Source organism: Sciurus vulgaris (genome assembly GCF_902686455.1).
Source record: "Sciurus vulgaris genome assembly, chromosome: 4".
In the NCBI taxonomy this organism is placed as follows: domain Eukaryota; kingdom Metazoa; phylum Chordata; class Mammalia; order Rodentia; family Sciuridae; genus Sciurus; species Sciurus vulgaris.
This window is the reverse complement of record NC_136464.1, coordinates 148,874,627-148,990,083: the sequence shown is the minus strand read 5'-3', so window position 1 is coordinate 148,990,083 and position 115,457 is coordinate 148,874,627. Positions and strand designations below refer to the sequence as shown.

General features: G+C 39.1%; 1 protein-coding gene and 1 long non-coding RNA gene across 9 annotated transcripts; one reads left to right on the top strand and one right to left on the bottom strand.

Annotated features, from left to right (window-relative positions):
* Positions 1 to 12,824: 12,824 nt before the first annotated feature.
* On the bottom strand, positions 12,825 to 104,763 carry RNASEH2B (ribonuclease H2 subunit B; the record flags this gene model as incomplete). Of its 8 annotated transcripts, none has more annotated exons than XR_013763509.1 (11): positions 12,825 to 13,725; positions 18,152 to 19,693; positions 58,831 to 58,873; positions 60,277 to 60,358; positions 62,727 to 62,832; positions 64,578 to 64,642; positions 73,383 to 73,497; positions 75,901 to 75,977; positions 80,594 to 80,701; positions 82,656 to 82,727; positions 104,469 to 104,763. XR_013763509.1 is itself a non-coding variant. In XM_079138019.1 (11 exons), the coding sequence occupies 11 exons, from the start codon at positions 104,761 to 104,763 to the stop codon at positions 37,788 to 37,790; spliced, it is 1,176 nt and encodes a 391-aa protein (XP_078994145.1). In that variant the 3' UTR covers positions 37,398 to 37,787. The 8 variants fall into 8 exon arrangements, 5 of the variants coding, with proteins under 5 accessions (XP_078994148.1, XP_078994145.1, XP_078994144.1 ...); XR_013763510.1 differs by having other exon boundaries at positions 12,825 to 18,359; positions 18,550 to 19,693; XR_013763511.1 differs by having other exon boundaries at positions 18,550 to 19,693.
* Positions 26,940 to 28,037, top strand: LOC306659980. Its single transcript, XR_013763517.1, has 2 exons — positions 26,940 to 27,002; positions 27,095 to 28,037. It is a non-coding gene; the product is annotated as an uncharacterized lncRNA (long non-coding RNA).
* Positions 104,764 to 115,457: the final 10,694 nt, after the last annotated feature.

Sequence of the window (115,457 nt, the reverse complement as noted above, 5' to 3'; positions counted from 1 at the left end):
GACAAGGGGTCCCCCCAGCCAGCTGCTCCTCTGCAGCTCCGAGCCAGATAGAGCTGCTGCAGCAGACGAGAGCAAGGCAATGTCCCCAGGGCCTCCTCTCTGGCTCCAGGGTGGGGAGACAGAATCTGTCTGTGGGCTACTTGTCTGCATTTGTGATGATGAGAAAAACATTTTTTGGACCCAGATAATAAAAGAAAATCTGAAAGCACATGAGCTTATTGTGACTTCTTCTTGCTTGCCCCAAGAGGTATTGACTATCTTTCAGCATCTCCCAGGAGAGCCTGGGCAGGACCTGACTCTGTCCCCAGCCAACCACCGAGGCAAGAGGGTAAGGCAAGGTGATAAGAGTTGAAATTCTTGATCTGAACTTTCTAGGTAGCAATCTGGTCTTGTGTCTAGAAATAGATGGGTGTGGCCCATAAGCAAAAGCAGAGCAAGTACAGGTTAGAATGGATTCAGAGGACAATGTCAGGAGATCTGTTCTTCCTACCTAAGTGTCTTTCAACAGATGAATGGATAAAGAAAATATGGTATATGTATACAATGGAATATTATTCAGCCATAAAGAAGAATAAAATTATAGCATTTGCCAGTAAATGGATGGAACTGGAGAATATCATGCTAAGTGAGATAAGCCAGTTCCCAAAAAACAAAGGCCAAATGTTCTCTCTGATATGCAAATGCTAACCCACAACAGGGAGGGTAGGGAGGAAAAGAACAGAAGTCCACTGGATTAGACAAAGGGGAATGAGGGAAGGGAGGGGGAAGGAAATGGGGAAAGATAGTAGAACTAATCAGACGTAGCTTTCCTATCTTGTATTTGAATACACAACAGGTCCTTGTATTTGTGTACACGACCACAAGAGCAGGATCCTAATTAGAATAAGTTATACTCCTTGTATGTATAGTATGCTGAAATACACTCTACTGTCATGTCTATCTAAAAAGAATAAATAAAAAAGAGATCTGCGCTTGTCTCAGCTCCACCACTTTATGTCTTGTGTTTCCATTTTGACGGGTATAAAAATGGGGCTAGTGTCAGCTGCCTTGCTTACCTCATGGTGTTTTTTGTGAGGATCCAGTGAAATACAAGAGCACAGAGATATCAGCAATACTCACACTAATGGTGACTAGTAACACTGACTGAGCGTCCACTGTGTGCCCTGAGCATGGATGTTACACGTCTGGCTCTTGGCAACAAACCTGTAAGACGGCTCCTCTAGTCCCAACTCGATGGATGAGGAAATGGGAACTCGGGAACATTCAGCAGCTTCGAGATGACACTGCTGGTGAATAGCCAAAGCAGGATGTCTAATGCTCGGGGTTATTACAACATCAAAAGAGGTAGGACAGCCCGAAGGTATGGACCCAGAAACCAGATAGAGTTTCAACCCTGGCTCTACCACTAACCAACTGTGTGACTTTGGCAAAGTTGCTTAGCATCTCTGTGCCTTAGCATCCCTTTTGCAACATGGGGATGGTCAGAAGACCCTTCCCACAGGGTTGTCATGCACATTACATGAAATATACAAAAAGTACTTACAGACATTACCAACACATCATAAGCCCTCTCTAAATCCAGCATTTTAAAGTTTTTAAACATGCATCTATTTAGTGATGGATCCCCCTACCCAAAAGAGGGAAAGAGGCAACTCAAAACCCCTAGCTCAGTTGTGAGAACCCCACCTAGAATGAAGAATGCTGTTAGGTGCTGGCATTGCTGGGCAGAGGAAGGGCAAAGCAATTATTTTTGCAAAGGAAAAAGAACAGGGCTGGGGGTCTCAACTCTTGGTGAGTAGCTTGCTTTGCTTCCTGGGCTCCAGGAGAAAATGCTAGTTCTAATGCTCAGTTCTGCCAAGATTGGTGAATCAGGTGCCCTAATCCTGGCTGGAAATGGAGAGGAGTTTTGCTCAATGTTTATTATAATTTAAATAATCATTTCCAGTTGCAAATGAATGATGATCTCTCCCTGCATTTGGTATCAGCCTGGAGCCTGCTCTTTATTCTTTTCAGCAAACCCTACTGGAGACAAATTTCAGGTGCTCTGGAAACCTAGTCCAGTGCTCCCAGGGTCCCCGTCCTCTCCCAGGGTACCTTCCTTCTTTCTTGGATGTACCTCTCGGGAGGGAGACCTCAGGAGCCTATGCTGGTTGTATAATCACCATTAGCTTATGGGATACTGGCTCTTCTGGGCACATACATCTGCAAATGCTGTGCTCTAACACCAGCAGTTGGTGGTCTTCCTGACATCTATCAGCTGAATGTTGGGCTATCACTCAAAATAACAGACTTGTTGGTGAGCAGCAAGTGCGTTGTTCAGCAGGGTGGGCAGAAGGAGGAGCCCCTTCTGGCCTCAGGAGAGTGGAGGAGGGGAGCCCTCCCACAGCTACAACCTGCTAGGCTCATGTTTGTCCTGGGACCCTTCTCACCCTGGTCCTCCAACTTCTTCCACCTCAGAGCACTTGCCCGGGGACATGGCATAGACAGATCTGAGCACACAGCTGATCCGTAGGTCAAGGACTGACAACCTGCTGGCCTCCAGTGGAGCAGGGTGGACTCCGTCATCGGGAAGTTCCTGTCCACTGCCCCTCCACCGTGGGGCATAGAGCTTAATCCCAGGCCTGCTCAGCCAGCCCCTGCCCTCTGCCCAACCTCTTGCACACCAAGCCCTCAGGACAGCTTTGGGTCACGGAGGAAAAGTTCATGGTAACAACGTGTGACTTGCTGGGGCCCCTGCCTGCCTGCCTCGCCCTCCGCATGGCTTTTCCCCTTGTGGACATCTGAAGGCCTGGGCCTGGGGTCTCGCCCCTCCTCGGGGCTGCGGCTTACTCATTCTCTACAGCCACTGGGCTTCCCTGCCCCTTCTTTTTCCATACTTTCTCTCTTTTCCAACTTTCCTTCAGTGTGTGAGAGGAAGAAGGTCGTGGCTGCCTGACTGAGGAATGAGCTCATTCTGTCCCCTCTGAACGGGCTCCCTGTCCACTTGCAGGGGTGACGCCAGCTCTCTGCAGAGGGCCATCTGGCTCTACCAGACTCACGCAGACGCTAACGATGGGTTCTTTTTCTCTTTTGTTGTTTTGTTTTGTTTCGGTTTTGTTTGTTTGTTCCTGAGGTGCACCGCCTCTGCAGCTGTAAATTCAGACCTCGTTCTTGCAAGGGAGGGCGGGTGTTCATCTGGCCTTCATGTCTGTCCCCACATTATGCCCCCTGCCTGCTTTCCTCTTGTAGGTGTCAGGAAGCCATTGTTATCACTGGTGGGCCTACGTGGCTTTAATGTCAGGGCTGTACTTTCAAATGGAAATCAGGCAATTATGTGCCACATGGAGAAATCTGACAGATGCAGAGGTTTTACACCACTGGCCGTGTCTCAGGGACAAAGGCGCCTGGTGCTCCCAAGGGACCGTTAAATAAATAGAGTATGTTTCAAGAGCCGCAGAAAAATTCAGGAATAATTAACTGTGTGATGAGAGTTCATAGATCCTGTGGCTATTTAGCTCCAAAATGTGATAATGATATGTCAACCCACCACTTAGCTCATCCTCCTAAAGCTGGCATTAGAGAAATAGCGTGCATCGAAACAGGCAGAGGCGTCTCTGTTTATCTGCTTTCTGGGCTCCAAATACAAAGTGTCAGAGGATTTCCCGTGACAGGGGCCCCCCTAGGTGTGAGGGTAGGAGGGTAGGAGGGATGCTAGCAGCAGATGCCTACTTGATAGAGCGCCTCTGGTCTAGGGCCTCTGGTCTATATTCGTTGCTCTTGTTAGTGGTCTCTACTACCCATGGTGACAAAATCATCATGGCTACTTGTTTCTGGTGCTGGGATGGAACCCAGGATCTTCTGCATGCTAGGCAAACTCCACCACTGAGCCCCACCCAGCCCCTCACCGTGACCTCTATTGATTGACACCCTTGAGGTGTCCCGCACCCAGGTGAGTGCTCTCCACTCTGGCCTCCTGCAGTCCTGTGTGAAGGAGGTAGTTATTATCCACATTCCACAGGGGAAAAGCTGAGGTTCAAGGCTAAGTGGAAGAACTGGCCCTCAGACCTTAGGTCTTGGCCCTTGGCTGGAGCCCCCTCTGGTGTTCCAACAGAGCAGGGAGAAAAACACCTGCTCACTCACACGCCCCATCTGAAGCACCTCATGTCTGACACAGACCATTGGAGTGAACTAAACAAGAGAAATCCAAATAGAAGTTCAAACTTTCCCCCTAAAATACTCAGTTGTTTAAACAATTGGTTAATTTGGAGCCTGAAACATGCTATAAGATTCACCACTTAACATGTCCAAAACTGAGTTTACATTTTACCAAAAACCAAAGAGTCCCCAACTACGGGTAGTTACTCTCTTGTGTCATGGAGGAAATATGCTGGGAGCAGACTTTTTCTGTTTGGATTTCAGCAGCCCCTGACTTGGGCTCCACCAAAGTTAATGCCAGTTAGAATTGAGAAAAAAGAGAGGGCACTTTATCTCTCAGAGAAAGTACTTTTTAAAAGGAGCATATAATAAAATAAGTAAATAAATAAATAGGTTTATAGGAACCTGTAATATTTTCTCAGATCAAGAAGTATGATTTTGAAAGTCCACCAGGCCCCTTTGCAGCGCAAAGGCATTAATCAAATAAAGTTGGAGGTACCAGGAGTGAAAGGTCTACTCATTTACTAGGGACAGACAAACAAATCACACCTACAACACCCTCCCATGAGACTTACTTTATCTTATCAGTGGCAGAGAAACATTTGAGGAGATTCAAAACCTTTCACAACATCAGATTTGTCTTATGTTAGAAAAAAATTAGTTTCTAGTTATGAAGGAATTTGCTTTACTTTTAAAAATCACTATTGAATACATTGGCTTCGAAAATATTAGTATAATAAGCTTGCATTGCAAATTTTAAAATACGGTTAAAGTGTCCTGGTAGGGCTCAGAAAATCATACCCCCAAATACCATGCCTTGGTATGCTGATTATTTTAAATTAAAAGCACATGATAGATCTTTTCTCTGAAGTGACCTTATCTTCTTAAAGAGGAGACTCACCAAAGAGGAACACAATTACCTTCAATCTTCTTACTGAAATTTCCTTAACCAAGGAAGATTAAACCCATATCACAGAAAAAGAGACAGAATCAACCACCACACCTAAAGCACAGGAACTTTGTCTCAGGCCATTGTCTGTTCTTCTGGCAGACAGTCTCCCCTACAAATCATTCACCACATCCCTCTGTAATAGCCTATAGTGCCCCAGTTTCCTTTGCCCTAGGAAGAGGGTATTTAAGCTTCAAGCATCTGGCATTTCTTTGAGTCTCATATCCTGTGTGGCTCATGTGCATGTTAATAAATTTGTAGGCCTTTTTTCCTGTTAATCTGTTTATTGTCATTTTATTTCAACTGACTCAACGATTGAACCTTTGGAGGGCAAGTTTGAACTTCCCTTTCTCTTCAACAAATCCCTTTATTAAAAAGGATTGAAAACATTAGTGACATACACGCAAGAGACCAGTCAGTGTTGACTCAATAATACATTGGTTTGAAAATATTAGTATAATAAGCTTGCATTGAAAATTTTAAAGTATTACTAAAGTGTCCTGTTAGGGATTAGATCACTCAAACAGGGACATTGTCGTGTGCAGGGGACAATGCACCTTACTGGTCAGATGAAATGAACCCTTTCTATCCCACAGAGACTCAATGCCAAAGATGAAGAGGGAACAAATTGGAGAGAAGAAGATGGGAAAACCAATTTCTAAAAAAAAAAAAAAAAAAATTCAGCATTTAAAAATCAGGAAGAACTAAAATTGAAATCAATAATCTTCAAATATTTAACTAATGTCATTTAATTGGTTAATGGCCATGATCAATTATTAACATATACTATCTCTCCACAAATAACTTTGTTTAGTATTTTCATTACAAGTTCTTTACACATCAAATGATAATTTAAAATTTTTTTTGTTTGTATTTTTTTCAAAAAGTATTTTTAAATGAGCATTTGATTTAAAAATCATTTTACAGAGTCATCTCTAACCCTTTCCCAAATTTAAAAAACAAAGTTCAAAATGCACAACTGCAGGGGTATGATTTATTAATTTTACAAAACCCAAGGTGTCAACTAATTTGTGATTAATAAACATCAGAAATTCACACACATACTCACAAACACACACAAACAATCATTAGTCACTTCAACCTCTTGAATAAAAGAAAGTGTTGAAAAAATCATTCAAAAAGTTTTTTGGTTGTTGTTGTTTGTTTTTTTTTTTTTTACTGGGGATTGAGCTCAGGGGCACTTGGCCACTGAGCCACATCCCCAGCCCTATTTTATATTTTCTTTAGAGACAGGGTCTCACTGGGTTGCTCATTCACTGAGTGCCTTGCTTTGCTGAGTCAAGATCCTCCTGCCTCCGACTCCTGAGTCACTGGGATTACAGGCATGTGCCACTGTGTCCAGTACCACAAGCTTTTTGACCACCAAGTAATGATATTAAAAAAATTTCAAACATTTTATTAAAAATGAATTGGTTTCTCTTTTCTACTGAACACATTTGGAAATATTATTTTAATGATTTTGTAGTTGTGACTTTTTCAGTGTGACTGTAATTTGCAAAATCAAAATTTATTTGGGTCCAGCTCTTCCAAGTGTGTGTGTGTGTGTGTGTGTGTGTGTTTAAATAGTAACCAGCCTCTTGGGTAACATAGGTATTGTGACTATATAGGTGACTGTATGTGCATATATCATCATGAACCTCAACATCTTTCTTTTTTTAACATCTTAAGAAAAGTAAAGCACACACCTCTAAGAGAGGGTCCAGATAAATCATTATTAGTTTTGTGACAGAGCAGGAAAGCTTTCCATTAGTCATTCCAATAAAAAGCATATCAAATGCACACCTGGTCATGGGTATTGTGAACTTTGAAAAACCATTTCTTTTATTAGAAGAATAAAATCAGACAGTAGACAGCACGTATTAAAAACACACATGGGATTTTGCAGACTGTACCCTTCACACCCTGAAAACATTTCAGAGAGTGCCACAGTTACTCATGGAAGTGAGTCACAGGGCTTAGATGGAACGGGTGGAGAAATGGTAGAGAGGCACTGATTTAGATTAAAAGTGAACAGTGGTCATCTTAGGAACTAGAATCGTGATCATTTTATTTTTCTTCTTCATGCTTCTCTAAATCATAGTGTGATGGTTTTTCAGCATGATGCAGAAATGAGTAGCACTGGAGCCAAACCACTAGGTGTAGAGTTCAATTCTGCAGCTCTTTGGCTTCTGCAAACCACTTTCTACCTTTGGTTTATCCCTGTAGCAGGGAAAGCACATAGTTTCAAAAAGTTGTGATTATCACTGAGGTCATGCTGGCAAAGCACGGAGTGCCTTGCACATATAACAGCAATAGATCCTTATGGCGTCCATGTCTGTATAGAGATAGGAAAAGTAGATGTTCTCCATCTCACAGAAGTCAGTGTGACTTTCCAATGCCACGCTGCCTGATCACCTGGCATAAGTGAGCACTCCCCTCTCATTTCTTCTCTGCTGTGCTTCTCTGTGTTTTCTGTTCATAGCACTCATTGCAACCTGAGATGATTTTGTTTATGTACTTGCGTCAGCCACCATGGCTGATTTTTAAGCTATCGATGGCTTAATAAATGGCTTGCAAAACTCTTGAATATTTAATAAATAGATTTCATGAGACAGCATACCACTGGCTGATCTTCTGTTTTGACACTTTCAACATTTTAAATTGCATGTTAAATGGTAATTTTGATTTGACAATAAAAGGAAATAAACTCCTTCCCATACCCGCAGGCAAACACAAATATGGCAATTAATTTACAGGCAATATTACCAGTGGGGCCATTAGCTGTAACTAAACATATGACCAAATGGATCGTTTTCTAGGTTAGTTTTTATTACTCTGGTGGCAAAATGTAAGATTCCTTGGAAACCAATGAAATTGTAAAAACAGGACTCAACATTACTTCTCCAAATAAGTTCATCACCCTGAAGAAAGGAGCAAGTTTGAGACTCTTTGGGTTCTTCTTCTTTTTTTTTTTTTTTTTTTTTTTTTGAGGCGCTAGGGATTGTACTCAGGGCCTTGTGCTTATGAGACAAGCACTTTACCAACTAAGCCATATCCCAGCCCTCTTTGAGTTCTTTAAGATGCAAATATTTCTTTATTCAATTCATTTCCAAAGATGAAAACATGTAAAAAGGCACACATTAAGAGTTCTCATTCCTAGCCTCATCCCTCTTCGCCATTGCTCACAAGTAATAATCATTTTTATTGATTTGCTCATATTTTCTTTATGAAATTAGAAGAAAACATGCATAGGTATTCTTATTCTCCACTTCTGTTTTTCTTATACAAAACCACAGAAGTTACCCCTTTATCCACGACAGATACATTCCAAGATCCCCAGAGGATGTCTGAACCATGGCTAGTATAGAAACTTATGCATACTTTGATCTTTCCTATATATACATACCTTTTTCAGAAGCATTTCACAGCTTCTCTTTGGCATATATGTATTGCCATCATGATTATCCTTTCAGGCCATTATTAAGTAAAATAAGAGCTACTTGAACACAAGCATTGTTATATTGCACCAGTAGACATGATAACTAAAATCACTACTGAGTGACTAATGGGTGGCTATGTATACAGCATGGGTATGCTGGACAAGAGAGTGATTCATGTCCTTGGCAGGACAGGGAAAAATGGTGAGAGATTTCATCAAGCCACTGAGAATGGCACGGAATTTAAAACTTAGAAACTGCTGGATGCAGTGGCACATGCCTGTAATTCCAGGGACTCAGGAGGCTGAGGCAGGAGGATTTCAAGTTCAAAGCAGCCTCAGCAACTTAGGGAGGCTCTATGCAACTAAGCAAGACCCTGTCTCAAAATAAAATATATAAAAGGGCTGGGGATGTGGCTCAGTGGTTAAGTGCCCCTGGGTTCAATCCCTGGCACCAAAAACCAAACAAAACTTACAAATTATTTACTTCTGAAATTTTTCCATTTAATATTTTTGAACTGCAATTGATTCTGAGTAACTGAAACTGAGGAAAGGGAAAACACGAGATGGTGGGGGCTGGCTACCTTACTATATTGTTTATACTGTTCTGCACTTAACTTTTTTCATTTAACAATTAAGCCTCACTTTCTCCATGTTAGGATATAGAACTCTTCCTTCTTCTCTTCTCAACTGTGTAGTTTTGCATTCTATGCTACATAAAATATGGCTCCCAGTTCTTAGCTCCTCTTTCCTCTGACAGATAGGTTCTAGTTTCCCTCCCTTGAGTATGCACCAGCCTTAGTGATTTGTTCAACCTCCAGAATCCAGTGCAAGTGAGAGGCTGTGCCAGTTCAGGCACAAGAAATGGCTGCTTCCTTCTCCTGCCACTTGGCACACTTGCTTATGGTGCAGCAAGATGTTAGGAAAGAAGTCTGACCCCCCGACACCATCATTCCACAAGGAAACCCAAGCTAGCCATGTTTAAAGACAATGTGCGGAGACGCGGTCAGCCAGTCTGGAGCTAGTTCAGCCCTGCCAGCTCACACTGCTCTGTTTTCTTTATCCTCTTTCTTCCCCCTTTAAATGCATCTTTCTTTCTTTCTTACTTTTTCTCCCATGTCTACCCTGCATCTCACCAGTACAAATGTCATCTCATCTTTCTATTGCTTCCATGGATTCCTACACCTCTGCTTTGTGTTCAAGTATTGTAGAGGTAATAATTTCATCCACTAATGTGTGTTTGCAGTTAAATACTCCCTTTTCAACGGCTTTCTGGCAATATTTTATCTACCATTTTTTTCCCTGAATTTTTCTTCTTTAATGTCTTGCATCTTTGAAACAAATTGAGTTGACTCTTTTTGCTTTCTCACTTTTGAGACAGATAAGTTTTGGGGTGGGGATGGGCAGATAGTTGCAGGTCCATACCTGGTCTTGTAGGAATTTTCTTTATCAATCAGTTTTATGTGTGAGTTTTAGGTCTATTTCTCCTCAGTGAATAAAGATGGGCAACTACGGAATTCTGCCAAAGCAATGTCTCTTTTTTCTTGCTGCCACGGAGATAAAACCTTCCCTGCAAATGTGGTATGTACATGTGACTTTTTTTTTTTTTTTTTTTTTTTTTAACACCATCAACCTAAACGTCAGGTGAGATTCTCCAAAGATTCACAAGTTTATTCCAGAGTGGTACTGCAATGGGAACACTCATGTCACTGTAAGCTACATGCATATTTAAGGAGGTGGAGGCAAGAAGAAGTTTTTATTAGTAAAAAGAAAGAAGTCATGTAAGCTGCTTCGATACAGCATCCGAAGGTCTTGGAGACTTGAGGCAGAAGTTAGCATTAGCTTTGGCAATTGCTGATCCCACTATTCCTGGCTTTGTGGTGATTAGTGTTGTAGATGTCATAGTAGGTGCTGGGTATTTCACATATATTTTATATAATGTTTTAATATATGTTATATTTTCACATATATTTATATTTTCATATATATCTTGTATATTTGTATATATAAAAGAAGTTGGCTTCAGTTTATTGGTGGAGGTGCTATTGCTGGATTGGTATTCTGTCAAGCACATTTTATCTGAATTGCTGCAGTCTTAAAGAATGTTAAAGATAAACTCTGTTACAGAAATCTGTGCATACGTGCGCAGCATGCAAAACATGGGGCGTGTGTAGAATGTGAAAGAATTTCTTGTGGGGTTTTTAGAAAGTCCTTGAGATAGTAATTATCTCAGACAGGCAGGCAGGAGTTCTCCTCCTTCATTTCCCGGCTCCAGTTTTGTCTGGGTCCAACAAAAATGATTTCATCTTGGTGTCAGCAATGTTTATATCCCCATCATCTCTGCTTTCCACGACCAAATTGGGCGCAGGGGAGTTCTTGCTACCCTGGCGTGTATGCTGTTCTCTCTGGTGTAAACGTGGGTTTTAGCCTCAGTTCCTTGCCTCACCCCTCCCTGTTTATGAGTGGAGTGTGCCTTTGCTGATTTGGTGTGATTCTGCAGCCACGTTATCTTCCTTCCATCTATCTCCTCAGTGCTCCCCTGCTTTGTGTTTCTATTTGTTGTTTTTGGTTTTTAACTACCTCCTAGTTTTGCTGAAAATTAAATTTTCATTTTCCTTTTTTTTTTTTTTTAATTTCAAGGAAGAGAAGGGGAAGGACAGACTTCCTACATCCATCTCCAAACCAGAAACATGAGCATTACCATTTTTAAATTTCAATGTGAATAGTCCAAAGGGTTGGAGGGAGCCAATTTAAAAAATCTTTTAGAGGAAAACAGTATGGGATTCACTTTCCAGATCATAAAGATACTTTGAAGCTTCACAATGGATTTACAGTATTTGAGGTATTTTCTTTGCTATCACCTAAGCATCACATCTAATTCCTCTGGACCTCATTTTTCCACTGAATGGGTTTAATGAGAGGATTGCTAAAGGCTTAGGACCAAGTGGATACCCCAAAGTTTAACTCCAAGAGATGTATCCCTGGTGGTGGAATTTAGGTTTGGAATACTTGCCTGGGGGAGACGTTAAAGGCCTTGGAATAGAAAAAGGAGAAGTAACTTGAATCAAGCAATTACTATGTGCCTGGCTCTGTGCTAGGATCTTTACATCTGTCAATATTCTTGGAAGATGATAATTATTATGGGCTCCATTTTAGGGTCATAGAATATGACTCTAAGAGTATAGTAGTTAGCTTTTCATTGCTCTGACCAAAACACCTAACTAGAACAACTTAGAAGAGGAAGTTCATTTTGGCTCACAGTTTGAGAGACCTCAGTCCGTGGTCAGCTGACTGTTGCTCTAAGCCAAAGGTGAGGCAGAACATCATAGCAGAAGGGTGCAGTGGAGGAAAGTTGCTCTGCTTTGGTGGTCAGGAAGCAGAAAGAGAGGGTGGACCCCAGAGGACAGTCCAAAGGCACACCCTCAGTGCCTATAGTTACCACCCAGTTAGTCCATTCAATCTGGGATGGACTGATTAGGTTCTGGCTATCATTTCACCTTCCGCATTAACCCAGGGAGATTTGGCGGGACACCTCATGTCCAAACCATAACAAAGAGATAAAAGGATTTACTCAAAATGGCAGAGCCAGAATTGAAATTCTGGCCTTTCTGGGTCTGGAGCCCCGGGTTCTTTCCCAGAGGGACAAGCAGGGGCGTGCAGGCCCATCCTACCTGAAATCCACCAGTGGCGTTCATGTTTCCAGCCACCACTGCCCTCTGTCCCCCTGCCTTCCATCCCATCTTCATGGCAATTATTTTAAAACCAGGCTTTCTAATACTCAACATACCAATTTAGTCTCTAATCAGGGGTCCAACTAAAAGAACTGGATCTCTCTGTTACTACTTCCTGGTAATCAGATCCAGGCTGTGCCAAGGGTGACTGCGTTCAGCCTGCTGGGCTAGTGCTCTGGAAATGACACTCCAAACAAGGGATATTTGTTTACTAAAACTTTAATAAAATAATTGGAGGCAAACTATTCATTTTGTAAAATAGACCAAGTCAGTATCTTTGAAGATCCAAGGAATCTTTACTCAGACCATTTCCTTGAAACAAACAAAACACCCATTGGTACTTTTGTTCACTTTTTAAAAAAATAAGGTGCTGCAATTTACCCCTTGTCATGCTCACTAATGAAGCCAACACAAATAACCTTCATATTAAAAAAAAAAAAAAAAAAAAAGTAAAAAACGCATGCCAAAAATACATTGCTTGGAAATTCTTTTTACCTTTTGAACTTCCTTGACCTTATAAACCTGTCGGCAGAGAAAAGTGGGGGCCAGTCTGCCACAGTCATAAACACCACCACCCTTTTAATAAGTCTTTATTCTTTGGAAAGGTACATGTGTGTGTTGAAAAGCATTAACTGAGAAAGTAAATGAGCAGCAAAATGATTATTTTGCATTCAGTGATAAGCTGCCTCTGGTCTGCTTGTTAACAAGGTAAAAACTTGATCGGCTTGGAAAGCTGACGCCTGCCTTCTCACCTGGGGGAAAGACGTCTCCTGACTTTGCACTTGTCCTGCCTGGACCTGTCCAACCCCAGAGCCTCATATAATTGTTGCCCTAGCAGGCTGTGTCCCTGCTGGCCTCTCAGCCAGCCCTTGTAGTTCTAACCACAACTTACATTGGAAATTTAAGGCACAGAAAAGGTGAAAATAAATCCCACAGAGATTCTCTAAACCCAAGTAGCTGAGGTGGCCTCCTTCTTGAACTCTCCTGATTCTGAGGGACGGACAAGTGGGATGTGAACGTACTGTTCATTCCCTTCCCTCCGCGGTCTTGTCTCGGGTGGCACCTGCTCCAGCTTAGGCCCACCCTCTCCATGGAGCCCTGCCCGTCTACACCTGGCAACTCTGGCAGATGAATGCATTTACCTTCACGGGAGGACAGGGCTTCCAGTAGAGAGTAAATAACATACGCATGAGTCGTTACCAAATATTCAAAATAAATCAACTAAGTTCATTTTATATGACAGTGAAGTGTATATTTCCAAGTGCTCAACTGGTACCGTAGACTGTTGGTCACTGTTAAAAACAATCCTCTCCTGAAGGGCTCTGTTCTCTGCTACAGTGATGTCCTTAGGTGTGCTGCCCGTCTGTGGGAGCTCGGATCGGTGTGACTTGAGTTTCTCCTGCTTGTCCTAGTCGCTCTAGTCTTGTGCATTTGAGGAACAGTCAGTAAGTGCTAGGTGAGTTAGCTCATCATCACTGTGAACAAAACACCTGACAAGAACAACTTAGAGGAGCAGTAAGTTTATTTTGGGCTCTTGGTTTCAGAGGTTTAGCCCACGTTCAGCTGGTTCCATCGATCTGGGTCTGAGGTGAGGCAAAACATCATTGCAGAAGGTCGTGGCAGAGGAAAGCTGCTCAGCTCACGATAGAACGAGAGAGAGAGAGGGAGAGAGAGAGAGAGAGAAAGCATGAGGAGCATATATAATCTCCAAGGGCACACTCCCATGCCCACCTGCCTACAGTTACCACTCAGCACAGCAGTCTTTTTGATTTATTAATGCATCAGCTGGACTAATTCACAGATTAGGTTACAACTCTCATCATCAGCTCTGAACATGCCTGCATTAACACATGAGCTCTCTGGGGTGACACCTCATATTCAAACTGTAACACTAGGAAATTAGAAAACTGAACTTTTATGAAGTGCTTAGACCATAAGAATAAACTGACCTTGGGGGAAGTGTGGACCTCACCTCATGAAGCCTGATTGTCAAAGGTGGGATTAGGGAGGAAGGGACAGGGTGGGAGTATCTGGAGGGAATGCAAATGATCATCCCAGCGCCTGCACCGCACTTCAGACCAATGATGGCAGCACATTGAGGGGCATTAGGATTTCCTCCAGCTTTCCAGACCCTTCTCAATGTGCAGCCATGTCGAGAAGCCCCTGCTCTCTCTTACCTTGTCACCCATACTCTTGGCCAAATGAACTAACAGTGCCAACACATGGTATGGAGGGAGATGACAGCAAGCTGGGGAGACAGCCTCCAGGCCAGCGAAGCCCCCAGCTCTGCTCTACCCACTACCACTTCAAATACAGAACATCCATCTTCATGAGAAAGGCTTTGCCTGAGCTGAATTTTCAGAAATCATTTTTTATTCCACCCTTTCTAGAAGGATGCACATTCTCTATTTGGGTCCTCAGGATGGCGTGGATACATTATAGTGTTTCTTGGTTTGTTTGTGAATTTTCAGAGGACTTATTTAGTCCTGGATCTCTGAGTCATTTCCATTTCCATTTCAGAAAGTATGTAGTAAGCCACTTATTAAATGTTAAATGCTGGGCGTGGTTGTGGGGACACATGGTATGTGAAGGGTCCTCGAGACACTCCCCTGGTTGAATATTTGCTATGAGGAGTTGCAATATAAAGTTATGTTCACAGGTAAGATTATTTACAGTGGTGCAGGGAGGGAGCATAGCCCTACCAGATGGGAAAAGGACTGGGGCAGTGTCGGGGGGTCCACACACTGGCTTCCTTATGCTCTCTCCCTCCCAACAGGGGCCAGGCAGAGTGCCTGTAGGTGAGTGACAATTCAGTGTCATGCCTGTGATGCCTCTGCCCAGGGAAGCCCATTAGAGACTCCATGCCTAAGGCCATTTTGGGGGTTACTGGTGTAGGCACTCTCTGTTCGCCTTGAATCAAAATTTTAGAGCACCAGGAGGAAAGCAGGTGTTCAGCATAAACCATGCTGCTTATCCCAACAGGATGGTACAGAGTCACTCTGATCTTATCAGTATTTCATTTCATTGTGAGGACCTGTTTACCAGATGCCAGCTGACGAACAACTTTGCAAGCAGACCTTTCTAAGGACACCATCGCAGGTCTGCCATGATGGTCCTTTCTGCATAAAAGAACACAAAAATGGACCCTGCCCGACAAAGCTCTGTGTACTGGGAGATAAACGCTAATAACTGTTAGACCTACAAACAGAACAAGCCTCCCATAGTCCCAGGAAGGAGAGGTCAAGCATGCAATGATAGACTGGTTTGTCCTGGGTTGTGCTGTTAATACAAAGCTATCCTAAATATTGTGATATCACAAGGAAGGTGGCAGGTAGGTTCCCAAATGGTACAGACATCAGTTTATCAAGTCACTTTATGGGAAAAGGATTCAGTGGTAAAACATTTTTGGGAGACTGAAAAGAGCGGGCATGTCTAGGGCTTTTACAGTGTCTGTTCAGATTTGTGCTCCAAAGTCAATCAGGAAAGAAATTTATTGAATTTAGCACAGCCCACCAACTCTGCCACAGCCCCTTTTCCTTTTCACAGGACACTTACTGCTACCTAGCTTCTTGGCAATAATGACACAAAGAAAAATGCGTCTCACTCTCCCAAAAATGCCTCAATAATATTAAAGTTTTATAATTTCCTTCATTGAACTGTCAGATCATGAAAAAGATGAGGGTGAAATGTGACACTAAGTTAGGATCCTGTAATTCTATGTATTTCTATAAGTGGCCTAGACAACTTTGAAACCATTAACACTCCATCTTGACTCATCCCTATAAACTTCTTTTGAGAAACCAAGTGCTAGCACTCAGGAATTGAATCTCTATGCTGTGAAGTCGAGCACTTTGGCTAATATTATGGTTTGGGTCTGGAATGCCCCCAAGACCCATGTATTAGTGGCTTGGCCACAAACCTGTGGTGCAATTGGGAGGTGATTGAACCTTTAGGAGGTGGGGCCTCATGGAAGGAAGTTAGCTCATTGGTGGCTGTGCCCTTCAAGCTCCTTCCCATCTTTCTCTTTGATGAACAGGCCTCCTCTGCCTCACACCTCCACCATTATGTACTGTGCCATCACAGTCCCAAAGCAATAAGACTCAAGTGACCATGGACTGAAACCTCTGAAACCACAAACCAAAATAAACATTTCCTTCTTCTAAGGTGCTTGTCTCAGGTATTTTGTCACAGCAACAGAAAGCTGACTGATAGTTACTGTCTGCTAAGGAAAAAACTATGAACACTGAACACGAGCAAATGCAAAACATTCTGTTTTGTACCCTCCTCAGTTGGTTGTGTGTTTTTCTGTCTCCTCAATTTTGTAGACCAGGATAGTAATTCTCAGGCCTGGTGGTGATATACCCTAGAGCATCTGCAATTATTTCTAGGGCTCTAAGGAGAACTTCAAAGCAAAATTAATTGATTTCAGCATCCATGTTCATGTCCCAAACATGCCATTAAAAACAAATCATATATTTCTGACTAGATAAGGGGGAAGGGTCAGGGAATCACACAGTAAGTATCTGAAACCTTTGAAGTTCTGGGGATAGAAGAAGAACCACTATTTGATTACTAGTAGCTAAGCATCATTTTATTATTTACTGAGCATCCACTTTAATATAAAGAATAGAATAATGAAATGTATGTACCATAATTCTCCAAAAACTTTACTAAATGAGGCACAACCTTTTTTATAATCTTAAGAGAGAAATAATTTTAAGGAACTAATTAATCAATGTGGAATTCTAACATTTTTTTTAATGTAATAGTAATATATGTTTATCATAGAAAATTCCTAAAAGAGGGAGGGAAAGAAAGAGAGAAGGAAGAAAAATTGAGAAAGGATGTGCAAGGGAAGAAGGGAGACAAAGGGAGAGGAGGTTGCTTGTATTTTCAGTAATGAATTTTAAATACAATTTTTCTAAGCCCTCCAATTTTAGGGTTTTTCCTGCCAATTATTTGCTATTTTAACAGTTCCACAATGAATGTTCTTGCAGCTAATCTTTGCACACATTTATGATTTTTCCTAATACTGTACTTCTAACAGTGGGTATTGCTGAGGCACAGGGGAGCAGATTCTCTGGACTTTTGATATTTATTTCCAAGTTGGCCTCCAGAAGTTGTACCTTTTTATATCCTCACCAGCAGTGCCCATTTCCCACTTCCTCTCTAGCTCTGAACACGACTACTTTTTAAAAGTCCTTGGCAAGTTGGTGGGAAAGAGGATCTGACTTTATCTGTCCATCAGTGACTCATGCACTGAGAGTGAGGCACATGCAGTGTGCTCATCACCGTGGGCTTGACTCTATTTGAGACCCAAGCCATATGGTGTCTGCACTCAAGTGAGTTGGCCATCCAGCTGGAACAGCCTTCCTTTTGGAAGCAGTGGGCGTGGAGAGGAAAGGATTTGAGAGTGCTGGGGTTTTATATCTGTTGATCTGTTATAATTTTAATTTTCCCACGAGACATTTCTGAAGGAACGATTCAATAGGATTTGATTCTGAAATAAAATTATGAAGTGAACTGCAGAAACAGTAAGTATAGGACTGCTACTTAGAAAAAGGACAGAAAATGGACAGTGGAAATTGGGTACCTAAGAGGTAGGGGTCCCTTTTGCTTTCTCTTTCAGTTGGAATGTGTTATGAATTACTTCTGTAATGAAAAACAATGACGTGAATTTTTGTCATTTTCATGGTGTTGAATTTGAAGTGTTAGCAGTTCTTCAAAGTTCAGAGGCCAATGGAAGTTTACTTGTGCGAACTTGGGGCACAAGTAAAAGAGCAAGGTTTCTAGTGACCACTTGGGCATTGCCAGTGTCCAGTGGCTTTGGGGTGTGTGTGTAAGGAGACATTGAGAGACTGTGGAGAGAGGAGGAAGACAGAGAAGTAGAGGGTCAAACACCTGGTTGGTAAGTGAAGCCAGCAGTAGAAACAGAAGCATAACAAGAAGTCTTTCACAAACTGGGGAGCCTTATGCCTCTGGGACCATGGAGTCCACCAAGAAGTCTCCCAACAGCAAGTCTGTCCAGAGGAAGGAGAGATAAGGGCAGAGGTCCACCTGCATCTGACAGCCACTATGGTAGCAGGCTTTCTGTCCCTGAGATGAAGTTCTGAGAAGATAAATAATTTGGTCAGACACAGAACCTACTCACCAGTAGCACCATAGAGTTGGCAATTGCTTTGGGTCAAAATATACACTGACCTCCAATGACAGTGCTTGGGACTGTACAAGGAGGGGTTGGGGAACGGCAGATTTTAAACTCCACACTGTGTGCAGTGTGTCAGGTTCTTGATCCTTACCCCAAATGGCCTGGGTTTCAAACAGATCTTTCCATAGAGCACCACCTCCCAGAAGCCAGTAGTCTATCTAGAATTCTACATTGACTTTCTGGAGCTGGGGTTCTGGAGAGGAAGATTCACTTCTCAACTGTGGAAGAACAGGAATGTTATAAGTTCCTTGAGGTGAACAAAAATTTCGACATATGAAAGGAGGCATTGAAAAATTACAGACTACTTGCTAGAACCAGGTTCAGCTAACTTGATGGAGTCAGAAATTTAGAAAAGAATTATTTCCTAAAGATGAGGTTGGGGGTTTCATTAGAATGCAGGAAGATGAACTGAACCCAGTGACCCCACTTCTTCTGCACATCTAGTGGATGAGCCTGCTCGAACCCCTGGAAAAGTTTGCACACCCCACCTCCTCCTCCTGAAACTCATTCACTAGGCACTAGAATTTCTCCTAAATTACTTTTTGGCATCTACTTCTCACTTTCCCTCATATCCTATGCCCTCACTTTAAAAACATAATAATACACATACCAAACAAATCTTTTAAAAATGAAGCAATGTTTATGACTCCATAACTCTAAGCCATCATAAAATGCACATGTTTAGATATTGTTCTGAACCAGAAGCTGCCAAGTTGATAAGGAGTAAGGAAGGGTCAGGTTTTTGGTAAATATTTAAAGCAAGGGTTGAAACTTGGTTTGCTAGTGCTCCCGGTGTAGAATTTAGAGCTTCGGTCGCCACGGACATACCAAAACATGCTGATCTGACCCTAGTGGGACAAGCCAATATGGTCAAGCCTAAGAAAAGACTGTGAAAGAGCCTTTTCCTCTGGACATTTTGATATCTGATGCAGTGTACTGAAAAGAGCCACACTCTTATGGGGGATAGGCCTAGGCAGAGGTGAGGTGGCTCAAATTCCTCAGATTGACTCTGGGGATACCTCCAGCTCAAGGGGAAATGCCATTGCCTATTAGTGATCAAATAAATAAAGGTTTCATCCTTGGCCCCTTAAAATACACCTATTGGCACTTGGTGGTTTTCTAGAAAGATGGAAGACAAAGTCTTGGCTCTTGGAGGTGTCTGAAGTTGCACAGGAAGCAGCCAAGCCTTGCATGGAACTGGGTCACTTGCCCCTTTTCACTCTTCGTGCTGCCATCTAGAGAGGAAAAGAAAATAGTCACCTGTTAACCCATGCACCATCTGCGGTTTCTAGAACAGAAGGGCAAGCCAGACTGTTCATACAGAGTTGGTAGCCGTGCATTTTCCCTTCCAAGAGAGGCCCTCAGGTGGAGGAAGGGGTTCCCAGGTGACCAGCACTGGCGAGCTCACTCTAGGGCTAATATCGGCCCCCTGGACAATGGGTCAAGAAGCACATTTTTTCCCCCAATGTTCAAAGGCTATAAAATAATGTAAAAAATACAAAATAACGTTAGCATCACCCAAACTTCTGGCAACAAATCCACCATTTTAGAAAAAATAGATAAATACACACAGAAAATAACAGGAGCATAAGATTCTGAGATGAATAATTCTTAAACCATTTTTATCTTTTTGGCTTTTGTTTTTCAGAGCCTGTTTTAAAAAGCCTGAGGCATTATGTAGACTCCAATGTCTAACAAAATAGATGAGCACAGACTTATAGGTACACTTTAGTAACCCCTAATGTTCCTCTGAAGAAAGTAATTGACCAAGTGTAATTATTACCAATTTTTTTTTTTTTAGTACAATGTTGAAAATCTTGAAACTAAGTTACAAAACAAAATGTGGATGGAAATCAGATTTCTATGCCATAAGGTGGATAAGATACAAAGGCAGCAAAGCCTTCCTTGACTCCCACTCCCCAGACCCTGTCCTTACTCTGCTTCACTTTTTCCAGAGCCCCCACACTACCTGATACGCCATCTGCCCACCCTAGAACAGAAACTTCTCAGAACAGGGATTTTTTTCTGCCATGTTGGCAGCTTCATATTCAGTACCTAGAACATTTGGCATGTAGCAGGTGCTCCGTGTAAATTCTCAGAGGAATAAAAGGATCTAAGCTTATTCCTTGGCTTTTTTTTTTTTTTTTTTTTTGCAAGAACTAACAACACGATTTTAGTTTTATACATATTCTGACTAAAACCCACATGTAACATAACAGTTCCTTTAATATCTATGAAGATGCTCTGAGTCCTTGTGTAAATCTCATTTGGTGCCTTCTCTCTTCTCACAAGGGCTTGATTAGTGTGAGACCATCAAAATCACATTTATTAATGAAAGTATAGTGACCGATGATAAAAAGCTGACAGCTGAATGAAAGATTTGACAGGCAAATGCACCAGCTAAGTAGAAGCTTTTCTTACATTCTGGCTTGCCACTCTGCTAATGATCAGTTGACCTGTAGAATTCATTAAGAATACAGCAAGAAGATGAAGCAGAATAAATCTGCTTTTTTTTCCCTTTCTTAAAATGAAATTTGTTATTAGGACGGCCTATATAAAGATAAGTGGCCATAAGCTACCCAGACAATGGCATGAATAAGAACCTGGGTAAAACAAAGGGAAAGCAGTCTGGGCTCACATGAAGCAGGGAGAACACTCAGGCTCTGACACCTACAGTCATTAAGCCCTCACTTTAATCACCTCTAAAACAAGGGTACCACCCCTTTTCTGGTGTACCTTGAAGGGTTGTAAAGACTAATTTAAATACAGATCAGAGATTGCTCTGAAAATGTAAATTACTGTCATATATTGCTAGAAAACCTTTCGGTTGTTCTAATGGCCCCAGGGACTGTCTAAACCTGAGGAGTGTATAAAAAGGTATAAAAATCAAATCGGTTCTTCTGGCTATTCAGACAAGATCAAAGCCTAGCACACTAAGACAATGCCCTCTCGTCTCCCTGGGCCTGGGCTGTCTTCCAAGAGAGAGGATTTGCTGCATGATGCACCTAACTCCCAGGATCGTTGAATTTTGGGTTAGTCCTGTAGAAAGGGGTGACTGGGAGAAATGTCCCTTTGTGATACAAGATGGCTAGTCAAATTAGACTGGCTTAAGAACAGGGAAAGATGGTCAATCCCTAAATGACATGAAGAAACTGTCCTTCAAATGTAGTGTTATGGTTTGGATGTGAGACAGAACAAGAAGGTTTGGAGGAGAAATGATTGGGTGATAGCCTTAACCTAATCAGTGAATTAATCCCTGACAGGACTGAGTGAGTGATAACTGGAGGCAGTTGTGGGGGCAGTTGGAGGAAATGGTTCATGGAGGTGTGGGTATAGGTATCTGGCCAGTGAAGTCTCTGTCTCTCTGCTTCCTGATTACCAGAGAACTGCTTCCCTCTACCACACTCTTCCTCCATGATGATCTGCCTCACCTGAGCTCTGAGGAATGGAGCTGGCCTTCTATGGACTAAGACCTCTGAAATCATGAGCTCTCAAATCAACTTTTCCTCCCCTAAAATTGTTTTGATTGGGTCTTTTAGTCACAACAGTGAAAGAGCTGTCTAACACATATGGTGAGGAGGGACTTCCTTGGATGTGACAGCAGTCTAGGGACGGCCTCTGGCGAAAAGGAGTTTGGGGTGGTAGAGAGATCCCAAGTTCAAGTTCTGGCTCCTTATTTGCTAGCTAAGTGTCTTGGGCAAATAAGTTGGTCTGGTCTTGCTCAACTGTAAAATGGGAGAGATAATATCACTTGTGCCATGTTTCTGGATGGATTAAGCACATAAAATCCTGTGAAAGGTGGTATAAATATTGCAAAGTACTCTGCTAGACTTTGTGATTACTTTCCAGTAATTGTGTTCTTTGGAAACTGAAGGCAATAAAAATAAACACACATATCCCACAGACACTACAATGGTCAGTACAAGTGTTTTGGTGTATTTCCTTCAGATTTTCTTTCAGCGAAACTGATGATCATCCATCCAAAGAGCTTAGAGGAGCGCTGCATGCATTGTCCACATCTCAGGAATGATCCCCTAAAAGCACCCTCCCAGGAGTAAAGGAGATGAGGTGCCCCAAGAACCAGTGATTTCAGGAAAGAACATAAGATGACTTAGTGAGCTAGTCCCATGTCACAGAACAGGTGACTGGACCAGCAGTGCCAATGATGTGCACAAGGATCAGAGTTAAGGCAAGATGGGGACTTCAACCAGGAACAATTTGGCAACTTTAAATTCATAGGTCCTTTTGGAAACATCACCACTCATTTAGTCTCTTTTTCACTTCATTTACGTTTTTATAAGATTTACGATATGTTTACTGTTGTCACAAGTTTGCATACAAAATAAACAACACTACATTTTGTAAGTAAATGCACGTCTAGAGTCCTACTTCCAGACTGCCTTCCTGTCTTATGAAGTTCCCCTCAAAAAAGATACACGCCGCCATGTAGACATCATGAAATAGACCAGAAACAATCTGCCTTAAACCTACAGAGAAGAATCTCCCTGGAAGAACAGGACCAAAGTATAAACCTTGAAAGGTCAATGGGCCAAAGGACTGAGAATACAAGGAAAATTTAAATTGAAGATAAATGAGACATACAAAAGGAAAGAATGTTGTTGGTAATCTGGGATCAGTTTCAGAAATATGTATGGTCTGATGAAAATGATAGAGGCCCTTGTATGTATGTGCAAGTGGTTTTATAGTTTGCAGAAATCTTTTGAAGCTTTCCCAAACTCAGCACATTAATAATAATAATAATAATAATAATAATAATAATAATAATAATAAATGATGTAAGAGAAACAAGGGACCAAAGAATTGAGTAAGCTAAAGTATCCTAATGTTTGGTATAAAAAGTGCAAAATGGCTCTAATTTGAAATTCCTTTAAAAGTTCAAAAGAAGGGTAGGTTACACATGTCTGTGTATAGGTACACATGTATGGGTATATTTATAATTGTGTGCTTCCATGTAAGTCCAGATTGATTTGTTCCTAATATTATTACCCCAAACAGCACCTGAAACATCTTTTGTTTTTCATTTTTCAAGTATTATCGAACTCTTGGTTAATGTTGCACATTGCAAGTGAGATCAGAATCTTCATCTTGGTGTCAAAGGTTGCTACGGTTTGGTTGTGAGTGTTCCTGCAAAGTTCCTGTGTTAATGTTCAGAGGTAAAATGTCTAGATTATGAGAGCTATAAGATAATCAGTGAATTAATCCAGTTGATGGATTAATAATTTGACTGTTGTAGTAGGTGCTCTCAGCAGGTGGGGTGTGCTGGCAAGGTGTGGCTGAAGGTAGTAGGTCATTGGGGACATGTCTTTATGGATTATATCTTAACCTCCTGGATCCTCCAGCTCGCTTTCTGCTTCTGGGCTGCCATGAGCTGAGCAGCTTTCCTTTGCCATTCCCTTCTGCCTTACCTTGAGCTCAGACAATGGAGTCAGCCAACCACGGATTAAGACCTCTGAAATCATGAGTCAAAATAGTTTTGCTCCCCTACATTGTTCCTGTCAGGTATTTTGCTCACAGCAATAAAAAGCTGACCAACACAAAGGTAAAGTCAAATATGCAAGAAAACAAAATTGCTTATTTCCCAAATTTCCATTTCATTTGTGGCTAAGCCATGATGTAAGCTCCTATTTAAAGCTCCTGGGAAGATAAGGCTTTTATAAAATCACACATATTCTCAAACTTTAAGAATTTAGGTTGTGGGCTTGTATAAATCTCTAAATGCCATGTGAAAGCAAATTTATTAGCATTGGCACAGTCACACAGATGGAAATAATGTATTTTAGCTGCAGGTCTTGGGACAGACAGGTAAAATGACTGCAGCAAGTGTTGTCCAATTCACAGCTCTTTATTCAGAGATTAATAATTCTACTTAATTTAATGACCAGAATCATTAGCATACAACTTTAAGGCTCATACACATTTTGCATGAGTTTGTGAATATGTCTTTGAACTTTAATACTAGAGCACCATAGAAAAATGCATTCACAGCATGAACCTTGAAGTTCAAGTTTCAGCTATGAGGCTGTTGAGAACTTCAGTGTATTGCAGAACACCTGCCGAGATGTTCAGTGTAGATGGATTGATTGGCCAGTTAATCCCTAATGCAACATCCACCTCTCTTTGCTACCCCCTAGCTGAATATGTATTTGCACAGCAGTCAGGCAAGGGCCTCTGGAGAGAGGAAGGCAGGAAAATGGGATGGAGGGTGTCTGAGTAGGAGCATTGTAGGAGCAAGGAAGGTTAGGATTGCTGCCCCGATTTGGGCATGATATTGACAAGACAGAACAAATCACCTGAAGAGCTGAAGAGGCATAGACACAAAATGGTCATACAAAGATACCAGTGTGGTGAGAGCCTGGTGTATTCAAGGACCAAAAGAAAGACCAGAAAACAGCTCAGGAACTTTGAAAGGCAAAGTGGATAAAGAGCTTGACTTTATGCCTTGGGAAAAAACAGTGGTCTCAACTAGTAAGGATACTGGTTAGGTTATTTAATTGTCTGCCTACCATGTGCATACTCTGTGCCAAGCACGCTGCAACAAGCAAACCTGAATAGTCCCTGCTGCTTGGACCTGACCTCCAATAGGGATGATAATGCCAGTGTTTCCGTGGCCTTTCCTTTTGCCCTTTGCTCTCTGGGTTGGTGTCACTATTCTGGCTCCTACCATACCTCATCCTGCAACCACAGGAATTACATGAGTATTACATGCAAAGTGTTTAGATCAGTGCCAATCACATGTTATCCAGTGTCTGCTGTTATTATTGGTTGTTAGTAGTACTATGAAATGATTATGTGAGAAATAGCATACTAGCACAGTTCCTAAGTATCTGGAAAACTGAGGATCATTTTACAAAACAACCAATCAATACTGCCCAAAGTGTCAAAGTCCCTGAAAGACAAAAGAAATATGGAGGGACTTCCAAATCAGAAAATATTGAGGAGATATGACAACTAAATACATTGTGAGGTCATGCATTGGATTCTGGAACAGACAAGTGACATTAGTATAAAGAGACATTAGTATAACTCCAATAAGGTCATGAATTAGCTAATAGTAACATCAGTGCAAATTCCCTGATTTTGATAGTTGTACTGTGGTTATGTAAAGGGTTAATATTGTGGGAACCTGAGAGGAGGGTAGGCTCTCTTTTTAGTATTCTTGCAACTTTTCTATAAGTCTAACATTATTTCAAAGTAAACAATAGTAATGGAGAGAAAGAAACAAATTGAAAAAATGGACACAGAAATGACAAACCAACAGACATCTATGTACCTACTTAAACCAGAGTATCTAAAGGAAAACACAAATATATGAACAGAAAAGTAAGAAGACATAAAAAAGATCCAAATAGAACAAATAAAAATTCACTAATGGAGGTAAATGGAAGATGAAATCCTACATCCAAAATAAACTTGAAAATACAGCAAGAGAAACAACTGTCTACAAAACAAAGGAAAAAAAAAAAAATCAGAAGCTCCATTTCAGGACTGCTCTCAAGTGCACACATGAAACTGGGGTCCCAGAAGCTGAGGAGATGGGGAGAAAGGAGGGAAAATAACTGAAAAATATTTGAAGAAATGTTGGCCAGACATTTTCCAAATTGCTTGAAAATTATAAACTCAAAAAATAAAGAAGCTTAATTGACTCCCAAATAAGATAAAGAAAACCACACCAACATGTTGGAAACTAATATGAGGGATGGGACTGGACACATTATATGAAGTTGGAGAAATACAAAAATTAAAACAGATGTCTTATCAGAAATGATGCAAGTCAGAAGAAAATGGTTCTTCAAATGGATAAAAGGAAATGGTAAGCTTTGCTTGAGCTGATGAAGAAAACAAATGTCATTTATGACAAATATCAGGTATGAAAAAGGAAACATCATTATAGAAACATAAACAGTAAGAGAATACTACAAATATAAACAATTTATACCAAGAAATTTGACAACTGGCTTGAAATAGAGACATTTCCTAAAGGATATAAATTACCAAAACTGGCACAAGAAAAAAGAGAAATCTTGAATAGCTTTATTTCTACTACAAAGATTGAAATAGTAATTAAAAACCTTCCCAAAAAAGAAAATCACTGGTTCAAATGGCTTTGAAACAGCTTCTTCCTCTTACAGCTTCTCCTTTAAACTTGACAAATTTGAAAAAGACCTAACCGTTGTCCTGCTAACCTGTTCTTCATTTCTCCATCTTAGTTTCCAACAGGCAAACATCTCATGCTACGATCAAAATCTGAATGGAAACTGCACTCCAAAGCCCTGGCCCATGCAGCCAGGAGGATGCCATCAAGACCCAAAGACCCTAAATACAACTTACCTCCGGCCCATAAGACTAACTAAATATACATGTGCATGTCTCTTCCCCCACCCCCAGTCTCCCCGAACTATTTATGTTCTTCCCCTATTTAACCCTAACTCTGCTGATACCCCCAGTACCAGCTTCACTGGTGAATTTTGTTCCACACATAAGGAAGAAACAAAACCAATCTCACACAACTCTTTCAGAACATAGGTTGTGTAAAGGTATTTCCCCACTTATTTTATAAGGCTGGTTTTACTGATACCAAAATCAGACAAAATCATTACAACTCTTTCAGAACATAGGTTATGTAAAGGTATTTCCCCACTTATTTTATAAGGCTGGTTTTACTGATACCAAAATCAGACAAAATCATTACAAGTAAAGAAAACTATAAATCAAGATTCATTAATAGAAATATATAAGTCCATAACGAAATGTTAGTAAATAAAAAATAAAAGCCATTGTATATGAAAAGAATAGAGCATTATGACAAAATAGGGTATATTCTAGGATTATAAGGTTAATTTAACATTAAAAAATTGAGATCCAAGATGGCAGACTAGAGAGAGGCTGTGTTCCTTGTCGCTCCATAACTTAGGTTTCAAGCAGAGGAAAATCTGCTTCTCTGAGGCAGTCTTTGCTGCTCTTTGATCCCCTGCTGTTTACCCCATTTGTCCACCTGGATCACCCACTGTCTGCCAGCATATTGTCTGCTTTTTGAGTGCAGATCGCTCACTGACTGCCGCCTATCATCCTCCATTTGCCTGTTTGCCTGCCTCTTGCCTGTCTTTCACCTACCCATCATCCATCAGCCAAGGTCCACCTGCTGATCGTCTGCCAGTAGCCTGCCAGTGGATCACCTGCTTCCCTATGTTGCCTGGAAGTCCACTGTCACAGTACCTGCAGGTTTGGTTACACATGGCTGCCACCATTTTGGGACAACAGCCAGGAACTGCAGGACCCCGGGTCTGACCAACTGCTCCCCGCCTCCCGGACTCCCAGCCCAAACAACCATCCCCATGCAGAGTCGGAGCCTACACCCCAGCAGTCAACATGTTTTCGAAGCCAGTGCAGCCATCTTGGATTATCCTGGAAGCAGAAGCTCCCTTCTTTAGGTGGGGCAAATTCCACCCTGAGACGCATGCTGGAGACTGGAAGTTCATTGTTAGGTACCTCTCATGCATCAGGCTACTGAAGACTGGGAGGTTTGAATAGTATATGACTGTTATAGTGTAGATTTTTTTTTTCTGTCCTTTTTGAAAAAATTTAACTTTTTATTTCTTTGTCTTGCCCTATTTTCCTTTTGTTTACCTATTTCCTCACTCTCTTTCTCTCTTTTCTCAACCAATTTCTTTTTATTCCGTTTTCACTCTTCCTACGATCTAGTACTAATATATACTCTTTTCTTACCCCATTAACAGTTACATCCTACACCCCTCCCCATCCTCTTTGTCCACCATTAGAAACTGTAAAACTCATTGCAAATCTATTGATTATACTGTAGATAATAATTGAACTTGTCCTCTCTGTTTATTATGACAATACTGTTAATGTCTTCATAGGGTTTGTTTGGTTTAGGGCTGCATATTTTCTGTACTGGGTGCTGCTAACATTGATCTCTGCCTTAAAGAAGAGGTTTTGGAAACCTGCAGGGTCACTATAAGCCTATAGGAGGGAAACTGCAATACCCCAGATCCACACTGCTAGAGGGGAAGATATGTGAACAACATGAAGAAACAAGGGAAGAAAGTGTTCCAAACAAATCAAGATTCTGTTATTAATAGAATCCAATGTCAGCATGGTAGAAGAAATGTCAGAAAAGGCGTTCATTTGCAAATACAGACAATGAACCATCACTCCAACAAACAGTTAAAAGAGCAACTGCAGGAAGCAACATATCATTTCAACAAAGAGATACAGATTCTGGAAAAAAAAAAAAAACAGAAATCTTTGAAATGAAGAAACAATAAATCAAATAAAAAACTCAATGGAAAGCATCACCAACAGACTAGATCACTTGGAAGACAGAACCTCAGACAATGAAGACAAAATTGTTAATCTTGAAAATAAAGTTGACCAAACAGAGAAGATGTTAAGAAATCATGAACGGAACTCCAAGAATTATGGGATATCGTGAAAAGACCAAATTTAAGAATTATTGGGATTGAGGAAGGCACAGAGATACAAACCAAAGGAATATTGTTCAATGAAATATCCGAAAATTTCCAAACCTGAAGAATGAAATAGGAAATCAACTACAAGAGGCTTACAGAACACCAAATGTACATAATTACAACAGATTCACACCAAGGCACATTATAATGAAAATGCCTAAATTCCAATATAAAGATAGAATTTTAAAAGCTGTGAGAGAAAAGCATCAAATTACATACAGGGGGAAACCAATATGGCTATCAGCAAATTTCTCAGCCCAGACCCTAAAAGCCTGAAGGGCCTGGAACAACATAAGCTCTGAAAGAACATGGCTGCCAACCAAGAATCCTATACCCAGCAAAACTGACCTTCAGATTTGAAAATGAATAACATTAAGAAATCATTATAATTCAAATATTAAAAGGTACTCCTTTATTAAAGGAAAACTGTCAGGCTTGGTGGCCACTTGGATTCGGAGTGACTGCACCAGAGCTGCAGGCGGTTGCCAGAGGAGAAGCGGCGAGCTGTTTGGACTCAGGGCGACTGCTTCTGAACCCCGGGGCCTGCCCTGAGGACGAAGAGGAGGAAGAGGAGCGCGGCCGCTTGGATTCGGGGTTACTACACCAGAGCTACAGGCGGTTGCCAGAGAAGGGGCTGCGTGGCGAGCTGTTTGAACTCAGACCACTTCTGAACCCCGGGGCCTGCCCGGAGGAGGAGGAGGAGGAGGAGGAGGAGGAGCGCGGTGGGTCGGTTGGACTTGCAGTGACTGCATTAGCGCTCCAGGCGGCTGCTCAGAGGAGAAGGCGAGTGGTGAGTTGTTTGGACTTAAAGTGACAGCGCCTGAACACAGGGGGGCTGCCTGGAGGAGGAGCGCAGTGGGTCGCTTGGTCTTGAGTGGCCGCACCAGAGCTCCGGGCGGTTGCCCAGAGGACCCGTGCAGCGGGTCACGTGGACTCAGAGCCACTCAGAGCAACCGCTCCTGAACACCCGGGGGGTTATCTGGAGAAGGAGGAGGAACGGGGAGGGTCACTTCGACTCGGAGTGATTGATTGCCCAGGGCTACGGGTGGTTGGTGGGAGGAGGAGGCACGAAGTGAGTTTCTTGGACTCCTAGTGACCGCACCAGAATACTGGGCGGATGTCTGGAGGAAGAGGCGTGTGGCGGGTCTCTGGGACTCAGAGCGATTGTTCGGGGCCCCAGGTGGCTGCTCAGAGGAGGGGCCGCATAGCCAGGCGATTAGGTGCAGAGCAGGGTCCCAGGATTTAGGAGGCTTCTGGGTGGAAGAGCCGCACAGAGACAGGCTTAGGGCGGAGCGAAAGTTCCAGGCCTGCGGGCAGATTCTCTGAGGAGGGGCAGCCTAAGGAGATTCATCTGCGAAGGGTGAGGCTCCCAGGGCCAGGAGGTAGGGCTGGGCCCCTGAGAACTTTGCAGAGGAAGGCAGCCCAGCCCAGGCGGTAGCTGTAAATTGAGGGGAACCTCTAGGAGGGAACTGACCAGCAAGACCTCCTCACCGGGTGAGTCTTCCCTGCCGGGTGAGGTTTCCCCACAAGGACGGTAAAACCAGAGACTCAGGCCCAAACAGGCCTTGCCTCAGCCCGCAGCCTAGGTCCCCTTTGGATGGCCATTGGTCAACAAGTGGAGGCACCTCTGCCCACTAGCAGGGATTATACCCCACCTGAAGGCCACCACTCCTAGAGAGGCAGCTTCCTTGTGGAGCACTGCATTATCAACTTCCTCCAAGACTTCAGCCTACTGAAGGCTAAGGGGGGATATATATAGAAATCTTCAGGGACATTGTAAGTCAATAGAGGAAATCTGCAATATCTCAGTGGCCCACTGATACCTGAACAATATGAGAAAACAAGGAAAGAAAATGCTGCAAACAAATCTAGATGTTACATCAATAAAACCCAATGACAGCATGGCAGAAGAAATGACAGAAAAGGAGTTCAGAATGTACATAATTAAAATGATCAGAGAAGCAAACGATGAGATGAAAGAGCAAATGCAAGTATTGAATGATCGCACCAATCGACAGTTAAAAGAGCAAATACAGGAAGCAAAAGATCATTTCAATAAAGAGTTAGAGATATTGAAAAAAAAACAAACAGAAATCCTTGACATGAAGGAAACAATAAACCAAATTAAGAACTCCATAGAAAGCATATCCAATAGGATAGAACACCTGGAAGACAGAACCTCAGACATTGAAGACAAAATATTTAACCTTGAAAACAAAGTTGAACAAACAGAGAAGATGGTAAGAAATCATGAACAGAATCTACAAGAACTATGGGATATCATGAAAAGGCCAAATTTAAGAATTATTGGGATTGAGGAAGGCCTAGAGAAACAAGCCAAAGGAATGAACAATTTATTCAATGAAATAATATCAGAAAATTTCCCAAATCTGAAGAATGAAATGGAAAATCAAGTTCAAGAGGCTTATAGGACTCCAAATACACAAAATTACAACAGACCCACACCAAGGCACATTATAATGAAAATACCTAACATACAAAATAAAGACAGAATTTTAAAGGCTGTGAGAGAAAAGAACCAAATTACATTTGGGGGAAACCAATACGGATATCAGCAGATTTTTCAATCCAGACCCTAAAAGCTAGAAGGGCCTGGAACAACATTTTTCAAGCCCTGAAAGAAAATGGATGCCAACCAAGAATCTTATACCCAGCAAAACTTACCTTCAAATTTGACGATGAAATAAAATCCTTCCATGATAAACAAAAGCTAAAAGAATTTACAAAAAGAAAGCAAGCACTACAGAACATTCTCAGCAAAATATTCCATGAGGAAGAGATGAAAAACAAAGAAGCAAATCAGCAAAGGGAGGAATTATCCTAAAGGAATTGTCAAATAAAGGAGGAAACAAGTTGTGTCAAACAAATAAATAAACAAAATTTAAAAAATGAACCAAATGACCGGGAAATCAAATCATTTCTCTATAATAACCCTGAATGTTAATGGCCTGAACTCATCAATCAAAAGACATAGACTGGCAGATTGGATTAAAAAGAAAGATCCAACAATATGTTGCCTGCAAGAGACTCACCTCATAGAAAAAGATACCCATAGACTAAAGGCGAAAGGATGGGGAAAAACATACCATGCACATGGACTCAGCAAAAAAGCTGGAGTATCCATCCTCATTTCCGATAATGTGGACTTCAAGCCAAAGTTAGTCAGAAGGGATAAAGAAGGACATTTCATACTGCTTAAGGGAAGCATAAATCAGCAAGATATAACAATCATAAACATCTATGCCCCAAACAGTGGCTCATCCATGTATGTCAAACAAATCCTTCTCAATTTCAGAAACCAAATAGACCATAACACAATAATACTAGGTGATTTTAACACGCCTCTCTCACCACTGGACAGATCTTCCAGACAGAAATTGAACAAAGAAACCATAGATCTCAATAACACAATCGATAATTTAGACTTAACGGACATTTATAGAATATACCATCCAACCAAGAGCGAATACACTTTCTTCTCAGCAGCACATGGATCCTTCTCTAAAACAGACCATATATTAGGCCACAAAGCTAATGTTAGCAAATACAAGAAGATAGAGACACTAGCATGTATTCTATCAGATCATAATGGATTGAAGTTAGAAATAAATGAAAGAGTAAAACACAGAAACTATTCCAACATCTGGAGATTAAACAATATGCTATTATATGATGAATGCATAACAGAAGATATTAGGAAGGAAATTAAAAAATTCTTAGAGGTAAATGAGAACAAAGAAACATCATATCAAAATCTCTGGGACACTATGAAAGCAGTACTTAGAGGGAAATTTATTTCATGGAGCGCATTTAATAAAAGAAGTAAAACTCAACAAATAAACGACCTAACACTACAGCTCAAAGCCCTAGAAAAAGAAGAACAGAACAGCACCAAAAGTAGTAGAAGACAGGAAATAGTTAAAATCAGAGCTGAAATCAATGAAATTGAAACAAAAGAAACAATACAAAAAATTGACAAAATAAATAGTTGATTCTTCGAAAAAATAAACAAAATTGATAAACCTTTAGCCACACTAACAAAGAGAAGTAGAGAGAAAACCCAAATCACTAAAATTCGGAATGAACAAGGAAATATCACAACAGACAGGATTGAAATACAAAACATAATTAGAAGCTATTTTGAAAATCTATACTCCAACAAAATAGAAAATTTCGAAGACATCAACAGGTTTCTAGAGACATATGAATTGCCTAAACTGAACGAGGAGGACATAAACAATTTAAATAGACCAATTTCAAGTACTGAAATAGAAGAAGTCATCAAAAGCCTACCAACAAAGAAAAGTCCGGGACCAGATGGGTTCTCAGCCAAGTTCTACAAAACCTTTAAAGAAGAGCTCATTTCAATACTTCTCAAAGTATTCCATAAAATAGAAGAGGAGGGAACCCTCCCAAACTCATTCTATGAAGCCAATATCACACTGATACCTAAACCAGACAGAGACTCATCAAGGAAAGAAAATTTCAGACCAATATCCTTAATGAACATGGACGCAAAAATTCTCTACAAAATTTTAGCAAATCGCATACAAAAACATATTAAAAAGATAGTGCACCATGATCAAGTGGGTTTCATCCCAGGGATGCAAGGTTGGTTCAACATCAGGAAATCAATAAACGTAATTCACCATATTAATAGACTTAAAGTCAAGAATCACATGATTATTTCAATAGATGCAGAAAAAGCATTTGATAAAATACAGCACCCCTTCATGCTCAAAACACTAGAAAAAATAGGGATAGTGGGAACATTCCTTAACATTGTAAAGGCCATTTATGCTAAGCCCATGGCTAATATCATTCTAAATGGTGAAAAACTGAAAGCATTCCCCCTAAAAACTGGAACAAGGCAGGGATGCCCTCTTTCAACATCGTTCACTTCTATTCAACATCGTTCTTGAGACTCTGGCCAGAGCAATTAGACAAACCAAAGAAATTAAAGGGATACGAATTGGAAAAGAAGAACTCAAACTATCCCTGTTTGATGATGACATGATTATATATTTAGAGGAACCTGGAAATTCCACCAGAAAACTCTTAGAACTCATAAGTGAATTCAGTAAAGTAGCAGGTTACAAGATCAATGCCCATAAATCCAATGCATTTTTATACATAAGTGATGAATCTTCAGAAAGAGAAATTAGGAAAACTACCCCATTCAAAATAGCCTCGAAAAAAATAAAATACTTGGGAATCAATCTCACAAAAGAGGTGAAAGACCTCTACAATGAGAACTATACAACACTAAAGAAAGAAATTAAAGAACACCTTAGAAGATGGAAAGATCTTCCATGTTCTTGGATAGGAAGAATTAATATTGTCAAAATGGCCATACTACCTAAAGTGCTATACAAATTCAATGCAATTCCAATTAAAATCCCAATGATGTACCTTACAGAAATAGAGCAAGCAATTATGAAATTCATCTGGAAGAATAAGAAACCCAGAATAGCTAAAGCAATCCTTAGCAGGAAGAGTGAAACAGGGGGTATTGCAATACCAGATCTTCAACTCTACTACAAAGCAATAGTAACAAAAACGGCATGGTATTGGTACCAAAATAGAAAGGTAGATCAATGGTACAGAATAGAGGACACGGACACAAACCCAAATAAATACAATTTTCTCATACTAGACAAAGGGGCCAAAAATATGCAATGGAGAAAAGATAGCCTCTTCAACAAATGGTGCTGGGAGAATTGGAAATCCATATGCAACAGAATGAAACTAAACCCATATCTCTCACCATGCACGAAACTAAACTCAAAATGGATTAAGGACCTCGGAATCAGACCAGAGACCCTGCAGATTATAGAAGAAAAAGTAGGTCCAAATCTTCACCTTGTTGGTCTAGGATCAGACTTCCTTAACAGGACTCCCATAGCACAAGAAATAAAAGCTAGAATCAACCACTGGGATAGATTCAAACTAAAAAGCTTTCTCTCAGCAAAGGAAACTATCAGCAATGCAAAGAAAGAGCCTACAGAGTGGGAGAATATCTTTGCCAATCATACTTCAGATAGAGCACTAATCTCCAGAATCTATAAAGAACTCAAAAAACTCTACTCCAAGAATTCAAATAATCCAGTCGACAAATGGGCTAAGGAAATGAATAGACACTTCACAGAAGATCTACAAGCAATCAACAAACATATGGAAAAATGCTCAACATCTCTAGTAATAAGAGAAATGCAAATCAAAACCATCCTAAGATTCCATCTTACCCCAAATAGAATGGCGATTATCAAGAATACGAGCAACAACAGGTGTTGGCAAGGATGTGGGGAGAAAGGTACACTCATACATTGCTGGTGGGGCTGCAAATTAGTGCAGCCACTCTGGAAAGCAGTGTGGAGATTCCTTAGAAAACTTGGAATGGACCCTCCATTTGACCCAGCTATCCCACTCCTTGGCCTATACCCACAGGACTTAAAATCAGCATACGACAGACATACAGCCACATCAATGTTCATAGCTGCTCAATTCACAATAGCCAGACTGTGGAACCAACCTAGATGCCCTTCAATTGATGAGTGGATAAAGAAACTGTGGTATATATATATATATAATGGAATATTACTCAGCCATAAATAATGACAAAATTATGGCATTTGCAGGCAAATGGATGAAATTGGAGAATATCATGCTAAGTGAGATAAGCCAATCTCAAAAAGCCAAAGGACGAATGATATCGCTAATAAGTGGAGGATGACACATAATGGGGGGGAGGGAAAGGTTAGTGTTAGGGTTAGAGTTAGGGTTAGGGAGGGGGGCAAGTATGGAGGAAGGAAGTACTGTATAGAGGGTAAAGAGGGGTGGGAGGGGTGGGGGGAAGGGAAAAAATAACAGAATGAATCAAACAACATTACTCTATGTAAATTTATGATTACACAAATGGTATGCCTTTACGCCATGTACAGAGAAACAACATGTATCCCATTTGTTTACAATAAAAAAAATAAATAAATAAATAAAAAATAAAAATAAATGAGTAAAAAAAAAAAAGAATAATTTACAGTGGATAAGCCTATGGACAGCACACTGAGTGACTGAGGTTAACAAGATTGGTATGGGGCAAACTGTGACTCCTGATATGGTATGGTAAGAAAGAAAAACACAGCACTTCTTCTGTAAGTGCCTGAAGTGTATAATTTGGATTTAATCAAGAGGAAAGTCAGACAGCCCCAAAGTGAGAAATATTATACAAAAAGGCGGCTTGTACTCCTAAAACCTGTCACATAAGACAAAAAATGGGTAAGAAATTCTTCCTGGTTAAAAGAAGTTGTAGTAAACAACAATAAAGAAAGCCTCCAGTGCTAGACAGTTTTGCCTCTGATAATCTTTTCAGAAATAGAAATAACCACCATGGAAATCAATATGGAGTTAAAAGATTAAGAATGGAACTGTCATATAACATAGCTGAAACACTTCTTGATACCTTTGCATAAGAATTAAAGTCAGCATTCTTTAGAGATATATGCATACCCCTGTTTATCAAAACACAATTCACACCAGCCAAGTTATGAAATCAATCTAGGTGTCCGTCAATAGATGACTGGATAAAGAAAATGTGGCATATACACAAAGGAGAGTTATTCAGCCATAAAGAATAAAATTATGTCATTTGCAGGAAAGTGGATGCAACTAGAAAGCATTATGTTAAGCAAAATAAGCCAGACTCAGAAAGTCAAGGGTCAGATGTTTTCTCTATATGGAAGCTAGAGAGAAAACATAAAAAAAGGGAGTCCCATGAAAGTAGAGTCAGAGTCTCAGGGGGAGGGAGGAGGAGAGGGAAAAAGAAGGTATTAGGGAATTAAATGGATCAAATTATATTCATGTACAAATGTCACACCCACTATTTGTTAAAGTAGAAGATTCTGTCAACTTTTTTGAAATGTATTTCCATAAGTATATATTTGAAAAATTTAGTTTTGAACCAGTAAACTCATATCTAAAAATCTTTTTTAAGGAAGCAATGAAAGATGTAGACAATATAATCTGACTCTTCAAACACTGAACATATGTAAATAAATGTTGAAATAAGGACATTTATTAAATAATCAAATATTGAATGAATGAAAAGGATATTGTCATTTAAAAATCATATTTGTGAAGACTACCTAGTAGCCTGGGAAAAATCTCACAAAACGATATTAGAAAAATGGAGGTTCTAAAATTACTATTATAATTTCTTTAACATTTTTTTTAATATAAGAAAATATGCCAAATTGTTTCTGGGAAATGAAAAGGTAGATTACAATTTTTATTTTATTCTTTTCACTATGCTTTTTTTTTAAACCAAGAACATATATTCATAAAACATAAAAATTCCAATAAATATAAAATTTACAAACACTATTCTATTAAAAAAAAAATCAGCAATTTACCTGACAGTTTTGGTCTTCATTTTCTCTCAGTATACTGAAAACCATGTTGTTAAAGCTACTGTGTAGCAAAATTACATAAAATAACAATAACTCTAATATTGTTATAGGTCAGTTAACAGGACGCTGTGATGCTATATGTTAATTCTGTTCACCTGATTACTTTTCATTGTGTCAAAGACTCCAAAGGCCATAGTCATAAAAACCACACAATGACTTTCCCATATTTTGTTCAGAAACACAAATAGCAAATCCAAAAAAAATGTTCAAGGGAACCTGAACGTTGCCATCTCTTTTTCTCCAAAAGGTGGTGATCAAGGGTCAGGAAGTATAGCAGCATGAAGAATGAAAATGGAACGCATAAAAAGAAAACATGTGTTTTGCTTTATTAGACTTTATTTTTTAGAGTTTTTAACATTTCCAATTTTTTTAAGACTTTTTGTGCCAAAAAAGGTATCGATACTTTTCATTCCACTCTTGTCAACTTTAGCCAAAGCCTTCTGAGCTGCAGTCAGTTTGCTAGTTTTCTGTTTATGAAAATAACAGAGAAATATGGTATGAATATAACGTTAGTAAATCACATATGCAAATCAGACAATATTTTGCATGTCTCAAGGTTCGTCAAGGAGGAAAGCCCTGCTACTTACATGCTTCCTAAGAGAATGAATACAGTTCTGATATCTATTCATAATTCAGATGCAGAATATATTAAGTCAAGACTGCTGCCATCTAAGGAGTGAACTGTTACAGTCAATGGTCTACTGTGGGGGGAATAATTCTGGAGGGTGCATTAAGTGTAATAACACAGACAATAGAACTGACACAGGCGGAGATTGTCAGAGGGAGGAATTACAGCCTTGTATTATTACCACATGATGAATAATTCACATCAATCTACCATTTGATTTTATTCATTTGCTCTATGGGAAACGAAGGACAATTCTATTATATTCAAAAGATGACCTATATTACAAAACATCCACTGGTTTTCAACTAGTACTGAAATGTACTTCTTCAACAAAGAAATACTTTCTAAAAGCTGACTCCAAATAACTCTGCCTTTTGTATTTTTCTCTCTTCCTGGTCACTGTATTATTCCCTACCCTATGCCCTTTAAAAAGCACTAGAAGATGGGAAATAGCAGCTGATTTTACTCAATGCCTTACAACTTATTGAGAAGAAGCATAAATAATGGAAATCAGTAAAGAAAAAAAAAAAAATCATCTATCTCCCTGGGAACTGTAAGACAAGTTCAAGGGCACAGCATATGATTCCTGAAATCCCGTTTCTCATATTCAGTCACATGTCATTTAGGAGTCTTAATTTTTGATGGGAAGGTGAAAAGTGGCTGTCTAATCCAGAAAAATTGTTCTGGGTGTTTATTCACCTGCCATCCTGGTCCAACCCTCTTTTCTTACTGGTGCTATGCTCAAGTGGACACACTGGGCACTGGGACAGAAGGATTTGTCTCAAAGAAATTCAAAATGTCCCTGTTTACACAGAGCATTGAGTTGTTTAGGTAAATCTTAATGTTGGATTATTCTTTGATATCATGTGCCCCAATAAATGACATATAAACTCTAAGCGGACTATGCACTGCTAAAATCTAAATGAAAGCTAACTTATCTTGGGGTGGGTAAGGCCTTTCTAAGCATAAAAACATACTATACTTCAGAAAAAAATTAAAACAACTAAAATATCAAGTGAAAAGGTTAAAAACATAATGGAAAATTTATTTGTACTTTATATGAATCATAAAGTGTTAATAGTCTTAATTTAGAATAAGTTCTTAAAAATCAACAGAAAACATTATTATCCCAACATAAAAACAAGGGATACAACTGACATTTGCAAAAAATGTAAATTAACAGTAAGTCATTAGGAAGACAGATCTTTCCAGTTAAAGAAACTTGACAGGAAAATATTTTCAAGAATAAAAATAATGCTTTCAAGAATGCTAGATAAACAGTTATTGGCAATGATGTTTGGGACTACAGATTTCTGCTATATCTTTGGAAAACAATTTAGCTATATATTTTAATGAAAGAGTTCATGTTTTTTAAGCACTTACTCTTAGTTCTAAATTGTGTCTAATGAAATAAACAGAGATGCAGATTGTAAATAACAATGTCTATCACTTCATTAAAAAAAATATTTTAAAAAGCCAGAGTAACCTGTAAGTCCAAAACCAGGGGACTGATTCCATTCCATTCCATATGATGAAGTAAATTAACACTTGTGATTGGATATGAAAGGATGATCAAAATTTCAGTGTTTAATAACATGTGAACATTTTCACAACATAATGCTAAATGGAAAGGCCAGAATCAAAAACTATGTAAGCATTATAAAAGCTACATGTTACTTACAACACACGTGTAAGATAAAAAACTTAGTACAAAATGTTACCCAAATAACATTTATGGGCACATGATGAATGGTAGAGTTATTCATAATTTCTGGGACGATTTTGGGCAGTAGGATTGACTAAAAATTTATCTGTAGAGGCTTCTTCCCTTACCACCCATTGCTCTATGAACACTTGATTAAGTGAAGGTACACCCTTGGCAAGTGAATTGCTCTTCTCTGATTTGTAAAAAGTTTGAATTGCTTAACATTTCCATTGTCATGCACAATTTTGAGTAAATGAAGCCACAGGTATGCAAGTTAATTTTTCATGGTCAAAACTAATCACAATCAAGTGTGCAATTGTTCCTAATGTCTACGCACATCACCCATGGCGAACGTACAGGATACCACCACACCTGGACACGTACCTTTTCAGTCTTCAAATCTTTCGTGTTAAACTTAGTGTAATCTTCTTTTGCTTCTACAGGCTCATCTGATAACTTTAGTTTCTGCAACGTTAGAGCAGTAAAGAGGTGTCAAATGTCACCTTGCCACTTATATGAGCCATTAAAAACTAACAAATGTGCAATTTGGACTCACATGGGCCAAATGGAACACAGAATTGGCAATGGATTTGCTTTTTACAAACTCCTTACATGTTGACAACTGTATAGTGAACTGAGCCACATATCACTTCCAAGAAGCAGCCGGGGTGATGGGATATGACTAGGTAGGTACATGACTCAATCTCTCATCCTGTCTAGCAATAGAAATAAACTCTCACTTTGTGTATGTCAGGTCCAGTGAGAACCTAGGTGGTTCAGACTTTAAGGACAGCGTAGGGCTAAATGCAACATGTGAACGCAGAAAAGAATTCCTTAAAAGTGGATCAGATATCCAATTGCAACTCTCACTTCCCTCACCTCCTAGGCTGATTAATATCCACTGAGGAATACGGGAGCAACATTATTCTATTATTACCATTGTTGCATAGCTTTGTCTCCTTACTTCCTTTCAATTTAATTCTTTTATCCACATAAGAACTGTATAACAAGGAGCAAGAGAAGGAAGTGAAATTAATAGCTTCAGGATCTTAGTAGAGGATGTGGGGTGAGATTTCAATTTTTATACAAGTATTCTTCCCATTGGGTCCAATGCAGCTAAGTTGGACCGTCCCTAAATATTTTCACCTTTCACATGAGTGTTTTGCACCAATGCATGCGAAAATCCTGTCAGGAGCTAGACTGCAACCTTAATGACCACTTTTTTTTTTTTTTAAAGAAAAAAAAGAAGAAGAAAAGAAAGGTTGGCATGCAGGACTGACTGTATAAGACCACTGCATGGTGATCACCATGGACTTTCACCGATCTTCAAGCTCTTTGTGGAGATAGCCTGTGGGTAAAATCCAACATGGTTCTCCCCTGGGTAAACAGACTTACCCTCAGCTTAGTTCTTCCCACTCCTGCTTTTCTAAACAAAGAACTCTAACAGTTTTAGTGCTAACATATGCCACCGCCTGCACCACACAGGGGATAAAACTAAACGAAGTTCTGAATTTTTTTTCTGTGCAAAACAGATGAGCATCCTGAGACTATATCACATACTGTGGGAAAATCTCTTGACCACCTAGCAACCTATAGCAAATCAATTGTCCAAAGCAAGTCCACTGGTTCTCTGCAGAAGGAAGAACAGGAACAAAGACCCTGAGGGGACTCAGCAAATGACAGACTAGCGGCACCCAGTGAACACTGGCTGTTTCCTGAGACTGCAGCTGCATCATGAGGTAGGAGAGCTGAGGGAGAGACCTGAGCTGCAAACTGCAGCCACCAGGTGAAAACCAGAAATACTGGTTCTTGGAATAAGAGGACTGATAAAAGAAATGGTGTGCACCAGCACAGGAGGCAGCCTGGTTGGGAAGGGGGGCTCCTCTCTGGTGAGCTGAAGTGAACTCTCAGGATTCAAAAACAGACTCAGGCAAACATGGAGTCTTAGCACAAAGGAGATTTGGAACCTGCAAGGGAGCCAGTATGGGAAAGGAGGTTCCCTAATTGACCTCATGGTTTCAATGAAAACTGGAAAAGGGAGCTATCTTGAAAGGGTCTTCATTGTCCAGATGAAATGTGCCAGAGATCACAAACTTCTGGCCTTCCTTCCTTCCTGTCTTCAAAACCCAGTGGTCACTTCTTTCCTTTCACTGAGTCAGTGGGCACCTACCTCGAGTCTCAAGCTGGGATCAGGAGACTATGACACTGATCTGTTGGCAGCTCTGAGAAGCACAAGGTGGAGCAGGGTTCCCTTTGAAATTGGTGACTAAGCTTGATAATGAGGGGCAAATAGGTGGGGTGTGGACTTGGGATGGGAGTCAGAATGGGAGAGATGAGATTGGGTCTGGTGAAAAGCTTGCCGCCCAGCACCCCATCCCAGCACAGACTCCAGAGGCATGGCCACCCCACTACCTACACTGAGTCACCACTGCGAGTTGGACACTTTAAAACACAGAGAGACACACACACACATACACACATACACACACACACACACACACTAAGGCATGCTTCAGGACGTGGGGTGCCAGGCAATCCAGACCAGTTCACACTGTATAGCCATGCCCATCCCTTCCTCTGGTACAAAAACCATATGTGAATTTAGCTCTGAGCAGACCACGTTTCCACCACACTTGCTGTGGGGCAAGGAGAGGCAGAGCTCAGCATACAAAGTCTCTGAACAGGTTTGGCCTTCTTGAGTCAAAGAAGGAACCAACTGTACAGTAAATGGTAACTGTGTCCCACAAACCTCCCCATAACTGGTGGACTCAAACTGAAGCCCAGGAAAGAAGTGTCTCCATTGTTTTTAAAATATTTTTTGGTTGTCAACAGACATTTATTCATTTATTTATTTATTTTTATGTGGTGATGAGGATCAAACCCAGTGCCTCACATGTGCTAGGCAAGCACTCTACCACTGAGCCACAACCCCAGGCCAGAAGTGTCTCCATTTTAAGTACCTCAGCAAGGACAAATTTTAATCTTTTTACATTTATTTTTACATTCACTTTCATGGTCAATTTTATTGTCTTTCCTCACTGGGTTTTTATAGTTCTAACTTTAAGTGTTTTTATCAATGAATAATATTTTCATCATTCTTTCTTCTTTATCATTTAAATTCTCTTCCCTTCTCTCTTTTCTTTCTCTCCTTTCTTCTCATACCATTTTTAAGTGTTCCTTTTAGAAATAATGACAGTAGAATGTATTTTCACATATTATATATAAATGGAGCATATCTTACTCTAATTAGGATCCCAATCTTGTGGTTGTACATGATGTGGAGATTCACCATGGTGCGTTCATATACAAACATGGGAAAGTTGTGTCTGATTCATTCCACTGTTGTCCTATTCCCTTTGAAACTGGTGGTCTAAGCTTTGGGACGAGCGACAAACAGGTGGGGTGTGGATTTGGGACAGGAATCAGAACGGAAGAGATGAGACTGGGTCAGGTGAAAAGCTTGCTTCCCTTCTAATCCATTGAACTTAAATTCTTTCCTCTCCTCCACCTCCCTCACCCCCTTGTGTGTTAGCATCTGCATATCAAAGAGAACATTTGATATTTGCTTTTTTTGGGACTGGCTTATTTCACTTAGCATGATAGTCTCCAGATCCAGTCATTTACTAGCAAGTCATTTTTTTTTAATGGCTGAGTAATATTCCACAGTGTGTGTGTGTGTGTGTGTGTGTGTGTGTATATATACCAGCTTTTCTTTATCCATTCATCTTTTGAAGGACTTAGCTTAGCTATTGTGAATTGAGTGGCTATAAACATTGATGTGGATGTGTCACTGTAGTATGTTGATTTTAAATCCTTTGAACATATACCAAGGAGTAGTATAACTGGGTTAAATGGTGGTTTCACTCCCACATTCCCAGTTTTTTGAGGAATCTCCATACTGCTTTCCAAATGGTTACACCAATTTGCAGTTCCACCAGCAACATATGAGTGTGCTCACTCCCCCACATCCTCACCAACATTTTTTGTTGCTTGTATTCTTGACTATTGCCATTTGGACTAGAATGAGATGAAATCTTAGGGTAATTTTAATTTACATTTTCCTACTTGCTAGAGACGCGGAACATTTTTCCATATATTTGTGGACCATTTGTATGTCTTCTGTGAAGTGTCTGTACAGTTCCTTTGCTCACTTATTGGTTGTGTCACTTGTTTTTTTGGTGTTAAGTTCTTTGAGTTGTTAATATATCCTGAAGATTATGCTATATCTGAGGGGGTAGGTGGCAAAGATTTTCTCCTATTCTGAAGGCTCTCTTTGTACACTCTTATTTCCTTTGCTGTGAATAAGCTTTCTAGTTTGATACCATCCCATTTGTTGATTCTTGATTTTACTTCTTGCATTTCAGAAGTCTTGTTGAGGAAGTCAGCTCCTAAGTCAACATGATGGAGTTTTCCAGTTTCCCCAGCACCATTTGTTGAAGAGGCTATATTTTCTCCAATGCATGTTTATGGTGCCTTTGTCTACTATGAGATAACTAAATTTACATAGATTTGTGTCTGTGTCTTGTATTCTGTTCCACTGGTCTTCATGTATGTTTCAGTGCTAATACCATGCCGTCTTGGTTACCATAGCTCTATAATATAAGTTAAGGTCTGGTATTGTGATGCCTCCTGCTTCACTTTTCTTGCTAAAGATTGCTTTGGCTATTCTGGGCCTCTTACTTTTCCAAATAAATTTCAGGACTACCTATTCTATTTCTATGAAAAAGGTCATTGGAATTTTAATAGGAATTGCAAAAAATCTGTGTAGCACTTTTAGTAATATGACTATTTTGACAATATTAATTCTGCCTATCCATGAACATGGAAGATCTTCAGTTTCTTTCTTTAGTGTTCTGTAGTTTTCATTTTACAGGCCTTTCACCTCTTTTGCTAGATTGATTCCCAAGTATTTTTATTTTATTTATTTCATTATATTTTATGCTATTGTGAATGGGATAGTTTTCCTAGCTTCTCTTTCAGCTGATTCATCATTGGTGTATAGGAAGTCAATTGACTTATGGGTGTTAATTTTATATACTGTTAACTTTGCTGAATTCATTTATGAATTCTAGAAGTTTTTTGGCGGAGTTTTTTGGGCCTTCTAAATATAAGATCATGTTGTTTGTGTGTTTACCCACCTAAAAGTATGGATCTAAGGCAGTAGAGTTTCTACCCTGTGGATTGATAGTGTCCCCGAAGGTTTCCAGTTTAGGGGAAACAAAATAATAACAACAACCAAAGCAAAAAATATACAGCATTAAACCAAATAGTTCCTACGATGACATCTACAATGTTAATTGTAACAGTAAGCAGAAATGATGTGATCAGTTATTGCCCACATTAAAACAGTAAGTTTGCAAAAGGGTTTATAATTTTGAATGGTGAACAGGGAGAGAAAAGAAGAGACATAGAATGTAAGGATTATGAGAAAAAAGAGAAAACAGAATTTAAAAATTAAAGGAAGAGTGAAAAAGAGAACAACAGAGTTTGGCTGTTATTAGAAGAAAAAGAATCAAGGGAAACAGAAAAGTGATAGATGAAATTAAAAAATAAAAATAGAAGAATACAAAACAACACTGAAATATACTAATCGAACATTCAAGGCCTCAAAAGACTAAACCATGAAAAATAACTGTCTTCAAAAAATGCCAGAACTGAGAAAAAAAAGAGACAATATGTATTTAAGTGTCCAGGAACCATTCAGTTCACAATTAAGCAGAAGGAAAAAAAAAAAAGTATTTGATGAAAAGAATTGTTTACGTTGGAGTTCAAAACATTCTCTACATCCCTTCTCAGCAGTGTTAGGTGGGCAGGGCTGGAGTGTGGTGCCTGCTGCACCCTCAGGGTGGAGTTGCTGGAGTACTCTGTGAGAGGAGATCCCACAGGTAGAGCTCCTGGAGGTGGGGTTTAGGTCTACGTAGGCTTCAGCTTCTTTGTTGAATGGCAATTGGTCTGAAGATTTTAAATCAGTGTACTTACAGGGCCCAGCAGGGCCCACACTGGGAAACTGCACTCCAGGAATCTTCCCTGGGTTCCACTTGTGTGGTGGAGGAGCTAATCTTTGTTCCCTCCATCAATCGGGGACCCCACGTCTCTTGATTTCTCAGGTTCAGTCTCCAACCTCAGTCACTTCTGCCCCTGCCCTTTTGAATTCCTGGCCAGATATGGGCCTGCTAGCTGTCCTGCAAGCTCCCAGACTCAAGGGTGCGGGGGGAACCATGGTTTTCCATGACCAGTATTCTGTGTACAACCCCATTCATGTTTCATTTAGGCATGTGCTATGTTGTTCTGTGTGGGTTTGCCAGACTCAGATTTTAGGGCATGTGTGGGTTTGCCAGAAATCAGCTCCCAAAGCTGCCAGCTAGCCCCACAGCATGGCTGCAAAATGGCTCCTTACTCTGTCCTCTAAGGGCAGCTGGGAGAGATGCAGCCTCTCTTCAAGAATATCGTGCAGCACACCTTTCAGGTTAGTCTGGCAGTGTCTTTGATCTCTGATTTCTCCATACCCAGACATGCCACAGGCCTCCTAAATATGTGGGTTCCTTTAATTTCCTTATCCCTCCGCTTTCCTCAAGGGGGCGGGGCCCACTCTGGCTGGCGCTGGCAGTGGTGGGGGATTTCTTCTTTATCTTATTTCATCCAAGTTCCTGAGTACCCAATCTGATTTGAATGTCCAGTATTAATTCCCAGTAAAGTCCTTTTTTTTTTTTTTCTTAACCCACCTTTATGAGAAGCTGGCTATCTGCTTCTTGGTTTCACACCAAACCGGGCAGATTAGCAACCTCCTGTATTCAGCCATCTTGACTCTTCCCCCACCCCATTGTTTTTTAACCTCTGCAAGAAATCTTAATTTTTCATGTTTTTATATTCCTTTTGTTATAAGTGGTTGTTTTCATCATTATTTGATTTTTCACAGTTCTAATTTCATGTATTCTCAACTAGATTTTTTTCTCAGTATCTTTTCTTATTTATTTTTATTTTTTTCTTTCAATTTTTCTTGTGTTGCTCTTCACTACCCAACACTCTTTTCTTCATTTCCTTTCTTCCTGTACATTTTAGAATGAGACATATGAAGGTTAATGCTTCGTTTTACAGACTAATTTATATAGTCTCTTACCTACTTTTCTCTTTGGTTAGTGGAGTTGTGGAGAACATTATTAAATTTTTATTCTGTGTTGATATATTTTGTTCTTAAGTCGCTGCTGTTACTTGTGGTTATTCTCTCCTCTTAAATAAGAGTTGGTAGCTTGATCTCACGCTCTGATCATGTTCATTGGGTGCACTGATGCTGAGATATACCCCACAGCCTAGGGCATATTTTGAGAAACAACTGCTCACTAGAAAGACCGTCACATAACAGAGGACAAGAAAGGCATCACCACAGATGCACAAACCACAAGGGAATCAGAAAGCATGAGGAAACAAGCCAACAACATACTTTCAAAAGTACATAATATCCAAACAACTGAATCCATAGATATTGAAGTGGATGAAGTGCTAGACAAAGAATTTAAAAAGCTCATTATTAAAATGATCAGAGAATTAAAAGAAGAACTAAGGAATGAGCTAAGGAAGTAAATATGGGAAAGAAAAATGCATTTCAATAGATATTCTGCAAAAGGATCAAATGAACCTTGGAAATTTCAATAAATCAAAGCAAAAAAGAAAACATATGTCAATAAACTAAGCAATAGATAAGCAGAAGAAAGAATATCAAGGCTCAAAGACTATGTGGATGAATTAGAACACTCAATCAGTAATAAAGAAAAGAAAAAACCAAGCAGAATATACAAGAATTTGGGGACAATGTTAAAAGGCCAAACTTTAAGACTCATAGGTCTTAAAGAAAGAAAGATACACAAAAATGGTATAGAAAACTTTTACAGTGAAATAATAGCAGAAAACTTCTCTAATTTGGGGTCTATTTCATAAAACATGCAGAACTGAAGGCATTTAGAACTTCATATAGGAACAGAAAAGGACCTCTCTACAACATAGTTAAAATATCAAAAAATTCAGAACCAAGATTCAATCTTAAAAGCTCTAAGAGAGGGCTGGGGTTGTAGCTCAGTGGTAGAACACTCACCTAGCACATGTAAGGCACTGGGTTTGATCCTCAGCACCACATAAAAATAAATAAAATAGAGGTACTGTGTCCACCTACAACTAGAAAATATTAAAAAAAAAAAAAAAAGCTGTGAGAGAGAAGCACTAAGTCACATATAAAGTCAAACCCATGAGAAAACAGATTTCTCAGAAGAAACTCTAAAGGCCACAAGAGTATGAAATTATATATTTCAAGTCCTAAAAGAAAGTAATTGCCAACCTGGACTATTATATCCATGAAATCTGTTCAGAATTTAAGGAGAGGTAAAAACCTTCCAAGATAAGCATAAACAAAAGGAATTTATGACCACCAAGCCAGCACTGCAGAAGCAACTTAAAAATAGTAAACACAGAGGATGAAGATAAAAATAACCAGAAGATCTTGAGAAAGAATACATTTCACTAGAAGAATAGATAAGCAAATGAGAAGAATGATTCAAACATTAGAAATAAAGCAAATGACAAGAAGTTACACACACCTCTCTATAACACTGAATGTAAATGGTCTTAATTCTCTAATTAAAAGACAGAGACTGGAAGATTGGATATGACCCAAATAGGTTGTCTTCAAGAAATACACCTCACAGGCAAAATCCTTCACAGACTGAAAATGAAAGGATGGAATATGAGATTCCATGCAAGCAGAATTCAAAAGCAAACAGTATAAGTAGCTACTCTCATATTAGACAAAGCAGATTTCATGCTGAAACTAGTGAGATGAGGCAAAGAAAGTCATTATGTAATGGTAAAGGGAACAATTCAACAAGAAGATATAATGATTATAAATATTTATGCCTTAGATGTTTGTGCATCCTATTTCATAAAATAAACATCAAAGACACCACTCTTACTAATAGGTCATTCAGACAGGGGGGTAAAGGAGTAAAAACACAACAGATTTAAACTAGTCTGTAGATCAAATGGACTTAACAGACACCTACAGAATATTTCATCCAATGACAATATACTTTCTTTTCATTCACTCAGAACTTTCTCCAGAATTGATTGTATATAAGCCATTAAGCAAGTCTGAGCAAATACAAAAGAAATGAAGTAATCACCTATATCTTTTCAAATCATAATAGGATAAAATTAGAAATAAACAGCCATAAAAGTTACAGAACTACACAAATACACAGAAATTGAATAATGTACTTTTGTTATTGCTGTTTCTTATTTTTTTGTATTTAGTACCAGGGATTGAATCCAGGGGCACTTAACCACTGAGTTACATATCCCCATTTTTTATTTTGAGACAGGATCTTGCTTAGTTTCTGAGGGTCTTGCTAAGTTGCTGAGGCTGGCTTTGAGCTTGCAACTCTCCTCCCTCAGTCTCTCAAATCACTGGGATTGCAGGAGTATGCCACCAAACCCGGCTGAACAATGAATGATGAGTGCGTCATTGAAGAAATCAGGGGAGGAATTAAAAAAATCTTGGAATCAAATGGAAATGGAAACACAACACACCAGAATCGGTGGGATACACCAAAGGCAGTTCGAAGAGGAAATTATAGTTATGAGTGTTTCATTTTTTAAAAAAGAGAAAGATTTTAAATAACCTAATGATGTATCTCAAGGTCTTTAAAGAATAAGCCAATCCCAAAACTGGTAGAAGAAAGAAATAACAAAGATGTGAGTTGAAATTAATGAAACAGAGACTTAAAAGAACAATATAAGTAATCAACTTGATTGATTCTTTTAAAAGAGAAATTCTTTTAAAAGAGAAATGAAACCAATACGTCCTTAGTTAAACTAACTAAAACAAAGAGTGGAGACACAAATTAACAAAATTAGAGACAAAAATGGGAATATTACAATAGACACAGCTGAAATCCAGAGGATCATTAGGGGCTATTTTGAAAACTTTTATTCCAAAAAATGGAAAATCTAGAAGAAATGAATAAATTTCTAGAAACATGATCTACAAGAGCTGAACCAAGAGAATATGGAAAATAACAATAAAAATTAGACTGAAGAAGTAATAAGATACCTCCCAACAAGAAAAGTCCAGGATGAGATGGATTCACAGCTGAATTTTACCAGATCTTTAAAGAACTCATATCAATGTTCCTCAAATTATTTCATGGAACAGAAAGGGAGGAAATGCTTAAAAATCCATTCTTTGAGGCTATTATCACCCAGATATCAAAGCCAGATCAGGACACATTAAGGGAAGAAAATTACAGATAAATATTCTTGATGAACACAGACATGAAAATACTTAATAAAATATGAGCAAACTGAATTCAATAATACTTCAAAAAGACTGTCCATCATGATCAAGTTGGTTTCATTACAAGGATGGAAGAACTGTTTATAACTTATGCAAATCAATAAATATAATCAATAACCACATAAATAGAACCAAGGACAAAAATCACATGATCACCTTGATGATGTGGAAGAAGCCTTCCCCAAAATTCAGTACTCCTTCAAAACAGAAACCCCGAAGAAGCTAGTGGTAAAAGGAAAAACAAAGGAACATCATGAAAATAGATGGAGGCCATTAAGATAAAGACAGGGAGCAAAGGGTATGAGAGATGCTGGGGAGTGAAACTGATGAAATTACGTTGTGTGCATATACAAATGTACCACACTGAAAGTCACATTCTACAAGTTGCCACCCTCCCCCCAAAACACATGCAGAGGGGGAAAAATAGGCTACTTCGCCACACATATGAACTACCTACCACTATAAAGTGAATGGACATTTACAACTTTTTTAAGATTACATGTTTCTGTTTAAATTGAGACAGTAAAAGTATATTTTTACTAGAAAGTTATCCTCTCATGGTTCATAATACTGAAGGTTATCATTTTCAAAACTCAAAGAGCACAAGGTCATGAGGATGTTTGTGTTCCTTATCTGTGGTACAATGTTTCTAACACAGATATCATTATAAATACTGGGGCATTATTCACTTCATTGATAATTCAAATAAAAAATACCCATAGCTAGAACTTAAAATAAAGGTACTTCTGTCACCAAAAAAGAGATTTGAGATCTACAGGGGCAGAGATCTCTCCTTGCACCTTCCAGATTCTTGACCATGTTGCAGAAAAGAATTTAAGAGCACATCAGGTTTAAGACAGCAGAGTAAGAGATTTATTAAAAAGGGAAAGTACACACACAGGAAAGGGAGTGCAGGCGACTGCAGAGAGCCCTGGGCAAGCCTCCCTGCATATAGTGCCAACATTACTATATCATATGCTAATTGATCATCACATATCTATGGGCATGAGGGAATGTGGGAAGTCCAAGTAGAAACCAGTCACTTGATTAGCAGCTCATATCTCCTCCCTTATGGGTTTTACTATTACAATGGGGAGTGGTGGGGAGGTTTTTGGTCACATCTTGGTCAAAGTCCCCGATGAGCATGCTACATGGAGTTGTGTGTTCCTCTGGTTGCCTTGGAACTATTCTGTCACAGCGTCTTTGCTGTTGTTTCACTGGCTAATCAGTAAGGATCCTCAGGGCTTAAGGTGACAGAACACAGGTAGGTTTGCTCACGAGTTGTTTTGTACATCAATGGTTTCACAGGCATGTCTTTGTTGAGACTCAGTACTCTCTGTACCCCTCAATTTACCTATCTTATCTCCTGCATGGAGACTTAGATCCCTGTTCTTAACAGGTTGCTAAAGGAAGATGGTCTATTTTTTGGAGCTGCTTCAAGCTGGAATGTGATGTCATCCCTACCTATGCAGGGATCTAAAGTCTCTTCCTGCCTATCTACAGAAGACAGAGAGAGGCTGGTCTCAGTTGCTGGAAAAGGTCAAAATCTATTCACTAACATCATTCTGGCTACTCGCCTAGAAAAATAAGTAGGTAGTTGAGATAATATTCCAATGCCACAAAACAGTCCATGGCACAGAAGTAACCCAACACCTTTGAGGGTCATAAGGAACATTAATATTTTTTCCTAGCTATTTCCTTTATTTCAACAAGAGAGTCAAACATTTAGGCTTAAGGGTAGAATCATCAGTCATCACCTTTACCTGGTAATGCAGATCTTACAGGGCTAAAGCAATGTTGCCTCAATTATTGGGGATACATACACAACATTTAGTTTTAATAATGGCACAGGCCCCTGACTGTGCAGATGTTAAGATGTCAAATGCCATATGATTCTGGAGCACTGTTTTTCTCACTAAGGCTACCTCAACACTTAATAGGGTTATTTGTTTGGTATTGTCATTTAAAGCTCTTTGAGTAAAACTGATCAAGGCTTCTATGTGCCACATTACATTTTCTAGCCCTGTCTGAAGTACAAAGATGGAAGCTTAATGGTCATACCAGTAAAGGACAATTTGTGACCATGTGTCATGAACATCTAGGAGGTTAATAAGCTCACTTGTTAATCCAACATCTATGAATTCAGGGATATCCTAGGGTAACATCGACCCAATCACCAAAGGGGAAGCCATGGACTCTCTGGTAGGGCATTTCTAAACAGGTGGAAGCTGTTGTCTCTAATTCCTTGAAGCAGCGCCTTCCAAATATATTAAGCAGTTTCTATTGTGCCAGGGTCAATCCATTCAAAAGTAAACTGTTCATTGTGACCCACGTTGTAATGGGATGCAAAGAAAGCATCCTTGAGATCAAGGCCAGTGAACTATGCAGATTAACTCATTATTTGAGTCAAAATAATGCATGGATTTGGGATTATGGGTTGAAGGAGGATTAAAGCCTCATTAATTGCCTGCCAAGCCTGGAGAAGTCGACAGCCCCCCCTTAGGTTTTAGGACTGGGAGAATGGGAGTATTGCATGGGGATACCATGCTTAAGATAGAGATAAGGGGTTAGAACCCTTGGCAGGCCTCAGGCTAGTAGGGGATTGTTGTTTATGGGGCTATGTCTTTGGGTCTTCTAGAAAAATAAAGATTGACTAGGCATTCATTGCCTTTCCTGGTATCTCAATATCCCAAACTTGAGGAACTATTACCTTCAAAACATCCTCAGGCAGACCTCCAATCTCTCCCTAGGTGATTCTGTTATCAGTGCCCCAATCAAGGGGGGGGGTGAATGTTTAGGTGCTAAATGAAGAGTTACATACAGAGAGCCTAAAAATCTTTCCCTAATAGAGGAGAGGGGCCTTCCAAGAAAACCAGGAAGATTTGAGTAATAATTAGTTCTTCAAATCTGAGTCAGAGATGCTATAAAATCTTTTGACTTCAGAGATTCTGTCGATACCAGTCACAATTCAGGTTTGATTAGAAAGTGGTCTAGGAAGTTCAAGTAAGGCAGAATATGAAGCCCCATATCCCATAATTTTACCTGCAATGTCAAGAATCACCTGAAACTCTTCCTGAGTGATGTCCAGCTGGCCAATAGGGGCAATAAGAACCTTGGGCATACACAGTCCTCAAGAGCAGTCATCATGGGAGTGGCTGTCCATCCCAGCTTCCCTGTGGAGGCAGGGGCAGTCTCTCCCCAGTGTGTTCCTTTCCCCCTTTACATAGGGACAAAGTCAGTATGATGTGGTTACTGTTTAGGGCAATTTTTCCTCCAATGTCCAGATTCTCCACATCTGAAACAACTGTCAGGTCTCCAGTTTTTCCCCTTTGGACTATATTTGCCTCTCACCCAGAGATTGCATGGTGCTTCTCATACCAAATGAAATTAATCAGCCTTGTTCTCTAGCCTTCTGTCATCTCCTCTGGGCCCTAGTAAACTCCTCCATTTATTCTCTGTGGAATGCCACAAAGGCCAAATCTTGCAGCTCCTTCAAGGACAAGAACTGGTTCATGGCCTTTTGAATCTCTTTTTTGATGTGTGAGGTCAACTGGTAGATGAAAAGTATCCCTAATAGGAATAGTACATCCACAGAGTTAGTATCAACAGAAGAATATTTCTGGAAGGTCTCAGTCAATTAAACAAAGCAGGATTTTCATCTTTTTCCTGTTTTACCTTCCAAATATTATCAAAATTTTCTTGCTTCTCCATATACTTTTTCATTCCTTCAGTAAGACAAGTTATCTTGTGGTCACACCTAACAAGGTTGGTGTGTCCTGGTTGATAATTCCAGTAGGGTCCTTATGACGTATGGCTATATCTCCTAGTGGTTGATTAAAGTCTTGGATAGCCAGGCTGTCTGCATATGCCCAAGCTTCACACAAAATACCACCCCTTTCTTCGGGAATGCAATAGGAGGAAAACACTACATGTAGGTCAGACCAAGTGAGATTAAAGGTCAGAGTCAGGGTCTGAAATTCATCTATAAATCAGTTTGGATCCTCTGAAAATTGTCCTAACTTCTGTTTGCCTTGAGCCAAGTTTGACAGAGCAAAAGTGACATATACTTCCATGATTTCTCCATCTCCATTTGAGACTTCCTTGAGTGGATGGAGACTGGAGAGTATGGGGTCTCCAGGAAGGTAAGAGGTTCTGCTACAGGTCACTCCTGAAGGGCTATTCCCCTTGGATAGAGGCAGGTATGTGAGTTGATGAGAAGGTGGGCTGAGAGGTGGACCAGATGGGATGGACTGAGAAGACCATGGAATTAGTCTGGGGAGAGTGGCAGGCTTTCAATGGGTTTGCAGATCCCTTTGCTTGTAACTGAAGGGGAGGCCCACATGGCATTCTAGGGCCACTGCTCAAAGTACATCCTCTAGAGGAGCACTCTCTTCCTGGACTTCAGTTAAAGGAAAATGGGCATTATGTAACTTATAGAGACCCACAAGTTTTGGGTCCTGGTCCTCGTTTGCAAAAGAGATCCAGTTACAAGATAGTGTTAAGTTTTAAGGTCCCATTTTCTGGCCAAACTTCCCAACTTTCCAATTTGTATTGAGGCCATACCATGTTGCAAAGAAAAGTTAGTCTGCTTTTATTTATACTATCAGCCTTAAAGGCATCACAGTTATTTAAGATGCAGCCCAAAGGAGAATTGGTGGGCACAGATGAGGTATTATCCATTTGGTGAGGTATCATTATCTTGCTTAGTGATGAATATGCCCCTCTGCTCTGGAAAAAGAAAAGAGAAATTGAAATAAACAAAGTCCTGTCCACTAGGTATGAACTTGTGTCATCTTAACTGGTTTCTTATGACAGAAAAGTTAGATATCCTTGTCTCCAACTGACACCTTTGCTAATCATCCTTATCCTTGGAGCCCCAGGATCCTTCAAGCCTGCTTGAAGTCCTATATAAGAAGAGACAGAAAGGACTCTGGAGGCCAGGCTTGGTGGTACACACCTGTAATCCCAGCAGCTCGGGAGGCTGAGGCAAGAGAATCACAAGTTCAAAGTCAGTCTCAGCAACTTAGCGAAACCCTGTCTCAAAATAAAATAAATAAATAAATAAATTTAAAAATGGGCTGTGGATGTGGCACAGTGGTTAAGCACCCCTGGGTTTAATCCCTGGTACAAAAAAGAAAAGAAAAAAAGAAAGATCTATAGAGCTCTGAGGACGACATTAATGATGAAAAAAATGGTTCGCTTTTCTTTTATTGGCCCATGAGCCTATCAAGGATAAGGCTTAAGATGACCATAGGACCTTTTTGTGAGCTGTCTCAAACCTCATAATCCACATCTCTCCCACAAGCCCAGAGCATATAAACAGTATATATTTTATGATCAAAAAACAAGTGATTCTGGGGTCTGCACTTATACCAAAGGGGGAACAAAGCATCTGGGTTGCTGGTACAAAGGAGTTTGGCAGTTGGAAAGATTATGAAAAAGAATCAAAGAAAGCCTTAAAGGAGGGTCTCTAGATATCATGGTCACCCAAATCCCAGATCACACAGAGGATAATCAGTAACAGATGAACACAGCAAGCAGCAATGATGGAGGTACTGTAAAAGGGTGGCAGAGCGACCCAATAGGAAATTTACCAGTGCCTGGAAACAATGCAAGAATTCAGGTTTCCACAGCAAAGAAAGAAAAGTGAATGAATACAAAGAGCAAGGCTGGAAGGGAAGAATGCCTACCGTCCTCTTCACTATGCAGGGATTCTACAAGGTTTGGATTGCTGTGTTGATTTTGGAGGTCGCCTCTGAGGCTCTCACCCCCAACGTGAATTTCCTCTGCTTTGTCTCAGGTGTGACCTACATGTTTTAGGAAACATGAGGATGCTGAAGACACTGAGTGATCAGCCCTTATGAGTGTCTCCCCAGATGAGCTTGTTAAGATCCACCTAACCCAGTGCCTCTTATCTTTGATATCTTTATGATCTGACACTCGTGTTGCCCTAAACCCAGAGGAAAGGAATCTGCAGATATTTCAGAGGGAGGGAGGGAGGGAGGGAGGGAGGGAGGGAGGGGGAGAGAGAGAGAGAGAGAGAGAGAGAGAGAGAGAGAGAGAGAGAGAGAGAGAGAGCGCGCGCGCGCGCGCGAGAGCCAATGGATTCCCATTCAATGTGGCATGGTACCTCCTAAACCCACAGGATGATGTTAGGAGTCACCTGTGTGGTCCTTGGATCTGCTTAATATAATGAACTAATTCTGAACAGGGGAGCTGTTGTTTTACTGGTTAATTAGTAAGTGGTAGTTAGGGGTTAGGGCTTAAAGTGACAGAATGCAGGTAGGTTTTCTCACGAGTTGTTTGTTCTGTAACAAGTCAATGGTTTCACAGGCATGCCTTTGTTGAGACTCAGTACTCTCTGTTACCCTCAATTTACCTATCTCACTGCCATTGGAATATAAAACATTTAATAAGCAAAATGATTTCAATCAGGTGTTTTAAAAGCTCACAACCAAACAATATGCCAGTTATAAGTTCTTCTTTAAAAAAAAAAATTATTGTGGTACTTCTCTGCATATAACTAGCTTTTGTTATTCCCAGCACATTGTTGAATATGTTGGAAAAAAACATTAATGGTGAAGTTTTGTTATTTAAAATACCCAATCACTATGGAGTGACAGGATATTTCAGCAGAAATGGACAAGTAGCTCAGAAAGACAGTACTAATAAGGATGTGACTAAATGGGTGCCAATCTGGGAAGAGAAGAACACACACCAGAGTAACATGAGGATTTGTTAAGCCTGGTCTTCTCACTATTAAAAAAGATTTGCAAAAAGGAACTTGGGAACATCTCTAAACCCACTGGTGACACCCAACTTTGCTAGCTGATAGTGACAAATTCAAAAGATTGCAGGGGAGGAGGGTAGGAAGCTGAGCTCAACAAAAGCAGAGATATGACAGTAAGGGAAAATGAGGCAAAACTAATTTAGATAGCAGTTTCCCTGCTGTCCATTCCAACTGATACAAGGATGCCTGGCGGCTGCTGGGAAGTATTTCCTGAAAATGATCACACATACTGCTATAAAAAATCAATTGAATTCTTGGCACAGACAGGAATGCTAGCTGAAGACATAGTCTATGCTTGCTTAAAATGTGGTACATTATCCAGTACAGTTTATAATATGCATACCTCATCCAGGAGATAAGGTTGAGGCTTAGGAAGGACAAGATGCTGAGATCTGAATCAGAGCTTGGCAAACTATGGCCCACGGGCCAAATCCAGCTGGTCCTGGATTTCATAAATACAATTTTATTGGAACCTGGCCATACTAATCATTTATGTATTGTCTATAGCTGTTTCCTCCCTACAACAACACAGACACTGGGCTGTAACAGAGATTGTATGCTTCAGAGAGCTGAGATATTTACTGTATAACCTTCACAGAAAAAGTTTGCTGACCCTAGATTTAAATCAAAAATGACAAAACCACAAATGACTTAAATTTTGGAAATTAAAATAAGAAACAGAAAAATGGAACAGAGAATAAACTTATGAGTTACATTACTCTAGAAGGTATCAAAAGCTAGCACTTTCAAGACTTAGTTTAGGTCAATTCATAAATTATATCAGTTTCTAAGGAAGATAGATATGTGGGAGAAAGGAATGCACTTTGTTTTTTGAGGCAGAGAAACAAGAAACAAACACTTTCAGGGCACCTATCTTCTTAGGTAGAACAAGACAATTACTTCACTCTTTGTCTCCTGGATATTGCAGAGACTAACTACTACACTGGAAGAAGCATTGTCTGACCTAGGATGTCCTTAGGTCTTACAGCAACTGACTTCTGCCCAGTGCTCTTCTTCAAGGGGGCAAAAGATGCCCCTTCGCTGACAACCGCTGAACATGGCCCCAAATAAACACGAATACACTTCCAATTTTCAACCAAAGTTAGCTCAACAAAAGCAGTTTTTTAAACTGCTAACCCCACCTCCAAACAGAACATGGTAGGAAAAAAATTCCTGAGCATGCTAACTACCAAGGCCAGCTCACTGCATGTACCGGGAAAGGAAAGTTGTTTTGCATCTGAGAGGTGTCCACTGCACATTCTCAAGGCACACTTCCTCTGCGGCTGGAGAATTATCTCATTGAACAGCAGTGCTTCTGTTTATTTCCCGGCCTCAGAGCCACACTTACTCAGCTGAGATTTGGCTTAGACTAAGGGATGCTACAGTGTAGGTGTGGATTATGACTAGCTTTTCTAGTCTGTGGATCTGGGAAATAAACAAGCTACAAAGAAGCTGGGGAGAGCAGTTTGAGAATGTTTGGAAGAGGAACAGGATTCCCACTAACAGATGACATCTACACCTAAATTGGTTAATCATTTCAGATTCAGACTAGAAACATGGTTCTCCTTGTTCATCTTTGTGTTACAAAACTCATGCTCTATAAAGCTCTGGGCCAGTTACAATCAGATTTGGCAAAATGAGTTTTAGTAATATCATTCTGGGTCATTAATGAAATTAATCAAATGGTCTAGCTTAATCAAGAAGTCTTCATTTTAATTATGTATCTATAATATTTTTATAGTGGTACCTTCTAAAATGAACTTGGTTTTCACCATTTGGGTAAAATCTACGATAATTAAAAATACTGATGGAATATATATTCCATGTTTTACCACTCCAAGGAAGATGAATTTTGTATGCTTTAATATATATAGTATAACAAATTACACTCAAAAATCTTGGTCATAGTTCCTTACCTTTGATGGAGGGTTTGGCAATGAAGCTGAAAGTTCTGGAAGCCTAATGAAGTTAAAAAAAGATCACAGTCATGAGTTTTCATAGGCAAATAGAAGCAGGCCAACATAAGACTTAGTGAGTCCTACTTTTCATATAGTTTTGCCATTACAGATCCTCCTGTTCAGTCACCTCAGAGTAAAGAATGGAATCTCTCTAAATCAACGCATCTTCATTTTGCTACTTAATTCCTTATGTTGAAGCTGTTTAAAATGAAAAACAGAAAACCCTGAACCCATTTGTTGAAACACAATTGGTTTTTGTTGGCCTCCACAGATTAGAGTTTTGGCACTAGAGTGTTTTTTCTTCATAAATTATGATGTTAGCATTTATTTAAAAGTGACAATCACTGTAACAGTTGACAAAAGCCACACAAACTTTACCTTTTCTCCCATTAAAGAGAAGTTTAACTGGCATAATCCTCTGCCAAAGTCTTTATCCCAAACTTGAAATTTTAATGGAAAGAAAAAAAAAATCTAAACAAATAATGGAATACAAAGATGCAGTCTCTAGTAAGACAAGCATCCACAAAATCCAAGGAAATGTTAAACAGAAGGATGGTTATCAATTTAAAACAAGTTTTCAATATACTTTAGTAAAGGGACCAATTTTCACTGACTATTTTAAAGTGGGACCTGTGGAATTTGCTAAAAAAATAACAAAAAAAAAAAAAAAAAAAAAAAAAAACCTCCCACAACTCTATCATTATCTATTATGGATTTAAAAAAAACTATATTATTCCCTGTTATGGATTAAAGAAGAAAAAGCATTTAATAAGGATCAGGAAAAGCTATTAAATCATCCACACAATAAGCCCTTACTAATTGCTAAAATCTTGAAAATAAGCACATTTCTTCAACAAAAGTATTTTCTTTATATTATAGTAAAGATGTTTATAAAGAAAGGAATACAAATCAAGTCATTCTTAAAACTGTTCTTCCATTCCTCAAGGACAGAGATTGTTTTTCATGTGACTTTCAGTTCGAAGTACTCAGCATTATGAAGGCACTTAGTAAACATCTAATAATAGTGAAAACCTTTAAATGCAATCTTCAAAAATATTCTACAAGGCATCTACCCTTTTCTCTCCCCTCTTTCTCTTAAAATGATCATAAAGAACCAAGTTAGTTAAGTCTCACTGGGGATAAAACTTTAAACATTTTTGTCCTCTAACATAAAAAGCAATAATTCCAATCCCCAAACCCACTAGTTGCTGCAATCAGTTTCCACCAAATCAGTTTGTTCCAATCGATATCTGTTATAAATCCTCTTCACTCCATATAGTATATGACAAAGCTCAAGAATAATCTCTTATTACACAGTTACATGATATGCCATAGAGAAACCTGTTGCTGGGGAAATCAAGAAGCACAAAGGTACTTGTTAATTAGGATTATACCAACACTTACTTTAAATATTTAGATAAGTCACCACTTAATTCTTTAGGGATGTAATCAGATACCAGACCATGGGCATAACGAATATAATCCTCTGAAAGAAATGAAAGAGAGTGAAAGAAAATAATTAGGAATAATTATGGTGGTTTTATAGTCAAATTGACCACAGTTCAAATTCTTAGTCTATCTGAACTTAGGAAACTCAATTAAGCTCTAATCTCAGCTTCCTTGTTGGTAAATGGTGAAACTAATACTATGTGTCAGAGCAGAGACATGATGGATGAGATATGACACTGTATGATGCCAAAGATATAATAATATAACACAGTAAATTCCTACTAAATTTAACAATATGAAAAGCAAAAACTCGGGGTTGCTTTGTTAGTTGAAGTCCTTGAATATAAATAAAATTTAAAAATCAGTTGTGATAATACGAAATATTAATGTCTCTTTTTTCTAAAGCTAATCTTTTCTAAGTCTTCTCCAAATGATAAATCTAATCATTGAATAGTAGTGAGAATACTCATTTAAGGTAAATAAAATATAAGTTAACATGATTTATCTCTGTTAGGTATTAGCTTCATAAGAACTTTGAACATTACATATACTTCTAAACTAATAAAATGCCTTTTAAAAACTGAAAAACAACTCACACAGCAGAATATAATTATTAGTTCTAGAATATCTGGTATTGTAGTACTAAAATGCAGCTCTGCCATTGATTAAAAACAGACAATAAAATTTGTTTACAAATGCTGCTCCTTAACTCAGCACTATGTACAGATTATATGGGGCAATCAAACTTTATCAGGAAATGGGATAACCACAGGGGGATATGAACTATCAAAAGCAAAGCCTGGGTCTGCTGCAGAGATGTTCACTTGCTTCCTTTCTTCCCTTCTTTTCTGCCTTCAAGATAAGGGAACAAGGTACCCTAGTATTACTCAGTAAATGACGGCCGTCTGGTAGTTAACTGATCTCGAAAATCTGTAGGAGGAGATTTTCATGGTTGATGTAGAACAGAAAGTTATCATTGGATCCTTCTTAAAATGTGCTTATGGTTCTGGGCAAGTAACTTATACAGTTATTCTTAAAGAGACAAAGAAAACTATTTTAAGAAAGTCAGCTTACAGGTTATTCTCTGCTTCTGGTACCAGACATACCCCATGCTAAGAAATGTAAAGCTTACTTTATGGTTGGAACATTAGACAGCAACACAGCCAAGCCCAGAAACTTAGATGTAAAGTCTTGGTGAAAGCCCTGGACTCAGAGCACAAGACCTTAATTATCAGCTAGGATAAGTCATCCACCTCTCTGAGACCACAGTCATCAATTTTTAAAGTAAGAAGAACTGTCTAAAAAACCCTGTAACATCCCTTTTCCTATCAAAAAACAAAAACAAAACAAATCAAAATAAACACTATATATGTATATATGCTCCACTGGTCACCCTCCATCCATCTCCCCATGTGGTTCACTCCTTCCTCTTCTTCTGTCAAGGCCAATTAAAGACGCTGACAGTTCATGAATTTGGTATGGAAGGCATGCTGTTCACCACCCCCAGAATGGCAATGGCCAGCTATGTCTCTGTGAGCAATGAGTTATAAAACATATTTCTGCAAATCAAAGGCTGTCTGAATAATCCATCAAAAAAGGTCACTGTTTCTCATGTTAATTTTTTTAATGGCTAAAGTAAGATATTAGAAGTTGTATACCCAGAACAAGGGAACACAGAACCTTGAAGCTAAAGGTCAGAATAATTTCCGTCTCATCCTTTCAGAATGGTAATTGTATTATATAATTATTTTTATTTTTTAAAAAAGGCACACATACACATACACTATACTGGAAAAAGCAAAAGAGTGTAATACCTTAATAATCTAAAAGATAAGTGAGTCAATGTTCATCTAAAATCAAAACACTGAGAGCTATCTTAGGAATTATGCTTCATAGGAATAAGATGCAAAAAGAAGCAGCTCACTAGAAGCCCTGTGCCAGAGGAAAGGTACAAGAAAAAGGCAAAAAGTGTGCGCTTAAGAGTCGGATAAGCTCCACCAGTAGTTCAGTTTTGTCATTTGCTGCTGGATAACTGGACTGAGCCTTGACTTTCAGGACTTTCTGGGATGATCAGGAGAAAATGTTTGTATCCTAGCAACCTAGGCTCTGGCACATTTATCCTTAATAAATGACAGCCAGAGTTCTTAAGGTTGCTATTACTATTGGTACAAAATAATTATATGCTGAATGAATGATTCAAGTACCACTCAGCGACAGAACTGATCTATGTTAGAAACAGCATTTGATTCTGAAATACCATGCACAACTGCCCTAAGCTCTATGAGAACACGGTGGAGAATATGGAGCTTCGGTGACATTAAAGAGCTTTAAATTCTTAGATACGCATTTGCACATAAGCAACTTACTCCAGACAAAAATTATTTCTGATGAACTGGTTTACTTACCTTCTTTGCTATCCAAAACCTGGTCACAAGAGAAAAATGCAGATGACTGCACCCGAGCACCAACGTTGACATTATTGGTTTTTAAGGCTGCCACAGTTTGATTAACCTACAAAGCAACAGTAAGGGGAGAAATTGGGGAATCTTCAACTTTAGAAATTCATGACTTTCCAGATGGCCCTCAATCCCTTTGAGATCTGGGAAGAAGTGTTTGAGAACCTAGCAGTAGCTCCACTGAATTCTGCACACTTGGAGAGAGGCTGAGAGCAGCAACATTTCAGGATGATCTCAATATATGGACTTCCTGAGCCTACACAATATGAGAAGCAATGTATTGTGGTGACTGAAAGCGCTGACTCTGGAAACAGGCTCCTTTGGTTTGCTCTGTGACCAATCACTTAACCTCTTTGTGCTTCTATCTGTGTAATAGGCATAAAAAGTATTCATCCCATGGGACTGCTGTGAGACTGAATGAGTTAAGCATGTAAAGCCCTTAGAAGTGAACCTGGTACAAAACTTATAAGTAATTTCTAAACAGAACAAAAAAATATAAAATATCCCACTTCTTAGGAAACTTGATCAGTAAACATAAACTTCACTTTACTGGTCATGTCATTATCATTTGCTAAGAGCAAAAATGAAATGCCAAGATTTTGCTCAGCATTTTCACCTATATACAATACTGCTATAATATAGCACATGATAAGAGGAACATGGTGCAACTTACTAAATTTTTATTACTTTGTACACCTGGAGCCTGATTAACTCTATGGTGTTCATTTGCATGTTTCCAGATTCCCAATGGGCTCAGTGATATAGTCCAACAAACAAACATGGCTTTCACATGTAGGATCCAAGGGAACCTTAGCAAACAGAATTATAACTACTGGTATCCATTGATTCTTTTTCTTTTGGGTACTGGGGATTGAACTTAGGGGCACTCAACCACTAAGCTACATCCTAGTCCTATTCTGTATTTATTCAGAGAGAGAGTCTCACTGAGTTGCTTAGTCCTTCGCCATTGCTGAGGCTGGCTTTGGACTCACAATCCTCCTGTCTCAGCCTCCCGAGTAGCTGGGATTACAGGCATGTGCCACCATGCCTGGCTCCACTGATTATTAATGCCAAGTACATGATACTTTCTTTAGACCAGTGGCTTTCAAAGTTTTTATTTATTTTTTTTTTAACTACAACCCATAGTAAGAAATATACAGTAATTCAAGATCAAACACATACACAAATATACATTTCATACAGTACTCCTTAACATTTACTCATACTCTGTGCTACATATGAATCCATTCTGTTCTATCCTAATTCACTTTGTCCTGCTCCATTCCAAGAGAAATACTGGTTGTGATGTATTAAATCAATTTGAAAAATACTGCCCTGGACCTTATATTAGGTCAAAATCACTAAGACATAAGGTTTCTGTCTTCAGCATTTGGATACTTAGGCGAGTGGACGTTGTCTAAGGCCTGAATACCTTTCTCCAGCCATCTCTTGCCTGGCTATGTGAGCAATATCACCCTGGAGATACCTGTGTAGTTAATATCAGTGAAGAGAATCAGGCCTGGTATTGTCTGACTTGGAATATTCAAATCTGTACTAATCAACAGCAAGAAATACTTTCATTCAGGACCAGGGAGAAATGAGGATTCAGGTCAAAAGAAAACACCATTTTTCAATCTTGTATATCTTTATACAGTTTTACCATTTTTATTACATATACAGGATGGTCTTTGGATTCAATCTCATTGCCTTATCTAAATATTTTTAATATGTGTGCTTTTTTTTTTTTTAATAAACACATTTAAAAAAAAAAAATCACAAGGCACTAGAGAGGTACTATACCTTTTTTTCCAGCCACTTCAATGTCTTCTCTTTGCTATACTTGTAATATTTCTTGTTGCCTATTTCTGGATTGATGGAGGGAAAAACCCTTAGTACAGTGAGTTAAACAAAAAGAGAAACTCAAGGTAACATCATATACAAGTTAACAATTTTAAAGTTTTCACAATAGTTTATATTCTTGAAAAGCCCAACCTATAAACCTGAGAACATACCTGGTACATTAAAAAAAAAAAAAAAAAAAAAATCCCCAGAGTTTGGGTACCTCAGAAATTATCTAATCAAAGAATGAGTAGGAATTTTTTAAAAAACCCTCAAATTATACAAACAACACTAGAGAAAAGGTAATTTAAAAAATGCAGTAAACTAACATGATAAACAACCTTAATTTTTCTGAATAATTTTAAGTTCACCTCCATGTTTTTGAAGAAAAACTTTCCTTTCTAAAATAAAAATGGGAATCCCAGGGGAGGGGAAAAAAACACTGAAATCAGGCAGATGCCTAAGAAGGTCACTGTCCATGTTCAGGGGCAAAAATAAATCAAAAACATCTTAACTACTCAGTGTTGCCCTGGTGGGATTAGTGCAGCTTAAAGACAGCTATATCCATCTTTCAATGTATTACCAAATATAATCATAGCTATTTCAGGGGAATTCAGATTTAGTAGGTTCAACTTGGCCCTTTATGGGTATAAAAATTCTACCTCTTAGATATTGTACTTCTCTGCACCATCCACCTAGCTTCATATATTATGTCATTAAACCAGGATTTCCTCTGTAACATGTTTCATTCATGTGGTTTCTTCTTCCTGTGTAATTAGCAAAGGCAGCAATCCCACTCCAGTCTCCTTTATGACCATATAGGAGTCATCTTTATGGCTGGCTACCGGAAACCCTAAGGTCAATGCAGACCACCATCTGTGAGCTATACAGAATGACACATCCCCTTCCTCCCCTCCATATGGTGGGAAATGAAAATTGCTTATTCAGGGGTAGTTTTCTGCAGTCTGTTAAATGATTTGTATGGAAGAGAGGCTGAAGGCCCCCACCTCAGTCTATTTCCTCCCCATTTCTGCACGTAGCTGTCAACGTGGTGGGTAAAATGAGGCAGGATGGAGTGGGAGCTGGACCTCCGCACCCATCTCCTGAGGATGTGTCACTGGAATAACAAGGAGGAGGGACAGAAGCATATGACATTCTATCAGAAGTATGAGGATTTCTGCTCTCCTGGAGCCAGGACAGCCTGGAAAAACAGCCCGCTGCAGAAGCAAGGCTGGATTCAGCTTCTCTGGAGACAATATTCCATTGGGATTTCAGGGGAAATTTAACAGGCACAGTTCACCCGGTAAGTGTACACTGCTGAATGCCTTTTAGAAGATCCATTCACCACCTGAGTTAGGACTCTAACAAAGCTCAGTGCAAGCCTCTCCTAAGAAATTCCACCTTCTGTGTGTCCACTTTTCTTGTTCCTACCTGCAATTTTCTAAAAGAACTGCAACTTGCCATAGTTTTTGTTCCTGGTTCCCACTCCCTGAATCCCCTAGGCAGAGCTCTCCTCTCCCTCCTGGAAATGGTCTCTCAGAAGAGGTGGAGAATACAGACTGAGCCATACTGCCAGGGCTCACGTACACCCTAGCATGCATTGTCACCTTGGGAAGCCACTTCACTCCCCAAATCTGTGTTCTCAGGTGAAAGGGGAGGGTTATTTTGAGCATGAAATGGAATAACCCCTACAAATCCTAGAGCACAATGCCCATCAAATAGAAAATAGCTGATATTAGCTAAGCAAAAATGATGACAGTTGATAACTGTTAATAATAGTGTCAAAAACTAACATTTATTCAGGCTTTTTACATATATTTTCGCATTGATGGTCAGAATGGATTGCAAGTGAAAAGCTTTATTTGTACCCATCATAGAAAACCAGGTTTGAGTGACCTTAAGTAAACTGTCCACAGTCACTAGCAATTAAGAAGTGGCATTCCCACTCAAGCTGTCCTTCCAGCTGTGGATCTGATGCTCATTTTACCAAGAGCAATGAGGTCTACATGCTCCCTTAGGAACTCCTGTCCTCCCTATTCTCTGTGGGGAAAAACCTCTCTAGCATGGTACCCACAAACTGCTTTCCTTTGGTTTTCTATGTCTCTGATGATTTCTCTTAAGTCTTTTTCCAACTCTCCTCCCGCCTTCTCCAAGGACAACTGCACCATTCTCCTGGAGTAGCTTTATGTCCTAGCTCAACAAGACTTTAAACAAGCTCAACCAGTAAGTATAAAGCCCTGAGCCAAGGTTCAACGTGTCAGAAACCAAACTGTAATCTTCTTCCTAAACCAGACTCCTGGCTGCCCAAGCTAGTCTCTCTTGCCTTGCCTCCCACACTGCAGCACTTGATCCCAAAGGAGATGAGAAGTGTGGAGAAGAAAAGAGTCAACCTTACCTTGAGGTTGGGAAGGAAAAAAATACTGAGTCAAAAATCAGGGGGCCTAGCTTCTAGTGCTGGATCAGTAACTACCTCATGTTTTAAAAATCAACTTTATGCAATCACATCCTCATCATGTCTACAAGTTCCCTAGAACCTTTATGTAAACAATTCTCCCAGCCCTCCCCAGACCACAGGGAACCACTCAGCTGTCTTTATAGATTGGTTCTTGCTTTATTCTAGAACTTCTTAGAAATGGAATCATATAGTGTATACTTTTTTGTGTCCATCTTCTTTTGCTCAACACAATTTCTATGCGATTCATCCCTTTTATTACTATTTCAGTATATTCCTGCTTGTTTTAAGAAAGAAAAAAGTTGATTGTACATAGCCTAAGGCAAGTCCTTCTGGAGGGATTCCAGAAGGACTGCTATCACAGGAGATTAACAATCTATGTTATTGCCCCTGAAAAATTTCTAAAATGGTCCAAAATGTAGAGGTGGCAGAAAGTGAGAGTAATGATCATGCCTCTAAGTAGGCCTTAGCCTAGTATGTGTTTACATCTTAATTTTTAACACGATTTAAAATAAAAAGAACTACAACAACAAAAGAAAGCTCACGGAACAAGGATGTAAAAAAGAACCTTTTTTTGAGGTTATACCATGGATCTGTACTTTAAGATACTATAAGTCAAAAAGTTTAAAAAATTAACAAATTTATAAAGTAAAAAAGTTGGAGGAAGCTAAGGCTAATAGATTATTGAAGAAAGAAAATTTTTTAAAAATAAATTTACTGTAGCCTAAGTGCACAGTGTCTGTAAAGTCTCAACAATGGACAGGAACGTCCTAGTTTCCACATTCCCTCACCACTCACTCACTCACTGACTCACCCAGAGCACCTTCCAGCCCTGTAAGCTCCACTAACAGTCAGTGCCCTGTGTAGGTGCAATAGTTTTAAAAATTTATACTTTTTACTGTACTTTATTTATGTTTCCATATGCCACTACTTACCATCCTGTTTCTACTCCTACAGTATTCACTATAGTAACATGGTGTACAGATTTGTAGCCTGGGATCAACGGGACATACCAGTAGCCCAGGTGCATAGCAGGTTACACCACTGGTTTGTGTAAGTGCACTCTATGATGTCCATGCAAAGATGAAATTGGTTAATGGAACATTTCTTAGAATATACCCCCACAGCAAAGTGATAAATGACTAAACATATAAATAAAACTGATGCTTATATGTTGAACTTATATCCTGAAACCCTGCTTAATAAGTTCTAGGAACTTTTTCTTGGTAGATTCCTATGGACTTTTTACATACATGATGATATTGTCTATGAACAAGGACAGTTTTACTACTAATTGTCCAATCTCTGTGCCTTTTCCTTTTCTCTTTTTCCCTTGTTGCATTGAACAGCTAGGGCTTCCACAATAGTGAATACAAGTAATGAGGCAGACATCCCTGTTTGAACCAAGTTCTAGGGGAAAGGCATGTTCAGTTTTTCACAATGATGATGTTAGAAGTCTGCACCGATACCCTTTACCAGATTAAGTTAAGAACCTTCTATTCCTAATTTGCTGGAAATTTACTTCATGCCTGAATTTTGTCAAATGCCTTTTCCATATCCATTGAGGTAATCATACACTTTTCTTTTGTAATATGTAAATTTGTGAATTATCTTCTAATTGATTTTTCTAATGTCCAACCAACTTTGCATTCTTGCAATATGTCTTTCTTGAGTCTGACATATTGGATTTTCTATATTTTGTTAAGGAATTTTCAGTCTATGAGGGCAAGGAATATTGGTCTAATTTTCTTTTTGTAACAATTTTTATTCTGGTATTGAAACACTTCTGGTTTTATAAAATTCATTTCATAAAATTCCTCCTTCATCTATATCCTGAAAGGGATTCAATAAGTACTATCTTTGAATATTATTTCTTTCTTAAAATAGTGTAGAATTCACCAGTGAAGCCAGTTAGGCCTGGATTTTTATTTCCAATAAGTTTTTAAATTATAAATTTATTTTTAAATGAAATATTCCCTGGACAAGATGATCACTATCTCTCAGAATACTACATAAGATTCAGTGTATAAACTACAGCTTAATTTTGAAATTTCTAAATTTCTAAAAGCAAGGAAATCTAAGATATTCACAAAGACCACAGACAGCCCATAATTATGAAAAAAAGCATAGCATGTTCATCCGTGTCCTAAACTTAATATTTGTGAGACTCAGAAAGTTGGACAATACGTGCACATGCTGGATGGGTTTTTTCCCTTATGTGTCTGGTGCCTATAAAACTGGCCTCAAACATCTGGAAATACTGGGTTTACAAAATAAAGATGGAATAAAAATGAGTCCACAATTAAATAACATGTTCAGCTATTGGGTAATCAGTTCACAAACCTGAATTTCCCTGATGTATTGTTGAACAAACTGCCTAGAGCACATTTTTACTTCTGCTTTCTCAATGTTTTCCATAACTGAGAACTCAGGCCGTCTCTTTTCCCCTGCCTTCTGGGGATAGAAACTTGGCAATTGCACTTGGGGTATTTTAATCAGGTAAGTTTTCCTGGCTCTTCCCATTAATTGCATCAGACAGTGCAACACAGCTCTGGCTTGCAACATGAAGCAGAGAGTTACGTTCAAGGCAAAGTCCATGACCCTGTACTAGTTGTCTCCACTGAATGTGAGCTTCTTTGGGAAGAAATGTGCTCTGAGCCCTAGAGGTAGCAAGCACAGCCTTTCCATTACTAATAAAGCAGGCAAGGCTAGGGTCAAGGCCTTCCTCATTCACAGCACCAGCACAGTGGTTGGGCTTACTCATCAGAGGGACCGAGAAATATTAAACATGTACATCTGATGTGTACATATCAAGTTCCCGGGAATTTGAGTATTTCAGGTTTTCCTCTAGCTGTACAATGCCTGTATGATATGGTTTCGATGTGAAGTGTCCCCCAAAATCTCACGAGTGAGACAATACAAAAAGGGAGAATCAATTGAGACGTGAGTCTTAACCCAAACAGTGATTTAATTCCTTGACAGGGATTAACTGAAGTGGTAGGGTGTGTCTGGAGGAAGTGGGAATTAAGGTGTGCTTTTGGGTATAAGTATCTGGCGAGCAGAGTCTCTCTGCTTCCTGATCTCGTGTGAGCTGCTTCCCTCTGCCACACACTCCACCATGATATTCAGCTTCACCTCAAGCCCCAAGGAATGGAGCTGGACTTCTAGGGACTAAGACCTCTGAAACTGTGAGCCCTCAAATAAACTCTTCCTCCTCTACAACTGTGCTGGTCAGATCCTGTAGTCACAGCAGTGACAAAGCTGACTGAAACACCTATGCACAGGACAAAGTCCAAAAAAAGTTTCTCCTTTAATTTTGCCCTCTGCTGAGCATGTCACTTGACCACTCTTCAGTAGTCTTTCTTTCTTATTTAAAAATCTAGAAATAAATGACACTGAATAGAAACAAGCACTATTTTATCAATGAATGACAATTCAAATTCAAATAAACAGCCAGTACTCAACACAATCACTGAGATGAACTGGAGGGCAATACAGTACCTAAAAACAACAAAGACCACTGCAGGGGTGAGAACTGTCTGTTCCTTAAGGAAGCTATTCCAGTTCTGTCTCCTTTCCTATCTTTTTGCCATGGAAAGCATAATCATTACGAGGGGATACAAAAGATTAAAAAAAAAAACGTGTTTTCTATTTTCACAAGACATTATCTAAAAACTCTAGCAGAATGTCCTGGAAGTACTTCACAGCTCTAAGAAGGAAGAGCAAGTGTCACTTCAGACAGGCTTGGGTCCAAATCCTGGTTCTGCTACTTCGTGTTCTGTCAAGCAAGTTACTTAAACTCTCTGACCCTCAGTTCCCTTGTTTTTAAAAATGCAGGTTATAACAACAATGAAAGGGACTTACCGCAATGATTAAGTAATATATGTAAAACCATAAGCACACACCTTCTGCTGTAGTGTAGTACAGATCCTATACCCTTCTCTCTTAGGACAGGCTATAACGACCAGTGGTAAACCTCAGAATGCTAGGCATTCCCCTGCAGATCTTCATGGAAAAAGACATTCATCTTAGTACACTGTCCGTGTGCACAGACCTCACATGAAGAAAATATTTCATATATTTATATATTGAATGAAGGGATGAAGCAAGTATTGCAGGGTTGCCTATACTGGAGTATTTTGATGAAGTCAGCTGATGAGTATTTAGTGAGGACGAGGCATGGGGAATCTCATTTTTTTTTTCTCCTTATTCTAAAATTTTTTTGGTTTTGCTTTTAAACTTTCCATTATTTCTAATTTATAAAATGCAGTTCATTAAAGGAAGAGTCTGATTATAAGGAAACTGCCAAATCTCTAGGGCACTGCACATATCTTTTACTGTGGGACATTTAATCTGAAAATATTTTGCTTTGCCTTACCATCACTTAAACACAAAGAAAGAAAAACTTGAGGTCTGGGGCTTTAGAAATCTGACTTACATACTTTATAGAAAGGCTAATAATATAGCCACTTAGAAAAACAGAAGCACAAATCTTCTAAAAGTCAGGCAATGTTGAGAAGTGATGGAGCTTGGAACAGAAGTCCACACAGTGATGCAGCAAATGCCCAGGCAGAAAGGGCAGAGAGAAGAAGACTTCAAGTGAACAAACACAGAGGCATTAATACTGTTTCAGAATCATGACTGCTTTTACACAGTCCATGGAAGAATTCTGAATAGCAAGTTAATTGCATCTTCAACTCACATTAAATTAACAAAAATTAAAATGACTTGTAATTATTCTTCATTACTTTAGCTTTCAAAAATGGTTATGGTCTACTTTATTTGACACCCACAAAAAGATGCTATCTCCTGCCAAGCTCAGCATCAGGGAATGCCTTTAATGGGGCTGCTTTGATAAAACCTGGACTCCTCACAGTCCTCAGATGCAAACTGGAGCCCCAGGCATGGCCAAGTAGGAATTAGTAGCCCCTTCAACATGAAATGCAACCAGTGAGGCTTTCCTCTTTCCCACTGTAAGCATACACTTCTTGGAATCACCACTTTCTTAGTCCCAGAAGAACTGTCATAGTTGGCAAACCATCTGTGACCCCAAACGGCCATAACTTGTAGGCCTGTTGTTCTGGTTCGCACACTGTTTCCAGATTAACCCTAAAACTACTTGGATGATTGTTTGAGACCCTGATGCTAAATGTGTACAGTGTTTTTAACCTGTTAAAACACAAAACTTGTTTAACCCAACACACGATATCTCACCTCTTCTTCTCAAAATTCAAAAGAGTAATATCTAGAATTCACCTCTTTGTCCCCTCACCTGCTCCTCTGGCACATGTTCCCTGTCTCCAGGATGCCACCACTGTACATCCTCTGGGTCAAGGCACAAACCCAGAAGTCATTCTTTACTCATTCTTTTTCCTGCCCACCATTCAATCATCAGATGTGGTGAGTTCTACCTCTAAATTGCTGCTTCCTACTAGTTCCATCTCCTAAGCTTAGGCTCTCATGACATTCTGTCTAGATCGCAACTACAGCCCTGTGGACCTGGCCGTGGCTTTTTGAATATATTCTCCACATGGCAGCAATGTCTTGTGAAAACCTCAGAGATGTGCCACCATCAGGTGCATATAAGGTCCTCCCCACCTGAACTCTTGCCCAGCATTCCTACCCCATTCCTAACCAGCCTGAAACCCTTCCAGCTGCAATGAATTTCATGGAACTACCTAAACAGGACAACCTTTTCCATATATCCATGCCTTTGTTATGCTTCAGGACTCCACTCAGGTCATTTCCCCCTCGAAAGCAACATGGTATTCACCCACTGGCACTCCACCCAACCCAGACCAGGCCTGTGCATCCCCAGGAAACACATGGTTACTTCCAAAGCACTGTGTTTGCCCCCATCAGATTCAAAGAAAAGTGAAGGAAGGGACAATGTCTTATTCATCCCCAAAGCCCAGCACTATTATTCAATACACACTTCTCACTAAGTACTCAAATGCCCCTTGGGTCACGAACAGTAACTTAACAAATGAGAAATCTGAAGCAAAAAGTAGTTAGGTGGCTTGCCTTTGGTCACAGAGCTAGTTCAAAGAAGAACTGAGACTAAAGCCACGTTTTGTGATTTCTGCCTGTGGAAGAGGCCAGAAGATTTCAGTGGTTGTAGTTACAAAGAAAGAACAATCCAATTGACCCAGGAATAGTACTTACAAACAGAAGCTCGTCTCAGTAAGAGCTTTGCCTGCCACTGACATAGAATGAGCATTACAGCTAAGGAGTCTTTAAGCAGCTACATGTTCTAAGAAAGGCCAGGTCTTTCTACCAGGCACAGTCTGATTTCAAAGGCGCACAGACCATACCTTTTTCCTCTGTCACATGGTGAAGAACCTTCTCAAGCTCAGGAAGTTTCAGCAACAAGACACAATTTGGAAATACATCATCCACCACCACTTGATCTAGGGGCTGAAACTTTCCCTGGAAAAAAACACTTTAGTCAGTTAGAATGCAAGCTTTCCAGTCAACACACACATGAAAGAGTAAAAAGGCATATTATCTCATGGTTTCCCCTTTCAACTTAGTTCAGAGATTCTGTTCCATCTAAGAAATCCCCAAATTTGGATAGGTTCTAGGACTAATGCAGGACTCCCTTTAAGAAGCTCTTTATGAGCACTTGGTTTCCAAACAGCATGCACCTATCCAGGGGCACAGTCACCATATGAAACAAGAACAAAATTCTAGAAAAATACATGAAGACACAGAAACTTGCAAAGATGACAGTGATGGCTCAGGGCTGGTCCAACCATGCAACTTGAAGAAGAACCACAGAGCAGGAGTCCTGACCATCACACAGGCCTGGAACAAGACAGATAAGCCCAGCCAGAACATACATCTGCCTCTCCATCCTCATTCTCTGGCTGAAGAAAGAAAATCCACCACTTAAGGAAAAATACAAAAGTGAATCTACTCCTGTTAGAGCTGTCAAGTAATGCTTCCAAATTAAGACAAGAATTAATAGACAGAGAGAGAACACTAAAGGATATGTCAAATGAGGGTGCACTCAAGCTAAGCCAGGCTTAGTTAAGTCTGTAAGGCCTGGCTGCCAAAAGAGGAGAACTGCAGAACCCTATTCCTCTCTGTTAGGTTTAATTCTTCTTAGCTTTACTAATTACAGAAGTAGCCACTTTCTCATGGATATTACTTGTACTTGAAAACCCACTATAAATCAGTTTGGATTCAGGTACTGAGCAAAACATGAATGAGGCAAGCCTGTCACTTCAAGGGAAAGAAAGTGTTTATAGCCTATACTAAAACTTGAACTTTCGGACAAAAATTAGAATTATAGAAAGCTTGTGTCTCCCACCATCACAGCTTCTCAATACTTAAAAGAATTTTCTGATGGTAGTAACTGATAAGGTATGAATATGAAATCTGATGGCCATTGTGGCTCATGGGAGCTGTTTAGGGGAGGGGCACTCATGAATGGATTAATGCCTTTCTCAAGTGGACTCTCACGGGACTGGATTAGTAATTACAAGAGCAAGTTTACCCCTCATGTTCCTTCTTCTGCAGTATGTTTGCACTTTTATTTTCCACCATGAGTTGAAGGAACTGAAGATCCTTACGTGTGCCATGCTCTTGGAATCCCCAGCGTCCAGAACCATAAACCAAAGCAAATCTCTTGCTTATAAACTATCCAGTTACAGGTGTTCTGTTGTAGCAACCAAAAATGAAGTAAGACATTTACAAAGGGGTGTGTGTATACAAACTGGGATATAATAACATTTGGAAGATTGACATAACTCAGTGAACCAATATTTTTCAAATAAACCAAAGCATGATGTTATAAAATCATACATGGGTAAAAAGATCCATGGTAAGTGAAAGATAAACCAGTGGATTTCAATGTAAGACAGCATGAAAAGATTACCGACAAGGGTTCAAAAGAGTTCAAATTCCACTATACGACTAACCTTTAAGAAACAACTCCTTATTGATTTTTGAAGTAGTATCAAAGAAAAATATCCACAATCATCTGAAAAGGCTATTATGCTATTCCTCCCTGTTCTGATTACATCTCTGTGTGAGACCACATATTCTTCATACACTTCCACCAACACAATACAGAGAGAGACTGAATGTATAACATGAGAATTCAGGGGTCTTCTTTTAAGCCAGCCATTAAAGAGATCTGCAAAGGATATAAAACAATGCCAAATGCCTTATTAAATTTTGTTGTTTCATTAAAATTATGTTATTTATGTCAATATGTAATGGTGTTACTATTTTTAAGTTTCTCAGTTTTAATATAGTAAATATTGATAATTAAGAGCCCAAAGGAACATAACCTTTTGGGAACCCTAAATAATTTTAAGTGTAAACATATCATGAGATCAAAATGTTTCAGAACTTCAGGGTGAAACTATTATTTTTAATAAACTCTGTCTTTATATTACAAGGGTAAATTTTTATCTATCTGGGATTTCTTAAGTCTAAATCACACCTTCCTCAATGAGCTTTTATTAGGCATGTCCCTATTTTATGGTTGTCTCACAGAAGATAAACCCTTCTTCTCCTAATGCTGGTGGGCCATTTTTTATGTGTATTTGGGCACTAAATGACAAAAGTTTTCATTGTTAGGCTTTGTCAACCATTGAGACACAGAGCACAAACGAGCTAGGCAACTCAGAAGTGGCAGGCAAGCGAGAGTCCAACTGGATCAAGATCACAGCACTGCTTCTAGGCCTGCATGGGGGTCTCTGACCTGCACTAGCACACATGATACATACCTTCCACAATAACCATTTGAAAAGGAGAGAAGGAAGATGAGGCAAGCCTCATCGGTTCCCTCACTGTAGATGACCCACATTGGGAACTCACCTGTTTGTTGGCCTGTATGAGGTAGTGGAGGAGCAAAAACAGGGGATCCATGGGTGTGGCAAACTGAAGGAGACCTCCTACAGGTTAAAAGAACAAAGAGACTGTAGGACTCAGAAAGACAACCTCATTAATTCATGTTAATCTCAATATGGAGCCCATTCACTGACAAACTTATCTAAAAGCTCTTCTTACATAGGTCAAAGAAATGTATTGTTTTTGTAGCCCATGTGACAGCTCATCATAATAACTCAGTTCACAAGTGGCAAGAAATGCCTCAATTTGAACGCTGTCATTTTTTTCAAATCACAGATTTCCCAGACTTCTTACCATCTTTACACAAATCTTGCATTTTTCATGTTCAAACAATCTAAAAGGGAAGAATATGCTCCATGAGATTTTACTATAAAAAGCTTCAAATCCCATGTGAAGAAGGCAGCTAAGACACTGAAATCTGATTTTAACTTCCCATTTCTTTTTTAGAATTCATATTTTATAAAGCCTTCCATCCTCAAGAAATTAAGGTTGGGGGAAGCACAGAGGGAACCCAAACCAGGCAAATACTGGGAAACTCATATAAGTCTATCTAAACAGAAGCCAAGGGAAAGCATTATCATTCTCTTGGGACAGCTTCTTCTGGTGCCTGGGGTCTCACTACCCCAGGCACCATACTACTGGTATGTCACTACCCCAGATCCAACACCAACCCCTGTCCCAGTGGCAATCGAGCTTGAGCAAACCAAAAATGCAGCTCTCTGGATGAAGGGACAAGGGCAATCACAAAAAAGGCTACTGTTTCTTCTTCGTCTATGGAACTCCCCCCAAGGATCCCAGACAACCTGCTCCTGCCCTTCCATAGAACTGCTTTGGAAGAGGTATTTTCTTAAATGAAACAATAAACAATTCATTTACCCCTGCCCAAGCATTTAATTTTGGTTTCAGGAAGCATATGTTCTTCCTTTTATTTTTCTAATTGAGCAACCTACCTATAAACGTAAGAAATCCTAACCCTAAATTATAAAAATATATATTTATAATTTAGATCATAAATATACATTTACATATATTTATAATTCAGGGTTAGGATTCATGTATATATACATATACATATATCTACACATACACTCACACATATATGTATGAGAATCCATTTCCATAGTAAGCAAAAAAAAAAATTTCATAGAAAGCAACAAAAAAAATTAAAGCAATTTTATATTATGACACTATTTAATTATTTTGAAAAGTAAAAGTTCATGAAAATAAACCTACCAAGAATAACTTTATATGAGATATTCATTATATTCAGGAATGAGAAACAGGTTATTAGATCTAACAGTGACATCTGGTAGTTATTCTTAAAAACAACTCTTTCTTTAGAATTAAGTTTAAAAAAAGACAATGATAAAAAAGTATGTACCTTTGATGTGAACATAAATTTGTTCTTAAAAAACAAACAAACAAACAAAAAATCCAGCCTATTTTAAAAAAAGGAAAGAGCCAGGGGCAGTGGCACACACCTATAATCCCAGTGGCTAGGGAGGCTGAGGCAGAAAGATTGCAAGATCAAAGACAGACTCAGTAAAAGAGAGGAGCTAAGCAACTCAGTGAGAGAGACCCCATGTCTAAATAAAATACAAAATAGGGCCAGGGATGTGGCTTGGTGGTTGAGGCCCCTGAGTTCAATCCCCGGTACCCATGCCCCCATCCAAAATAGGAAAGAAAAAAATGGGTACCAACTCAGACAGTCCAGGACAGATGAGCAATAACTGCCTCCCAATATTTTCCAGTTTTTATCTGGGTATTTCTGTGTTCTGTGTCTCTCAGCTACATTTGACTGCAAGTACATTACATTAGAAACCATAACTCACATATTGCCAAATGAATAAATGCAGCAACAACAATGAAAAGGAATATGTACTTGTCACCCTCCAGCTACACACAAACTACCATTGCATTTTCTCAACTAAAAACAGCTTCAATTTCTTCATGTAAATAGGTATGCAAAACTTATCACAAGCAACAAATCCTCCTTTTGGAATGTCTTAGAAGGTAGACAAAATGGCATGTGTACCTTAGCACCAAGTGGCAACACAGTGCCAAGAGAAAGCAGAGGCTGTATAGGGAAACAGAAAGCATTTTTGAGATAAAACAAGGAGGGTACCTAAAGAGGGATGAAAAGCAGTGGAACAAAACAGAAGACACAGACACAAACCCACATAAAGTTATCTCACACTAAACAAAGGTGCCAAAAACATACAATGGTGAAAAGATGGCCTTTTAACAAATGGTGTCAGGAAAACTGGAGATTCATATGTAGCAGAATGAAATTTAACCCCATCTCTCACCCTGCACAAAACTCAATTCAAAGTGGATCAAACACCTCGGAATTAGACCAGAAATCCTACACCTGCTAGAAGACAATATAGGCCCAATAGGTCAGCCTAGAAACTGACCTCCTTAACAAGATTCCTAAAATGCAAGAAGTAAATTCAAAACTGAATAAATGGGATGGCATCAAATTAAAAAGCTTCTTCACAGCAAAGAAAACAATCAAGAGCATACACAGAGAGCCTACAGAATGGGAGAAAATCATTGCCACCTGCTCCTCAAAGCATTTAATATCCAGGATATACAAAGAACTCAAAAAAACTTAACACTAAAAAAAACCCCAAATAATCCAATCAATAAACAGGCAAAGGAACTAAACACACACTTCTCAAAAGAAGAAATACGAATGGTCAACAAATATATGCAAAAGTGTTCAACATCTCTAGCAATTAAGAGAAATGCAAATTAAAACTACGCTGAGATTTCATCTCACTCCAATCAGAATGGCAAATATCAAGAATACAAGTAAAAATAAATGCTGGTGAGGATGTGGGAAAAAAGTACACTCTTACATTGCTGGTGGGAGTGCAAACTGGTGCAACCACTATGGAAAGCAGTATGGAGATTCCTAAGAAAACTAGGAATGGAAATACCATTTGACCCATTGTCCCACTCCTCAGTATACATCCAAAGAATTTAAAATGAGCATACAACAGATGCAGTCACATCAATGTTTACAGCAGCACAATTCATAAGTCAAACTACAGAACCAACCTAGGTGCCCTTTAATAGATGAATGAATGGTTAAAGAAACGTCATATAATATATATATATATATATATATACACACACACAATGCAGTATTACTCAGACATAAAGAATGACTTTATGGCATTTGTGCCAGTAAATGGAGGCTATTGTGCTGAGTGAAATAAGTTAGTCCCAAAAGGTAAAAAGTCAAATGTTTTCTCTGATATGTGGAAGCTAGTCCAAAATAAGGTAAAAGGGATTAAAAAATAAAATAAAATAAAAAAGAATAGAAGAAAGAACAGTAGAGTCAACAAAGGGGAATGAAGGGAAGGAGGAAGGGTGGGACAGGGAAAGACAGTGGAATGAATCTGACCTAACTTTCCCATGTACATATATGAATATAGCACAATGAAGCTCACCATCAGGTACATCCACAAAACATTAGTTAAAAAAAAAAAAAAAAAAAAAAAAAACCAACTGAAGTAAATAGCACAAAGATTCGTGGAGTAGAAGGAAGCAAACAAGAGGTGAGAGGACAGGAAAGGAAGTAGTGGGATCTGAAATAAAACAAACTATACTCTATGCTTCTATAATTACGCCAAAATAAATTCTATAGTCATGTATAACTAAAAAGAAAAAAAAAAAAAAAAAGAAGCAGCCATGAGAGTAGGCAGAGGAAATGCAGAATCCTTACATACCCACCACTGCCCTACTCCAACCAGCCCCAGAGCATGCATCAGAACATGGCTCTCTTGGTACTCTTTTCTCCCTTTCCTCCCTCTGAATCTAGAACTTTGGTGGTAAAGGTGTGTGTGTGGGTGTGTGTGGCTGTGGTTGGGCATGCTATAATTTGAATCTGGAATGTCCCCTAAAGATCCATGTGCTAAAGGCTTTTCCCTCAGAGCAGCACTATTGGGAAGTTACAGAACGTTCAAGAGGAGGGACCTAGTGGGAGGTCTTGGGTCACTGGGGGTTTGCCTTCAAAGGGGACTGTGGGACCCCAGCCTCTTCTAATTTCTCTTTTGTTCCTGGCTGATGAGCAGTTTTGTTACATGCTGTCACCATGATGTTGTGCCTTGTCATAGGTCCAGAAGCAACAGGGCCAAACAATCATGGATGGAAAATTCCAAAACTGAGCCAAAATAACCCTTGTCTTTTTATGAATTGATTATCTCAAGTATTCATTACGGTAATGGAAACCTGAGTAACACAGGGGGACAGTAATTTATATGAGAAGTAATTTTTTTAAAAAGGCTGCTATATTCTAGTATATAGCAGTATCCAGTTTCAAGGAAATGATGTTAAAAACTTGAACGTCCTCAAAAGAAAGTTTCCAGACAATGTGATATGCACTCCATGGTACAAAGGTAATTAACTTCTGCCTGAGGATATGATAGTGTTTTAGGAGACAATACCAGTTAGTTTAAACTTTGCTACCATCAAAAACACAAGTAATAATCTTTCCCTTCTCTTTGCTTAAACCCTGCTCTGCTGCCAAGGAGGCTATGCCAGTGAACAGACTCCAAACCAGGTAGATGGACGCATTAACCCAGGTGTGAAGACTGGCAAAGCAAGAGTACATACTTAGTTAACAGAAATATTCACCTTAGCCACTTACCTGATTGAACTGATTGATTTATAAACCAAGAGTGATGCTTTTCCTTGAAAACTCTGATCTCAAACAGCTGCTGTAGACACATATTGAACAAGTAAATGGCTCCTTCCCCTGTAAGGCAAATGTTTTTTATTTCTAAGTTCTCTCTCTCCCTCTGTCTTTCACTCGGTCACATACACACACACACACACACACACAACTCACACACATATCGAAATATTGCCCAACAGTTCTGAGGAATGTGCTAATATGAACATAGACATACGCAGACACACCCTATACATGCTGACTCCCAGAAAAGCTTAGAGCTACAGTATGCAGGTGCTTATTTTCCAGCTTTATTATCTTCACTGAACTTAAACCAAAAAAGCAAAAAGTGCAAGTTATTTATCTTGACCATTACAAAGACTCTGCATCAGATCAGGGAGAAGGAAAGTCACTCCTAAACTAGCAAACCCTAAGAGTTCAGCTAGATGGTATTGAGCTGCCACATGGGTCCCTGTCTCCAGGGCAACACGTGGCTCCCCTTACACAGGGACCAAATTCTCTTACCCCACAGGTCAATCCAAGTACGGAAGACAAAGATCTGCTTCAAGATATAGGGAGTAAGTAAAGCCCCACTCAACTGAAAAGCTGAAAGGATGAAAAGAAAAAAACAAACCAAAAAAAAAAAAAGATCTTTCCAACTGGAGCAACATCTCTGGAGTCAAGGACCCTGAATATGAAGTTGTCAAGAGCTGGGCATGTCGAGGGCTGGGCATGCACCCTTGGGGAAGCTACATAAACCTTTTTGTGCCTCTCCTTCCACATCTGTAAAATGGGGCAATATTGCACCTATCTCAGAGTTTTTAATAAGGACTAGAAAAAAACAATGCATATAAATTTCTTAAAACAGCACTTAGCATATAGTATGTACTCAGTAAATGTTGGCCTTTATATTTTCTTGCCAGTATAGCAAATAAAAACATTTGTCCCTCTGTTCCTCTGGATAGTTAAACAAGACCGAATTTTTAAAAGAAATCTGGCTTTCTTTTGTACCTATATTTTTGTTAAATGCTTTAGAATCTGTACTGCTACCTAAAACTTCTCCTGAACAAATATTTCTCACTTCAATTTTGGCTTATGCATAAGTGAGAGTTCCAAATAACACCAATTACGTACAATTTCATTTCAGGAAAAAGAACACTGGAGGAAGTCATGAATTTTTTCACCTCTCTATTGCCTCTATTGATGACATCTCTCCAATAACAGGCACTACCCATTTGCTTTCCCTTATTTCACTATTCAGCATTACGGTCACCAGGGGAATGCTTTCACCTGCTAAGGATCAGGAGTCTGCTCAAAACCTTAAAACTTAATGGAAAAACAGTTCCATGATGAGATCAAACACCACTGATATCACTATATACTTCTACATCGAGTATATTTTAATATTTTTGCCTAAAAATTAGGAGATAAAACTGAAAATAAAACTGTTATCCAAGAAAATATGAATCTCTTCAATATATATTTTTAATTAAAAAAAAGAAATCATCCCTGACAGGAAAAAAAATGTACTACTTTTTGGTCAGAATAAAATAAGAGAAGTACAGTTAAAAATGAAACTAATCAAAATCTTGGCATGTCAAGTAAAAGCCTTCTGCTTTTTTACTTCATTTGTTTATTTTACTTTGTAACATAAAATGAATATAAATGAAGGCTAACATTGAATAACTACTCTAAGAATAGTTGGCTTAAGAAAGCCAAAGAAAATTCCTCTGTTTTCAGAAAGAACTCAAAATGCTACTTTTTTATTTGACAAAATTTCTGATGGACAAAAAATTCTGTGGATTAGGACTATAAGAAGAAATTTTTCAAAAAGAATGTCGAGGTCAAATTATCTGGGAAAACTAGGAATGTCATCGGCTTGCTTTTGTTACCTCATGAAACCACCTTAACTGTAAAAGCTATTTAGAAAGAAGACACACCAGCAAATGCATACATGCATCGACCAGCCACACCAGCCACACGTGGAACAACATTCAGGTTACATCACCAGAGGAGAGGGGAGAAAGGGAGAGCTCACCTGAACAAGGGTTAGCCAATTTTACAAACATAAGGCCACTTTTCATCTTCTTTGAAGCATCTTTTAAATATTCTGAAAAGAAATGTGGGTTATAAAATTAAGAGATGCTTGCTCTGCTGCTCACTTTACCTACTTCACTGTTTTCCTTCCTAAAATTTTAACTCAATTTATCACTTAACAAGTTGATGACCAGTTTCTCCAGGGACTGCAGTGGAAAATTTCAGGGAGTCTTAATTTATCTATTTGAAAGTGATGAAGCGCAGGCTCTGGAGTCAGATGGCTTGGGTTATGATTTTTGTCACCTTGGGTAAGTGACTCCTGGCTCAACTGCCGTTTATAAGGTAATAATAGGACACTTGCTTTTAAAGAATTAAACTAGCTAATCTATAGAAAGCATTTATCATAATCAAACAGCTATTATTAGTACTATTATGAAGCAGAACATTTTAAAATAAATATTTTAAAATAAATATTTGTTGGACATTTATATTTTTTATCCACCATCATTACTCAATCATGTCTTTTTTGCCCATTTATGGAGCATTCACCTTTTTCCCTCCTACTTTATAAGGAGTCTTAAGAGGAGTCTTTATAAGGATATTAACTGTTTTTAACTGTTTATAATGGATCTTTTCTGCCATTTTAAAAATATGAAATCTTCTTATAATCAGATTAATATTTTTCAATGTTTATACCTTTTGTGTCATACTTAAAAGGCTTTCTCTTCCCCCAAAAGCATGTGAATCACCCATATTTTCTTATAGTATTTTAAAATAATATCTTTAATCTATCTGAATATATCTGGGTATAAGATATACAGAAGAAATCAAGTTTTAATTTCTTTTTTGACAGTTGGCCAGATGTACCAACACCATCTATTGAACAAACTCATCACAGAAGTATCACCATTATGCAAAATATTTAAAATACATTTGTAGGTCTGTCTAAAGACATTCCACTTTTATCCACTAAGTATCTCAGTATTTTATTGAATATGGATTTAATTCTAGTAAAACAAGGTCCCCTCATTTTGTTTCCTTTACAATTCTTGACTGTAGAGTTTTAATAATGTAGATTAAAATATAAAGTTAAGACTTCAAAATGCACAAAGCAAACTGATGAGACTCTGCCCCCATCCCTCACCCCAGGTCAACATTATTCTGTTTTCTGAGACTAAACCCAGAAATGGTTAGCCTGGATTTAAAAAGGTAAGATAAAATTATATGCAGCCTGCAAGAAACACTTGAGTTACAGACACAAGTAGAATGAAAGTAAAAGGAAAATTATATTGTGCTTATCATGCTAACGCCAGTCAAAGGAAAGTGATTATACTGATAACAGAAGAAGACTATTACTAGGGATAAAGAAGGCCAGTTTATGATAGAAGGGATTAGCTCAGAGGACATAACGCTTCTAAACATACCCCAAATATGGGGCTTCAAAATGCACAAAGCAAACTGATGAGACTCTCTGCCCCCATCCCTCACCCCAGGTCAACATTATTCTGTTTTCTCTATAATTTGCCATTTTAAGAATATTATATAAATGGAACCATGCAGATTTAATTTTAAGAATCTTTTAAGACTTTCCTTTCTGCAACTTATTTCCAGATAAAGTTTAGCACTGTTAAACATTTTTCCAAAAATCTCAAGTGTGGTTTTCCTCCCTTCCCCTCCTGCTGATTCCACCCAGCCTGTCTCCGGCATCATGTATCTTCATACGTCTTAAGAGCCAGAAAAGGTGACCTCCTTCTGTTAGCAATACATCACTTTATCTTACTTCACTATAACATTCACCATAACAGTAGACCTTTCAACTTTAATTTGATGAATTATTGTTGACTTTGTTTCTTTTTTTTTTTTTTTTAAAGAAAACTGGATCTAGTGAGCCTTACACATTCTCCTTCAGTTTTCCCCATTCCTCCAGAGCCTAAAGTAATTAAAAATTTTAAATACTAAAAGTCTAAAGAATATATTTCTAATAATTCTCCAAGGGAAGCAGTGTTTTTATTTTTCCCAGGAAAAGCAATACGATCAGAGGATTAGCTATGACCTAAAATGTCAAGCTGTAAGAACTTCTAAAATCGCTAACTACAAATACTGCCATTAATGCATTTGTTGCAAATGCCAATATTCTGTGAAACATGCTTTGGGATATACAAATGTAGACAACACTGAAATGTCTACTTAGTGGAGGGAAATAATCTTTTCTCACATGGTGCAGAGAAAACAACATGCTGTTGGACTGAATCTTTCAACATGGAATTCCAAGTGAGACGCTGTGCTCAGGTGGTTTGCCTCTCTTCTCTACAGAATATATTTCAAAGTACGGTTCCTATGTCACTTATTAATTTATCAATTATTGACAACTAAAAATAGACCTAGTCCCTATTCATATGGAGTTCATGCAAATCCCATGAAAGATGATTTTAAATCAAATAACCACTGAAATGTAGACTGTTAGTGTAACAACTGCTAAGAAAAAAAAAATACAGGAATATAAAACCTCATGATAGACGATACAGATGGGGAGGTCTGGCAAGGCTTCCTGCGCCTTCGAATTGTTAGTTCTCTGCTTTTATGGCTAAGGGGTCAAGGGGATTATATATTCACTTCACCAACTAAATCTTTAGCTAGCTCCTGGGCCAAAACCAGTACAAAGAAAGTTTTTTCAAAATTGATACTTAATAATTGTACATATTTATGGGCTAGAGTATGATATTTTGATACACGTATATAATGCATGATGGTCAAATCAAGGTAATTAGCATTTCTGTCACCCCAAACATTTCCAGGTATTTTGAAATGTACAATAAATTGTTGTTAATGTTGTCACTTACTGTGCTATAAAAATGCTCGTACTTATTTATCTTATCTAATTGTAATTTTGCATCCCACAAAACAACCTCTCCTTAAACACTCAGCCTCTGGTGACCACAATTCTACTCTCTACTTCTATGAGATCACCTTTTTTAGCTTCCACATGAGTGAGAACATGCAGCCAACCTATTTCGACAAAGGAGTCAAAAGCGTATGTTGGGTAAAGGAGTCTCTTCAGTAAATGGTGTTGAGAAAACTTGATATTTGAAGGCAAAAAAATGAAACTAGACCCCTATCTCTTAACATACAGTCAACTCAAAATGTATTAAGGCGTAAATGTAAGACTTGAAAACTATGAAACTACTAGAAGAAAACAGAGTTTTGATACGATCAAAGATTCTTGGATACGACCCCAAAAGCACAGGGAACAAAACCAAAAACAGACAAATGACATTGTATCAAACTAAAAGTTTCTCCACAGCAAAGGAAACAATCAACAGAGTAAAGAGACAATCAGCAGACTGTAGAATAGTTTTGGTATGTTCATTTGTAAAAATTGATTTAGATATCAATTTTTGAAAATTAAGTGATTTTATATAAAATGCAGGATTTCAAATATAAATTTATTTCCCTAAATATGAAAAAAAAAAAAAAAAAAAAGCATTAGGTAAAGATTTTGCCTTGCACAATCAAAACACCCTGGCAACAACAAGCTCCCATGAACAATGGCACCATCACGCTCTGGTTCCTTAACACCCCCTTTAGCATCCTCAACTCATGACTGGACAATTATCAAATGCATGTCTGCCCTAACTAAACTGCCTTCTCATTTGTACTCATGGTAGGACACCACTGAGCGACAAACAGCACCCTCGTATACCAGGACATTCATATACCATGTCAGGCAGTGGGGATCTAGCTGGGAATATAACAAAGCTCCCGCCCAACCTATCTGTTTTTGTCTTAAACTCTATTTCATCTGGTATTAGTATGGCCATTCCACCTCTCCTTTAGCTACTGTTTATAGGGAACATCTTTTCCACCCTTTTACTTTCAACCTGTGTGTGTGAATCTAAACTGAGTCCAATAAATAGCATAGTTGGATCATAGCTGCCCCAATTCTGCCAATCTTTGCTTTTTTTTTAAAAAAAAGGGAAATCAATTTTATTTTTAGAAGGTTGCTACAAATTCACAAATATGAATGAATAAAGGATTAAATTTTTTTGGTAGTATTTTCTAAGAGAAATCAGGTTGGTTTATTTTAACAACCTGTTTTTTTCAGCTTTTCCAATACCAGATAGGGAGACACCCACCAAAATGAACTTCTAACTAAATGTTAGAACAGGGTTCAATGCACATATCACTGGGGACTGTGTTGGAAGAAGTACCTAATTTTTTTTTTTTTTATTGTAAACAAATGGGATACATGTTGTTTCTCTGTTTGTACATGGAGTAAAGGCATACCAGTTGTGTAATCATAAATTTACATAGGGTAATGTTGTTTGATTCATTCTGTTATTTTTTCCCTTCCCCCCACCTCTCCCACCCCTCTTTACCCTCTATACAGTCCTTCCTTCTCCATTCTTGCCCCACTCCCTAACCCTAACCCTAACCCTAACACTAACCCCTCCCACCCCCCATTATGTGTCATCATCCACTTATCAGAAGATCATTCGTCCTTTGGTTTTTTGAGATTGGCTTATCTCACTTAGCATGATATTCTCCAATTTCATCCATTTGCCTGCAAAAGCCATAATTTATCATTCTTTATGGTGGAGTAATATTCCATTGTATATATACACCACAGTTTCTTTATCCATTCATCAATTGAAGGACATCTAGGTTGGTTCCACAATCTGGCTATTGTGAATTGAGCAGCTATGAACATTGATGTGGCTGTATCTCTGTAGTATGCTGATTTTAAGTCCTTTGGGTATAGGCCAAGGAGTGGGATAGCTGGGTCAAATGGTGGTTCTATTCCAAGCTTTCTGAGGAACCTCCATACTGCTTTCCAGAGTGGCTGCACTAATTTGCAGCCCCACCAGCAATGTATGAGTGTACCTCTTTCCCCACATCCTTGCCACCACCTACTGTTGCTTGTGTTTTCATAATCGCCATTCTAATTGGGGTGAGATGAAATCTTAGGGTAGTTTTGATTTGCATTTCTCTTATTACTAGAGATGTTGAACATTTTTTCATATATCTGTTGATTGCTTGTAGATCTTCTTTCTGTGAAGTGTCTGTTCATTTCCTTAGCCCATTTGTTGATTGGATTATTTGTACTCTTGGTGTAGAGTTTTTTGAGTTCTTTGTATATTCTGGAAATTAGTACTCTATCTGAAGTATGAGGGGCAAAGATTTTCTCCCATGTGGTTGACTCTCTCTTCACATTAATGATAGTTCACTTTGCTGAGAGAAAGCTTTTTAGTTTGAATCTATCCCAGTTGTTGATTCTTGCTTTTATTTCTTGTGCTATGGGAGTCCTGTTAAGGAAGTCTGATCCTAAGCCGACATGTTGAAGATTTGGACCTACTTATTCTTCTATAAGATGAAGGGTCTCTGGTCTGATTCCAAGGTCCTTGATCCATTTTGAGTTGAGTTTTGTGCACGGTGAGAGATAGGGGTTTAATTTCATTCTGTTGCATATGGATTTCCAGTTTTCCCAGCACCATTTGTTGAAGAGGCTATCTTTTCTCCAGTGCATATTTTTGGCCCCTTTGTCTAGTATGAAAAAATTGTATTTATTTGGGTTTGTGTTCATGTCCTCTATTCCGTACCACTGATCTACCTGTCTATTTTGGTACCAATACCATGCCATTTCTGTTACTATTGCTTTGTAGTAGAGTTGAAGATCTGGTATTGCGATACCACCTGCTTCGCTCTTTCTGATAAGGATTGCTTTAGCTACTCTGGGTTTCTTATTCTTCCAGATGAATTTCATAATTGCTTGCTCTATTTCTGTAAGGTACATCATTGGGATTTTAATTGGAATTGCATTGAATCTGTATAGCACTTTTGGTAGTATGGCCATTTTGACAATATTAGTTCTGCCTATCCAAGAACAAGGGAGATCGTTCCATCTTCTAAGATTTTCTTTAATTTCTTTCTTTAGTGTTCTGTAGTTCTCACTGTAGAGGTCTTTCACCTCTTTTGTTAGATTGATTCCCAAGTATTTTATTTTATTTTTTGAGGCTATTGTGAATGGGGTAGTTTTCCTAACTTCTCTTTCCAAAGATTCATCACTTATGTATAAAAATACATTGGATTTATGAGCATTGATCTTGTAACCTGCTACTTTACTGAATTCACTTATGAGTTCTAAAAGTTTTCTGGTGGAATTTCCAGGTTCCTCTAAATATATAATCATGTCATCAGTGAACAGGGATAGTTTGAGTTCTTCTTTTCCTATTTGTATCCCTTTAATTTCTTTGGTTTGTCTAATTACTCTGGCTAGAGTTTTAAGGACGATGTTGAATAGAAGTGGTGAAAGAGGGCATCCCTGCCTTGTTCCAGTTTTTAGGGGAAATGCTTTCAGTTTTTCTCCATTTAGAATGATATTGGCCATGGGCTTAGCATAGATGGCCTTTACAATGTTAAGGAATGTTCCCACTATCCCTAATTTTTCAAGTGTTTTGAGCATGAAGGGATGCTGTGTATTTTATCAAATGCTTTTTCTGCATCTATCAAAATAATCATGTGATTCTTAACTTTAAGTCTGTTGATATGGTGAATGGCATTTATTGATTTCCCGGATGTTGAACCAACCTTGCATCCCTGGGATAAAACCCACTTGATCGTGGTGCACTATCTTTTTAATATATTTTTATACGCGATTTGCTAAAATTTTGTAGAGAATTTTTGCGTCCATGTTCATTAAGGATATTGGTCTGAAATTTTCTTTCTTTGATGAGTCTCTGTCTGGTTTAGGTATCAGTGTGATATTGGCTTCATAGAATGAGTTTGGGAGGGTTCCCTCCTCTTCTATTTTATGGAATACTTTGAGAAGTATTGAAATGAGCTCTTCTTTAAAGGTTTTGTAGAACTCGGCTGAGAATCCATCTGGTCCCGGATTTTTCTTTGTTGGTAGGCTTTTGATGACTTCTATTTCAAAGCTTGAAATTGATTTATTTAAGTTGTGTATGTCCTCCTCTCGTTCAGTTTAGGTAATTCATATGTCTCTAGAAACCTGTTGATGCCTTCGAGGTTTTCTGTTTTGTTGGAGTATAGATTTTCAAAATAGCTTCTAATTATGTTTTGTATTTCACTCGTGTCTGTAGATATCTCCTTATTCATTCCGAATTTTAGTGATTTGGGTTTTCTCTCTACTTCTCTTTGTTAGTGTGGCTAAGGGTTTATCAATTTTGTTTATTTTTTCAAAGAACCAACTATTTATTTTGTTAATTTTTCCAATTGTTTCCTTTGTTTCAATTTCATTGATTTCTGCTCTGATTTTAACTATTTCCTGTCTTCTATTACTTTTGGTGTTGGTCTGCTGTTCTCTTTCTAGGGCTTTGAGCTGTAGTGCTAAGTCGTTTGTTGATTTTTACTTCTTTTGTTGAATGCACTCCATGAAGTAAATCTTCCTCTAAGTACTGCTTTCATAGTGTCCCAGAGATTTTGATATGATGTTTCTTTGTTCTCATTTACCTCTAAGAATTTTTTTATTTCCCTCCTGATATCTTCTGTTATCCATTCATCATATAATAGCGTATTATTTAATCTCCAGGTATTAGAGAAGTTTCTGTTTTTTATTCTGTCATTTATTTCTAATTTCAATCCATTATGATCTGATAGAATACAAGGTAGTATCTCTATCTTCTTGTATTTGCTAACAGTAGCTTTGTGGCATAAAATATGGTCTATTTTAGAGAAGGATCCATGTGCTGCTGAGAAGAAAGTGTATTCGTTCTTTGTTGGATGGTATATTCTTTATATGTCTGTTAAGTCTATATTGTTGATTGTGTTATTGAGATCTATGGTTTCTTTATTCAATTTTTGTTTGGAATATCTATCCAGTGGTGAAAGAGGTGTGTTAAAATCACCTAGTATTATTGCTTTGTGGTCTATTTGATTTCTGGGATTGAGAAGGATTTGTTTGATGTACATGGATAAGCCAATGTTCGGGGCATAGATATTTATGATTGTCATGTCTTGCTGATTTATGTTTCCCTTAAGCAGTATGTAATGTCCTTCTTTATCCCTTCTGACTAGTTTTGGCTTGAAGTCCCATTATCTGAAATGAGGATGGATACTCCAGCTTTTTTGCTGTGTCCGTGTGCATGGTATGTTTTTTCCCATCCTTTCACCTTTAGTCTGTGGGTGTCTCTTTCTATGAGATGAGTCTCTTGCAGGCAGCATATTGTTGGGTCTTTCTTTTTAATCCAATCTGGCCGTCTATGTCTTTTGATTGATGAGTTCAGGCCTTTAACATTCACAGTTATTATTGTGATATGATTTGTATTCCTAGTCATTGGACTCATTTTTGTTTTTTGATATGATTTGATTTCTCCTTTATTTGGCTATTCTTTTAGGCTAGTTCCTCCCGTTGCTGATTTGCATCGTTGTTTTTCATCTCTTCCTCATGGAATATTTTGCTGAGAATGTTCTGTAATGCCGGCTTTCTTTTTGTAAATTCTTTTAGCTTTTGTTTATCATGGAAGGATTTTATTTCATCGTCAAATCTGAAAGTAAGTTTTGCTGGGTATAAGATTCTTGGTTGGCATCTGTTTTCTTTCAGGGCTTGGTAAATGTTGTTCTAGTCCTTTCCAGCTTTTAGGGTCTGGATTGAAAAATCTGCTGATGTTTTTATTGGTTTCCCCCTGAATGTAATTTGATTCTTTTCTCTCACAGCCTTTAAAATTCTGTCTTTATTTTGAATGTTAGGTGTTTTCATAATAATGTGCCTTGGTGTGGGTCTGTTGTAATTTTGTATATTTGGAGCCTTATAAGCCTCTTGTACCTGGTTTTCCATTTCATTCTTGAGATCTGGGAAATTTTCTGATATTATTTCATTGAATAGATTGTTCGTTCCTTTGGTTTGTTTCTCTAAGCCTTCCTCAATCCCAATAATTCTTAAATTTGGCCTTTTCATGATATCCCATAATTCTTGTAGATTCTGTTCATGATTTCTTACCATCTTCTCTGTTTGGTCAATTTTGTTTTCAAGATTAAATATTTTGTCTTCAATGTCTGAGGTTCTGTCTTCCAGGTGTTCTATCCTATTGATTATGCTTTCTATGGAGTTTTTAACTTGGTTTATTGTTTTCTTCATTTCAAGGATTTCTGTTTGTTTGGGCTTTTTTTCAGTATCTCTAACTCTTTATTGAAATGATGTTTTGCTTCCCATATTTGCTCTTTTAACTGTTGATTGGTGCAATCATTTAATGCCTGCATTTGCTCTTTCATCTCTTCCTTCAATGCCTGCATTTGCTCTTTCAGCTCTTCATTTGCTTCCCTGATTGTTTTAATTATGTACATTCTGAACTCCCTTTCTGACATTTCTTGTGCTGTGCTGTCATTGGGTTTTATTGATATAATATCTAGATTTGTTTGGGACATTTTCTTCCCTTGTTTTCTCATATTGGTCAGATATCAATGGGACTCTGAGATATTGCAGTTTTCCTTTTTGGCTTATAGTGTCCCTGTAGATTTCCAGTATATCACCTCCCAGCCTTCAGTAGCCTGAAGTCTTGGAGGAAGTTGATAATGCAGTGCTTCCAAAGAAAGCTGCCCGTAGCCCACTACTGGGTCCAGGGCTGGGGGCTGGTTCTACGTGGAAATCCTCTCACTGGATGAGCCTATTCCTAGAAGCTATCTATAGACAGAACCTGCCCCCACCTGACGGAGCCAGGCTGCTCGGAGAAAGCCTCTCCCTGTCCTGCCTTGGTCCCAGAAGCCGCCTGGGGGCCGGGCCGTCGCTGGGTCTGGGGCTTGGGGTTGGCTCTATGTGGAAAAGCTCCCACTGGGCGGGCCTGCTCCAAGAAGCTGGCTGTGGATTGCGCCTGCCACCTGAGGGAGCAGGGCTACTTGGGGAAGTCTCTCGCTGCCCTGTCCTGCTCCGAGAAGCTGCCTGCTGTCCAGGCCTGCCGCCCGGGCTGAGCTTCACCCAGTGGGAGAGACTCACCCCGTGGCTCTATGTTGGTCCGAGTCTCTCCTAGGAATATGTCAGAGTTTTCCAAGCCCCTTATGGACATCTTGTTCCCCATATCCTCCCTTTAAGTTTCTGGCCAACTACTGTTGTCCAATCAGAAGCTACAATGTTATACAACTGCCACTGATTGTTTCTGACAAATGAACCAGGGATAGGGCTTTTCCCAAAGTGTAAACTCTGAATTCCAAATCAGGCCAAGTAGCAGCGCCCTGCAAATGGGACTTTTCTAGGGAACAGAGAGACAGGTCGAAAAGGGACAATGCTCTAGGAATGGGACTTTTTGAAAAGCTTCAAACCAGGTCTATCCTTTCTAGCAGCTGAAAGGTTGCTAGCTTTTACAAGTACCATGTTTCCAAGACTGCTGGTTTTCCAGGCTACCACAGAACTGAGCAGAGAAAAATGGGAGTAGTTCAAGTTACATGCCACAAACCCTGCTGTTCCTGATGAGATTCAGCAACTTTTCTTGAAAAAACACTCTCCTGACTGTTGGAAGTCTTTGGCTAATTTCAGGAGTTCTAAAAAAGTTGATTTTGACTCTCTTGGTCAGTGTTTTCATTGCTTTTATGGAGGAAGTAGGTTAACTCTCACTGCATTTTAAAGGCTTATTATGAAAAAAAGAATTGTATTGCTATAATACCTTCAATTTAAGTCCTCATTCTGTATCTGGTATTATTAGGCATGCAAAATCATTTGTGACTAGAGGTTAAAGTTTTCATCAAAGTTAAAGAATTTTCATTTAAATATGGAAAACCCTGGGTCATCCTGTGGGCTAGTTCCTCACTCACCAGGTGAAACTGCATTCTTTTTTAACATTTACTTTTACCTGCATCTAGCACAGATAAGTAATAGTTAAATTACTTAGGAAGAAAAAAAAAATCCTGCTTTTTAGAGTAATGACAGAGAATCAGAAAAGGAAAGAGGGACTATCAAGAGGACCCTCATCTATGAACCCATTTTTAACTGGTGAATATTTCTTCAATAATATTAGCACAAAATGAGCCCCAAATCAGGATCAGACAGGTCAATTTCCAACCCCAGCCCCTCTTTTTACTCAGCAGTGTGACAATGGGCAAGATACTCAACTTTTACGTGCCTCAGTTGTTTCAATTATAAAATGGGCACAATCATAATTAGTATATAGGTTTTTGTTAGATTGAAATGAAATATATATGAAAGTGTCTAGAATATGGTAAAGAGTACTCACTAAGAATCAGTTCCATTCCCTCAACTACATAGAAACATAAAGAACATTTTGGTACTAGAAGACCAAAATTTAAATAAAAATTCCAAACAAAGAGTTCCTAAAGACCTAACAATTAGCCTTCCTAGAAAAGATTAAACTAGAATCAATGTATCCTGCTTAAAAAGTCTGAGCAATGTATTTCTATGTGTGTGTAAAAATCAAGAAAATGTATAGTTAAGTTCTCAGTAGCTCTTTGCACATGAAATATGCTTAAAAACTACATAACGTGTTCAATTTTATAAAAAGTTCAATAAGAAATGACATAACCAAGTTTTGATACTTATAGATCAAACTTTTCTTATGTAGAAAAATTTATTCATGTGAAATACTTTCCTTCAAACTATACTGAGAGGGCTGGAGTTGTGGCTCAGTGGCAGAGTGCTTGCCTAGCATGTGTGAGGCACTGGGTTCGATTCTCAGCACCACATACAAATAATGAATGAAATAAAGATCTATCAACATCTTAAAAAATATTTTTAAAAAACTGTACTGGGAAAATGAGACTTTATTCACACTCTATTTTTAAGAATAAACTTGCACTTTCGCTTTTTGATTCTCCCTTACATAAGACGATATATGCCTTCAAGCTCAATAAATAATTTAAGAAGTAGTTTTTGCAAAAAAAGAAAAAAAGAAAAAAGAAAAAGAAAAATTAAGAAAAATCAGAAGCAGGCATCAGTCTTGCTAGCCATTTCAAATTCAATTATCTTAAGCCTGCCTCTCTGGCTCCTTATATCTAACTGACTCCACAACAGTTTTCTCTCATGGTCTTTGTAAAGATCCAATTATGCCCCACTGGTCACCTTTAACTGGCAGCAAATCTTCCATCTATTCATCATCCTGCTCCATCATCTTGCACTCACAACTGAAAAAGGAAAAGGACTCTGTGGTTGCTACTTTCCTGATATTTAAAGTCTGAACAACACGCACAGTGACAAAGAGACAACTAAGTTCAAAAATAAAAATAACAGCTATCTTATTAACCAATTACTATGTGCTAGGCTCTAAGTCACACAGTATAATCCCAATATCATTTCTATGAGATAGGTACTGTAATAACTTCCACTTTTTTAGATGAAAAACTTGTCTAAAGATCACAATGCTAGTCAAATGTAGAATCAGAATTTAAACTCAAGCAAATATTATTGCAAACCCAACATTTTCAACTACAATACCGTAATTCTTTCATCTTCATAATTCAAAAGTCACAAACTGCAGCTCTGAAGCATGGTATTTATCTAGGGATAACTTTCTTCTGTTACACAAATGTCTCAAACTATCTGTCCCCAACCTGTAGAATCCTCCCCAGATGTCCTCAGGGATATCTAATCAGCCACTAGTCTAACCCAGCCAGGAGACCATAATGCCAAAGAACAAAGGATGGGAGTAGACAAAGTCAAACAGAGAAAGGGGCAGGATCCAAAAAGCACATGAAAAACAGAAATCTCTTGTGGGATATGAGAAACATCTAAAAACAGATAAATTCAAAGTTGATCAACAGTAAGAAAAGAAAGCAGACGTATTATTAGGGATTATAATATCATATACATCACTGGGTACACTCCCCAATTATATGTAACATTTCAATGCTTGAAACTCAGGGTACACAGCACGTATCAATGCACAGACTTAATCACTCTGTAATTTTGAAAACTTAGTCACGAAGTTTTCCACAAGTCAAAAAGGTCCATTATTTTTCATCTACAAACTATACAGTATGGGCTTCTGCACAGTTGATATGAAATTATTTATCAACCAGTTTTTTAAACTTGGCAGCTCTTTTTTATCCCTCTCTTGTTTAAGACAATTTTCTTTGTATTATTTAAAGTTCAAAGACATGACAGGAGAGAGAAAGAATCACCTTTTTGCCAAGGGCTCTTATGACTTGGAAGCAACGGACATTTGCTCAAGATCCTGTCTGATTTTTGGCACATAAGAGATAAGCTCTGAGAAACCCACACCCATGTTACATGGAGAAGAGAAACATCAAAGTTCCACTGGCTCTATTTTTAGATAACATATCAGGGCTATTTGGCTTTTTAAAGAAGATCCAATATCAAAAAAAATGAGATTATCACAGCCATGTTCATGTAGTAAGTGTCCTAAATGGCTCCAGTTTAGCCACTGGAACAGATTCAGACCCCCTGGTTCCCTCCTGCCTGGTTGCCAGAGAGTCTTCCTTGGAAACACTTTGCTAGCACACAAAGATAATGCATGCAAGACAAATCAGCACACTTTTCAAGTTCCTTGCAGCTTCCAGGAATGCTAATTTCAGTAATAGCTGTATGCCTTTCCCCTCACAAGATGTTAGCACCACCATCAAAGAGATGTGGGTCATTTTCTGGGCTTTGAGGCTCTGTTTCTTCAAAGACTACAGAGGCAAATCCAGAGGGAGAGAGGGAAAGGAGAGCAGGGAGAGGGAGGAGGGAGGACAGAGAGAAGCGGGGGCAGGGGAAGATACTAGGAAAATGATTTCCAAGTGATAGGTTCCTCGAAGTATAACTTTTTTTGAAGTTTTAGGGAAAAAAATTAAAACTGGTCTTCACCAAGACCATGAAAAACAAAACCTCCAATCTTTCAAGACTATCCCTATTGACAGCCATGTTTCTACGAATGGCCTGGAAAATGAACTGGAGAAAAAGCTGGTGATAAAATTCAGGTTCACAACCAGCTCAGAGCCAAAGATACTAACAACCTATAGAGATGGGGCTTGAAATATCTAGGAAGAAGGAAAATTTTGGAGAGGTAGAAAGGACAGACCTGACCGGGATATCTGACAGCAAGTGCTGGCTCCAGAAGAGGTGTGTGTGGACCCAATCAAATCAAGGGAGAAGAGGACTCAGCCCTTCCAGGTCCCCTGTCTCCTCCATGGTGCTATGATACCACCGTGCTGGATGCCACCTTTCAGGCAGTAGGATGGCCCATGGACTAGAACAGGGGTCCTGTCACTGAAATCCTTCTGCCTGCTGAATAGACAATTTGACTTCTGAGTCTTGGTTTCCTGATGTGTAAAACAGTAATATAAAACTTGCCTTAACTGCTGCCCAAGGTCATTGTGAGCATACATGAAAGTGTACTACAGAGTTACAAGAGATACAAAATCCAAAGACAAGAGATGGGTCGTAAAAATTACATAAACCTTGAGGAAATGAAGGCAAGTAAAATCAGCTCTCCATGTCCAGATTCCACATTATGGACTCAACTAACATTGGATCAAAAATATTCTGATGGAAAAATCTGTCTGTACTGAAACTAGACAAACTTCTTTCCTTGATGTCATTCCCTAAGCAATACAATAACTATTTACATAGCACTCACATTATATTAGGTATTTTAGGTAATCTAGAAATGATCTAAAGTAAAGGGGAGAACTGCCTAGGTTATATGCAAATACTACACCATTCTATAAAAAGGGATTTGGACACTCAAATTTTTGTATCTGTGGGTGCCCTATAACCAATCATCCTTAAATACCAAGGGACAACTATAAAAGTTGCAACCAGAATCCATTTCTCCATACAAATAAGCCTCTGCCATCTATGCATAAGCCAGTCAGAGAGGCCCGACAACTGAGATCAAATAGGTCTAAGGCTTCTGGCCACAGCAGAGTTCCACTGGTAAGTGAAGGCAGCAGCTAATTCTTGTGCTGTTCATCCTTTTCTTCCAGCAAAGCACACCTCACCCTCAAGTCCCTTTTGTCCTCCTTTCACCTTGTGCCTGTAGTGGAGTCTACCCTCTCAGCCACATTTAACAGGGGTGAGGGTGGAGATGCCTGTGACCACAGGGGGCCCAGTCAGAAGACTGTCTTGAAAAGTTTCACACCAGGAAACCTGAGGCCTGGGGAAAGGGTGCAGCCTGTTTTCCACTATGTGGAGGAAGTTGTTTTGAGTAGAGGAAGTTAACACACAGGCAGAAACCCAGGGCCTCCTGCTGCCATGACACCCTGTTTCCAGATGTCCTCACATGCTCCATACTCCATTGCCCTGCCCCAGCACACAGCTGGCCTCTCCTAGGAAAATGGGAACCTGCTCAGGAACTCCTGGAGAAGTCCAAGTCAGGCTTTGTAATACACAACCCAGATGCATTGACCTCACAGGGAAAAACAGTAAATAGTTCCATACTAAGGCAGACTCAGACACCATTCAAACTGGCTTCCTGCTTATGCCCAGCATACAGAGGAAGGTATGCAGAAGGCTGTCCTCAAAAATTCAACCCATTCCGGTGGCTTTCAAAATGTCCTAGTTTACCACTGTATCCTTTAGAGCTCTGTGAATTTATCTTCATCTCTCTTGCACCATTTGTATTTTCAATCTTTATCCGTTTTTAAAGATAATATATTCCAAATGTATATCATCTACTGAGTGAACATAAACTCATGCGTCTTCAATGCTTGAAGTATAATATACAAATTCGCTTTGTCAGCTTTGTTTCATATTGCAAGTTTTTCTTTTTAGGTTTGTGTGTGTGTGTGTTGTTGTTTCTGAGACAGGGTTCTCACTATGTTGCCCAGGCTAGTTTCAAACTCCTGGGTCAAGTGATCCTCCCACCAAGTTTCCCAGTAGCTGGGATTACAGGGACAGGTCGTTAACAGAAAAATATTCCAACCCCTCAGTTCTTTGTTAAATCAATGTTAACTGTTTTCTCTAATTCCTTGTAGAAATAAACAGTACCATATAGCACTTTCCTAGAATCCCAACTCCCCTGAATTTTTTAGTATTATTGGACGTCAATAGTAAGAGTAAAGAATGAAATAAAGGTGGAGACAGAAAAATAAGAAAAATTTTAAAGCACTGAAATTCCTTTTGTGATACACATAGCATAAAAGAAATGGAAATAAATATCTCTAAAATTTTTATTTCAGGGTGGCAGAATGACAAATTATTTCCTTCTTTATTTATTTATTTATTTATTTTTTTGCATTACTAAAATTTCCATCCTGGGTACTACCATTCTAATTTTTTTAAAGTTAGTTAAAAAATAGTAGGTGAATAAAAATGTATAAGTGAAGAGTTAATGAGTCAAAAATTCTCATATTGAGAGCAACAACAAAAAGTTTAAAAACAAGGTAAATTACTGCAGGGCTTTGGCAAATTTGGGCCCTCATAGGATCAGCTCTGGTGGGAGGCAGCTACACCAGACTGCAGCCTAGCAGTTCCAGGGGAAGATAATGAAAAGAGGCACCAGAACATACAGATCTGAGTCCCTTACGAGTCTTTTCACTGGTGGCCCAGTTCACTTAGCAAAGTCATCCCTAGAAAATAAAGTCACAAGGGAAGTTCTGAACAAAAGTCCACAAGTTTTAAGTGGCTCTTTACAAGCATTAGGAATGACTGTGCTCTGAAGCTGAAGGCCAAGGGGCCCACCACTTAGAAGCCACTGGCTACTCAGAGAGAACACGCCTGGACCCTCGCCAGCTCCTGGCCTGTGTAAGGTGTTCAATATGTATTTATACAAAAATGATACTGAATAATCATGATGACATGTATGACCAGAGGTACCACTAACTTGTACACTTAATAGGACAGGCCCAGTGGGAAGGCTTCTGGTAGAGGTGACCCTGAGGTAGGTTTAAAAGGATAAGCAGAAAGTGGAGAAAAGCAGGCAGAGTTCAAGGGAGACACAAAGCCATGGACATTCAAAAATAAGTTGGATTTCAGCAAATGATTTGGTTTTGTGGAAAATAAAGTTGAACCAAGCCTTGAAGAATGGGTAGAATTTGGACAGAAGTGGAAGGAGAGGAAAAAGGACAGTGTAAGTAAAGATATCACAGGAAGAAATAGAAGGAGAGACATTCTTTCAGTAAATATTTATCAAATACCTACTCCAACCCAGGCCCAGTTAAACTGGAGAAGAGTTGGGAGCAATGGAGCCACAGACAAGTACCCCATTAGACTAGTACTCGTCTCCCCACTGCAGAGATGAGGAATAGACACTTCACAATAAGGAAGCAATTCGTTCAAGGACACAGAGATAACAAATAGCACAAATTTAGTATTTAGGTGTCTTTTAATATATCCAGGCTTTAGGAAGCACTAACTGGGTTGTTTTCCTGTTTGCAGTAGTGGGGATAGAACCCAGGACCTCCAGCATACTAGGAGAATGCTCTACCACTGAGTTACATCCCTGACCCAGAGTTGTTTGCTTTAACATCACAGTTAAAGCTCAGAGGGTGTGGGAGAACCCCTGAAGTCCCTAATCCTCTATTCAAATAAAAAATTATAAACACTGCTTTCTTTTCTTTTATGAAATTTTTTCCCCATGGAGGATAAATACGTGGGAACCATGAGTCTTACTTGTGCCAGGTCTTTTGGAACAATACTAAGACGAGATCAGGTTCCAGGAACAGCCTGATTACACCAACTGGCAACTGATTTAGTCCACCCATTTCAGAACGTGCTCAGATAGCCAGGGGAGCAGATCCAGTGGCCAGCTGAGAAAGGTCAGATGGGCCCTATCAAAAAAAAAAAATGTTTTTTAAAGGTAAAGACAGACTCAGAAAATGTTAAACATGCTCCGTACTGGAAAACTCAAAGACCCATACTGCTGCTGCCTGCAGGAGACTGCTGAGTAAATGACATCTTCCTAGAAGCTCAGCCGAATTATTCAGAGGCTGTCTCAAGTCGGCACTTGAATTGGCCAGGTTCTCTACCTCTGCCAAGGTATGCCCACAAGGCATATTTCTAAACGCAAACATATACATGCATGCATATATGCAAACAGTTTTGACAAAGGGCAGAAAACCTGCTTCAACTTTTCCAACATGTGCCCACCCTTAGGCAAAACAGGAAAAAAAAGTTGTTTTTTTTTTTGTTTTGTCGGATCACCGAGGTCTATGGTAATTCGTCCTACACTTTCACTTTCTCCCCTCGTCCCTAACAAGACATGTTTCTTCAGGGCTTACAGAAAGTTACTGGACAGATCAGAAACAACAACATTATACTATAAATTTCCTCCATCATAACATAGGAAGTTGGCTTTTGCTTTTAAATTTGACTTATTTTTTAATCTTTAAAGAGAACACAGTTTTAAAGGGTGAATTCATATAATACTTTCACTTCTGTTTTTGCTTTCCATTTGAAGAGGCAACTCTGATATTGTTATTTATTTTATCATGATGCCCACCTAAAAAGCTCTTATTGTACTTGAAATGTCTACGATAGGCAGGCTTGGGATTCTTATCTCTCAAAAACCTACCCATCCTCCATCCTCAAGAAACTGGCCCTCACTTGTGCCATCTGTAGGGAAATGACCAATACCACCTTTTCTAAAATAATTTCTAACATTTATTTTCATGAAACAAAGGGGGAAAGTCCTATAGCAATATAGAAAGAAATACTTGTTGAGAAGTGAAGATTCGATCTGAAGTCCATTTTGGTCTGGAAAACCTTTTACTCAGGGGGCTTATATGGAAATTTTAATCAGGCCACACACAACATTGGGTTTTCCCACTTCCTGGGAGGTGAATCCTGCTATTCAGTCCCAACAGCAATACACAAAGTCGTCTGTCCCACACTCAGCCAACATGCTCCCAGCTGATCCTCGCCCCTGGGTCATCCCAGCTTAGAACTGACTTGTGTACAAAACTTGGACTAAAGAAAAATATTAAAGATACGAAACATTTACTTTTAGGGAAGCAGAGAGGAACAAAACTACTAACATGTTCTAAAAAGCAGAGTTGTTAAAAGTCTCTTAGAGAAACTAAAACTGCCAATAACCTAGTATGCCCAGATATTTTAGAGAAACATTAAGAATACCCCAAACTTAGAAGTGCTTACCTTACAGAAATGAGAAGCATTTCTGCTCCACCTGCCTATGAAAATGCAAGTGCTAAGTCTGAATACCTTACAGGCTTCCCTCCCAAGTTCCAGCTTTTGCTTATCTGGGATATTCGAGTTTTGCCAACTAAAATTGCAAATGAGAGGCAAAGTGACCCAAATCCAACTCTTTAATATAATCCTTCATGATATAACAGTATAGTAGTCAACTTAGTAAATATGATTTCAATGTTGGAAAAAAGTGCCATCACAAGGTTAGGTGGCTTTACATTGTCACAAGGAAAAATCCCTTTAAAGCTGTTATTCTGGTGGATAATGTGCTGAGTTTTCAATACACAAGAGTTCTCCAGATCCCAGAAGTTTTCTAAAACTGAGTACACACTGCTTCTACCAAATACTCTTGAAAATTTTCATAAAATTTTTATTTCCTTTACTAAGGATCCAACCTCACTGTAGCTAAGGTGCTCACTCAGCAAAGGGCATGCAGTTTCCTACTGTTGAATGCATAACTAACTGAAGGATTCCCCATCTCCTGGAAAAAACAGCATGAAGACAGACCTCCTACACTGAACTTCTTTGTACCTGCTGACATGTAAACTCTGGCCATGGCAAAAAAGAGCTCTAAGCCTGAGGTTGGGGTTCCTATATTTCAGTCTAGATCCCAAAGGCCGAACCTCACAGAAGTGGTTCTCAGCAGAGTCCCTGGACCAGCAGCAGCCCCAGCAGCCCCTGGGAACTCATTAGAAAGGCACATTCTCAAGCCCTAGGACTTCTGGGGGTGGGGCATGGCTCCCAGGTGGACCCACGCCCTCAAGCTTGAAAACCATTGTGGCGCTGGGTACCTACCAAACTGTGTGTGTACCTTTAGAGCCTGAAGGTGGCACTAAAGGCCAGCTGGAAGAAAGAAGGAAGGGGGGAGCTCAAGTTTTAAAGAGTTCTAGAAGCCAGGCCTTTTTCTTCCTCCACCTGACCATACAGCACTATCAGTTCCCTGATGTTCAGTCTCCCCAGTGCTTAAAAGGTGACAGTACATCTCAGCTTTGAACAGGAAATGAGCCAAAACTCTTCACCACCCCTCAGTAGATATATTAAATCTTCAATTTTCAGGGACACATTCAATATTTAATTATTTTGGGGGGTTGTGTTTAATATAATGAGGGTACAAATACACTTTAAGAATCAAAATGTCAATACTGAAAAAACAGACAACAAAATAAGAAACTCAAACGATCAGATATTGCATATGTCCGAATAATAACAATGCACTTGATTCTGAAAAATGAGAGTTCTTATTCTGAAAATCTAGTTGTATTTATGTGACAAAAGCGAGATGAAAGGAGAGCATGTATATACAGCTAGACTCAGTCAAAATCCTGAATTTTGCAGCAGGAACTTTCATGCTCTACTGGTGGGAGGTGGATCAGTACAACCACTTCGGAAAACCATTTGGCAATGGCTACTAAAGCTAAATAACTACGCAGTACCTAGGACCAGTCACTCCATTCCAGAGTACATACCCTAGAGACATGAATATCCATGTTCATCAAAAGCCTCACAAGAATAGTCTTAGAAGTATCACTCATAAGAGTTACAAACTGGAAACAATCCAAATGTCATCCTCAGTAAAGGAGATAAATAGCATGGATATTCATGCCATGAACTACAAGGAGCAATGAAAAAGCCAACTAACCCACCAAGAAACCAACCCACTGTTATCCACAACATGGGTGAACCTAACAGATAAGGATGGTGAGAGAAAGAAGCCAGAAACAGAAGGGTACACTGGTAGCCAAATAGGCAAAACTAATCTCTGGTGAGGTCAGCACAGAGACAACTGGGGATATCTAGAGGAGGCACCAGGAGAAGCTGCTAGGGGCACAAGAGACAAAAGGTTGGGTGAATTACACACTTGAAATCCCTATATTTTACTGCGTGTATATTATAACTGTTTACAAAGGAATGGGGAAATTAAGCATATATGCAAAAAATATTGACATACTGCTATGAAATTTTCATGTAATTTTATAAAAATCTACATTGCTGGGCAACTGTGTCATATCAGTGTATATTTACTGCAAAAACACTCTGCATTTGCTAGGCTAGATCTCAACATTAAATACAACGAACAGGGAATTTTCCTTCTTTCCAAAGTTACACGATCAAATGTATATGGCATTTACTCTGAGGCTTAAAGGGTCTCTTCATGTGGCACTGACTGTCCACCCTTCCATGCCCCCTCCACCCACTTCCCTGCATACCCTAGATGTCTGGTCACCATTTGCAGAGAGGCCAAAGGGCCTGGTTCTGAAGCTACTGTGGTCATTATCCTGCTGAGCTAAGATCATCCTTGGCCTAACCTCTTGCTCTGCCTTTCCAGGCCAGTTCCAGGGAAGGGGCCCAGTAAAAACAGCACAGTCTCCAAGGCCACTCCTGGCCTACTGGATCCCTGTTTCAAATGCGACAGGCTCGATGACGCTCAACTGGGGACACCAAACTACCCCCACGTGCAGGAGCCCCAGGGGCACCGGGGCGCACCGGAGACTTCGAACCCACTGGCTCACTGATCCCTTCAGCTCACTGGATCCTAGAGCGATCGGGCCGGTCCCTGGTGCGCTTCCGCGTTTGAAAACCGCGGCTGGCTACGGCATGTGACCAAGATGCGGCGTAGGGCGTCTGGGAGAGGCCCTTCCGGCCCCCTGGGCGGGGGCGGCAGCCGCGGGAGTTGGGGGCGCTGAGGACGCGCACACGCGGGGCACTGCACCTCAGCGGGTGGACACGGTCCCGGCGGTCGCCCCGCCTGCCGCCCCGCGCGGCGGCCGTATTTACCTGGAACCAGGAACACGTGCTGCTGAGCGCGAGCCCCGTCCCCGCAGTCCACGCGCGTAGCCATGGCGCCCGCCTCCTCCGGGACGCGCGCGCGGCAACGCACCCCGCCGCCACGGGCCTCAGTCCCAGCGCCCCGCCGGAAATGGCGGGTGGAGGGTCTATTCCGGGTGGCGCGGCGCGCTGAGGGGCTGGCGAGCGGGGAGATGGCCCGCGGGTTGAATTCGGTTTCGTTTCCGGGACCAGCCGGCGCTCGTGTTAGGTTTTTAAATTTAGCGCCAGGCCCAGGCGCCCGCATGAGCGGCGCAAGGCCGCGGGCCGGGGAAGAGCCACTCGCTCTCCCCTGCGCTTCTCCACCAGTGGTAGGTGCTCGCCGCGCGCTCCAGGGACAAGTGACGCGGCGGAGGGGGCGGCGACCCTGGGACTCGGTGGCGGCGGGCGGAGTCGCATAGCCCGACCGCCGGGGCACCCTTGTGAGGTGGTGGCGAGGCCGGGGTCCCTGGGGTGTGGAGCCTGGAGGACAAATGACGCCCGCCGCACTCTCAGGAACTGCGGACTCCTGGAGCAAGAGCTTATTAAGGACAATGCTGTCACGTCCGAAGCTTTTTGTAACCCTTTTTGGCCCCCAATTCTTCGTGAACCTATCTTAATATCTGTTAGGTCTGCTTTGGAATTAATGTCGGAATGTTGTGTGCGTGGTGGTTTACAATACCTGCCAGCCCGCCTCAAATTGGGCTTGCACATCATCACTTTAAAAAAGTGCACAATTGGGGGCTGAAAATGTGATTTTTTTTTTTTTTTTTTTTTTTTTTTTTTTTTTTTTTTTTTTAGAGAACTCTGCAAAACATTTTTTAAAAATTATGTTTAAGAAGTCAGGACCTAAAATTACGTTTATGAAATGGGTTACTTTTTTTAAATAAACTTTTAATTGAAAAATTAATACCTGGTACAGGGTTTTTAGAAAGCAGAAAATATTTATTTTATACTTTGAAGTATGTCCCCCTTGCAGATCATTTCCTTATCTTTCCAGAATTTTCTCTTGCAAATACAAGTTCATGTGTCTTATTTTTTTTGCACAAATGGTATAATATGCATAACTTATGTGTTTTGCTTTTCTTGTTTAATCCTGAAGATACTTGGATTTTGCAACACTTAGATCTAACTCAGTCATTTGAAAATATTTTTAACTTTAAGCATGTTTCCCATAGGCTGAGACAAATGCAGCTGAAAGGGACTGCAGGACGCCAGTGGAAAAAGGAACAGCATCCCAATGCAGATTCTGGAACAGACAGCAGATTAGTACTGCTGTGACCTTCCTTCTTGACTGTACTATAAACCCAAATCCCCATGCCACTTACTAAAACAACTACAGGAGAGATGCTACCCATGGTTCCCTTGCTTTGCCATGCGTGGCTGTTTTCATTTTTCTCTCATCCTTTCCAGCCCTTGGCTGTTTGAGTGTGTATTTTTATGTGGTTGTTTTCACAGTATAAAGACAATTCATCTGCTTTTCTCACTTAACCTTGTCTTAAAAATGTTTTGCATTGTATCCAGCACTATCATTGTTAATGGAGGCATGTTATCTCACTGCTAATCTAGGGTTAGTTAACCATTCCCTAGTGTACAATATTAAGATTATTTCAAACTTACTATAAATAATGTTTCAGTGTGTACTATGTATGTACTGGTTGTTTCAAACCACAAACTAGATGCACATCTAGCAACATGGATGCTTTATAACAAAAGAAAAAAATGAGATGCAGGAAATGATTTATAGCAAAGTACTATGTAGATAAATTAAAAACATACATGAAACCAGCACTGTGTATTTTACAAGGATACATACATATTTAAGGCCATGTGTAAAACAAAAATGGATATCTTTAAACCAGAGGTGAGTGAAACAAGGATAAGAAATGAAGGGCAGAAGAAATCAAAGAAAAGAAGGACCGGGCTCACATGGGCCACCTCCATCTCATATGAGAGTACAATGAACTCTCTGCACCTTCTCTAAACAATTTCTTTCCTCCCTTGTGGTTTGAATGTATTCTGCCCACCCCCCCCCAAAAAAAGCATTACTCTCCAATGCAATAGTGTTGGGAGATGGAGACTAATGAGAGGTGTTTAGGTCATGAGGGTCAAAGGCCCGATGCTGACCCCCTTTCTTGGACTTCAAGCTTCCTAAATCCAGAGCCAAATAAGTTTCTGTTCATTATGAATTACTCAGTCTTGGGTATTCTCTTACAGCAGCACAAAACAGACTGACAGCCTCCCCCCTCTTTAATACATATCAAGTGCTTTCTTGAAAAAGAGACCAGTAGTAGTGTGGATACTGACTCTAGATCCTTGTTGTCCTCAAGGTAAAGTTCAAAATACTAGATGTTAATTTTTTGGCGGGAATAAACTGTGGACAGGGGAATAGTTTGGTGTTGACCTTTAGCAATATGCTTACTGGTGATAAGAGGAGAGAGATATTGAACTAAGGGTAGGGGAAGGATTTTTTTTCTCCTATGGATTATTGAAAACTTAATACTTCTTTCAAAATAAAACTGAAAATTCACATTTATTGGGAGAAAAGGTTGCTATCTTGTTTTGTACTGTTACCAAATGCTCCTCCAGTGACAATGGAGAAAACAAATGTGATCCTAAAGCGTGAGATGGAAAGCAGATCAGCCCTCCAAAAGGCAACTATTTGGTAAGAGAACCAATGAGTAATAATTGTTTTTCCGGGCAGAATATCTTCATGTTCTCTCTTATCTAACTTCTATCGTTTGGATCTTAAATGTTGCCCAAAGGTTCATGCATTGTAAGCTTGGTCCCAAAGCTGATGGCACTATTGGAAAATGGAGGAAATTTGTGGGGTAGGGCCGAATGGAAGGAAGTAGGTCACCAGAAATGAGCCCTTGTAGGGGTTATTGAGACTCCTCCTCCTTGTCCTTTTCTTCCCAGCCCCCATGAAGTGGGGCTTTCCTTTGTTACCTGCTCCCTGCCATGATGTTCTGCCTCACCACAGACCCAAAGTCAATGGGGCCAAACAACTATGAACTGAAACCTCTAAAACTGTGAGGGCATATAAATACTTTTCCTTTTAAGTTGATTATCTCAGGTATTTTGTCATAGTAATGGAGAGCTAACCCAACTACCTGTGCTGAATTACACTTTTGGGTAGCAAAAGAGGCAACTTAACATGTGGACACACAAAAATTATGAGATCTTCCAGTTATAGAATAAGGATGAACCTATTGAGAAAGGATGAAGAGCAGCCCTTGATGTCCGAAGCTGGATTGACTTTCATGGCTAGATTCTTCTGTCAGACTTGAGTCATTTTGGAATACCCAACTCTGACAAGGCTACTCTGAGACCTTGAAGAAACAAGACCAAGCCAGTTCACTTCATAATTTTGTCTAAGCACAGATTAAAAACAAGGTCACTATGTTACCCATAAAATACCAAATAACCTATTTCTTAGCTCAGATGAGGACTGCTATTTGTTAACTAATCACAGCTTTGTCCTCACATGAGAGAAAGGGAAGGCGCTCACTATGGGCGAGAGCTGGCTAGTAAATCTCAGACCGCTCTACTTTCTAACAGCATCCAATCTAGAGTGAATCCCTGCTTCCCTAGACCCTCCCTCAAGCCACCCAACCAGAGCTTAAATCCTATACAGGTTCTTTGTAACATCTTTCTGAGATGCCCAGGATTCCATCAGTATGTATTCTCCTCACTGCAGTGAATTTCAAACCAAATTTGTTCTACTAAAGAGACTTTCTAGCTTCTTTGGCAGAAACTTATGACACTGCTTACACATTTCCACGTGCATATGTGTTTGTGTGTGTACATAGATAAACACCATACAAATATAGTCATATAAAATCAAGGTAGCTAGAAAATGCAGGCAATTCAAGCTCCAAAGTATACTTTTATGCCTAAACTCTATGTAGAGGTAGGCTATCACAATCAAATGAATCAGATAACCAGATAGTTCCATGTTTTGCTGCATGGGAGGCTAAACAATCACCACATACTTTATATAATTTTATATCTTGATGTTTCAGTTACTCTCAATTTTTTTTATATATGTTCTTAATATTTTATACAGTACAGTGCATTGGAATTGTGTTTTTTTTTTCAAGCAATGCCAACAAGTTAATATATTGAGAAATACCAAAATATTGGTTATTTTACATTTAAATATCTATTTTAGAAGCCAAATACAAATTTGTGTAGTGACTATGCTCACAATTTTTTTAAAAAGTTAATAAAAGTCTGTCAACTAAAATGTAACCACACTTCCCCTTGAATTTTTCTACTTTGAGATATATTTTCTAAAATTGTTCAGTTAATATTTTAATTTGATAATGGGAATAGTTTTAATTACTAGTTTTATTTTACTCTGTGCTTCCTCCTATGAACCTAAACAATAACATTCTGGTTCCCTTTTGGTATATCTGCTGCTTTTTCCCTATAATTAAAATACTCTTCAAATTCTAGTAAGACACGGTATTTTATTAACCCACTCTAACAAAGCATCTGAGAACAGGAACTGTAACTGCTAAATATGACTGATGTGGTGTCAAAAATGAACACATTTTCCAGTAATGTGAGAGTTTTGCTCAAAGCAAAATTAAGAAATGTTGATTAAGTATTTAAAGAGGAATTGTTGCAACTTCTACAGAATAATAGTCAATGTCGTGTTGACTCTTGTAATTTGATTATGCAAGAGCAACAAACCTGAAAACTTCCTCTTTAGTTCATCAAATATCCCTAAGTCTTTGAGAATGTAATTCAATTAATAAAAGGATGATCCTTAAAAGTGCTTATGGTTTTTCTAGTTTTTAGCATGAACATGAAGCATCCCTTTTTCATGTCTTTATCAAAACTTCAAGCTCAGAGCAAATGAGTAACATAAGTATTTCTTATTAAGATCATACCAGAGGTGAAGAATTTGTAGCAAATCAAGCATCCTTTGTGCTGGAGTTGGGAAGAAACCAAAGAGATTTCAGAATGATTTAGTGGTTAAAATGTGGAAGAATTGCACTGTACTTAAGCACAATATTTATTTCATAGCCTTGGCAACAAGAGACTAAATTGTGACTAAATTAACTAAAAAGTGACAGGCCTCTAATGACACAGACTCTGTATTGTTTTCTTTGTGATTGGGAACTCTCCAGGCAGGTTTCTTCTTATTTGAAATGCATATTAAGATTTGAAAAGGAGAAGAGGAGGAGGAGGAAGAAGTATGAACAAACTGTGATATTTCTGGCTTCAGAGGTAAACACTGAGATAAAAGGAAACTTTACAGTTGAATTTATGTTCAGATTTCTCAGACTGGGGGACTGGGGGAAAGGAGGAATAAACTTGGGGAGAAAAGAAAAAAATATTGCTTTCAGTTTTTCATATAATTCTAACAGTATGTGAAATAAATGAGCATAGGTTAAGGCACTATTAAAAGAAAGGATTACATCTTGGAACATCCCTGCTGAGCTTTTATGAGTTTTTCCGTTTGTTTAACATTTACATGATGTCCATCTACTTGAAATTGCCTCTTTTTTTTTTGTCTGACATCAGATGTCATGATCCATCCTACAAATGACATTCCTACAGCAACCATACAACTCAAGTGACTTTCTCCCATTTTTCCAGAAATGATTGATTTAGTAATAATCTAATTCTTATTCAAAAACAGAGAGTACTTCGTAGTACTCCTTCTGACAATGTCTTGCTCAAGCTAACTTTTGTGAACAAAAGTCACACAAAGTCACTATAGACTACGTTAAACTAGGTATGGTGGTACATGCCTGGAATCTCTGCAACTCGGGAGCTTAAGACCAGAGGATCTCAAGTTCAAGGCCAACATCAGCAACTACAGACTACTTGAGGTGTAGGGAGCAGGCCCTACCCCTCACTAACCAAGGTGGAAATTTCCAAGTGGGAAATAAATGAGATGTCCAAGCACATCGCCCTCTTCCTCAGCAGTAGAGCCAACTCCACTGCTTACTTTTTCACCAACTGGTTGGCTCAGGAAAAAAAAAAAAAAAAAAAAAAAAAAAACAGAGTCCATTGCATGGATCCTATTATTTTTCTCCCTTAGTTTCATGTTTTCATGTTGTAAACCAACCAACCCAAGATTTATCTTCTGACCTTCTTTACTATTTCCTTTTCTATATTAGATAAATAAGTTCAGCAGAGGCACGTTTTGCTGATTTTGCCTAGATTCACTGTATTAAGACTATAAATTGTAACCAGAGGCTCAGTTTTTAAATTTCAAACACTCCTCGAGATTGGTTTCCTAGGAGGAGTTGATCCAAGACCTTGCTCTAGTCTTACACAGCCAGATGAGGACTGGGCCCTGGAAAGACAAAAATGCAATATAGAGTAGCTCCTTTAAAGATGAGTTTGAAGTTTTTGATAAAAGGCAGGAAATACCCTAAGAATGCAAAATGAATGTCCTATAAATTTGTATTTAATGCTTGGTGTCTTTCTCTCTCTCTCCCTCCTCTCTCCCTCCTATGATCTGAGCCAGTCTGAATTGACACTTAGTCTGTGCCAGATACTGTTCTGGTTGCTTGTGTTAAGTCAGTAAACTAAACATAATACCTGCCCTCCAGGATTTTACATCCAGCAGAGAGAGAAAGAAAAGCAATCCATGTAATAAATAATTTCTAGGGCATAGTGGAAGGTGGTTAATGCTTTGCAATTAAAAAATACAACAGGAAAGAGGGGTTCACAGATAAGGAAGGTTATAATTTTAAATATTGTAACACGGTCAGGGTGGGCCCCACACAGTAGGTAACATTTGAGCCAAGACATGAAGGAAGAAAGGAGTCAGACATGTGAATGTCCGAGAAAAGGGTATTCTGAGAGAGGGAAGAGCCAGTGGGTGCTCTGCGGTGCTGCTTTCATTGTATGTCAAGGTCAGCTAAGGAGCTGAGGAATGAGCAGGAGATGAGCCTGGAGAAGTGAGGACCTAGTACCCATCAATGGTACTAAAATAGGGTCCTTCATGGGCGACTAGGGAGGAGTTAAGGAGCATAATCATGCATTGAAAAAAATCACCTTGAACATTATATGGTCAAGAGAAAAAAATTAAAACAATTTTAGTTTCAACTAAACACCCGAAGGAAGCTCATTGTTTCTCAAAATATTTTCACTGTCCAACACAATCAAAAATCATCTTTCAGCAGACTCAGAAAGTCCATCAAAAGACACCAGAATTAAAACAAAGATTTCACACACCAGTATCTACACATTGTATTCAACATGGTCTGGTATTTTTGGTGCTGTTCTAATCTATTTTGTTTCTTTTCTGTATTCAGTGCTAATAAAATTGACTAAATTGATTTCACAACCTAGTAATGGGTTATGATCCGCAGTTTAAAAAGCATTGCCACAGGCAATGTGGTCATTTTGGCTACGCCCTAACACGTGGATAATATAATCAACATCATTTTCAGCTCTGAGTGTGCTTTGGCTAAAAACCATGTAGGGCTAATGACTTTAAACAGGGAACCACCGTTAGTTCATTAATCAAAATCCAATGTGTATTATAAAATATCCCACTTTCATGACAGCTGTCATTATATAAAAATATTGTGTGGGCTGGGTCACTAGTAGAAAATGTAAAACATGTGAAATTCGGGTACATCGTTTCTGACAGGCAGCCAATATTTATGGTAGTTGGCCAGAGATTTTATTTCAAATAAACAAATGTTTAATGTTTTCATAAAAGCATGGACATGACCTTAATTAGTAAATTTGCAAATAGATTTTTCTTCGTTATCTCCAGACCAGTCTTTAGATATATTTGTTTTTAGAAAACAGTGCAAATTTTAGAATTGTATCTCAAAATGTCCTGAGCATTTTTAAAAATGTTTGAGAGCAGCACAATTTTATGAGTATGCAAGAACTGGTACTTTCCTGAACTGTTAAAGTACCCTTTCAAAACTCAATGTTCATTTTCAGCTGGATTACAGCTTTAAAGATTTTTTTTTTTCAGCTGCAGAAAGGTCTTAGATTTACCACTGAATGGTTTTAAGTGTTACATATAATACACTGAATCATCCTCTTAACCCACTTAATACACAGCATGAGTGCCCAGTGTTCTCTGTGAGATCTTTCTGCAGTGATGGGAATGCTCTGTATCTGGGCTGTCTCCTAAGGGATCCACTAGCCACATGGGAGCTTTTGAACACTTGAAATGTACATGTTTGTGACCAAGAAAAGGAATTGCTGATTTTGGTTTATTTTCAATTAATTTAAATTTGAATAGCCATGTGGAACTAGTGGCTACCATATTGGACGGCATTTTAAAAATGAAAAACAGACACAATAGATGTGGGGGATGGGGAGTGGAGGTTCACCAGATTGGAACAGTGGGGAATGGGGGGAAGGATAGGGGGATAGGAATGGGAAAGACAGTAGAATGAATCGGACAGAATTTTCCTATGTTCATATATGAACACATGACCAGTGTAACTCCACATCGTGTATAACCACAAGAACGGGACGTTATACTCCATGTGTGTATGATGTCAAAATATATTCTACTATCATGTATAAATAAAAAGAACAAATTTTAAAAAGTTTTCTTAAATGAAAAAGGAACAAGTCATTTCTTTGCTTTAACCCCTCCAGAGACTTCCAAAAAACTTCCAAATAAAATCTAAAAATCCTCAATTTGTCCCAGCAGCTCAGGAGACTGAGATATAAGGATCTCAAGTTCAAAGCTATCTTCAGCAACTTACCAAGACCATAAGCAACTTACTGAACCCTAACTCAATAATAAAAATAAAAAGGACTGGTGATGTGGCTCAGTGGTTAAGTTACCCTAGGTTCAATCCCTGATACCAAAAAAAAAAAAAAAAATCCTCAATTTGGCATTCTCAGTCATCTCAAGTAGAGTAGACCCCTGCAGTCGCTTGGTCACTGTGCGTAATCCTCTATCTGTCCCTCCAGCAGGCCACATCCCTCCCACCCTTAAGGACTTGGCACAGATTGGTCCCTCTGCACTCCCTTCTTCTGACAGATGCCTGTCCTTTTATGTCTTCTCTTAGTAGTTCACTTATTCATATTCATTCAGCAAATATTTGGTAAGTTTCAGCCACAAGTCAGGCATTGTGTAGATGCTGGAGGATGGAAAGACAAGAGACAAAACAAAATAGGCTCCCTGTGGAGCTCATAGTGTAGTTGGGATGATAGACTTTAAAAAATAAATAGCCAAAAAATAATATATTTCTATAAGTGTCCCGAAATGGGATGCTGATCTGGACCAGAGGATGATGGTGGCTGAGGAGAAGGTTCTCAGAGGATGTTTCATTTTCAGTGAGACCCTGCAGGGAAAGAAGGAGGTAATTATGTAGCTTTTTGTTCATTTAAAACAAGGTTCAAAAAGAAAAAAAAAAAAAAACTGTAGAAGATTGGTGAATCTGAGTACATTAAACATTTTTTGAAAACATGAATTATACCACATCACAGACTGGAAGAAGACATTTTAAGGTCTGAAACTAGAAAGAATGGAAGGGCCCAAGGAACACGTATGCCAGCTGTACCAAGCTGCCCTGTGATCACATATTTAATTAATTTCCATAGGCTCCACCAAGACAGGATACCATCTATCTTGTCTTTATTCTTTTTATACAGTGACTGGCACATAATGCAAGCTCAGTCAATTCTTGTTCATAGGACATACATAATTTTTCAAAATCTAAATATATAGAATAATTGCTTCAGAATAATTATAAAAGGAAAAATTATTCATGATTAAAGTTATCATTTATTTTACCTTATAAAGATTACTTTATTCAAAGATTTAGAACCTTTAAAATATAACCTGTGAAGTTCAAATAATAATTTCCTGACAATAAGATTTTGTTGATATTCCACAAATTCTCAGATCATCTTGATGAAGCAGTCATTCCTTGACTCTCGGCTTCAATGCCGAAGTTCCTACTATTTCTTAAATGAAGAACTAAAGGAGACCATTCCTTCCATCTGTGCTCTGGATCCCCTCTTGGCAATTCAAAATAAAAGACACGCCAGCTCAAAATTGTCTACTCACACTAGTCCACACAAGAAACGTTGTAGACATGAGATAAAAATTGAGAAGGCACATATCTTCCATTATCAAGCAAGATGAATGTCCTTATAGACTGTCAATAGGGAGGAAATGCAGTCAGTTGGGGCTGGTATGGCTGTCCTATGAGCCTGCTGGTCCAGAGTCAGGCAGAGACAGCTGGGAGCTCCATTCCAGTGGGTCACAAGGACCCTAATACATAAGTAAATTCTAGAGAGATACATACTTAGTAGTAAAAAATAGGAACATCCAAAAATGGTACATAATGTGTATGGAATATTTGACTATAGAGTGAAATCATAAGATAGATAGATAAGTAATAAGAATCATAGATAAGTAATAAGCAATGATGTTAATAATCGATGTTTATTGATGTCATAGCAATAAGCAATGCATGTCAATGAGCATAGACATATGTACATATGTATATGATATGTGTATATTATAAATGCAGGTATATATGTATAATTTAAAACAAACTAGGAAGGATATGCACCTAGCTTCATAATGGTCATTATCTTTGAGGAGGGGGAACAGGAAATGGTATGAAGGCAGAATCACCTATATCTACAATATGTTCATTTTTTAAAAATAAAATATTCAAAGCAAATATGACAAAATTTCTCTGTATGTTCTGTAGTTTAACTTGGTAAAGAAAACAAGTTGGTAAACACATTTTTTAAAAAAACAGTGGTGGGGTGTGGACATGATTTTCAGCAAAGAAAGCCATAGTTTTTGCTTTCACTCAGGGTCGTGATAAAGAGAACAATCTTGAGTCACAGCTAGAGACATTTAGATTAGACATTAAAACTAACTGCACATGTGCAAGATGCTTGAGACTTCCTGGGGATTTGGGGGAACACGAATTCTGCTGAATCAATATAGGTCCCATCCTACTTAGAACTAGAAGGGAATTATCA